A 144179-nucleotide genomic window follows, 5' to 3' on the forward strand; every position below is an offset into this window, starting at 1 on the left:
GCGGTGGGAATCCAGTGAGCGGCTGGGTTTCCCTTTTTGAAGATCCCAAGCTGTGTGCTGTTCGGTGGGGAGTCAGTCTAAGGAGCGCCATTGAGACGCTGGCGGTCCAATACGGCTTGGACGAGACCACCGGGGATCACAGGTAGCTGGACACTGTGGGACTGATCACCTGTCAGTCGGTACCTGAGCGACAAGCTGAAGGAGATCCAAACGCAACTCAATTAAGGAGGCATATCTCCAATAATCCAACCCAGAGGGGACCTGTGGCAGGGGTATCTTCTGAGGCTCATTGAGAGGGGTCTGTGGCAGAGACTTTCTCCCAAGTTCAAGTTCACCTAGGAGGGTCTGTGGCAGAGACTTATTCCTACAATTGTCCGAGTGGTACTCTGGCTACCAGGTCAGTGAGAGAGACCTGTCCGGGTACACTAAACCCATTCCGGCGGGAGTGGTGCTAAGAAGTGTTACGTTTGGGAGCAGGAATGTTTCCTATCATTACGCCTGAATCTGCTATTCTCCTATCTTCCTCAGCTTTACTTTCCTCACCACAAGTTATTGTTTTTACCCAGCTGGGTAATAAAGAGCACTGCAAAGAGCACCTGACGTGGACATTCCTTTTACTTCTACTAGATGTACCATACATCAATTACCCCAAGGAATTTCGGAGGAGCCAAGAGGTAACACGCCGCCCAAAAATCCAGCAGCTCCTCCGGGGGTAGTGCTACAATAGCAAGGAAGCCACATTCTAATTTTCATGAATCTATTCATCTATTTGATCGTACTCTAGTTTAGTACAATATTATTGCATTTAAAAGGACTCAAAGGGCCAAATCCACAAAGCAGATGCGCCGACTTAAAGCGGTGGTTCACCCTTAGAGGGCACTTTTTAGCCTTAGATTCCTGCTCGTTTTGTCTAGGGGAATCGGCTATTTGTTTTAAAATATGAGCATTACTTACCCGTTTACGAGATGCATCCTCTCCGTCACTTCCGGGTATGGGCTGCGGGAATGGGCGTTCCTTCTTGATTGACAGTCTTCCAAGAGGCTTCCGACGGTCGCATCCACCGCGTCACGATTTTCCGAAAGAAGCCGAACGTCGGTGCGCAGGCGCAGTATAGAGCCGCACAGACGTTCGGCTTCTTTCGGCTACGAGTGACGCGATGGATGCGACCGTCGGAAGCCTCTCGGAAGACTGTCAATCAAGAAGGAACGCCCGCTCCCGAAGACCCATACCCGGAAGCGACGGAAGAAGATGCATCTCGAAAACGGGTAAGTACGGATCATATTTTAATACAAATAGCCGATTCCCCTAGACCGAACGAGCAGGAATCTAAGGGGACAAGGGGAAAAATTTAATAAATGGGTGAACTCCCGCTTTAACTCGAGATTTCTAATTTTACACCGCGCGTATCTTTGCGCCCGATCCTCAAAACGAAAAATCTGTTTTTTCAGTCCTACCTAAAATAATTACACCGGCGCATCCTCTGACGCAAATTACGCTAGTCACGCCGCTTTTTTTGATAGGCAAAGATGCAAATGAGGGAGATAGGGCGATCCACAAAATTAAGTGTGTGCGCCGTAGATTACGCCCTGTGCACCGTAGATTACGCCCTGTGCGCACCTGTTAGTTTCCTGGAGCAAAATTAGACTTTATAAAAGCAGCCCTAATTTTACACCTGCCGTGTAAAGGTCTGCTCAAGCAACAGCATTGAGGAAGAGCTGACAACACATCTTTGCTGGACTTCAATCTGACTGCCAAAATGCCCGGCCCATCCATGATTCTAACGGCACTCGCTACTTTACAGGCGCAAAGAAGGAGGAGGGCACAGAGGAGGAGGAGGGGGGCACAGGAGAGGGTATACTGCCCACGCCAAGATCTCTTTGGCATGACTGCTTCTGAGGTCTATGGCAACTTCCGCTTTAACCAGGAAGCCATCCTGGAATTAACCCGAATCCTGCAGGATGATCTCACCACCCCAACCCAACGATCCCATGCCCTGCCACCTCACATCAAAGTAATGGCAACCCTGCATTTTCTTGCCACTGGGTCTTTCCAAAGAACATGTGGAGGTCTGGCTGGGATGGTACAGTCCTCGATGAGCAGGTGTGTCCATCAAGTAGTCCCTGCAATACTAAGACGCATGGGCAATCAATTTCAAAAGCCCACCCAGGAGGACCAGCGATTGAAGACCATGGCGGACTTTTATAACATTGCTGGGTTCCCACGGACCATCGGGGCCATTGACTGTACCCATGTGGCACTACAGCCCCCCCATGAGACAGAGCACCTGTTCTGGAATCGCAAAAACTGGCATTCCATAAATGTCCAGGTGATTGTAGATGCCCATGGCCTCATCTGGCACGTCTGTGCCAAATTTCCTGGTTCGTGCCATGACAGTTATATATTCCGGCAGACCAACATATCTCGTGATTTGGAGATGAACCTGTATGGAGACAGCTGGCTGATTGGTGAGTGACATGGGTGTCAGGTATGTCCCCCCCCATGATGCAGACATCACAAGGGGCACATGCATGACTAATATCCTCCTGTCTTTTCCCTTCCAGGTGACTCTGGATATGCCCTGGGACCCCATATGATGACCCCATTCAGGAACCCCCAAACCCCAGGAGAGCAATGCTACAACGACGCTCACATTCGCACCCGGGCAGTTGTGGAGCGCACATTTGGGCTGCTGAAGTCCCGCTTCAGATGCCTGGACAAGACTGGGGTACACTGTTGTATTCCCCAGACTTTGTGTGCCAACTAATCGGTGCATGTTGTATTCTTCACAACTTTGCCATGAGAAGGGGACTGGAGATTAACTTACGTGGTGACCTGACCCCCCACCCAGGCAATCCCCCCCTAACCCACTCTACCCGGTCTACTGAGGGCACAGCAGCCAGGAGACGCCTCGCAGAAGGCATCTTTTCACAGTAAATGCACATGAATAATGTCACAATGAGAATGTTTCTTTTCACAGTAAATGCACATGAATAATGTCACAATGAGAATGTTTCTTTTCACAGTAAACGCACATGAATTATGTCACATTGAGAATGTTTTTTTTCACTGGAAACACATTAATTATGTCACAATGAGAATGCATGAATGCACACCACTGTGGTCCCTAGCACAGACACATCACATGCTCATCGAATTGGATTAGATCCAAGTACCCCCCCCCCCCTTTGGTACTTTTAATGTCACGCCACGGCTCCAATTATGTCACTGTGCATTCATACACCATTCAGGAACCTGGGATCACTTCTCCCTGGTCCTGGGGATCCCTTCTCCACCAAAACTGAGGGTGACACCCTTATTTTATCAGGAATGCCACCCCCCCACATTCACACATCATTCACACACATAAACCAAATCATAAGTACAGTATAATAAACAAAATCATAAAAATAAAAAAATTAAATCAACCAAAAAAAAAAAAAAGTACCCCTGCAATTTAATTCCGGCGGCGAGTGCTCCATCTGGGCTGCCCACAGGCATGGCCACGGGCACGGACAACTGGAGGATCATCACGGGGGGGTGTGAGCTGGGGAGGGAGTATCTTCATGGGGGGGGTGTGAGCAGGGGAGGGAGTATCTTCATGGGGGGGGTGTGAGCAGGGGAGGGAGTATCTTCATGGGGGGGGAGCAGGGGAGGGAGGAGCCTCCCCTGGTGTCTGACCTCCGGCTGGCCTGCCCTCCAAGGCCACTGCTATCCTGTTCAGACAGACAGTGATGGCAGCCGTATTGGCCTGGCCAGCCCGGGTGTTGTCCTGCACAGCCCAGGTGTTGTCCTGCACAGCCCGGGTGAGGGCAGTCACCACCTGGGCCACGCCTGTTGTGGTGGTATGCAGGGACCACAAACAGGTGATGACCCCCAATGAATTGGTGGCCACATCACTGAGTGACTCCCTCATTACATCCAGGCTGTGCTCCATCTTGGTCATAGTTTTTTTGATGTCACCCAGACTGCGGGTCTGCCGGGCATTGTCCCTCTGCAGACTGGCCGGCAGATGCTCAGACACCCCCCTGGTCTCCTGGGTCGCCATCCTGCCTGCCCCTGAGGCTTGTGGCCTGGGAGGAGGGGATAGAGTGACCCTTGTGGGTTGCGGCCTGTTGGGGGAGGAGTGGGGGGGGCTACCCCTGATGGTGGCCTGACTGGTGCCAGCCTCTGGGGTATCCTCTAGGGGAAGCCTCAAGGGTAGCCTCAAATGTCATGAGATCAGTGGCAATAAGGATTTCCCGGCCAATCTGGAGATCTTCTTCCTCCTCCCCCTCATCCTCCCCCCCCTAAGCCTCCTCCCCCTCAGCCACCTCATGAGGGGAGGTTTGGCCACTCCCCTCCCCTGGGGACTCCTCAGCAGCCTCCTGTCTTTGGGGTGGTGCAGCAGCCTGGCCTGATGGGCCAGCAATCTCCTGGCCATCTGTGGAGGACACCAAACAATCACAGGTTTGAGGATCCACACACTTGCCACATCTTCCCTTCCCCCACCCACACATGCTAATCACCAAACAGAAAAACAAAAAACTTACCTGGCCTCACAGGAACATCAGACTGATAACCAGGCAGGCCCACCACCTGCTCTGGCTCGAAACACTGGGCCACTGCCCATTCCTCCTCAGTCAGCCGGATGGGGCATGGTCCCCCTCCTCCAGTGCCCCTCCTATGGGCAGTGAGCTTTGCCACCTTATTGCGGACCACGCTCCTCAGATCATTGATCTTTTTCTTGATGCCAGCGGGGGTCCTCGTCTCCCCCCCCCCCCGCCGCATTTATGTGATCCGTAATTTTAGCATATATCCTCTTCCTTTGGGCCGGGGAGGTGTTCCGGCTATCAGGCCCATGTAAATATCTTCCATATTGGATGATATACCTGGCAAGGATTTGCTTTTCAACATGAGAAAAATTCAGCTTCCTGCGTTTGGGGGCCATCACAGACACCACTCAGCAACAAGAAAACACACAGGACAAACACACAAAAATACACACACAACAAACACACAAAAATACACACACAAGCAGACAGCTACTACAAAGTCAAAAACAAACACACAAAAAACAAACACAAAATCCAAGCAGAAAAAAAAAAAAACACTTAGCAGAAACAATCAAACAAAAAATACACTTATCAGAAACAAACAACAACTACAGGGGCGGACTGACCATTGAGTCACTCGGGCACTGCCCGAGGGCCCCATGCCACTAGGGGGCCCCATCCGGGTTGCCAGGCTCAGTAAAACCAGGGACAGCATGTAAAAATCTGTGTTTTTTTTAGATCTGTCCCTGATATGTCCGAAACTGACATGCTTTTAATGTGAATATCCCAAGATTTTAGCTGCCCGCCTCTGCACTACCTCCTGGCGTGGTGGCCATCTGTAAGCCAGAGGGGCCCCATACTCTTCTATTGCCTGGGGGCCCCATGAGTTGTCAGTCCGCCCCTGAACAACTACAATCTAATACTCCTCCAACACTTCTCTATCACACACAACTTACCAACAAACACTGACAAACTAAGAGCAGAAGCAAATTGCTCATGGAAGGGAACACAGGGAAATACTTTTGCAAGGGAAGTGTGTTTGACTGGGGCTATTTAAGCACAGGGCGATCCTCAAACTAAGTATACTTGGCCTTTTACCTATCTCACTGATTGCGCCGAGCAAAGTTCTGCACATGCGCAGTGAGCAGCAGATTCCTGCGCGCATGCGCAGTACGGCCGGCCCTTCATTTGCATGGGGTCACGGCTCATTTCAATGAAGCACGCCCACTTCCTTCCCACTTGCCATAACCCCGCCTTACGCCTCGGAATTTAAGTTACGCTGGCGCAATTTTGTGCGCAAATGCGCTGTGGATACGGCACTTACGACACCAACTTAGGGCGCCGTAACTTAAATGACATAAGTTTTCAGAAACTTAATTTGCGCCGCTGGCTGTGGATTTGGCCCAAAATTCTTAATTGAGTCAAAGAACGTTCACTGTCTACTAAAATCTCAATAAATAATGTTATATATAATTGAAAATGATCTTCTATAAATCAGTTGTATTATGACAATACTTTATTCATGGATTGATGAAAGCTATCACTTGACTAAGGTTACCCAAAGGGAATGCCAGCTGGAACACTGTTTTTTTTATTTATAGATTACAGTATATTTATATAATCAGGGGTAGAGGTAGCGTAGCATCCCTTCTCATTTATCACCGACTTCAATACTTCTCTCTTTATTAAAAACTTCTCTGAAAAATGTTTGTAAGAAAATGAGAGTGCCAGTGATATAAAACAAAATGTCTACTTCACAATTTCATTCAAGAAAAGGAATATTTAGTATGTAAATTGGGGTGTATAAACTAGATTCTTCAGTAGTAACTCCCAGCATTGGTGTCAGTTAGCTGGATTCAAAAAGACGCGCCTAACGTTAGGGAGGCGTAGCGTATCTCATATACGCTACGCCGTTGTAAGTTGGAGAGGCAAGTGCTGTATTCACAAAGCACTTAAGTTACGGCGGCGTAGCGTAAATGTCCCAGCGTAAGCGCGCCTAATTAAAATTGTGAAGAGGTGGGCGTGTTTTATGTAAATAAAGCATGACCCCACGTAAATGACATTTTGAACGAACGGCGCATGCGCCGTCCGTGGACGTATCCTAGTGCACATGCTCCAAATTACGCCACAAAGACTCATTGGTTTCGACGTGAACGTAAATGACGCCCAGCCCCATTCACAGACGACTTACACAAATGATGTAAAAATTAAAAATTTTTACGTGGGTCCAACGTCCATACTTAACATTGGACTAACTTTACGCCTGAAAACGCCTTACGTAAACGGCGTATCTTTACTGCGACAGGCAAGCGTACTTTCGCTAATAGGCGTATCTCGCTCATTTACGCATTCTAGGCGTAAAACAGCGTACATGCCCCTAGCGGCCGGCGTAAATAGTCAGCTAAGATACAACGGCGTAGGAGGTCGTATCTTAGCTACATTTAAGTGTATCTCAATTTGAGAATACACTTAAATGTACGACGGCGCAGATTCAGAGTTACGACGGCGTATCTACTGATACGCCGGCGTAAACCTCTCTGAATCTGGCTAAGTGTCTACAATAATGACCCCCTGCAGAAGTAAACAATGCAAAACTCAGAGGTCAGCAGTAAGTAATACAGAAAGCTGGGGTTAGGAGTAAATAATTCAGAGTGCAAAGGTCAGGAGTAGGTTTTGCAGAGAGCAGAGGTTAGGAGCAGGTAAAACAGGGTGAAGAGGTCAGGAGTAAGTAATGCAGAGTACAAAGATCAGGAGTTATGCAAAGGTCTATATTAATGCAGAATGCAGGAGTCATATGTAAATAAAGCATTATGCAGGGGTCAGGAGTGAGTACTGCACCAAGCAGAGGTCAGATGTATAAAATACAGAATGCAAAGTTCTAGAGTAAGTACAGTCGTATTCTAAAGTTTAGGAACCCCTGACAATTTCCATGATTATCATTTATAAATATTTGGGTGTTTGGATCAGCAATTTCATTTTGCTCTATCAAATAACTGAAGGACACAGTAATATTTCAGACGTGAAATCAGGTTTATTGGATTAACAGAAAATGCGCAAAAAGGCATCAAAACAAAATTAGACAGGTGCATAAATTTGGGCACCCCAACAGAAAGATCACATCAATATTTAGTAGAGCAGAAATAACAGCCTCTAGACGCTTCCTATAGCCTGTAATGAGTGTCTGGATTCTGGATGAATGTATTTTGGACCATTCCTCCTTACAAAACATCTCCAGTTCAGTTAGGTTTGATGGTTGCCGAGCATGGACAGCTCACTTCAAATCACCCCACAGATGTTCAATGATATTCAGGTCTGGGGATTGGGATGGCCATTCCAGAACATTGTACTTGTTCCTCTGCATAAATGCCAGAGTAGATTTTAAACAGTGTTTTGGGTCGTTGTCTTGTTGAAATAGCCGCGGCGTAACTTCAACTTTGTGACTGATTCCTCAACATTATTCTCAAGAATCTGCTGACATTGAGTGGAATCCATGCGACCCTCAACTTTAACCAGATTCCCAGTACCGGCACTGGCCACACAGCCCCACGGCATGATGGAAACTCCACTAAATTTTACTGTGGGTAGCAAATGTTTTTCTTGGAATGCTGTGTTCTTTTTCCGCCATGCATAACGCCCCTTGTTATGACCAAATAACTCAATCTTTGTTTCATCAGTCCACAGCACCTTATTCCAAAATGAAGCTGGCTTGTCCAAATGTGCGTTTGGATACCTCAAGCGACTCAGTTTGTGGCGTGTGTGCAGAAAAGGCTTCTTTCGCATCACTCTCCCATACAGCTTCTCCTTGTGCAAATTGTGCGGAATTGTTGAAGGATGCACAGTGACACCATCTGCAGCAAGTTGATGTTGTAGGTCTTTGGAGGTGGTCCATGGGCTGTTTTTGACCGTTCTCACCATCCTTCTCCTTTGCCTCTCCAATATTTGATGTGCCTGCTACTTCTGGCCTTAACAAGAACTGTGCCTGTGGTCTTCCTTTTCCTCACTATGTTCCTCACAGTGGACACTGACCCCTTATATCTCTGCCATAACTTTTTTGTAGCCTTCCCCTAAACCATAATGTAGAACAATCTTTGTTTTCAGGTCATTTGAGAGTTGTTTTGAGGCCCCCATGTTGCCACTCTTCAGAGGAGAGTCAACGAGAATAAAAACTTGCAATTGGCCACCTTAAATACCTTTTCTTATGATTGGTTGCACCTGTCTATGAAGTTCAAGGCTTAATGAGCTCACCAAACCAATTGTGTGTTCCAATTAATCAGTGCTAAGTAGTTACAGGTATTCAAATCAACAAAATGACAAGGGTGCCCAAATTTATGCACCTGTCTAATTTTGTTTTGATGCATATTGCGCATTTTCTGTTAATCCAATAAACCTAATTTCACTACTGAAATATTACTGTGTCCTTCTATTATTTGATAGATCAAAATGAAATTGCTGATCCAAACACCCAAATATTTATTAATGATAATCTTGGAAATTGTCAGGAGTTCCTAAACTTTTGCATACGATTGTACCGCAGAGTGCAGGGGTCAGGAGTAAGTAATGCAGAGTACAGAGGTCAGGAGAAAGTTATGTGATGGTCTGTAGTAATGCAGAATGCAGGACTTATATGTAAATAAAGCATTATGCGGGGTCGGGAGTGAGTACTGCACCAAGCAGAGGTCAGATGTAGGTAATGCAGAATGCAAAGTTCTAAAGTAACGCAGAGTGCAGGAGTCAGGAATAAAGCAGAGTTCAGAAGTCAGAAGTAATGCAGAGTGAAGAGGTGAAAGGTAATGCAGAGTGCAGAGGTCAGGAGTAGGTAATGCAAAATGCAGAGGTAAGGAGTAAGTAATTCAAAGTTCAGAGGTCAGTAGTAAGAATGGCAGAGGGCAGAACGCAGAGGTCAGGGGTAAACAATTCATAATGTAGATGCCAGGATTAAGTAATATAGACCGCACACAGTGTATAAACTGTAGAAGACCTATTTTAACCCTGACATACCCTCTGTGCCAAGATGCCAATATCCCCCTGTACATCACCACAGTCATGCACTGGGTAGATTCTGCTGCTGCCCACAAGCCCCCTTATTATAACTTATAGTGATCCTGCTGCACTAACCCCTGGCAATTCGGTACCAGCAGTTACCACCAGGAGTTAGACACAACTAAATATTCTAACATTCTTCCATGCTATCTCCCTGATATTCCGATCTATCTCTGTATCCAAGCATTTGTATATAATGTTGCAAATGATTGTATGGGATAAATGCAAGAGGCGGATCAGCCATTTTAGTTTTTTTAATAATTTTGTAATCAGGACTTGGCCAACGCAGCGGCAGCAAAGGATTCTTTCATCAGCTAATGGTGTTAAACCGACAGCCCAGCCTCACAGATTACAACAAGATAATCAATCCCCCAGAGTAATATGAGGGACCCAGTTGTCATTTTAAGTCCTTCTCTGTGTATCAGGAGCAATGAGAGCTGTCCCTGATACAATGAGCAGAACAGGACCAGCTGTCAAAGTCACAGTGGAGTCCCACAGTGATTCTAAGACACAAAGCAAGACCAGCTGTTAAATTTGCAGCTGATTTTCAGATTACACCAGGAGAGTCTTTCTTCAATTTTGATTTATATGCTACCTTGGTTTCAATATAATTGAACAAATTGATGCTATCATAATGTTATTGAAATCATGGCTCAGTTTCTCTGTGCTTATCAAATTAGTTTAACCAATGCACAACATACTTATTCCCCCATTTTGTTAGATATTTCTGTAGACCAAAAGTTGGTAACCTTAATCACAGCAGGCAAAGTTTGTCATTTATGCCCTTTGTGCCAGCCCAGCCACTATAATTGTGGATGTGCAAGCATGATCATGTCAGCTCAGTGGGGGAGGAGTAATTGGGTGCCACGTCCTGGCACTGATTGTAAGTGTGGATTGTCTTATTTAATTTATTATTTCATTTCTAAATACTGAATAAATACTGAATATTGGGATGCATTCTACATAAATAAAATTAACAAAGCCAAAGTATTTTACCATCATCATTTATTGCCAGTCATTGTAATATAGTCTTAAGGAAGTTGAAATACAGAGGTGCCCAAACGTTCTTTAAATTGTACTAGTTTAAAAGTTTTACGGTGGATTATTTTTATGAATTCCTTGTATAAAAATTAACTGGACAACATTAGAAATATGCATACAACCTTATTAAAAACAAATCATAACTATAACCAATTAGTAAATTGAGACAATAATATTGAAATACTCTAAAATGCTGCTGGGTAATTGAAAAGGTAGCTGGAATTACAGAATGCATAAGCCAAAAATACCAGGAGTGGCTCTGAATTATCACATTGAATGCGATGAATGAAAAATCTATTCAAAGCCAAAATGTGGCCGACCCGTGTCCCTAATTGTATTTAATAGGCATTAAATCTGGCAACCAGCTCCCAGGCCCAGTAGATGGAGTGACCAGTGTGTGGACAATAAAAAAAGTTTTCTTTATCTCCTAATAGGTCATAGCTATGAGGAGAATGGAGTGATAGTTAAAGTGTATAAAGTATGTAAATCCCAAAAGGGAAATACTCATATTTACTACCTGGTGGTCTGTTAAATAAGCATTGAGAGCAGTTTGTTATATCTTTTTAATAGGCGAGAAAAATATACATGTTGATCACGTCAGAAATTCAGAGCTGCCCTGTGTCGTGTCCACACTTCCTATGTTTATAGGAGTCTTTCCAGTTCTTATCTTTTACTACAGAACAATTACTGTAATCAGGGGCGGACTGACAACTCATGGGGGCCCCGGGGCAATAGGAGATTATGGGGCCCCCAGACAATAGATTATGGGGCCACACAGTATACACACACACACACACACACACACATACAGTATACATACACAGTATACACACACAATATACACACACAGTATACATACACACAGAATACACATACACATACTGAAAAGGTACTGGGGAGAGGTGGGGCAGCTATAATCTTGGGATTTTTTTTAAAACACAGATTTTTACAGACTGTCCCTGGTTTTACTGAGGCTGGCAACCCTGATGGGGTCACGTAGTGACATGGGGCCCTCGGGCAGTGCCCGGGTGCCTAAATGGTCAGTCCGCCCCTGACTGTAATCTGCCTGTTGTGAAGATGACAATGATGGGAGGGATTCAGTAGTCTAACAGCAGACAGACTGGGCGGACATGTTATGCCGCGTACACACGATCAGTACATCCGATGAGAACGGACCGATGGACCGTTTTCATCGGTTAACCGATGAAGCTGACTGATGGTCCGTCGCGCCTACACACCATCGGTTAGAAAACCGATCGTGTCAGAACGCGGTGACGTAAAACACAACGACGTGCTGAAAAAAACGAAGTTCAATGCTTCCAAGCATGCGTCGACTTGATTCTGAGCATGCGTGGATGCATAACAGATGGTTATGCCTACTAACGATCGTTTTTTTCCCATCGGTTAGGAATCCATCGGTTAAATTTAACCGATGGTTAAATAACCTATGGGGCCCACACACGATCGGTTTTGACCGATGAAAACGCTCCATCAGACCATTCTCATAGGTTGAACCGATCGTGTGTACGCGGCCATTGGCTGCAAGCGCTTATCGGATGCTGATGGGCTGCTGGTTTTACAGCATGCTCGCTCGACACAAGCTGGTCTTGAGATTGACTTCTGTCGGATGAGGAGTTGTACACACAGAGCGAAAGTCGTCCGGTAACTCCGAACCGACCGTTTTCAGACGATTTTTGGCCCGTGTGTACCTAGCAGAACCGTCTATTGGTTAAAGGGGTTGTAAATGTTTGTGTTTTATTTTCTAAATAGGTTACTTTAAGCTAGTGCATTGTTGGTTCACTTACCTTTTCCTTTCATTTCCCTCTCTTTGTTTTCTTTGTCTGAATTTCTCACTTCCTGTTTCTCCTCAGTAAGGTGTTCAGTAAGCTGTTCTAAATGACTTTCCACCGCTCGGATGATGGTGGAAAGCTTACTGAGGAGAAACAGGAAGTGAGAAATTCAAACAAAGAAAAGGAAAAGATAAGTGAACCAACAATGCACTAGCTCAAAGGAACCTATTTAGAAAATAAAAGACGAACCTTTACAACCCCTTTAAGTCTTACCTAATCAGTGAAGGTTTTAGGTGAACAGCAGATCGGTGAGGCTTGTCTACACATTATTAATCCAAAATACAGATACTTGAACACAATCTGAATCAATACATATATAACATATGTAAACATATACCTTCCTCCTGCAAAATTATTATATAAAATGCATTAAATAAATAGAGAATTTCGACTTGGACTTCTTTAAAAAGACAGAGGAATGCTGAGATCATGGACTTTTCTCACTCGAGTAAGTTCAAAGAGTTTGCAGGTCCTCAGACACTGAATAACATGTCCCTTTATTACTTAGAGGCGATCTTGCCTTCAGTAAAAAGAGAGAAAACCTCCAAGTTTTTACATCACATTTCCAAGGACATCTTGATGACTCAGTAGTTGGTAATTATGCAGAAAACTTAATTAGTAGGATATTGCTAATTAGCAGTAAGGCGATGTTCTGTGAAGTTAAAGCTGCAGGAGAAAAAAATAAAACAAATTAATGTCAGTTTTAGAATATACCCTTTTAATTTTAAAGTGATTTGGTATAATTAAAAGAGGAGTTCTATTACTATAATTTAATTCTTGGGAAAAAAGTATTTTTTCTATTTTGAGCACTATGTGTCTTTGCTGCTGCCTTCATGGCAACAGCAATACAATGGCTTTATTATAGCTTACCAGCATCATAGTATGACATGAAGGCTGTAGCTGTGTCTGTAATCTTTTGGTGACCGTTTCCTGATTCTGACAATCTTAAAAAAAGTAATTTCTATATTTATAGGCTACTAGGATTACATCTGACACCCCAGATCACAGAGTCAGTGCGTATTTGTATTACTCTGCTTCATAGGTGTGTGCAGCCTATTGCATTAGGGTGTGCATCCCAAAGCTCAAACACATACTACCGATCACTCAGGATGAAAGGGAAGGGGCCGGTAAGTTACATATTTACCAGCCCCTTCCTCATCCTAAAACATCGCTGCAGCAGCAGCCAGAGGGAGAGGAGAGTAGAGAAGCCGGAGGCACTGCAAGGGGAAGGGGGGCGACCTAGGCAGTAGGGGGAATCTGTGCTGCACAAGGTGATTAGGGTGTGCCTGGGCACACCTGGCACACCCTGTGCGCACGCCTATGCTCTGCTTGCAAGCCTCTTCAATGAGATCCCCTTTACAGCTGAAGCTTCAGTGGCTTCCCATTTGTAAATGCCAAACACAGAGGATCCAGCTCACGCAATATACACAAGCCTTTCCACAGTTTAACAAAAGTTTGCTAGATAACTGAAATATATCACAGGTGATATCATTTGTTGCTCAGTGATTGCAGTATTCTAGTCTGCATCCCCCCAAGGTAATACTTAAAATCTGGCCTGTTAGTGGGTCCTGAGGAGAGGAGTTGAGAACCACTGCTATAGGTATTGTAGGGAAATTCATCTTCAAAGATACTTAAAAATCTGGCCTGTTAGTGGGTCCTGAGGATTGTAGTTGAGAACCACTGGTCTAAAGTCTCCCGTATGATAGTCTAACTAATCCCAAACCCAGTGAGGCACAAGTCTTATCAAATTAAATTTAAAAAACTATTTTCTTTTCCCTGGGTGAGCTAAATCCCAAATTCTCAGCTCACAGTGGGAGGCTCTCAGCAACAGAAGCAGTGCTGTCAATCCAGAAAGCACTGGATAGGACAAAGTATGGTCAAGTGATTATTGACAAGTTATCGGCTGAAGAATAAGCAGTGATAATGCTGACAGCGACTCCCCCTACAACATCCCATCCCAATGTAGTGCAAGCAAACACAACTTACATAAGAGTGACAATGCTGCTCTAAATGTCTAAGTATTGCAGCAGGCTTTTTCCCCATCACAGTTGCACATTGCTGGCAGGGTCAACAGGTACGTGTAAGACTATGCAGGGAAACTAATGGAAAATTGTAAGTGCAGATTCAGCAGCGATAATGTCTATACCCACCCTTCCTGCAACATGTTTCATCATCCCACTGTAGAGCAAACAGGCCCAGCCTACACAAGAGTGGCATCTCTGCTCTGAATTCAGTATAGCATCATTGCCACCCCATCACAGGAAGCTGCATTAGGTGGACTTACTGGCAGGATTAACAGGTATTTGGCTCCATTGTTCTGGAACAATATTACACCTGGTAATTGCCAAAGGTGGCAGCATGTTGTCTTTAAAGTGTTCTCCCACACTGAAGGTATACATGTGTAGCAAGTACCTGAAGATGCATGTATGATAATAACCATGAGTTTTCAGAAGCCCTGAAGCCTAGTATTTGGAATATGTAAATACTAACTTTAATGCTCAAGTCATACTGGGACACACCCCATTTGTATCACCAACTCTTTACTGGTCACTAAAGTTGCCCGAGATTACGATGGACCAACAGTAGGGTTCAAGAGGCAGGATCACAGTATTTAGGAACCTATGTTATGATCTGCATATTAACACTACCTATAATTTTTAAGACGTTTTACAAGGTACACTATATTCTCAAAAGTATTGTGACGCCTGCCTTTACACGCACATGAACTGCAATGGCATTCCAGTCTTAGGCCATAGGGTTCAATATTGAGTTGGCCCACCCTTTGCAGCTATAACAGCCTCAACTCTGCTTGGAAGGCTGTCCACAAGGTTTAGAAGTGTGTTTATGGGAATATTTGACCATTCTTCCAGAAGTGCATTTGTGAAGTCAGACACTGATGTTGGACTTAAAGGCCTAGCTTGCAGTCTCCGCACTAATTAATCCCAAAGGTGTTCTATTGGGTTTAGGTCAGGACTCTGTGAAGGCCAGTCAAGTTCCTCCACCCCAAACTCACTCATCCATATCTTTATGGAACTTAGTTGGGGAATGGAGCGCAGTCATGTTAGAACAGGAATGAGGGAGTCCTCAAACAGTTCCCACAAAGTTGGAGGCATGAAATTCTCCAAAATGTCTTGGTATGCTGACGCCTTAAGAGTTCCCTTCACTGGAGCTAAGGGGCCAAGCCCAACCCCTGAAAAAATAACGCCACGCCATAATTCCCCCTCCACCAAATGATTTGGACCAATGCACAAAGTAAGGTCAATAAAGACATGGATGAACGTGTTTGGGGTGAAGGACCTTGAATGGCATGCACAGATTCCTGACCTCAACCTGATAGAACACCTTTGGGATGAATTAGAGAGGACACTGCAAGCCAGGCCTTCTCGTCCAATAGCAGTGCCTGACCTCACAAATGTGCTTCTGGAAGAATGGTCAAACATTCCCATAGACACACTCCTAAACCTTGTGGGCAGCCTTCCTAGAAGAGTTGAAGCTGTTATAGCTGCAAAGGGTGGGCCAACTCAATATTAAACCTACGGATTAAGACCGGAATGCCATTAAAGTTCATGCGTCTGCAGGTGTCCCAATACTTGTGACAATATATATATATATGTAACAATATGTCCAGGCATCTTTAGGTGTTCTTGAGCATGCCTGTTTTCAGTGAACACTAGTTCGCTTTAAATAATTATAGTAATCACTACTGTTACCTAAAATGGCCTCATAACAACCTTTTTATTATTTCTGAAAAAATAAAGTGATATACTTTTATTGTTAACAATATAGGGCATATTAATAAAGCAGTGAATGTGACATTCACCAAATATTCATTGCAGGTGAATTTTTCTGGTACATATGGTATAAATGACTGCCTTAGAAATAGGCTCCTTAATCAATCCATTATAGAACCAACTGTATATACACAGTAGGCATAAAGATATGTATATATTAGGGCTGTTACTGATTAAAATTTTCGTGTTCGATTAATCGATTTTTTTTTAATCGACTAATTTTGATTAATTATAACGCACATACATTTTTTGGATCACCACCATATATAGTCCCCACTGTAATATCCACAGACATCTCCCCCACTGTAATATCCACAGACATCTCCCCCACTGTAATATCCACAGACATCTTCCCCACAGTAATATCCACAGACATCTCCCCCACTGTAATATCCACAGACATCTCCCCCACTGTAATATCCACAGACATCTCCCCACTGTAATATCCACAGACATCTCCCCACTGTAATATCCACAGACATCTCCCCACTGTAATATCCACAGACATCTCCCCACTGTAATATCCACAGACATCTTCCCACTGTAATATCCACAATCACCCCCACTGTAATATCCACAATCTCCCCCACTGTAATATCCACAGACATCTCCCCCCTGTAATATCCACAATCTCCCCCACTGTAATATCCACAGACATCTCCCCCACTGTAATATCCACAGACATCTTCCCACTGTAATATCCACAATCACCCCCACTGTAATATCCACAATCTCCCCCACTGTAATATCCACAGACATCTCCCCCACTGTAATATCCACAGACATCTCCCCCACTGTAACATCCACAGACATCTCCCCACTGTAATATCCACAGACATCTCCCCACTGTAATATCCACAGACATCTCCCCCACTGTAATATCCACAGACATCTCCCCCACTGTAATATCCACAGACATCTCCCCACTGTAATATCCACAATCTCCCCCACTGTAATATCCACAGACATCTCCCCACCGTCATATCCACAATCTCCCCCACTGTAATATCCACAGACATCTCCCCCACTGTAATATCCACAATCTCCCCCACTGTAATATCCACAGACATCTCCCCACTGTAATATCCACAGACATCTTCCCACTGTAATATCCACAATCACCCCCACTGTAATATCCACAATCTCCCCCACTGTAATATCCACAGACATCTCCCCAATGTATTATGGTCCACATCTCCCCCACTGTATAGGAAGATTAGTGCTTGCTTAGTCTTACCAGAGAAGCTGGCCGAACACGAGCAATTGAGGCCGGGTGATGACGTCAGCACGCAGCTCTAGGCTCACCTAGGCCCCTGCCAGGTGGACCAAGATGGGTGCCGATCCGGGAGCTAGGCCGAATCCACGACCTTCCCTATGGCCGAGGCAGCAGCGGAGCTCCGCGGATCACGTGGTGTGCCGATCTGCATATGGTGACCCGTTTGGATATATGGCTACAAATTATTGTATGGTACCAGTCTGAAACGTTTCTTGGATACTGCTGTATATGAACGGCGGAATTGCATATACTGGGCATTCCTTACCATTGCTTGATGAGCACTGCTGACCCTCTAAAGAGTCTATGTAATTTCTACCCAGCCACTCTTCATATGTTTTCTTTTCTTTGACTGGAACAATTTTATATGTAGAGTCCTTGAAGATCAAATCTGGTTTATTATAACGTGAAGAATCAAACATTTTAAATTCAGAGCTATACTCTCTCCCGTAATATTCCTGTAGAGTAAAATAAAGAATATAAATAATAGACAACACATTAAACAAGAACAAGGTTCATAAATAGAGCATCGCTTAATTGTTTATAGCTACAGTGCTGGCTGCATGCATAAGAGTTCTCATTTCAGTTTTGTAATGGGTTACAACAGATCAGAAACGTACATATTCTCCACAGAAATACAGAAAAAATAAAGAGCATAAGTAAGTCTGAAAATAATAGTATTGTACCAAGAAAAAAAAAAGTGGAAGGTAGCCATTACCTATGTTATTTCTAAGGGTGAAGGTTGTTTTCAGTTATCATGGTTTACAACAATCAGTTTACCCAATTAGGATGTGGAAAAGTTTTACCTCACTTACACCCAACTTTGTCGCAACCTATCCTTGCTTGATGGTAAAAAGAAAATAGCGTAAAGGCATACAAGACTAACAGGCCATGTTATTTGAAGCATTGCACTCTCAGGAGCTTGGAGACAGATGACAAGACATTCCTTAACGCTCAAGCTTAAAGGTGTTGTAAAGGTACAATTTTTTTTTCCTAAATAGCTTCCTTTACCTTAGTGCAGTCCTCCTCCACTTACCTCATCCTTTGATTTTTCTTTTAAATGTCCTTATTTCTTCTGAGAAATCCTCACTTCCTGTTCTTCTGTCTGTAACTCCACACAGTAATGCAAGGCTTTCTCCCTGGTGTGGAGTGTCGTGCTCGCCCCCTCCCTGGGACTACAGGAGAGTAAGGACGCACACTAACACACAGCTCCTTTCTCTATCTGCAACTTAGAGAGCGTCCTGACTCTCCTGCTTGCCCCCCCCCTCAAGGGAGGGGGCAAGCACGACACTCCACACCAGGGAGAAAGCCTTGCATTACGGTGTGAAGCTACAGATAGAAGAACAGGAAGTGAGGATTTCACAGACTAAATAAGGACATTTAAAAGCAAAATCGAAGGATGAGGTAAGTGAAGGAGGACTGCACATTATAGTTTATTACTGGCACATCTATTGATGAGATTTCCATGGTGGGCACCTAGTAAATGCCTGTTTGTTATTTTGTCGCTTGTTTATTAAAATTGTTTTCTGGAATTGAAAAGGGGCTTAACCACTTCATTACAGGGCACTTAAACCCCCTTCCTGCCCAGACCAATTTTCAGCTTTCAGCGCTGACGCATTTTGAATGACAATTGCGCGGTCATACAACACTGTACCCAAATTATATTTTTATCATTTTTTCCCTACAAATATAGCTTTCTTTTGGTGGTATTTCATCACTTCTGAGTTTTTTTTATTTTTTGCGCTATAAACAAAAAAGACAGAAAATTTTGAAAAAAACACAATATTTTTTAGTTTTTGTTATAATATTATCCCAATTTAAAAAAAAAAAAATTTCCTCAGTTTAGGCCGAAACGTATTCTTCTACATATTTTTGGTAAAAAAAAATCTCAATAAGCATTTATTGATTGGTTTGCGCAAACGTTATAGCGCCTACATAATAGGGGATACATTTATGATTTATTATTTTTTTTTATTTTTTACTAGTAATGGCGGCGATCTGTGATTTTTGTCAGGCCTGCGATATTGCGGCGGACACATCGGACACTTTGACACCATTCACATTTACACAGCGAACAGTGCTATTAGTAATGCACTGATTACTGTATAAATGTGACTGGCAGGGAAGGGGTTATTACTAGGGGGCGAGGAAGGGGTTAAATGTATTCCCTGGTAATGATTCTTACTGTGGGGGGGATGGGACTGACTGGGGGAGGTGACCGATCTGTGTCCCTATGTACAAGGGACACAGCATCGGTCTCCTCTCCCTGACAGGACGTGGAGCTCTGTGTTTACACACAGAGCTCCACGTCCCTGCTCTGTCACTGGCAGGCACGCGCATTGGCATCTCAGCAATGCGCCGGGCACAGTTTTTCCCCGCTGCGCACCCCCAGCGGCACGTGCGGGGAATGCAAATAAAAGGAGCAGTTGAGAGCCGCGCTGTGGACATCTTTCGTCTACAGCGCGGGTCTCAAGTGGTTAAGAAAAAAAAATATCAAAGGAAAAAAAACACAAATATAAAAAATAAAACATATTCACCATTTCTATAGTGATCCCTGTATGGTGTAGCCACAGCCAGACCCTAGATGAACTGTTTGTTCAACTTAAAAGGGTTGTAAACCCTCCTGTTTTTTTTAGGATGCATTAAGGTGAAAAAACACCTGGCTGTGACCGCCCCCCAGCCCCCCCTGTTTTACTTACCTGAGCACCGTATTTCTGTCAGCGGAAAACGCGCTTGTCCTCCCTCCACGGGGTCCCGTCTCTTGATTGATAGCAGCACAGCCATTGGCTCCCATTGCTGTCAATCAAATCCAATGAAGCGAGCGCCAGGGGGCAGGTCCAAGTCTGGCATTCGTGTCTATAGACGCAAATGCTAGACTCGGGAGCGCGCCCGCAAGGTAGCCCCCCGGGAGAGCGCTTCTCTTAGGGGGGTTATCTGATGCGGGGAGGAGCCGCCAGAGCCCAGAAGAGGATGATGGGGGGGGGGGCACTCTGTGCAAAACAAACTGCACAGTGGAGGTAAGTATGACATGTTTGTTATTAAAAAAAAATCATTACTGATCCGCCCTGTGTGAAAGGGGCCTTAGAGAGTAGATGATCTCAATTTAAAATGAATTCCTGTCCAAAATTATCATAAAGAACATACCTGAGCTTTATCCAGCAGGCCAAACAATACGTGTTTATTAGTGTCTGGGTGAACCATCACTGCATGAGCAGGAACCTGTGCCCAGTTACAGTCTGCATACTGAGTCACCTCTGCCCTGGCACCATTAGGACACAGCAACTGAAAATTACTAGACTTTAAATCCTTTGCCCAGTCTTGTATATTGTGTCCTAAAAATAATTAAAAGAAATCATACTATGTGTCAATATATTTTAATATTTAAACATTGAAAGATCTAAATTTTATATTGACGTTCAGTAACAAGGTGTGGAAAATTATGCATGCCCTTCAAATTCATTCTCATATATTATGCAGTTAAAGAGCAAAAAGGGACCCCACTGTGCATCTTTGCCAATCTTCCACACCAGAGGAAAGAAAAAAATGTTTCTTACACTTTAAGGACAGATCAAAATATTTTCATAGTATGTTTTAATTTTTTATAAGTTCTGCTAATTGTAATATAAACAATTGTTTATGATATATATATATATATATATATATATATTTCATTTTAATTGTATTACTGATTTTGCCATTACTGGTTTACGTGGCCATACAAGTAATTCATACAGGAACAATATTGTACTGATTGTTAATTTTTTTTAGGACTGATCAATCAATCCCCTACAATAATTTAGTGCTGGTAGCACCCTCCTCCTCCTTCCACATCCACTTTCCATTGGCATGAACTTGATATTGTTAGTAGCACAACTCAACTGTGCTCTAAAGTCTATAGCCTCGTACACACGACCGAGAAACTCGACGGGCGAAACACATCGTTTTGCTCGTCGAGTTCCTTGTTAGGCTGTCGAGGATCTCGGCGAGCCAAATTTCCCCATTCCCGTCGAGGAAAAAGAAGACATGCTCTCTTTTTGGCTCGACGAGATCCTCGACAGTTTCCTTGTCGAAAAATGTACACACGACCGGTTTCCTCGGCAAAAAAAAATACCAGCAAGTTTCTTGCTGGTTTTTGCCAAGAAACTCGGTCGTGTGTACGAGGCCTAAGGCCTCACCGAGACTCAATAAGGTAATAAGGACAATCCCTCCCTCATTTATAGTGTATCTGAACGAAAAATGTAATATATTGCAGCATGCCAATCCTCGGACGTGGTGGCTGTGCTAATTTTCTTTTTCTTTTTTTTTTCCAGCTTTTTTTTCCTTTATTTTACCTGGTGATCCAGTCAGCAACACACTTTCTGTCTCAGGGTGGCAACACTCACTTCTCCACTGTATCTATGGAGGAGCAATGTAGCCACCCTTGTACAGCAGTATTGTCACCCTATGGAGATGGTAGCTGGCATTAGAGAGACTAGTAGACTTAGATGGGCTTTACATAAGCGACTAACAAATTAAACCCTAACTTTAGCAAAAACTTTTTAAGCAGTTACAGTTGTTCCTATTGTTAGTAAGGTTTTACATAATTAAATAAAAGTTGACCATTGTAAGCACCCCTGTCAATATTAAATGATTTGTCTCAACCCTTCAATTGCCAGCTTGGTCTGTCAAAGGGCAGTTAAAAATAACAGATGTACTGGCTGGATCAACAGGTAATAAAATTGTTGTTATATGTGGACTGCATAATTTTTTACTTTGCCTATAGTTCCACTCTAAATCTCCTACCAGGAATGAATGCAGAACTGATGGTGGGGCAAGTAATATAATAATGGTTATTGTGAGCAGAGGAGTCAGGACATTTGGGTTGCCTATAAACAGCTGTCTTGGGTGGACGTTTCATATTTTCTGTTTCTGAATGCAGCACATTGTGGCGTTTAGCTTTGTGTTTTAGAAAAGCTTTCAAGGACAAAAATACCTCAAACCTGCATTCTGAGAGGAGCTTACAGGCATAATTTCTGAACATATGAGTGTAAAAACATTGGGGGTTGATTGACTAGAACTGGAGAATGCTAAATCTGGTGCAGCTGTGTATGGTAGCCAATCCGTTTCTAACTTCAGCTTGTTCAGTTAAGCCGTTGACAAAAAACCTGGAAACTGATTGGTTTCTATGCAGAGCTGCACCGTATTTTGCTTTCTCCAGTTTTAGAAAATCAACCCCACTGTGTGTAAATGCATACGTACAGCAGCCCTCAAAATTTCCACTCGCCTACTAGCATTTGGCGAGTGGATTTAAGCTGGGGGCGAGGGATGACAGGGCTGCATGACCACTCTCCCTCCAATCTGTGCCTACACTTAGAGTCCCGTTGAGATTGGCGGCCGAAGAGGAAAGGTGCATGCTCGGGAAAAGTAGTCTGGTGAGCCGCGCACAGGCAGAGCAGTACACAGGTGTTCTCCTTACAATTCTTATTAAGTATGACCTCTCTGAGCCTGCCCCCCCTCCCCCTACCAATGTAGCTGGAGAGCAGAAAGTAATGAGTGAGGTGGAGGATTGCAAAAATTACCACTCCGGTGCAGCGCTCACTGAAAGTTGCCCTGACATGAGAGCGGCAGCCTTCTAGTTTGTGCAGTTTTCTTCTCCTTGTGCTCTATGTAAGTGTCCAACAGTTTAGCCTGAGCACTGTGAACAGACTGGTCTCAATGTGTGCTGTGTTATGGTGTCAATGGCTGTGCAGTTGTGTGGATCTCAGCGCTGGATTGTACTCCCTCCCGCTGTGCTGCAGCTCCTCTCCTCTCTGCCAGCCTGAATAAAAAGTGGGGACATGCAAGCGTGGAGCCGCACACACAGGCTCCTGATGATGAGATGAATCGGAGAGAAAGAAAGAGGATGGATGGGAGTTGCAGAGGAGACAGCAAGAGAATGGGGAAGAGACCCAATTCTAGTGCCCTGTCTCTCTGGTCTGCCCCCAGTGCCCTGTCCCTCTGGTCTGCCCCCAGTGCCCTGTCCCTCTGGTCTGACCCCAGTGCCCTGTCCCTCTGGTCTGCCCCCAGTGCCCTGTCCCTCTGGTCTGCCCCCAGTGCCCTGTCCCTCTGGTCTGACCCCAGTGCCCTGTCCCTCTGGTCTGCCCCCAGTGCCCTGTCCCTCTGGTCTGCCCCCAGTGCCCTGTCCCTCTGGTCTGCCCCCAGTGCCCTGTCCCATTTTGATAAAGTTGTTGTTGGTAATATTTAATTTTGTAACTTGATTCTGCATAAAACATTGTCATTCCATGAGATAATCTACGAGGGCGTGTTTTCGGGTGCAATTAGGCACAGGGCAGTGTATGAATTAGGTGGGGCAACTGGTGGCGAGTAACTCTAGAGGCCTGGCTAGTAGCTCAGGACTTGAAATTTTGAGCCCTGCGTACAGTATGAGAGCAAATTCATTTTAGTGGCAAAAATAAATAAATATTTCAAGGAAATATATATACGTTTATGGGCATATGCTTCTGAACACCATATGTTAGTAAATGTGCATAAGCGCTTGTAATTACATGCCAAAATGAGAATTCTGTACACAGTTTCTGGCAAAAAAATCCACTGTAGATAGATGGGAGTATTTTAATATGCCTGATTGCATGCAGCCTTAAAGCGGGGGTTCACCCTTAGAGGGCACTTTTCCCCCTTAGATTCCTGCTCGTTATTACTAGGGGAATCGGTTATTTATTTTAAAATATGTGCAGTACTTACCCGTTTACGAGACGCATCCTCTCCGTCGCTTCCGGGTATGGGCTTCGGGAATGGGCGTTCCTTCTTGATTGACAGGTTTCCGAGAGGCTTCCGACGGTCGCATCCATCGCGTCACGATTTTCCGAAAGAAGCCGAACGTCGGTGCGCAGGCGCAGTATAGACCCGCACCGACGTTCGGCTTCTTTCGGCTACGAGTGACGCGATGGATGCGACCGTCGGAAGCCTTTCGGAAGACTGTCAATCAAGAAGGAACGCCGGCTCCCGAAGACCCATACCCGGAAGCGACGGAAGAAGATGCAGCTCGAAAACGGGTAAGTACTGCACATATTTTAATATAAATAGCCGATTCCCCTAGACCGAACGAGCAGGAAGCTAAGGGGAGATTTTTTTATTTTTTTTAAATGGGTGAACTCCCGCTTTAAGTTCATTTTCCTTGCTACTTTATCATATGTATTTGTATTTTTGGTATAATAGAATTATGGTTATTATTGCCCGAAACTATTGAATCAGATGTGCTAAAAGAAGCAGTTAAATTGAATAATTAATGCAACCAGTGATCATTGAAAATTAAATTTGCCAGATCATAGGATGGAGAATTGACATAAATGAAGCATCCCAGCAGCAGACATTGATCTCTGCATTTTCCAGACATGCCACTGAAATGACATCCGACAGGCTTCCTTCAACTTGTAAAAGATAATGTATACAGACAGATACGTACCATCAGAATTCTCAAAAACCGTTGTGTGCTTCACGAATGCCACTTCTCCTGCTTCTATCAAACACCTGCAATAATACAGGAAAATATTGTTACATTTTTGATAAGAGCTGCAAGAAATGATTATGCTTAGTGTGTTATAAATATTCACTGTCATGCATCCTGTCTGGATATAAATATGTGCCCTACACTGGAAAAGAATGCTTTATGTATTTAAATTTTTATACTCATACAAGGGAAATTGGGGGTTATTTACTAAAGGCAAATCCAATTTGCACTACAAATGCACTTGAAAGTGCATTCACTATACTGTAAATCTGCAGAAAATCTAAAGTGTGTGTGGGGCTTTAGGCTACATTCACACCTCACACATTTTTCACATCAGTTGTACATGGTTTTGATGTTTTTTTTCATCTCTTGTGCACGAGTTCTCATTTATTATTATGGATGATGTTTGCTAGAGACCACCAAAGATGCAGCAAACAGGGTGTAGTTTACCATAACAAACCAAAATTTTCAGTTGTAAATATAATCTAAGAGCACATTTACACTATAGGATTTTATCTCTGTTCTCATAAGGCCTCATGCACATTGGACGTTTTTACATCTGCTGCTAGTAGTGTCAGGCTTTTTTTTTACAGCTCAAAAATGCCACTCCATGTTACTCTGTCCATGCACACAAAGGCTTTTAGGATGTAAGTGGCATAGGCTTTTCAAGCTGCAAAAAAAGGGTGTTTTTGAGCAGCGTTACAGCTGTAAAAATGCCTGACGCGGCTAAACACACATTAACGCTGTAGACAGCGTTAAAGTGGAGGTTCACCCGAAAAGTTAATTTTTAACATTAGATTGATGCTCATTTTGTCAAGGGGAATCGGGTAGTTTTTTTTTAAATCGAAGCAGTACTTACCGTTTTAGAGAGCGATCTTCTCCGCCGCTTCCGGGTATGGGCTGCGGGACTGGGCGTTCCTATTTGATTGATAGGCTTCCGACAGGCCTCTGACGGTCGCATACAGCGCGTCACGATTTTCCGAAAAGTAGCCGAACGTCGGTGCGCAGGCGCCGTATAGAGCCGCACCGACGTTCGGCTTCTTTCGGCTACTGGTGACGCGATGTATGCGACCGTCGGAAGCCTGTCAATCAAATAGGAACGCCCAGTCCTGAAGACCATACCCGGAAGCGGCGGAGAAGATCGCTCTCTAAAACGGTAAGTACTGCTTTGATTTAAAAAAAAAACCCGATTCCCCTTGACAAAATTAGCATTAATCTAATGTTAAAAAAAAAATTTCGGGTGAACTCTTTAAGCTGCGTCAAGCGTTTTTAAGCTGTAGTAATTGGATTTGATTGAGAAAAATAGAAGAGGGCAGAGAAATGCAGCTAAACGCCAAAGCGACTAAACGTGCATTACCGCCAAGCGTGTTTTTACAGCTGCTTTTTACTGGCTTTGCAGCTCATTTCGTTTTAAGACCCTGTGTGCATGAAGCCTTACAAACTGCTATAATTTGTCTGTACAGTCTATATCCTCATGTATATTCTGCCCATTTACGTATCAAGATATTTGAAATCAACAAAAGCTAAAGACATGTTTAATCCATTACATCCAGAAATTGGGTTTCTATATTATAATCCTAGTGATCAGAAGCCACCCAAATACTTTGCTCTTTGAGATAAAAACATAATAAAATCTTATTAGCACAATAATAGGCAATGGAATATGTCCATTCTGAATGTTTGTAAACTTTATTTTTTCTGAAAATCCTCAATAAAAACATTGAAATAAAAAAAAAAACATAGTTAAATAGGAGAGATTATTACAAAAATAATCAATGACTATTGATCACATTTCCCAGATGTCACTGGGATGAAACTACACATTTGAAAAGTTTTCACAAGCAAAATTAAAAAAATATATATATTTTTTGGTCAAGATTTATAATTGTAGGTAAACTAGATAGAAGTGCCCACTTAACAAGTATTTATGCAGTCTTGCTTATTTTTACCTGAGTGTTACCATTTCTTGTCAGAGCTGCCTACTTGTGAGTGTCAGTGCAATTTTTTAAGTTCAATAAGGAATGGCAACCAACCAGAATCCATTTTATGTTTTTGTTTTTGTGGTCAAACATCAGCACTGATTTCTAATCTGTTTACTCTGAGGGCATTTTTATTTTATTAAAATAAAAAAGATGGTATTGCACAGGGTGGTCCCGAACCTCCTGTTCTGGGGTCCCCTGCTGAAGCTGTCCACTCCTCCTTTCCTGCGAGTACCCGCTCAGGAAAGTGGTGTGCTGAGTGAGCACCCATACGAGCGTGCTTCCAAGCCAGGCTGTGTGCCTCCATAGACACACACAGCATGGCTCAGCCACGCCCCCCACTCCCTCCTTACAGGATTTAACTAACAGCAGAAGGAGCCTATGGCTCCTGCTGCTCTCAGGGCCTCCTGTGAGATCAGGAACAGGTGAAAGCAGCACTGCAGATGGGACAGTGCTGGATCATGAGAAGACCCAGGTAAATGCTTAGGGATTGGGGAGGGGGAATGGAAAGGAATGTTTAGGGATGGGGTGTGAGGACAAGTAGTGGGATTTTTTTAAAATTTTGCATTAAGGTAGAAAAACTTTTTGACTTTAGAACCACTTTAAAGTAGATCTATTGTCACAGCATATCCTTTCATTTTATATCATCAGCATTGTAAAAGCAATACAAATGATTGTTAACAATGTTATTTAATTTGTTTTGTCAAGACTATTACATTGGGATCCTGCCTTCAAGCCCACTGCGCTATGTGATTCCTCTTCCAGGCTAACACTAAAGCTGGCTATAGGAGACTTATTTTTTTGTTTGATCATTCAGCAGGCAGATTAAAAAAATTCTAAGTGCTACGGCATTAGTAAATCTACCCCAAAATGTCTCTGTAGACTCCACATTATCTGTACACATCAACATGTCCACACCCTCCTGTGACTCCTCTCACACCACCCCATGATGGCTGTGTAGGGTGCCCACATGTCCCGGATTGCCCGGGACTGTCCCGCAATTGACATGTCTGTCCCGGGCACCTTCATTCTGGGACAATACAATGTCCCGGAATGAAATAGAGGACACAGCCCCTACTAACTAATAACTACATTTCCGGAACTGGTTGCTAGGGCCGGCGCTGCCTGGTGTCTTGCAACCAGTGACAAATTAGTCTCAGACAGTGAGACCGGGAGCGAGGCCTGCGCCTAGTGCAGCACTGCTGTCCCCACCCACCTCGGCACCTCCTCTTTCTCCGGAAAGCAGCAGGGACTGGTGTGATCTTCACTCTCCAGATAGTGACGCTGCTCCTTTCCTTCTACGCACGTGGCTCATGCAGAGGGAGTGACAGCATCACTGCATCTGGTGTCAGGCTATGGGTGGCAAGCGGCACATCCACCTGACAAATAACCCGCCTCCAGCTGATCTTTTTTTGGCGGAAGGTGAAAGAGGGTGGTGTGTCCCAGAATGGCAGTTTGGAAATGTGGTCACCCTATGGCTGTGTATCTGCATCTCGTATCCGCAAGTTTTGATATTTCCCAGGGAAACGACGTAAAGCCCGCGTACGTTCGTGAATTGGCGTATCTTGCTGAGGTTTTAATTGGCGTGTCACTCATTTCCTAGTGTGAGTTATCACCAGAAAAGAAAGAATAGGGCAGGTATCAGAACAACAGAAGGTGAGGGGGGATCTTGCAGTGGGGACACATAACAGCTCTTAAAGCTATGCGTTCTGCTCACTTTCTGTCATGACTCCAGGATGGGAAGCCAGGAAAAGTCATCACAGGCCCCATTTAAACACAGACATCTAAAATATAAACCTATGGCTGGAGTTCAATTAATTTCCTTCATTTAAACTTCAATATATCGTCAGTATATTCATTATAAGACTGTCTAATCACAGCCAATGCATTTTTACAAAATGTCAAAAATTGCACATCAAACACAGTTGTTTTGAAAGAAAGTTATTATCTAATTTTCCTCCACCATTATTATGAAAATACTACAGGACTTTTGAAGGTACTACCTGAATGCGCCGTTGTAGTCATAGTATTGTTCCATGGTATTGTTTTCACACTTGTTTTCTCCTTTTATATCACCTTTACAAAGCTGACAGAGATTGCTTGGAAACTCCTTTTGTTTCATCCCCGGCACACAACTTTGAGAGAAGAAATCACCTACAGCTTTTGTGGAAAGCAAAAAGACTTGTCATCATGTTAATATGAAATATGTATTTGCCACCATTGACTGCTATACACAGTGAGCATTTTGAATCAAATGTAAAGAAGCTGCCATGACAAATGATGTTGTCATATAAAAAGACTAATAAGAAATAAGACCCCCCCCCCCCCCCCCCCCCCAAGGAATCGCATAGCACGTGTCTCCATCAAAATCCATGTAGGAGCTGGTGGGCTGTGTTGTTCGATAGCTATCCGCACAAAAACCTCCTCCCCACCTCAAAAGCTGGCAGACAAAACATTGCTGTGCTGTCTGTTCAACTCTCCTCTTTAGTAAACACAGAGGTCCAGATTCTCAAAGAGATACGACGGTGTATCTCCTGATACACCGTCGTATCTCTGAGTTAGGCCGGTCGTATCTATGCGACTGATTCATAGAATCAGTTACGCCTAGATATGCCTAAGATCCGACAGGTGTAACTGTGTTACAGGGAGAAAAAACGGCGCTTGTCAAAAACGTTCTAAATATATATGCGTCAAGGAAGCAGAAGAAATGTGATAAGCATATAAAGTCCAATATAAGAGTAAACTGCGCCAAGTAGGAAACCAGATATCGGGCTGGTAAAAAGCAATGACAATAGATAATATGAATAAAAGCACATTCAGTCCAAAAAAGTTTGTAGCAGCACCACCATGTGTCAGCAAAACTTCAGTGTGAACACACCACCACCAAACTGAAAGCCACTTACCAGAACCACCCAAACATTAGGCATGTAGACAGATTCTATTCAATGGGCTCCACATCAGACTGGGGAGGGATCCAGGGAGCAGATCTCAAATTGCACCACATCGATGATTGAACATATCCTCGGTATATAAATAAAAACGGACCATAGCGTGATACCGTACGAAATATTTAATAAAAATGCATAAGACATGTACTTACAAACATCTCATGATTAAAAGCGTGTATGTATGCCGGCCGGCAATAGGAGCCCTTCCTCCTTCAGATGGAACGTGGTGACGTCAGTGTGCGCCTTCCCAGACGACGTTTCGTCAATAACAGACGTTCTCAATGGGGATATTTTATTTATATACCGAGGATATGTTCAATCATCGATGTGGTGCAATTTGAGATCTGCTCCCTGGATCCCAACTGTGTTACACTGTCGGATCTTAACTGCAATTTAAAAATGGCCGCTGGGGGCGTTCTTGCTGATTTACGGTGAGGATATGTAAATCAGCGAGATACGCCAATTCACGAACGTACGCGGGCCCGACGCAGTCACTTTACGTCGTTTACGTAAGCGTTTTCCCGGCGTATACTTCCATAACATGCAATCCATACATACAAAGGAACCAGAACACATAAGTTCAGAAATTAAGTTATGTGTAATAAAATGGAATTCCAAACACAAAGCCACAGAAACTCTCAATTGGTTTCAAAGAAAGAAAATAAAGCTGGTAGAATAGCCCAGTCAATCATCTGACTAGAATCCGATTGAAAATCTATGGAAAGAACTAAAGAGTCGGAGTTCATATAAGAGGCCCACGAAACCTTCAAGATTTGAAGACTGTCTAGAAGAATGGGCCAACATCAAACCTGAGCAATGCATGTGACTAGTTTCTCCATACAGGAGGCGTCTTGAAGCTGTCATTACCAACAAAGGATTTTGTACAAAGTATTAAATAGATTTCAGTTAGCTTGTTCAATATATTTTCCTTCTGTCATTCCATTTTATTACACATAACCTAATTTCTGAACTTTTGTGTTTTGGTTTCTTTGTATGGATTGCATTGGTTGTTACCGACATGTGGTAAACATTTCATGTCAATAGCACCTTTAGAAATATATTTACCTAGAACAATGGTGACATGTTTAATACATATTTTACCCGCTGTATACTGTATATACACACACACTGTATATATACAATGGAACAGCAGTAAATGCACAGCATTTTGAGTAAATGATCTTGTTATCGTATTGGAAGTCTACCATTGTGTGTCTGAAAATACTGCAATACCCTGTAAAAATCTGAGAAGATTGTGGTACCCATTTAACTTAAAGCTTGTACATTTGTACCTACAGGTAAGCTTAAAATAAAGTTTACCTGTATGTACAAGGAATATCTTCCAAATGTGCACTGTTTAGGAGAAATTCTCTGTTTATGCAGCTGGGGACGTCCCCGACACATGCACTCTGAAGGGACACAGCACCCCGCAAACCCAGAAGGAAGACCGGGTGAAGATGTCTTCATTCTATGGTAAGTATTTCATAACATATGCATACTAGCACATTATGACATTACCTTGCAGGAGGTTTTTTTTGTGTGCAAGTTTACTATTGCTTTAACGGCAAGCTCTAGAATCCATCTTACTTACCTTTGGCAATATTACAACCTTCTGGTCTGATTAGACCATACTTCTTCAGGATTCCTATAGGGATATTCCAGCCAGCTGTGCGCTTGTACCCTGTGTGGCAGGATTTTCTACCCTTCAGTTCATGAATTGTGAAGGCATCAAAAGGGTTCTTATGGACAACAGCCACTGCATAGTAATTATTGGATGAATCATTTACTAGAAAAACAAACAAGAGAACAATTATAGTTCACCAGGTTCTGTGATTTTATTTCTCCCCGTTAAAGGGCACTCTTGGGAATAAATGAAATCCATCAGTGAAATTCTAATCCTATCCATAAAACATCACAGCAGCGCTATAATGTCCACTCAACTTCAAAGCAATTGTGACCCAGAAGCTCTAGGGATTTAAAGTGCATTTTAACAAAAAAACAGGTCTGGAAAGCTGCAATATATTACGTTTTTGTTTTTAGGTTTGGATATACAGTTGCAAAAAAAAGTATGTGAACCCTTTCAATGATTTGGATTTCTGCACAAATTGGTCATAAAATGTGATCTGATCTTCATCTAAGTCACAACAATAGACAATCACATTCTGCTAAAACTAATAACACACAAAGAATGAAATGTTACCATGTTTTTATTGAACACACCATTTAAACATTCACAGTGCAGGTGAAAAAAGTATGTGAATCCCTAGACTAATGACATCTCCAAGAGCTAATTGGAGTGAGGTGTCAGCCAACTGGAGTCCAATCAATGAGATGAGATTGGAGGTGTCGGTTACAGCTGCCCTATAAAAAAACACACACCAGTTCTGGGTTTGCTTTTCACAAGAAGCATTGCCTGATGTGAATGATGCCTCGCACAAAAGAGCTCTCAGAAGACCTATGATTAAGAATTGTTGACTTGCATAAAGCTGGAAAGGGTTATAAAAGTATCTCCAAAAGCCTTGCTTTTCATCAGTCCACGGTAAGACAAATTGTCTATAAAAGGAGAAAGTTCAGCACTGCTGCTACTCTCCCTAGGAGTGGCCGTCCTGTAAAGATGACTGCAAGAACACAGCGCAGACTGCTCAATGAGGTAAAGAAGAATCCTAGAGTGTCAGCTAAAGACTTACAAAAGTCTCTGGCATATGCTAACATCCCTGTTAGCGAATCTACGATATGTAAAACACTAAACAAGAATGGATTTCATGGGAGGATACCACAGAGGAAGCCACTGCTGTCCAAAAAAACATTGCTGCACGTTTACAGTTTGCACAGGAGCACCTGGATGTTCCACAGCAGTACTGGCAAAATATTCTGTGAACAGATGAAACCAAAGTTGAGTTGTTTGGTTGCCCTTCTCTGCACTTTCTGTAGTTCCCCAATATCCCTTTTGAGAACTGGTGCCCAAAACTGAACTGCATATTCCAGATGAGGTCTTACTAATGATTTGTACAGGGGCAAAATTATATCTCTCTCTGCAGTCCATACCTCCTTTAATACAAGGAAGGATTTTGACCACTTTGAAACTGCAGCTTAGCATTGCATGTTGTTATTAAAGAGGTTGTAAAGGTAACAATTTTTCCCTAAATAGCTTCCTTTACCTTAGTGCAGTCCTCCTTCACTTACCTCATCCTTTTTGATTTTGCTTTTTGTTCTTCTGTCTGTAACTCCACACAGTAATGGGAGGCATTCTCCCTGGTGTGGAGTGTCATGCTTGCCCCCTCCCTTGGACTACAGGAGAGTTAGGACGCCCACTAACACACAGCACCTTTCTCTATCTGCAACGTAGAGAGCGTCCTGACTCTCCTGTAGTCCAAGGGAGGGGGCGAGCATGACACTCCACACCAGGGAGAAAGCCTTGCATTACAGTGTGGAGTTACAGACAGAAGAACAGGAAGTGAGGATTTCTCAGAAGAAATTAGGACATTTAAAAGCAAAATGGAAGGATGAGGTAAGTGAAGGAGGACTGCACTAAGGTAAAAGGAGCTATTTCGGAAAAATAAATTGTACCTTTACAACCCCTTTAAGCTTATTATCTACCAGAACACCCGGATCCTTCTCCACCATTGATTCCCCCAGTTGTACTCCCCCTAGTATGTATGATGCATGCATATTCTTAGCCCCCAAGTGCATAACTTTAAATTTATCAACATTAAACCTCATTTGCCATACAGTTGCCCAGTTAAACAGTGCATTGAGGTCAGCTTGTAAGGATGTTATTCCACTGCATAGCTTGGTATCATCTGCAAAGACTGAAATGGTACTTTTAATCCCAGACCCGATACCTTTTATAAATACAGTGCTCCAAAAAATAAAAGGAACACTTTGAAAACACATCAGATCTCAATGGGGAAAAATATCATGCTGGATATCTATACTGATATGGACTGGGTGATGTGCTAGGAACAAAAGGATGCCACAAAATTATCAACCTACAGAGGGCTGAATTCATGAGGGGGAAAAACATTTATCTTTGTCCTTCCACTTCACAATTATGTGCCACTTTGTGTTGGTGTATCACAAAAAATCCCAATAAAATAGATTTATGCTTTTGGTTGTAACATGACAAAATGTGGAATAATTTCAAGGGGTAATAATACTTTTTCAAGGCACTGTAAGTATATATATATATATATATATATATATATATATATATAATTTTTTTACTGATACGGCGCATTAAATCGTTTCTTTCCTATTAGGTGCGCGATTACAGACAAGTACTTTGGAAAGTATTGGTTTCTGTTAAGGAAATTTAGAGTCTTAGTCAAAGCAAAATGGAAATTTATTTAGAACTGGATATATAGAAATGAATCCATTAAAATGCAGCTCAGAGAAAGTCTTTCCACAGGGTGTGTTTAAAAATATAAATTCTGTAATTCTCGATTAAATGCTTACCAGAATAACTCTCTGCAGCGGCTGGCACTAGCTCATACATCTTCCCGGCTGTGTAGATATCACCTCCGTCTAATGTTACTGCATCAACTTCTTTTTGCTGAACAGAAAATAGAAGGAACAAATGGCCATTACAGGATATAATTATGTTTTATTAGAGGTGGAGCTTGATGGCTTTTGGTTCCATAAAACAAATTCTCACTTCTCTCTAAAGGCTCATTTACACCACAATCTAGGGTTGTCACTTTTTCTTCAAGCCAAACCCGAACACTTTAGCATTGCACAGTAAATGTTTTTTGTTTATACACTATATGATTGTAACAGACCGTGGACACCTTGGGGCACTCCAAAGAGAATAGTAATGCAGCGCCCATAGTGCCCCCTCACCCTCCTGTCACGGCTTGTTTCCAAGCCACATTTCTGTCTGAATACTGTGTCCAGGTTTCACACGGACTGAAACCCGGACACATGATTCAAAACCTGGACTGTCCAGGTGAATCCTAGACAAGTGGCAACCCTATCACAATCCCTATGTTCGGTGTGCAGTTTTGTGTGCACGATTACAGTGCATTTTTGTCACCTTTGTAGTGCATTTGCAGTGTGTTGTTTTAGGCATTATTTATACTTTTGTTTACTGATTTGCATTTACATGCGTTTATTTGCATTCCAGTACATTTATGTGCAAACAAAATGCAGCATGCTATACTTTGTTTAAACACACATGAAAGCACCACAATAGGGTAAACTAGGCCCATTGTTATACATTCATTTTTTTACCTTGTGCATTTGTATTGTGTTTAAAAATGCATTTGACTACCTCTGGTGTAAACAAGCATGAAAAGCAGCAATACCAGAAACCTGGAGCGTGGATATAGCTGTTGTTGAAGCCTCCTCTATGTTTCTTTTTAAAGCAGTGACATTCATTCGGAGTGTATACGGTATGTAATAGTATCTGGTAAGGCTGTGGGCTTATATCAAGTATGCCCAATGTCTGTAGATGCTCCAAGTATGGATGAACTAATAGTGGGCAGTACTGCTTGTACACTCTGTGCCAATAACGCTTCCTGAATAAGATCACAAAGGACATTTTTGTTAAAAAAAAAAAAAATAATGTTCTATAGAGCTTATGGTATTCTAACCACTGTTTTTCTGTATATGACAACTGAAAAGTCTTCATGAAATCATACTTCATGAATACAAAGCAGCCTTTTTCACCCAGGGTGCCTTCAGGATTCTTCAAGGATGCCTTGCCAAAATCGCTTAAAATTGCCTAAAAAAATTGTAGCCAGCAGGTGGATGAAACCAGCTTTTTAGTTACAAAGCCACATGCCTAGTACACGCGGATAAAAATCTGACGGTTTTCCTGACAGAATTCCTCTCAGGCCACCTTGCATACACACGCTAAGACAAAAGTCTTCAACACGTAGAAAGGCACTATAAAGGGGAAGTTCCATTCCAACGGTGCCACCCTTTGGGCTGCCTTTGCTGATCCTTGTTAGTAAAAGTTTAGTGAGAGACGATTCACGCTTTTCAGTCCGTTACACCGTGACGAATGTGCTATCTCCATTACGAACGCTAGTTTTACCAGAAAGAGCGCTCCCATCTCATACTTGATTCTGAGCATGCGCGGTTTTCTGCCCGTCGGAAAACCGTACAGACGAATGGTTTTCCCGCTCGGATTTTTGGCCTGATGGGAAAAAAGAGATCCTGATCTCTTTTTTTGTCCGGAAGTGTTCCCATCGGAAAAACTGCAATGGAGCATACACACGGCCAGAATTCTCGATGAAAACCTCTCATAGCAGTTTTCCCGTGGGAAAAAACGGTTGTGTGTACGAGGCAGCAGGTTTTCACTGTGCACTAATACAACCTTCCAGCCGTTGGAATCCTAACAACCAATGATGTAATTGTTTGATAAGGGGAGCGTAAGGCGCCTACACAGCATCCTTGTTTGCCCCTCTCTGTCAGCACTGGGATCACATTATCTGAATGGGTGATAGAAATTGAGGGAGAAGAGAAACACTGGTATACCAGTTATTAGCAGTCTGCAAATGTGTATTTGCTTTGGAAGAATAAGTCATCTTTATTGTTGGGTGTCCTACATGCAGAGGCGTCCCTAGGGGGGGCCAGAGGGGGCCCTGACCCCCCCAACATTATGCTGTGCCCCACCATGTGCCCCCCCCAATTTTTGTATTTTGCTCCCCGAGAGGGAGAGCGTCCCCAGTCAGCTCTGCAGGGGAATTTCTCCCCCCTCCCTGTGCTCGCCGACACCGCATAATGCGAGCGCTCACACAACCAGATATTCTAGCCTGGGCCGTGTTTAAGTGTGTGCACTGCAGACTGCAGTACACTGTAATCACTGAACTACATGGGTGGGAGATAGGGGGGAGAGAAGGGATGGAGATACCATCCCTTCTCTCCCCCCCCATCTGTCTCCCTCTCCTGTTCTTTCAAAACATTCACAATTTACTTTCACTTTCAGTTAGGCAGATAATGTACGGTGCAAATTTCTTTCCTGCATCTACAAATTGCAGGAAAGAAACTTGCATGATTCCCCCATCAACACAGACAGTGCTGACAGGGGAATATCCCTCCTGCCCAGCAATTATATTCTCCCGACAAACAGTGATTATCACTAGTGACTATACAGCAACCACTAGTGATAATTATAAGAGAATCTGCTCATTAATGGATCAAATCTCAGCCAGTGTCTGCTGAACCAGCTGAGATTTAAACTGTCTATGGCTGGTCTTAGCTCTTAGGCAGCCCATACATTGATTAGCACTGTGGAGTGTCGGCTTCCTGGCGTGATCGGGCATGTGGGATTTCAAACACACCCGAGCCCATCTCTATTGGTTGTAGACAGTTGATCTCCCTGCAGGTTGCTTAGCAGCAGTGGACCCTTCTCTGACATGCTGATCGGGATGCAATCCAGGTGATGCTCTTAGTCAAATCCTAGTCATAAATATCAGTGATTTTATTGATCAAAGCCCACACTTTACAGGCATAGAGCCCACATGGCTGCTGATCGTACGGTTGATTATATTTATGTGGTTGTACTCTTGATGCTAATAAATACTGTGTTTATTAGATCTGACTGGGAGCATCACCTGGATCACATGCCGATCAGCATGTCAACAGAGAAGGTTATACAGCATTACTGCTGCTAGGTGACCAGCTGGGAGCTCGGCTCTCTATAACCAATAGTGCCGGCCTTCCCCTGCATGCACCCACAATGTCACCAGCACTAGGTCCTAATAGACTGCCGCCGCTGCCAAGGAGACAGATGCCAGACCAGCGCTGTAAATAGCAGGGACAGGACAGCTGGGGATCCCCCACTGTGGCAGAACACCAGGGCCCGGTGGCAAGACAACCTTTGCAACCCTGAAAGTTCTCCCACTGCTTTGGACCCTTATATTTTCTTGGTGTGCTGGTGACATGTATCTCTTGTTTTCTGCCACCCTGGGGGGCCCCAGTATAGTAGGAAGGGAGCTCACTGCAGAACATGTGAAAGGGCCCATAGTGGGATCGTAGTAAAGGGCCCCAGGATATATATATATATATATATATATATATATATAATTGCATTTTATAGTTGGCCCCCTACTTTTGTCCCTGTCCCCCCATGTGCCCCCCCTAAATATGAAAGCTGGAGACGCCACTGCCTACATGTGTGGCTGTTGCTGCATTATGTTAAACTATTCGTTTAGTTTACATTTTAGAATGGGGTGCCTTGACTGAAAAAAGAGCACTGATATAAAGTATACTAACCTGAATCATTTTCATACATTCTTCCTGATTTTCAGCAGACACACACTGGATTGATGGGTACAGACTCTGGTTTTTAAATGCCATAGCCATGGCTGCACATTTCCAGACCTCCTGTGAGTTTAGGGTGCACCACCGCAAAGATTTTGGCAGTTCTGAAAGATACTACTATAAATTAAAACAATCAAGAAGTTTACATTTTTTCAGCTTATTTAATGGGAAACAATGGTTTTGTGTTAACTTAGTCTTTTGTATTTATATATGATTATTTATTATTCTTATTCTTATAGGCCCAGATTCTTGTCCACTGGGCGTATCTCTGCGGCGGCGTAACGTATCCGATTTACGTTACGCCGCCACAAGTTTTTCAGGCAAGTGCTTTATTCACAAAGCATTTGCCTGTAAAGTTGCGGCGGCGTAGCGTAAATCACCCGGCGGAATTCTAATTTTGCGGGTAGGGGCGTGTATCATTTAAATGAAGCGCGTCCCCGCGCCGAACGAACGGCGAATGCGCCGTCCGTAAAATATTCCAGTGTGCATTGCTCCAAATGACGTCGCAAGGACGTCATTGGTTTCGACGTGAACGTAAATGACGTCCAGCCCTATTCACGGACGACTTACGCAAACGACGTAACTTTTAAAAATTTTGACGCGGGAAAGACGGCCATACTTAACATTGGCTGCGCCTCATATAGCAGGGGCAACTTTACGCCGGGAAAAGCCTAACGTAAACATCGTAACTTTACTGCGTCGGCCGCGCGTACGTTCAGGAATTCGCGTATCTAGCTAATTTGCATACTCGACGCAGAATTCGACGGAAGCGCCACCTAGCGAGCAAAAAAAAATTGCAGTTTAGATCCGACGGCGTAAGAGACTTACGCCTGTCGGATCTAATGGATATCTATGCGTAACTGATTCTAAGAATCAGTCGTATAGATACGACGGCTCAGATTAGGACTTACGACGGCGTACATGGCGATGCGCCTTTGTAAGTCCTATGAGAATCTGGGCCATATTATTTATTTCTAAACCCAACAATGTAATATATTGCAGCTTACTAATCATCGAATGCGATAGCTGCATTAATATTCTGGTGATCTGGCTAGTAACTCACTTCCTGTCTTAGGCCTGATTCACACCTATACATTTTTAGTACTTTTCGCATTTTGCAGATTTGCACTACAGAACGTGTTCCATAGGAAACATGTTAAATGGACTGTAGTGCAAATCTGCAAAATGCACTAAAAATGCATAGGTGTGAATCAGGCCTCAGGCCAGCCATACTCACAGTTCAAATCTCAGCCGATTCAGCACGAACCGGTGGAGATTTGAATCGTTAAAGGGCAGGCTGAAATTTACAAAGTTGATTGATCAACTTGGGTACAACCAGCTTCCGGATTCTCTTACGATTATCGCTAGCGGCTGCTATAGCCGCTAACAATAATCACTGTCTTCTAGACATGTGCATGATGAAAAAATGTCTTTCATTTTGATTTGTTAATCTAGTTATTTTATTTAGTTAAATTTGGTTCATTTGTTTGATTCATATTCAGAATTAAAAAAAAATCTTTGAATTTACATTTACTAAAATGTTATATTGTTTGTGATTCGAATGCAGCAAAGTGAACACACAAAAGAAAATCTTTATCAAATGATTACAATGACCACATCTGCCTCTGGCTGAACCCTCCACCACCACCACCATCACCACTGCCTCTGACTGACCCCCCCCCCGAATCACCACATCTGCCTCAGACTAAACCCCCTATCCTTCACCACTGCTGCCTCGGACTAAACCCCCTCACCAACACTACCGCAGACTCAGGTGTAGATCCACAAAGAAATTACGCCAGCGTATCTATTGATACGCCGGCATAATTTCAAAATTCCCGCGTCGTATCTTTGTTTTGAATCCTCAAAACAAGATACGACGGCATCCCGGCTAGATCCGACAGGCGTACGTCTTCGTACGCCGTCGGATCTTAGATGCAATTTTTCGGCGGCCGCTAGGTGGCGTTTCCGTCAAAATCAGCGTCGAGTATGCAAATTAGCTATTTAGGCGATCCACAAACGTACGTCGGCCCGGCGCATTTTTTTCCGTCGTTTGCTTTCGGCTTTTTCCGGCGTATAGTTAAAGCTGCTATACTGAGGCGTACTCAATGTTAAGTATGGCCGTCCTTCCCGTGTACAATTTTGAATTTTTTACGTTGTTTGCGTAAGTCGTTCGCGAATAGGAATTTGCATAGAACGACGTCACCGTCATAAGCATTGGCTGGTTACGTTTTAATTTCGAGCATGCGCACTGGGATACCCCAGGGACGGCACATGCGCAGTTCCAAAAAAGCGTTGTTTACGTCGGGTCACGACGTATTGACATAAAACACGCCCCCATTAGATCCACTTGAATTCCGCGCCCTTACGCCGCGATAGATACACTACGCCGCCGTAACTTATGGCACGGATTCGTTGTGGATTCCATTTAAAAAAGATAAGTTACGGCGGCGTAGCGTATCTTAGATACGCTGCGCCCAGCGCAGATGTCTGTGGATCTGCCCCTCAGTCTGAACCCCCCACCACCACCACAGCTGCCTCAGATTGAATCCCCACCACCACTACTACTACTGTTGCATGTAAAACTGACTTCCTGATAAATTTTATATTTCTTTTTTTATGGCAGCATTTCATTCTTGGACCCAGGCAGCACAATGTATTGGGCCAGCCCTGATTGGAGCAGACAGAATCTGGAGCAGCTGTGCACAGCAACCAGTTAGCTAACACTCTGTTGTACATTGTACTTCTGACCCCTGTATGTTATGTGTTACACTCCTTAACCCTAAAATATGCTATGTTGTACATTATACGCCTAAACCCTGTATTGTATAAGCTATGTTGTATGTTATTTTTCTGATCGCACTGTATATGCAAAGTGGAACTTTATACTCCTGACATTTAAACTGTATACGCTATTTCATAATTTATAGACTTGACACCTGCACTGTATATGTTATGTCATACATTATACTCCTGAACTTTATGTTGTACATTATAAACCTGAACCAAGCATTGTTTGTATGTTATACCCAAGACCCATGCACTGTATATGCTATGTTATACATAATACCCCTGACCCCTGCACTGTATATGCTATGTTGTACCCTATACTCCTAAACCCTGCACTGCATATGCTATGTTGTATGCATAGCGCCCAACTGTCCCTGATTTTGAGGGACTGTCCCTGATTTGGTCCTTCTTTCCTCCTCATTTGTCCCTCATTTTGGTCTGATCTATATAGTTGTAAATAAAATACACTTTTTATCTTTGAAAAATTGTTTCTCAGTGCTAAACCTTTCATCCAATTTCTAAATTGCTGCATTTGTAAATTTCAAAAGCCAGTATAAAGGAATAGTAGTGGTAAAAAAGCACTTGTGGGTTTAAATAATCATTAAGGCCTCTTTCACACTGAGGAGTTTTTCAGGCGGTATAGCGCTAAAAATAGCGCCTAAATACCGCCTGAAAAACTCCTGCCCCAGCATTCTCAATGTGAAAGCCCGAGGGCTTTCACACTGAGGCGATGTGCTGGCAGGAGAGAAAAAAATCTCCTGCAAGCAGCATCTTTGGAGCGATGAGAGGAGCGGTGTGTATACTGCTCCTTCACAGCTCCTTCCCATTTAAAACAATGGGAAACCGCGGAAATACCGCCCGCAATGCGCCTCCCGTCTCAAAAAGTTGGGAGGGAAGGTTGCATGTTCTACTCCTAAAGCTTGCACTGTATACACAATGTTGGACATTATGCTGCCCCCATCAGTGTATGGAAAACACAATTGCTGTTCTGCAACATTCTGCATGTAATAAAGAAATTCATGTATGCCATGTTTGGTGAGTTCAGCTATCTGGCAAACACATGGTGATTGTCTCTGCTATAATCAGGACAGGCATAGAAGTCTCAGGAATGGATAATCACTATTACATTTGGAGTCAGAATAGACATTCTACTCCTTATTTCTAAATTTGTATACACTATGTTGTAGGTTTTACTCCTGACTCTGTGTGGTACGTTACTCCTGCTCTGTATATGCTATGTTATACTGTACATTATACTCATAAGCCCTGTAATTTTATAGTCTGTGTTGTACATTATACTCTTGAGCTCTATGCTGTACATTATAGTCCTGAACCCAGTGCTGTATACACAATTTTGTATGTTATTCTTCTGACCCCTGCACTGTATACATTATGTTGAACATTATACTCCTGACCCCTGCACCGTGTATGCCAAGTTGTGTGTTTTACTCCTGACCCCTGCACTGTATACGCTCTGTTGTACATCATACTCCTGATCCCTGAACTCTATAGGCTATGTTGTATGTTATAGACCTGATCCCTGCACCATATACATTATGTTGTATGTTATACTCCTAACCGATGCACTACATATGTTCTATTGTACATTGTAGTCCTAACTCCTGCACTGTATATGCTTTGTTGCACATCATACTCCTGCCCCCTGCATGATTTACTCTATGTTGTATATTATAGTCCTTACCCCAGGACCGTTATACTCCTGACCCTTTCACTGCATTCACTATAATGTACACTGTAAACATATGTTGTATATTACACTCCTGACCCCTGTAATCTATATGCCCTGTTGTACATTATATCGCTGACCACTGCACTTTATACTCTCAGTTGTAAATTCTGTTCCTAACGCCTGCACTGTTTATGCTTTTTATACAATATAAACATGACCCCTGTACTGTATACACCTGACACTGCACTGTATACATTATGTTGTATATTATATTAAGGTGGGAGACAGACTAACTAGGTTTATTACACAGGACTTTTTTGTCACCTACAAAAACATTCAACCTGTCAGCACCCACAACAGAAGTAGCAGTACTCAGCGGAAAAATCATTGTCAAATTATGTTTTCTAAATATTTTTATGCCAAATGTGTTCGGAGTGTAATTGGTGTTTATCACTATATTCTCTGCAAAAGCTGTGGAATTGACCCACTTTAAACAGACAGCTAAACAATTAGATACATCATTTTACTAATGAACATTACCCTCTTGGATGTGTTTCTGTGCTTATTATGATAAATCTACCAGTGCTAGGTGGGATTCTTTTCAAAGCTGCTGCAGGTATATATTTGAGCTAGATCTACTACACATACAGTCGTGGCCAAAAGTTTTAAGAATGATACAAATATAAATATTCACAAAGTCTGCTGACTCAGTTTTCATGATGGCAACGTCTCTCTTTGCCATGAAAATGAATTGAATCCAAAAAAATAAAAAAAATTCCACTGCATTTGTGCAGAAGACTTCAGGGTGCCCAAGAAAGTCCAGCAAGCTCCAGGACAATCTCCTACAGTTGATTCAGCTGCAGGATTGGGGCACCACCAGTGCTAAGCTTGGCAGCATGCAGGTGTGAGTGCATCTGCATGCACAGTGAGGCAAAGACTTTCGGATGATGGCCTGGGGTCAAGAAGGGACTGATATTCTGCAAAAGGTACAGGGATTGGACTGCTGAGAACTGGGGTAAAGTAATCTGATGAACCCCCTTTCTGCTTGTTTGGGGCATCCGGGGATAAACCTTGTCTGGAGAAGAAAAGATGAGCGCTACCATCAGTCCTGTGTCATGCCAACAGTAAAGCATCCTGAGACCATTCATGTGTGGGATTGCTTCTCAGCCAAGGGAGTGGGCTCACTCACAATTTTGCCTAAGAACACAGCCATGAATAAAGAATGATATAAAAACATCCTCTGAGAGCAACTTCTCCCAACCATTCAAGAACAGTTTGGTGATGAGCCATATTTTTCCAGCACGATGCCATAAGGCAAAAATGATAACTAAGTTGTTTGGATAACGAAACAGCAAAATTTTGGGTTCATGACCACAAAACTCCCCAGACCCTAATCCAATTGAGAACTTGTGGTCAATCATCAAGAGGCGGTGAACAACCCCCCCCCCCCCCCCCACAAATTCTGACAAACTACAAGCATTGATTATGCAAGAATAGGCTGCCATTAGTCAGAATGTAGCCCAGAAGTTGATTGACAGCATGCCAAGGTGAATTGCAGAAGTCTTGAAAAAGAAGGGTCAACACTGCAAATATGGACTCTTTGCATAAGCTTAATGTAATTGTCAATAAAGGCTTTTGACCAGAGGCGTTGCTAGGGGGTGCGGGCCACCCCGGGTGACACCCACTAGAGGGGTGACACCATCTAGTTTTTTTAACTGACATGTGGGGGGGGGCGGCTCCCCCCCGCGACTGCAGCGATGAGCACCGCGGAATCGGAGTGCCGAGCGCCGCGGTACAAGAGGAGGGGGGTTGCGGGGTGACACCGCAGCACCATCCATCCCCTCCTCTCACAGCCACGGGCTGTTAGCGGTGGTCGGCAGTCGGCACACAGGCACAGCCCACTCCTCTCTGTTTGTGTGTACAGAGGGGGAGGGGCCGAGGGGACCTTCTGTCCATGTGCCGTGGCGCTGCATGCGATGATCTGAGGTACTGAATGGGGAGGGGGGGTGTTTGCACCTGGGGGGATTTCACTGAAGGGGTGGGGGGATGTACTAAGGGGGTGTTTGCACTGAGGGGGTTTTCACTAAGGGGGGTTTGCACTAAGGGGGGGTGTTTGCACTGGGGGGTTGCACCGAGGGGGTTTGCACTGAGGGGGGGGTTGCACTGAGGGGGGTGTCTGCACTGAAGGGGGGTCTGTGTAACATGCAGGGGTCCAGAGGTGCAGGTGGCTGTGTAATGTAAAAGGGGTCCAGTGATGCAGGGTGCTGTGTAATGTAAAGGGGTCCAGTGGTGCAGGGGGCTGTGTAATGTAAAAGGGTCCAGAGGTGCAGGGGGCTATGAGATGTAAAGGGGTCCTGTGATGCAGGGTGCTGTGTAATGTAAAGGGGTGCAGTGATGCAGGGTACTGTGTAATTTTAAAGGGGTCCAGTGATGCAGGGGGCTGTGTAATGTAAAGGGGTCCATTGATGCAGGGGGCTGTGTAATGTAAAGGGGTCCATTGATGCAGGGTGCTGTGCAATGTAAAGGGGTCCAGAGGTGCAGTTGTGGAGAGGGGTACACAGTAGTAACAAAAAGATATTGAAGGATACAGAGGTATGCAGGGGGCACAGTGAGGTGTTTTTACATTTTAACGTGGGGGGAGTGCCTGATATTGGATCTGCCCCGGGGTGCCAAATGCTCTAGGTACGCCCCTGGCCTATAGGCTCCTGAGATGTGAATTCCGGTTCTGGAGAAAGAGAGGTGGGGGGAGGGGACAAAGAAAAATGGAGAGAAAGAAGAAGGGATAGAACGAACAAGAAAGATGGATAGGGAGAGAGAGAAAAGGGGAAGAAAGGAGAACAGAGAGCAAACGGTAGGGTAAAAAATATTTGAAAAATGTTATTGGGGGGGGGGGGGGGGGTGACACCATATTTTACCGCACCAGGTGACACCAACCCTAGTGACGCCACTGCTTTTGACACTTATTAAATGCTTTTAATTATATTTCAGTATACCATAATGATGACAGAAAAGATCTAAAAACACTGAAGCAGCAGACTTTGTAAAAATTAATATTTATGTCTGTCTCAAAACTTTTGGCCATGGCTGTATAGTCACAATCAAATGCTGGTTCATACCGATATTTTACATTTACGGCTTCTGAGAGGCAACAAGAATATTGCAGTGATTGTTACACCATCACAAGCCAGTTTGTTTCAGGATCAGGGTTGCAGGATGAAAAACTGAAGAAAGAAACGTGTTGAATATTTTCTCCATGTCAAAACTAATACTTATCTTATGGAAAAGCCTTAGGAGTAAAGCATACAATTTAAATTCAATACAGGGCCTTCTGACTATCTCCAGAATAAAAATATTATAAGCACATTTGAAATTTAAGAAGCTCATCTGTGCATTGGCTAAAATAAAAAACAACATCATCCTTACTGTTAGGATCACAGTATATTCCGTTCATTGCTTGCAGGAATTCATCGCCAAGCCAGGCTTGATAAGTCTGGTTAGAAATAAGTCGAAGTTCTGTTGTGGCATCTCTGAAGATCAAATTATTACCATTATAGGCAGAAGAATCAAACATCTTGAAGTCAGGACTAAAATCATTGTATTTTTGCTGTAGGAAGAAGAACAAGAATATATTCCATTGTATAAAACTATATAAAAATATAATACAATTTAATATAATACGATATAGTGGCTTTCTTTTCTGTTACATATAAGTGTTGATAAGTTTTTACCCCATGGACACAAAATCCAAACACAAAATTATTGGGAATTTTAATTTCACGCATTTTCACAAATTAGTAAAAAGTTTACATTGTAAAAAAAAAATCTCCATTTACCTTACAAATTAAAAAACTAAAATGCCTGATTGCATGTATTCACTTTCCTTTGCTGTCTAACTGCCAAATAAGCTCTGGTGCAATCAGTTGCCTCCAGAATTCACAATGTTAATTGTAAGATGTCCACCTGTGTGCAGTTAAATAGCTTAAAGAACATGGGGCAGATTCACAGAGCAAGTACGCCGGCGTATCTACTGATACGCCGGCGTACTTTCAAATTTCCCGCGTCGTATTTTTAGTTTGAATCCTCAAACCAAGATACGACGGCATCTGGGTAAGATCCGACAGGAGTACGGCTTTGTACGCCTTCGGATCGCAGATGCAATACTTCGGCGTCCGCTGGGTGGAGTTTGCGTCATTTTCCGCGTCGGGTATGCAAATGAGCTTTTCCCGACGATCCACGAACATACGCGCGGTCGTCGCATTCTCTTACGTCATCTGTAGTCGGCTTTTTCAGGCGTATAGTTAAAGCTGCTATTTTGTGGCGTATAGATAGACTTGCCATGTTAAAGTATGTCCGTCGTTTAGGAACGACGCATGCGCATTTCATTTGGCGCGGGGACACGCTTCATTTAAATGAAACCCGCCCCCAACCCGCCCAATTTCAAATACGCCGCCAGAAATACACTACGCCGCCGTAACTTACGGCGCAAATTCTTCCTGGATTCAAATTTAAGCCAGGTAAGATACGGCGGCGTAGCGTATCTCTGATACGCTGCGCCTGTCCAATTGTATGTGAATCTGCCCCCATGTTTTTTTTGGAATGACATAATTTGTTAGCAAACATATTTAAGCAAACAGCGCCATTTTTAACGTTTCACCACTGAGTGGTGTAGTTGTCCACTTTGTTGTACCTATGGCCAGGGAATCTGCGGATGGCCATGGTTTTGAATTCATTTAAAAACCGAATTAAAAGAATTTAAAGAATAAAAATTAAAAACAAAAACAAGAAGCACAATGAAGAGCAAATAGCTTTTGGAATATAAATTTGATGAAGTACCAATCAAGATTGAAATATTAGGCTTCATTCGAACATACGTGAGTGTTTTAGTACACATATTGACCCACTCATTTGGTGCATCAACATATGGTACAGTGCATTGCTCATTCAATTTTAAAAGGCCCTTACAAGGATTATAACACATATGCATAGGTGTGAATAGACCATCAAAACATATTCCACATTCTGAACAGGCCCAGAGCACTTGTAAACTCAGTGAAAAAAGGCTTTTAAGAATATTGAAAAACCACAACTGCCTAAATAAAGCCATTACCAAAACCCAGTGACTGGGTAAGTAGGGCATTAGCCATAGAAGCAGCCAAAAAGCCAAAGGTAAAGCTTAAGGAGCTGCAGAAATTCACAACTGAAATATAGGAAACCATCTATGGGCAACCTCCATATAACCCAAACTCTGTACAATGCTGGACTAAATGGAAAGAGGCAAAAAGTGAGCAATTTCTGCAAAAATAAACATATTAAATCCTATATTACATCAGGGAGAAGCAGAAAATGTGTAAAAAATTGTTTTTGGGTTTGATAAGAACACTGAATTGTTTTGTTATAACATAAAAACACTATGGGCTCCATTTACAAAGCAATTGCATTATCTTATCACAGCCATACCACTGTGTACCTTACAGTATACTGTTCTTTGGGACCCTAAAACAAGTAAAGCCTTGATAAAGTAAATGAAAAAAAAAATCTGGAAGGACAGCCAGGTCACATGACCTGTCAAACCCATGGTACCAGCCTCTCCTCCAGATGCGGCATTGCACCGATTAGGACGGTGTCATTGCCGACAATTGCCGGAAAATGCTGCCGATTTGAGATGCGATTTGACATGTGAAATCGCATCTCAAATCGTAGCAAATCGAACCCAGTGTGAACCTGGGCTAAGAGATTGAGGCAGCAGTGTGGCTTCACCAAATATCTTGCAATTACTCAATCAACTAAATTCCAATCCAATTAAGAATCTGAGACACAGTTTGAAGTTTAACCAACAGCCCTATTTGATCTGATAGAGCATAAGCAATTTGCCATGAAGAATATTAAGCACCTTTAAGCTGGCCATACACTGATTGATATTTGTCTGGTTTAGCAGTAACCGATTGGATTATGATCCGTGTTCGGAAGTCCCTCTCAGCAGAAGTTGACCCTTTGATCAACTTCTGTCATAGGGACATGTTAGAAAATATTTCTCAATCAGCGTCTGCAGCGGCTCATCACTGTATTCAGTGTATTCTGGCATCTGTCAAAGTACATTGTCCCAAGAGGGGATTCCTCCATCTACCTTGTTTTTGGTTGAACAAAAAAAAAAGTTGCAGTGTGTATGGCCAGCTTTAGAGGTATGTTGTGTAATTTTAGAAGTAAAAATACAATTTTAATGGAAGTAACCATTCAAAAAATAGATATGACAGATGGAATAGATACATACACAAAAGTACTGTATCTTCCCAACTTGCACTGTTTACATTCAGCAAGCTGAACCTCCTTCCTGCGGACTGCACCAGCATGCTTGGCCCTTATAGACATCTATAGGACTGTCTGGGCATGTATTGCCTGGAAAGGCACAACCAATGCAAATTTTACAAGCATGATAAAAACAGTGCAGCAGGCTGAGGCTGCATTATTCAGGTAAGTATTTATATGGAGAGGGTGGTACTTTAGGTCCAGGCAATAAGGCTAAATGCACTGTCTCGGAGTGTTCTTATCCTTTAATACTTCATACAATATTACCTTTACTAAACCTCTTAAGAATACGTGAAAGTTGTTCTGTACTGAATCCAGCATTTAATGAAAATTAGTCAAGCCTAATGCCCACGTACACACGATCGGGATTCCCGATGGTAAAAAGTCAGCCGGGAACCCCTGGGGAGAACCTGCTTGGTCACTTTCCCTGTGTACTCACCAGAGGTTTTCCCGTCGGGAAAAATGCGGTGAGAGCTTTGCCCGGGAATCCCAGCCATGTGTATGCTCCACATAGGGAAACTGCCAGGAAAAAAGACCGCTGGGAATCGCGGCAGAAAAAAAGAGAACATGTTCTCATTTTACCTGCTGCGATTCCCGGAGGTTCTTCTGTCAGGAAAGCTGCCATGGAGCATACACACGGACAGTTTTCCCGGCTAAAAGCTGTCATGGCAGTTTTTCCAACGGGAAAACTGGTCATGTGTATGAGGCAAAACAGTTATCAATTATGTATTTTTCATATACTTAACTAACCTACTAAGGTTGATATCTATAAACTAGAAAAAACAGCCAGTAGAGTTTTTACTTGATCTATATGACTGCATTGATTAGTATTTGTAAAACATAAGAAATATATAAAAGCTATAGCTACGTATATGAAATGCTTCTCTACCTGTCCTTCATGCAGAGTCTTGTAAATAAGAGAAGCGTCCACATCAGGTCTCACCAGAACCGCTCGAGCAGGAACCCGGGCTAGGTTGCACTCCCTCCATTTGCTAACAGGTGCGCGGGTACCATCCCGACACAGCAGCTGGAAATCCGTAGATAAGAGATCCTTTGCCCAGTCATCAGGGTTTAAGCCTATAGAATATTTATTTAATAACACCTATATTAATACACACAAGGGCTTCCTTTTCAATAAATATTCAATCCCCAAAGTCAGTAGCCACAAATTTGGACTCAAATATCTAATGCACTCTCCAACCAATAATTCAGATTTTCATGGATAGGTTCATTGAGAAAATGTGTCATTCATACATCTGTTATATATCAAATCGTGTGATTTACTGAATATATTTTAATCACATATTTTTGCGACTCTACATAGAAATGTGGAAAACCAGCTACCTAAATCCTGCAGCTCCTCCGTTTTCTGTGTTACCTTCCACCAATCCTATCCATTGGGGTACATCCCCACCAGTCCCAAGATGTACACTGTAAAGCCCTGTACACATGATCAGTCCATCCGATGAAAACGGTCTGATGGACCGTTTTCATCGGTTAATCGATGAAGCTGACTGATGGTCAGTCGTGCCTACACACCATCGGTTAAAAAAACGATCGTGTCAGAACGCGGTGACGTAAAACACAACGACGTGCTGAAAAAAACAAAGTTCAATGCTTCCAAGCATGCGTCGACTTGATTCTGAGCATGTGTGGATTTTTAACCGATGGACGTGCCTACAAACGATCATTTGTTTTCTATCGGTTAGGTATCCATCGGTTAAATTTAAAACAAGATTTTTAACCTATGGAAAATTAACCGATGGTGCCCACACACGATCGGTTTGGTCCGATGAAAACGGTCCATCAGACCGTTCTCATCGGTTTAATCGATCGTGTGTACACGGCCTAAGACTTTTTAGAAATTAGAGATTCTCTATAGAGTGTTGCTTCTGTCAGCATTTTAAAGGAACTGGTGTATTACATTTACATTTCAATGTGGTTTACTTTCATTACTGCTAATGTTTCACTGATGCTTCTCAGCCCCATCACACAGAGAGTGTTCGTACAATTTTTTTTCTTGCACTGGTGACAATGTCTGCACCCCTTTTAAGATGAAATGCAAGCAACAAGCCTTGCCTTTTTGCTTGTTTTATTTGCCAAAGCAATATTGTAAGGATGATAAAAAAAATAATAAAGAGGTAATGCTAAAATGAAAAATAATAACAGTCTAATTCAATAATCAATAAAATACATCAAAGCATATAGACTTCAGTGAGCCCTTTTATAAGGGTGGGTGAAGGGCTAAATGGTGTTACCATATAAATCCAATGACAAGAGAAGTCCATAATGCCAAATTAATATTCCTGATAGAATTTTTTTGAAGTCCTACAGTGCATCCGTAAAGTATTCACAGAGCTTCACTGTTTCCGCATTTTTTTATGTTACATCCTTATTCCAAAATTGAATACATTAATTATGTTCTTCAAAATTCTACAAACAATACCTCAAAATGACAACATAAAAGAAGGTTGTTTAAAATCTTTGCAAATGTATAAAAAAAACTCAAAATTGAGCTCAGGTGCATCCTGTTTCCACTGATCTTCCTTGAGATGTTTGTACAACTTGATTGGAGTTCACCTGTGGTAAATTCAGTTGATTGGACATGATTTGGAAAGGCACACACCTGTCTATATAAGGTCCCACAGTTAACAGTGCATGTCAGAGCACAAACCAAGCCATGAAGTCCAAGGAATTGTCTGTAGACCTCCAAGACAGGAATGTATGAAAGCACAGATCTGGGAAAGGGTACAGAAAGACTTCTGCAGCATTGAAGGTCCCAATGAGCGCAGTGGCCTTCATCATCCGTAAATAGAAAACGTTTGGAACCACCATGACACTTCCTAGAGTGGACTGCTTTGCCAAACTCAGCAATCGGGGGAGAACGGCCTTAGTCAGGGAGGTGACCAAGAACCTGATGGTCACTCTGACAGAACTCCAGCATTTTTCTGTGGAGAGAGGAGAACCTTCCAGAAGAACAACCATCTCTGCAGCACTCCACCAATCAGGTCTGTATGGCAGAGTAGCCAGGTGCACTACATTCGTTGTACATTGTAGTCCTAACTCCTGCACTGTATATGCTTTGTTGCACATTATACTCATGCCCCCTGCACGGTTTATTCTATATTGTATGTTATAGTCCTTACCCCTGGACCATATGTTATACTCCTGACCATTTCACTGCATTCATTATAATGTACTGTAAACACATGTTGTACATTACATTCCTGACCCCCTGTAATCTATATGCCCTGTTGTACATTATATCACTGACCACTCCACTTTATACTCTGTTGTAAATGCTGTTCCTGCACTGTTTATGCTTTTTATACAATATACACATGACCCGTGTACTGTATACACCTGACACTGTATACATTATATTGTAGATTATATTAAAGTGGGAGTCCTAACTAGATTTATTACACAGGACTTTTTTGTCACCTACAAAAACATTCAACCTGTCAGCACCCACAACAGAAGTAGCAGTACTCAGCCTTTAAAATCATTGTCAAATTATGTTTTCTAAATATTTTATGCCAAATGTATTGACAGTGTAATTGGTGTTCATCACTATATTCTCTGCAAAAACTGTGGCGTTGCCCCACTTTAAACAGACAGCTAAACAAATACATACATCATTTTACAAATAAAACTACCCTTTTGGATGTGTTTCTGTGCTTATTATGATAAATCTACCAGTTACCAGCTAGGTGGGATTATTTTCAGCTGCTGGAGGTGTATATTTGAACTACATCTACTACACATACAGCCGTAGCCAAAAGTTTTGAGAATGACACAAATATTAATTTTCACAAAGTCTGCTGACTCAGTTTTTATGATGGCAATTTGCATATACTCCAAAATGTTATGAAGAGTGATCAGATAAATTGCAAAGTCCCTCTTTGCCATGAAAATGAACTTAATCCCATAAAAAATATTTCCACTGCATTTGTGAAGAAGACTTCAAGGTGCCCAAGAAAGTCCAGCAAGCACCAGGACCATCTCCTACAGTTGATTCAGCTGCAGTATCGGGGGACCACCAGTGCAGAGCTTGCACAGGAATAGCAGCAGGCAGGTGTGAGTGCATCTGAATGTACAGTGAGGCGAAGACTTTTGGAGGATGACCTGGTTTCAAGAAGGCCTGCAACTGGGGTAAAGTAATTTTCTCTGATGAATCCCCTTTCTGATTGTTTGGGGCCTCTGGAAAAAACCTTGTCCGGAGAAGAAAAGGTGGGCGCTACCATCAGTCTTGTGTCATACCAACAGAAGAGCACCCCAAGACCATTCATGTGTGGGGTTGCTTCTCAGCCAAGGGAGTGAGCTCACTCACAATTTTGCCTAAGAACACAGCCATAAATAAAGAATGGTACAGAAACATCCTCCAAGAGCAACTTCTTCCAACCATCCAAGAACAGTTTGGTGATGAGCAATGCCTTTTTCAGACATTGTCCAGTGGCCAGGTGGAAGCAACTCCTCAGTTAAAGTGGTTGTAAACCCACTCCACAAAAATAACCCTGCAAGACAAAGGCATAATGCATAGCATACTAGCTCACTATGAAATACTCACCTCACCTGCAGCGGTCCCCGTACACTGGCCTGGCCGGCGACATTGCTCCCGGAGTTATTTCCAGGTATCACGGGCTCCAGCGCTGTGATTGGCCGGAGCCTCGATGACATGACTCCCGCGCATGCACGTGGAAGCTGAGGGCGCGTCAGCTGAAGCAAAGGCACGAATGAGCCGTTGTTTCAGTGCACATATGCCAATGACATCGGCAAATGCTGATACAGGGGATATATCCTAAACCGTGTAGGTTTAGGAGACTTGCAAGGGTATAATAAGACTTACCTGTAGTTAAAAGTGGATTGTAAGGTTTTTTAACCACTTTACAACCAGCCTGGAGTTTGACAAAAGGCACGTGAAGGACTCTCACACCAAATTCTCTGGTCTAATTAAACAAAGATTGAACTCTTTGGCCTGAATGACAAGCGTTGTGTCTGGAATAAACCAGGCACCACTCATCACCTGGCCAATAACATTGCAGGAATACGAAAGAAGGTTTGGACAGCCGCACTCCAAAAAATGTTCCTTTTATTGTAAAAAAAATCACAAAAATATATGCCACAGCAAAAAAAACAGATAGAAGCTGACGCGTTTCACACTGGCCAATAACATCCCTACAGTGAAGCATGGTGGTGGCAGCATCTTGCTGTGGGAATGTTTTTCAGTGGCAAGAACTGGAAGACTAGCCAGGATCGAGGGAAAGATGAATGCAGCAATGTACACAGACATGCTTGATGAAAACCTGCTCTAGAGTGCTCTGGACTTCCGACTGGGGTAAAGGTTCATCTTCCAATAGGACAACAACCCTAAGCACACAACCAAGATAACAAAGGAGTGGCTACGGGACAACTCTGTGAATGTCCTTGAGTGGCCCAGACTTGAACATCTCTGAAGAGATCTGAAAATGGCTGTGCACCGATACTCCCCATCCAACCTGATGGAGCTTGACAGGTCCTGCAAAGAAGAATGGGAGAAACTGTCCCAAAATAGGTGTGCCAAGCTTGTAGCATCATACTCAAAAAGACTTGAGGCTGTAATTGGTGCCAAAGGTGCTTCAACAAAGTATCAAGCAAAGGCTGTGAATATGTACATGTGATTTTTTTTAATTTTTTTATAAATTTGAAAAGATTTCAAACAAACTGCTTTCACGTTGTTATTATGGGGTATTGTTTGTTGAATTTAAAAGAAAAATAATACATTTAATCCATTTTGGAATAAGGCTGTAACATAATAAAATGTGGAAAAAGTGAAGCGCTGTGACTACTTTCCGAATGCATTGTACATCAGCAACATTACAACACCATTCACAGGCACGGCAGCCCTCTTTATCAAGGTAACACATTTTTATTTCATTTAATAATCAGACACATTCTCCCACAGACTTTGTTTTCCTCCAGTAGGACATTGTAACCTTGACTTCCCTGGGCTCTAACTCAGCTGGGAAAGAAAAATGGTCTTAGACTCACAAGAAAAAAATATTACTTGCCATCAGTGTTGTCATGCACCGTGCTGTGTTTTACAAAAGCCACATCTCCACTTTCAACCAGACACCTACATAAGACAAATAAGAAAAAAGACGTGGCCAATGACTACAATAATGGACCAGTTACCCGGCACCCAAGAATTGTCTTTTGAGACAAAAATGAAAACTAATTTAAAATTACTTTTACTTGATATGCTTCTTAAAGACCAATAAATATCCAGTATTTACATCAAATCTGTACATACCTAAAAGCCCCATTATAATCTTGGTACAACTCTGTCGCATTGTTTAGACACATGTATTGACCAGCGCCATCTCCCTTGCACAGCTCACACAACGAAGGATATAAAGCTTTGTCAGCTCCAGGCACGCAACTTCTGGAAAAGAAGCTGGCCACTCCTATAGACACCACATGGTAAGTTATGAAACACATTTAATTTATAATCATAAACATAGTAAAGCAGTGCTAGAAAAAGAACTTGCTCTTACCTTTCTGAATATCGCAGACCATAGCAGACATTCTTCCACTGTCAATAAGAAAGCCAATGGGTACATTCCATCCAGTAGTCTTCTGGAGGCCAGTGTGACAAGATTTGGTGCCTTTCAAACTATTTATTGTGATATTTGAGTTCTTCCTAACAACAGCCACAGCATAGTATGAGGTGCCCATACCTGGTAATCATAATACACTACTATAACTACACTGATAGAAGTGTAATAATATAAAAAAATCATTTTTAACTCCTCAGGAAAACAAATATCTTGTGCCTGTAGATATAGGAACATTCCCTTAATGCTTTGGCACCCATCGCATTACTATTGTTAGGAGACAATGCAGTTGGCCAAATTGGTATTGTTTCCCCTCTGAGGCCCCATACACACCATAGAATATATCCGCAGATAAATCCCATCGAATGGGTTTCAGTGGATAGATTCTATGGTGTGTACACTCCGGCGGATATTTATCCGCGGATATTTCCGAATTCCAGCAGATAGATATTTGTCGACATGCACAGAATATCTATCCGCTGGAATCGGATCCCACGGATGGATCCGCTGGTCTGTACAGACTCACCGAATCCATCCGTCCGAAGGGATCCCCCGCATGCGTCGCAATGATTCAACGCATGCGTGGAATTCCTTATATGACAGCGTCGCGCCCGTCGCCACGTCATAATCGCGGCGACGGCGCGACACGTCATCGCCAGAGGATTTCCGCGCGGATTTCAATGCGATGGTGAGTACACTCCATCGCATAGAAATCTGCGGAAATCTTTGAGAGGATTTATCCGTGGAAACGGTCCGCTGGACCGTATCCGCGGATAAATTCTCTTGTGTGTATGGGGCCTGAGATAAGCCAATCCCAACCTTCTCTTGTATAAGACAAACATGCATATTTGTAAGTAATCATTAGTAAGTACTAAGTTCAGTGGCCAAATGAGTATCCTTGAGCATTTGCAGTCTGCAATCAATTCAAAGCTTTTTTTTATAAAATAAAAACAATGCCTCCCACATATAATAAATACAACCCTTCAAACAGTTTTTGGAATGAGTTCTAATGCCCCGTACACACGATCGGAATTTCCAATGGAAAAAAAAGTCAGATGAACTTTTTCCAATAGATTTTAAGGTCGTGTGTAGCCCCATCTGAGTTTTTTCATCGAAAATTCAGATGAATTCCATCGGACTTTAGATATAGATCATGTTTTATCTTTTTCCGATGGAATTCAGTCGGAATTCCGATGTGATTTGGCCGGGCAAAAGCCCGATCGTGTGTACGTGGCATTAGTCTGCAGTCTAGCAACCTAGGTCTTGTTATTTTTATTCCTTGCAGATGTAGTCTGTAACTGCAGCTCCCAGTTCAGTCCAAGCCATGTACTCTTTTGACAGTTCTTTTTAAAGCAACATTAATTTTTAAATGTGTAAATTAAAATTTTGGTTAATTTTTTTCCCCCTTTAAAATCCAAGAACACAAAGTGACCTAGCAGCTGTATAGCAGGGGGGTATAGTTAATGCTGTTACCTAGGGATCCACTACAAGTCCTGTGAAAATGCTACATTCCTGGGTACATGGTAAACTTGCATACTTCCTTTGCTTTGTGCCACAGTGCTATTGCTATGCCTAACCATTGCTACACAAGGGTTTGTCCAGCAAAGTCAGTATTTGAGTCTATAGGGTCTGTAGCAATGGGTTTGGGGATTAAATAGGAACACTAAACACACAAATACGACTCCAGAGGGCATCTGCCAAAAAACTGCTGAGTTGTTTTGGATGACCCCACAACAGATATATTTTTACAACCTATTCAATTTAAAATAGAAATGAGGGCAAACCATTTATACTTTGAATGTTTAAGTGGTGATCTGACTCATTATTTTTATTCAGTCTGCTGGTTGAAAGAAAATAAATGAATCTGTATGGCTTGTCTTACCCAAGTTGAGAAGGCAATCATTGCCAAGCACAAGAACAATCTCAGATCAGTTTTAGTGACAATTCATATGTCGAAAGATACCAGAAAACAAATGACCTTTTTTTTTTTAAACACGTTTTTATTTTATTCTTTTACATGTCTACATCCGTCAATATTATTATGTTTCTTCATTAAATCTTTTCCCATTTCATAAATACAACCACATCAACAGAAAAAGTGTCATTATACATTACATTCCACCTTGAAAAAGAAAAAAACAACAGATAACAAAAAGGAAACAAAACAATAAAGACAAATTACCCCGTTACCCTGGTTGCAGCGCCCATCCCCCTCTCTTTACTGACTTCCAATAATCAGAATATCCTTCTGTTAGTGCCCCTCTTCCACTTATTCACCACTAAGGCCCCGTACACACGGTCGGACAAAACCGATGAGAATGGTCCGACTGACCGTTTTCATCGGTTCACCGCTGAAGTGGCCTGATGGTCTGATGTGTGTACACACCATCAGTTCAAAATCCGATCGGGACAGAACGCGTGACGTAAAACACACGACGTGCTGAAAAAAAAACGAAGTTCAATGCTTCCAAGCATGCGTCGACTTGATTCTGAGCATGCGCGGGTTTTGAACCGATGCTTTTCTGTACTAACCATCGGTTTGGTCCGATGGGGCAGCGGTCCATCGGTTCGGTTTTAAAGCATGTTTTAAAATTTTGGACCGAAGGAAAACAGACCGATAGCCTATACACACGATCGGTTTGGTCCGATGAAAATGAACTTTGGTTCATTCTCATCGGACCAAACCGACCGTGTGTACGGGGCGTCAAGTCAACGCATGCTTGGAAGCATTGAACTTCATTTTTTTCAGCACGTCGTGTGTTTTACGTCACCACGTTCTGACCCGATCGGATTTTGAACTGATGGTGTGTACACACATCAGACCATCAGGCCACTTCAGCTGTGAACCGATGAAAACCCATTCTCATCGGTTTTGTCCGACCGTGTGTACGGGGCCTAATCGTTTTTTGTGATGAAAAAAAACTTCGTTTTTTAAAACATCATTTAAAATGACCGTGTGTGGGGAAAACGTTGTTTTATGTCTTCTGAAAAACGACAAAAAAAAATTCGAACATGCTTGAATTTTTTGTGTCGTTTTTCAAAACGTCGTTTTTTGTGTCAATTAAAATGATAGTGTGTGGGCAAAACGACGTTTAAAACGACGTTTTTAAACCCGCGCATGCTCAGAAGCAAGTTATAAAGCGAGCTTCAATGGAAAAGAGTGCTGAACGTAACCGCGCTTTGCTAGAGCATTTTGAAAAAACGATGGTGTGTAGGCAACGTCGTTTTTGAAAATGAAGTTTCAAAAACGTTGTTTTATTTCATGATTTAAAACGTTGTTTTTTTTCATCACAAAAAACGACCGTCTGTACGCGGCATAAGAGTTGACCCCGAGTTCAACCACTCATCCCAAATTCTATAATATTTCTGGGGTGTTCCTCTATGCTCGTACAATAATTTCTCATACGGAAGGATTTGATTTACCGCCCCAAGCCATTGACCCTTTGAAGGAGGCATAGGTTGCATCCATCCAAGTATAATTTGTTTGCGGGCCATAAATAAAGTTTCTTATAAACAAGTCTTAGCATATACATTCCACCTCTGACTCTCGATTAACCCCAATAGACATACTTGTGGAGTAAATGGGACGTATCCTCCCACCACTTCTGATAGTATATCCAAAACCTGTCTCCAATATCTACTGATGCCCGGACAAGACCACATCATGTGCTCGAAGTCAGCCCGTGGTAGGTGACATCTTGCACACTCCGCGTTTACTACTCTCCCCATCAGGCTTAGTTTATACGGTGTAAGATAAACCTGGTGTATTATGTAAAACTGTATCAATCTATTATTGCTTGCAGGTGATACTGTCAAATCTGATTTGCAGGCTTCCCCCCAAATCTCATCCGTCATAGATGGACATATCGTTTGCCACTTCCTCTTAATCTGAAGCGGAGAGTCCCGTATCTTGGCCTGCATAAAATATGTGTACAACTTGGATACTAATCCCTTTGGTCCTTGAGTTCTCATAATTCCTATAAGGGGGAATCTAGATATATCTATACTTTTACTACCAAATTGGGCACTTAACGCATGTCTTAACTGTAAAAATCTATAAAAGAATGTATCGACTAGTTTATATTGTGTTTTCAAATAATCAAATGAGCATATATTCCCACTTTGGTATACCTGTTCCAGAGCTACTATTCCTTTTTTGCTTCCAAAATATACTAACTTTGAATGTATATAGTTCTTCAAACAAGGGATTATCCCACATAGATAGCTCAGCAGGGATATCCCTGAAGCCCATTAATTTTTTGACCTCCCGCCATACTGATCGTTCCAATGAGAGCATCGGGATCTTGACCCCTGGTGTATGTATACGTTTTGTCTCCAATACTACCAAAAAGTTCTCAGCTTGTAATAAATTTAAAAAATACTTCTCTACTCCTGAGCTTTGTTCCTGTGTAAACCAGTTACGCAAATGTCTCATTTGTCCTGCCAAGTAATACAAATAGACATCTGGCAGCGCCAACGCTGCCTCTGTCTTTGGGCGCTGTAATGTTGTCAGCTTTACTTTACATCTACCTTTTGCCCATATAAATTTTATAAATTGTGAATTCAATTTTTTAAAGAACTTTTTAGGCACTACTACTGGGGAGTGTGAGAAGATGTACAAACACTTTGGTAGTAGGATCATTTTAATTAAATGTATTCTTCCCACCACTGACAAAGGAAGTTTACTCCAAATCCTCAATTTGACTTTAATATACTTCATCAATGGATAAACATTGGCCTCCAATGCCGCCTGGGATTGTCTTGTTATATGGATCCCTAAATATTTAAAGTCCACTCTCTTAAGTGGGGTATCCGTCATCTCCTCCATTTCCCCCTCTCGATGCAGTGGCATTAGAAAAGACTTCTGCCAATTAATCTTAAGTCCTGAGTACCTACCAAATGTATCTATTATACTCATAGCAGTCCTCAGGGTATCTTGTGTATCTTGCATATACAATATGATGTCATCTGCATACAGTCCAATCTGTTCTGTACTGTCGCCCATTTCTATCCCCTTATATTCTTCAGACTGACGGAATCGTAAAGCTAATGACTCAATTGTAATAGCAAATAGAAGAGGAGACAGCGCACACCCCTGCCTCATACCCCTAAATAAGTTAATTGATGGGGTCAATATCCCATTAATCAATAGCTTAGATCGCGGGGCTGCATATAGTATCCTTACCCATTGCTTAAATCTGTTCCCGAATCCAAACTTCCCCAGTGCTGCCTGCAAGAATCTCCACTCTACGGAGTCAAAGGCTTTGGCTGTATCAAGAGATGCCAAAGTCAGTGGGCCAGATTCAGAAAGAGATACGACGGCGTATCTCCTGATACACCGTCGTATCTCTGAGTGCGCTCGGTCATATCTATGCGCCTGATTCAGAGAATCAGTTACGCATAGATATCCCTAAGATACGACAGGTGTAAGTGTTTTACACCGTCGTATCTTAGGCTGCATTTTCTGGCTGGCCGCTAGGTGGCGCTTCCGTTTGTTTACGCGAGGAATATGCAAATTGCTATTTACGTCGATTCAGAAACGAACGAACGACCGCCCGGTGCTTTTTTTTTTATGTTGTTTGCGTTCGGCTTTTTCCGGCGTAAAGTTACCCCTGCTATATGAGGGGTATGTGCAGGGTATCCTATGTTAAGTATGGCCGTCGTTCCCGCGCAGAGTTTTCAATTTTTTACGTCGTTTGCATAAGTCGTTCGCGAATATGGCTGGACGTAATTTACGTTCACGTCGAAAGCAATGACGTTTTGCGGCGGATTTTTGAGCATGCGCACTGGGATGTTTTCACGAACGGCGCATGCACCGTTAAAAAAAAACGTAAAATACGCGGGGTCAAGCAAAATTTAAATAAAACACGCCCCCCACATCCCCATTTGAATTAGGCGTGCTTACGCAGGCCCAAATACGTTACGCCGCCCCGTAACTTAAGGCGCAAGTTCTTTCTGAAAACAGAACTTGGGCCCAAAGTTACAGCGGCGTAACGTATCTAGTATACGTTACGCCGGAGAGATACGTTCAGGTATCTGAATACGGCCCCCTGTCTCTGGAATATACTCCTTCATCTGTACTACCAATTGTGTTCTATGAATGTTTATCGATGTTGATTTGCCAATTATAAAACCTGTCTGGTCGGCATGCACTATAGATGTTATTACAGTATTTAATCTGTTGGCCAATATCTTGACCAAAATTGTATAATCACAGTTCAGCAAAGATATTGGCCTCTATGAGGTACATTCACTTGGGTCCTTATCCGTTTTTAATAGTAAAACTACTGTTGCTTTATACATGGAATTTGGGAGTTCTCCTCTAACAAAGGCCTCTTTATATACCTTAGTTAGTATTGGAGCCATCAGGTCTACATATCGACTATACACCTCCAGGGGTAAACCATCCGGGCCTGGGGATTTACCCGTTGCCAACGAGCCGATAGCTTCCCTTACTTCTGCCTCCGCAATCTCCTCGTCCATTAATTTCACATTTTCTCTTGTTAGTTTTGGGATCTCTACTTCCTACAGATACCCCCACTATATCCTCCTCTGCACATGTTAATGAGGTGGCATACATTTTAACATAATATTCATGGAAGAATTTCAGTATTTCTTCTATTGTACAAACTAATATTCCCTGTTCATTTTGTATCTTGGAAATAGCTGAAGATTTCTGAAATGACCTTGGAGGAAATATTGATTAATTCCATTAGATGTTTGATCAATATTTTTTATTCGATGTACTAACTAGGCCAATGAAAAATGTATACAGGCGGTCCCCTATTTACAAACATCCGACTTAAAAACGACTCCTACTTACAAACGGAGGGAGACAACAGGAAGTGAGAGTAAATCTACCCCTAGGAATGGAAATTCACTCCTTTAAGGCCCGGTACACACGGGCAAACATGTACGATGAAACCGGTCCGTCGGACCGCTTTCACCGTACATGTCTGCCAGAGGGCTTCTGTACGATGGCTGTACTAACCATCGTACAGAAGTCCGGGAGTAAACAATACGCGGGGCGTGTCCGCGTCGTCGCCGCGGCGGTGACGTGGGCGGGCCTGCCATTTAAAGGCTTCCACGCATGCGTCGAAGTCATTCGACGCATGCGAGGGACGGCGGGCGCTCGGACATGTACGGTAGGTCTGTACTGACGACCGTACATGTCCGAGCGGGCAGGATTCCAGCGGACGGTTTTAAAACACGTCCAGGAATATTTGTCTGCTGGGAAAAGGCCCGGCGGGCAAATGTTTGCTGGAATTCGGCCCGCTCGCGCCTACACACGACCGAACATGTATGCTGAAACTGGTCCGCGGACCAGTTTCAGCATACATGTTTGGTCGTGTGTACGGGGCCTAAGAGTTATTATGGGAAAAAAGGTGTCTCCGCTGATGCTTTATCACCAATGCTCGTTTCCCCAATAGCCCAAAATTTTCAAAATCCAATTGACATTGGGATAGAAAGTGAGGTGAAATCTTCTGAACAGGGGCACAGACAGCAAAACAAACATTACAGGGGTGATGATAACCCTTCCCTATGCTATCCAAAAAGCTTAAAAATAGATTTTTTGGCTGGAGCTACACTTAAAAAATTGACCTGTTCCAACTTACAAACAGATTCAACTTAAGAACAAGACTACAGTCCCTGTCTTGTTTGTAACCCGGGAACCGCCTGTATATTTGCCTTCCCAGCAAACAGGTTATTCAAGTGTCTGCCTGAATACACTAGGCATAATGTTCAAACACCTACCTTGATCATATACCTCTGCCACCACTGGCTTTAAATTATATTGTTTTCCAGCTTGGTATATTAAATTACCATCAACAACTACTGCATCCGCCAAATTATCCTGTATGAGGCAAGAAGATTTTACATCAATTTATCATCTATTTGAACTTGGATTTTCATTCATATCAACATACAAAGTTAAAATTTTACAAAGAGAACTGCTAAACTATTGTGGACACAAAATTGTATTCCTTGAAAGGAAGTGAATTGTATTAGGTCATCAAGATCATAAAAGTCACCACAAATGTTTATAATGCATGAACCTCACATCTTAAATAGTATGATCAGCATGGTCCCATTCACACTTGCCGATGTGCAATTGCTGCAATTCTGCTTGTGATTCCAAAGCACGTGGCAATTGGTGCAAAACATGCACTGTGCAATTGGGTGGCACCTGGATAGCTTGCCACAAATTTGTGGCAGTGTTGATTTGTAAGTCTTTTAGCTTGCTACGCATTTTCACTGGTAAGTTGTACACTTGCAGAGCATTTGAAGCACAAGTTCTAGTTGACACTTTTTCAATTTGTAGCAAATTTGCATGGCAAGTCTTAGCAAGAGCAAAGTTGCTTTGGTGAGTCTATAACAGAAGCTCTGCAAGTCTACAGCATGAAAATTCAGCCACAGTGACAGGATTACGATTGCACAACATAACTGAACCAGAACTTGCAGCTGACTTGCAAAATGTTTGCAAAGAAAGTTGATCTGGAGTCATGCAATGCAGACTTTCTGTAATTGTACAACAAACTTGTGAAGCCTGACAAGCAGGCCCGGATTTACTCCCTTTGACGCCCCAAGGCCAGGTCCTTCAATGCCGCCCCCACCTGCGCAGTACAGGGGGGACATTATCCGCCGGGGGACTTTTTCGGCAGGACACTGGGAAGCAGGGGGATGCTGCTGCCAAAAATGACATTGAGAACTGGGAGGGGGGGGGGGGAATGTTGCTGCCAAAAATAACATTGATCATTGGGGGGGGGGGGGGTGCTGCTGCCGAAAATTACATTGAAAACCATCTCACCTCCTCTTCCCTATGTTTTCTCTCCTCTCAGTATCCGTGACATGACATGGGGGGAAATTAAAGTGTCCTCTCCTCTCAGCTGTAGTGCCGCCCCTGCACCCACTGCCGCCCCGAGGCCTGGCCTTGTTGGCCTTGTCTGGAATCCGGCCCTGCTGACAAGTCTAGCAATAGTTTAGCAAGTCAGTTTGAAACTTGCAGCACAATTGCTTGCTATATAGGCATACATCTTAAAGGGCACCCCAAACACGGTGTGTTTTTGTCACAATTGGTAAAATGCGACTTTAAAACTTGAGTGAAGCTTGTTGCCCAAAAAGGAACAGAAGCTTCTTTAGACAACAACCATGGATAGGGCAGGCCACTAAAGTGAATGGACTGCCCTATGTGTGACATGTGGAATTGCAAGAAAATTGCTCATACAAAATCGCAAGTGAGAACGCAAGTTTCTGCTACTCAAAGTGTGAATAGGTGATCATATCAAGTTATATTTTAGAATGTTAAAGTGGAACGAAGGCCATTTTAAAAACGAAAAATTACACACATGATGCAGTCTGTAAGTACCATTAGCACAGTAGTATTTATCTCCCCACCCTGTAACATCCCTGGAGTCCCTGCTGTTACTTGCTGCCTTTGCAGCTTAAGAGGGAGTGTCTGGGGCTGGTCATTAATGCTTAAAAGTGTACGTTAACCCAAAATTTCAGTTTTTATATATGTGTGTGTTTTCACCTGTGGATGTCAGTAAATAAACCATCTTCTCCTTTGATATTATTGACTGCTTTCAAACTGACCACATCAAGCATGGAAGCAGATCCATGCTGGTGTGATCAGTTTGCATAGTAGAGCTCCCTTCTTGAGATGCAGGACAATGTGCTCACACACAGCGTGCCTATATCTCCAATAGTCAGTATGGCAGAGGTTAGGTTAAATTAGAATTTTGGCTCTTCTGTACCCAGTGGAGTAGTGATCTGTTTCTTTTTGGTCTGGTCAGGTTTCCCTAAGCATAGTGGTTGTGTACTCTTGCCTGTCTCTGGAAGAAGCTTTCAGACAGATCCTTTTCATCACAGGAGAATATTGAATGAAAGCTGATAGGCAACAGGTGTCCTTGGACATTTTGATTAGGACTCTTGCTTAAGATTCCAGGTGTGCGTGTGTTTTAGGGGGTTGAATTCCAGTAGTTGCTGCAAAGACTGGGACCATAAGGACTCTCAGATTAACTGGCTAACCCTTGTACCTCTAATTAAGGCTGCCACTAGAGGATTTGTGTTTGAGCCCTGGTTCACACTGGGTACGATTTGGAACGATTTGAGATGCGATTTGACATGTCAAATCGCATCTCAAATCGGCGGCAATTGTCGGCAATGGCACTGTCCTAATCAGTGCGACGCCGCATCTGCAATTTCAAAAAGTAGTTCCTGTACTACTTTTTGCGATTTCGGGCCGCGATTTACATTAAATTGCGGCCGAAATTCGCGGCAAATCGCGGCAAAATCGCGGCCGCGAAATCGCGGTAAAATCGCGCATTTTACCGCGATTTTGAATTCGCAGCAGTGTGAACCTAGGCTAAGGGAATGTTCCCCTGTTTCTGTTGCCGTTTCAGAGTATCCTGCACCCCATCCCTCTTTCCTGCTGACTGCTGCAATAAATTCACTGAAAATAAATTTCTTATGCCCTGTACACACGACCGGTTTTCCCGTCAGAAAAACTGCAATGAGCTTTTTGTCGGGAATCCCGACCGTGTGTATGCTCCATCTGACTTTTTCCCACAGGAAAACTGCCGGAAAAAAAGAGAGCAGATCTCTTTTTTCCTATCAGGAAATAATCCTAGGGAAAACCGTTCGTCTGTATGCTTTTCCAACAGGAATTAAACCATGCATGCTCGGAAGCATAGAACTTAATTTTCTCGGCTCGCCGTAGTCTTTTACATCACCGCTTTCTTGGCAGTCAAAAGTTCACAGGACTTTTGTGTGACCGTGTGTATTCAAGGCAGACTTGAGAGGAATTCCGTTGGGAAAACCATTGTTTTTTGTTTCCGAAGGGAAAACCGCTTGTGAGCCTGTGTTGTCAGAGTGCATGGAACTGGTGCATGGGTTGGTGACTGCAATGAAAAAATGTCCCCGAGTCAGTGATTAAACAAAACTACACGAGTCAGTGGTGTCACTGAAAGGAAAAAAATGTCTCACTACAAAGCTTCTTCCCCCACACCTCAGTATAGTGCTTTTTCCTCAACTCTGACCCCCTTCAGCACATTTGGCACCAGAAATATGTAATCCCCCCCCCCAAAAAAAAACCGAAGGAGGAATTATAGCGGTGTGTGCAGCATGCTTTGGTAAATTGTGGGTGTGGTCAAATTGTGGATTGGATGGATCTCACATTGAGTGTCCATATTTAATATAGCCTTTACACCAGCCGTCTCTCTGCTCATGTTTGGCATTACTTGCAACAATTGATAAATGTCCCCATATATGTTATGAACTCACTGACTCAAGGCTCACCTTCCAGGTCACAGACAGGCTCTCCCTCTGTTCAGGCTCTTTCTTCCACAATTCAGTAGAGCTTTGAGGGATGTCTTCATCTCCTTGTTAAGGGCCTCCAAGCACTCCCTCTCCTAGTCCGGGGGTCTCCAGGCACTCTCTTTCTTACTTCAGGGCCTCCAGGAAACCTTTGTCCTAGTTCCCGGGCTCCAGGCACCCCCTCTTCTAGTCCAGGGCCTCCATGCAGCCCCTCTCCTAGTCCAGGGCCTCCAGGCAGCCCCTCTAATAGTCCAGGGCCTCCATGCAGTCCCTCTCCTAGTCCAGGGCCTCCAGGCAGCCCCTCTCCTAGTCCAGGGCCTCCAGGCAGCCCCTCTCCTAGTCCAGGGCCTCCAGGCAGCCCCTCTCCTAGTCCAGGGCCTCCAGGCAGCCCCTCTAATAGTCCAGGGCCTCTGGGAACCCCCCGCTTCTATTTTAGGGCCTCTAGGCACCCCGTCTCCTAGTGTGGGTTCTCCAAGAACCCCTTCACTTAGTCTGGGCCTCCAGGCACTTCCTTTCCTAGGCTGTAACATCTGGGCACCCCTATACTAGTCCAGAACCTCCAGGCACACCCTTTTCTAGTTCAGGGCCTCCAGGTGACAGTGGTTAACTGTGAACACAGGGCTAGTGTTGGTGGTGGTGGTGTTATAGCGTACCACTGCACTCCAGACAGAAAAAACCCGATACCATGAGTGAGAGGCAGAGAGAGAGGAGCTCCTAGTGCACCACCTACTCCAATGAACATTCAGCCTGCTCCCAAGGCAGGTTCCCCTTCTGCCCCCTCCCATAGGCCTGGCAGCATCTGAACTAGTATAGGAGACCTGGGATGTATTCAGCGGCCCCTTTGCGGAGGAGCGTTGCATAATCTAACTGAATGTTATGCACAGTACCACATAAGTTGTAGTTCTGTGCAGTCATTCTTGAAATTCATATACCTCTGCCAGACAGCACAGTTAGCATCAGCATTGTTGGTCAATCTTGCCCCCTGGTGGATGACTGGACAATGAATAAGCAGTAGCTTATGGGGAGTCATTTCTCTTCTCTCACTGCATGTTAGCATGTTCACAGCTATCACATGTGTTATGTAACAGAGCCCATTGGCTGCTAGTGCAGTCCCATTTGCTGCCAGAAAGAGTGCTGTTGTGCAGGGGAATAAATGAGGCCGATATCAAGGGAAATTCCAGTATTTATTGGTTTTAATTAAACTGTAATGATGTTTAATAAATACATAACTACGTGCATGCAATAGAAAAGATCAGGGGTCAAGTCCTGGGGAAAAAAGTGTGGGAACCCAAGATCCACTCCCCCACCAAAAAAATAAATAAATGATACGCTCATATGCATAATTACTAAACCGCATTGTTTTTTTTTTTTTCGATCCACTGTACCTTAGTAATCCTTTATGTTACTGGCCGCTTCCTGTAAATGGATTCATCGGGTAGTGTGCGGGTATTCCATCACTTCCTCGATGCCGCAACGTCTCCTGGGAGCTTTTGTCATTGTTCCCAGGAGACATTGCGGAGGTCTGCCGCAAGTTATCGTGGGATATAGAAAGAAGCAAGTTCTTTCTAAAAGTCTAAATAACTTGCGGCAGACCTCCACAATGTCTCCTGGGAACAATGACAAAAGCTCCCAGGAGACATTGCGGCATCAAGGAAGTGACGGAATACCCATACAGTACCGATGAATCCATATACAGGAAGTGACCAGTAACAAAGGATTACTAAGGTTTGCCTTAGTGCCCCTGACAGTGACTCGAGCTGGGCATCGCCGCTTAGTGAAGGATTGGCTCGGGCGGCTCGGCTGCTCTCGGCTGCTCTAGTCCTGCAAAGGGAACTGAGTTACTGCTGTGAAAAAAGTGCAGGAACTTCGTTCCCACGCGTTCCCACGGGACTTGAGCCCTGGAAAAGATGCACCTTTAAGTGTATGATAACATGTCTTACCTTTACCAGTTGGGTACAAACGATTGATGAATTCCCATCCACACAAGACAAAGGAGGTACAATCTGAGCCTGTGTAAAGTAAGATTTCATAGCATTGCATTTTTTCTTCTCTAGTTCTGATATTGTGCACCATCTGATCTCACTGAGACAAGAGACTGAGAAAAGATAATAACATAGGTAGAAACATGTTTAGAAAAGTGTGAATTGTAAAGTACATTCTTCATCCAATATAATAACATTTCATGCTTTTAAGGCAGTCTTCTTAAACCTTTAAACACGGAAAAAACTTTAAACGGATAAGGAATATGGCACACTTAGCATATTTGACAACTACTCTATAGAAGAAAACGGTTGTAAAAACGGTTGTAACAAAATAAAGAATAATTTGGCCAGCGAAGAAATTTTGAAAATGTTATTTTCTCCTATGTTAATTGAAGGACACAGTCTGACAATCTTGACTGTAGGGTTATTATAGTGCCACCTTTAAAAGTCTGACACTAGGCAGAAGAAAATAAAGCACCGCCTATGGGTAGCCCTTACCAGTGGCCAAACCCCCCATCTGCTTTAGGCAACTCAGTTTTTTGCCTAGTATCTAGGAGTAATGACCTAGCTCCCTGCTGGTGCCTTTACTTTCTTTTTCTTAGTAGGGTCACTATCTTTCTGTGATTGCAGGTGGTCCACTTAAAGGTTTGGCAGCCTCTTCTGCTAATATTTCCCATTGGGTTAGGCAGAATATTGTTAAAGCCTATGCCATCAGGGTTCAGACTCCTCCCTATTCTGTCACGGCAAACTCCACTAGGGCTATTGATGTGACTTGGGCCTTTCGGCATCAGGTGTCAGTGTCTCTGGTGTGCAAAGCTGCTACCTGGTAATATATGTCCATACATTTATACCAAGTTTAACAGGGCTGATCTTTTATAATCTTTAAATGCTTGTTTTGGCCGCAAGGTATTGCAGATGACAGTTTGAGGCTTTTTTTTTGTTTCCCCCCAGGGGGTTCTTTTGTGCATTGCATATTGTGCTTCTGGTTTTCCATTCCTCAATGGTCCCTGATTTCGGACCTACCTGTGGTCTAAATAGTTCCTTCAATGAACGTATAAGGAAACTGGATTTTTTTTCTAGTCATTGAAAAATCCCTTTCTCTGAGTTTGTTGAAGGACACAGCTGCCACTCCTCTGGTATTGCTTTCTGTACTACTTTGTAATTACTGAGCCTAGCCTACTATATCAGGTGAGGGTTATGTCACTGGTAAGGGCTGCCCATAGACTGTTCTTTTTTTATTTTTACTGCCTAAGGGTGGTGTTATAACCCTACAGTCAAGATTGCCCAGCTGTGTCCTTCAACTCAGAGAAAGGGATTTTACCATGATCAGAAAAAAATACCATTGTTTCACTAGTGGTCACTGAAAAAATGTCCCCTTACATTAATGTTAAGTCAAAAAGTGAGCTTAGGCCCCATTCACACAAGCTGTCTGATCAGGTCTGCCTGTCAGTTTTTCAGATAGGCCCTCCAGTCTCTTCTATTAGGTGGCAGATGTCAACAGACACATGTCCACTGACACCCACCGCCTTCAAATCCTGTCCGCTAAAATCAGACGGACGGCGGTTCTATTCCACATCTGTCTGGTGGATCAGATGGCATCGGATGGAAATGGACAGGCGGTCCATTTCCATCCGATTGTCCCATAGAGGAGGGCGGGGCTGTGTCCGTGTCCACTCTGCATAACAAGACAGACACAGACCTGTCATCCACCTGCTCAGCTGGGATCAGTGGAGGGATCCCCAGCTGAGCAAGCGGATTCCACTTAGCGGAGGCGCAGATGTGAAAGAAGCCTAAGGCCTCGTACAGACGACCCAACATGTCCGATGGGATCATTTGGTCTGATGGCTGTACACACCATCAGACCAAATTCCACGCGGACAGAATACGTGGTGACGACGCGGCGACATGATGGCGATGATGACGCGGCGACGTGCGTGAACACGGAAGTTCAATGCTTCCACGCATGCGTCAAATCACTTTGACGCGATGCACGGGTTCTCAGGCCAGCGGACATGTCCGATGAGTCGTACTGACCATCGGGCATGTCCGGCGGACAGGCTTCCAGCGGACATGTTTCTTAGCATGCTAAGAAACAGTTGTCCGCTGGAAACCTGTCCGGTCGGCCGGAAAATTGTCCGGTCGGCCCTACACACGACTGAACAGTTTCAGCGGACATGTTTGGTCTTGTGTACGAGGCCTGAGGCTTAGTTTATACCTGCGCTCCTGGTACAGGATGCAGCCGATAGGTATTCCGAACGCATTACTGCTGTCTCCTGAATGCCTGTTTTTTTGACAGCCAAATAGGATTTTCCAATGGGAATACCATACCACAGCCGCGTGCCTAACTTTTGGCTCATAGTTGCGTTGCAGCACAATTCTCTTTAATGGGTTGCATTCAGCAGTAGTACAGCCCACCAACGTGATAGGGGGTATAATTTTTGCTGTGCATCGAAACAAAGTGTCGCAGGTATGGCCATTACACAAGCCCATCTGGCTACCTTTGAAGCATAAAGGGGCCTCAGTAAAAGCATGGTTTAACTGGTCCGTGTTCAGCTACTTCTTGTTATAAGGTGAAAATGCTGTCTCCCAATTGTTCTCCAGTTTTGTCACCTTCTGTATGTTTCAAAACAAATTATGAAAACGGGGACCACTGTTGTCTCTATCAAGAAACTCAGCCTGAGAAATTCTATACTGCCATCGCTGGTACTGCATGTAGACAGGACGTGCCAATGTTCAACTTGGAGAGAAAAATGTCCTAACATTCAATTTTGTTTCCATACAATGAATAAATACACTTCTATGCTTTTTTCAAAGTTGATTAAGATTTACATCAAGTTTTAAAAAAAACTCCTGAATAATTTATTTCATAAGCTGATTTTATGAGTGCTGATGGAAAACATAAAATACAACAGGCTTGCAGTTTTTCTGTTAATATGCAAACGATAGCCGGTTATTACACCATGCAGGAAGAAGACTAGCTATAGAGATAAGATCTCTATGATCTACCTAGATCTGAAAAGAAGCATGCATAGCAAAATCTCTTTAATGTATTTATGATGACAGATTTGGGGGATTGGATTGCAGCAGAAGATTATATGTCAATAAACAGACAACACTCTATTGTTTAAGGAAAACAGATTGATTTTGTTTCCATGAACAAGCAACAAAGAAAAAGAAGGAAAGAAAAAAAAAAAAGACAGACAGAAAGATGAAGGAAAGAAAGAACAATAAGGAAAGACAAAGAAAGAAAGATAAGGAACGATACATAAAGAAAGATAAAGAAAGAACAATAAAGAAAGATAAAGAAAGAAAAACAAAGAACATTAAGGAAAAAGAAAGAAATAAAAAGAAAAAGAAAGATAAGGAAAGAAAGAAAGAAAGAAAGAAAGAAAGAAAGAAAGAAAGAAAGAAAGAAAGAAAGAAAGAAAGAAAGAAAGATAAGGAAAGAAAGAAAGAAAGAAAGAAAGAAAGAAAGAAAGAAAGAAAGAAAGAAAGAAAGAAAGAAAGAAAGAAAGAAAGAAAGAAAGAAAGAAAGAAAGAAAGAAAGAAAGAAAGAAAAAGAAAGATAAGGAAAGAAAGAACGACGGAAAGAACGTGTATTTCTGATGACAGATTTGGGGGATTGGATCGCTGCAGAAGATTATGACTCGATTTACTAAAACTGGAGAGGGCAAAATCTGGTACAGCTGTGCATGGTGGCCAATCAGCTTCTAACTTTAACTAGTTCAATTAAGCGTTGACTAAAAAATCCTGGAAGCCGATTGGTTCCTATGCAGAGCTGCACCAAAATCTGCACTTCCCAGTTTTAATAAATCATCCCTAATATGTCAATAAACAGACAACACTCTATTGTCTAAGGAAAACAGATTTATTGTGTTTCCACAAACAAGCAGCTCTAACTACACTACTGTAGGAGAAAGAAAAAAAAAAGGAAAAAGAAAGAAAATAAGGAAAGAAAAAAAGGAAGAAAGAAAAAAAAAAGTAACGGGAGAAAGAAAGAAAGAAAGAAAGAAAGAAAGGAGGAAATAAAAAAAAAGAAGGAACGAAAGATAGAAGGAAACAAAGAAAGAAAAAAGGAAGTCCTAGGGCCAGTTCATACAACATGCAATCCAGTGTGTTTTTGTTCTGCATCAAAAACGCATGAAAAGTAGGTTATATGGTTTCCAATGGCACAGTTCACACCAGTGCAGTCAGTTCCAGAAAAAAAAAGTAGAACATGCTGCATTGGACTGAAGTAAAACACATCAAAAACGCACTGAAATGCATCAAAAACACACTGGATCCTAGTATAGTGGGAAAAATCGATAAAAAGAAGAAAAAAAACACCTGGAATGGATCCGGAAGCCCATCAAAAACGCACTGGAACGCATCAAAAACCTGTTAAAAACGCAGAATCTGGAACAGAACTGGAGAGTGTTTTTGTGGTGTGAACCAGCCCTTAAGACACTAGATTAACCACTTGCCGACCGGCCACCGCCGTTATACGTCGACAAGTTGGCTCGGCTGGGCGAGAGCACGTAATATGACGTCCTCTCTCCCAGCCGCCACTAGGGGGCGCGCGCGCGCCGCCGGAGGCGCGCGCCCCCCGCTCACCCCCGACTCCCGTGAGTGTGCCCGGCGGGCGCGATCGCCGCCGGGCACACGCGATCGCTCGGTACAGAGCGGGGACCGGGAGCTGTGTGTGTAAACACACAGCTCCCGGTCCTGTCAGCAGGGGAAATGCTGATCTTCGGTTCATACAATGTATGAACCGAGGATCAGTGTTTCCCCTAGTGAGGCCACCCCCCCCCCCACAGTAAGAACACACCCAGGCATACTTAACCCCTTCCCCGCCCCCTAGTGTTAACCCCTTCACTGCCAGTGGCATTTTTATAGTAATCCAATGCATTTTTATAGCACTGATCGCTATAAAAATGCCAATGGTCCCAAAAATGTGTCAAAAGTGTCCGAAGTGTCCGCCATAATGTCGCAGTACCGAAAAAAAAATCGCTGATCGCCGCCATTACTAGTAAAAAAAATATAATAAAAATGACATAAAAATACCCCCTATTTTGTAAACGCTATAACTTTTGCGCAAACCAATCAATAAACGCTTATTGCGATTTTTTTTTACGAAAAATATGTAGAAGAAAACGTATCGGCCTAAACTGAGGAAAAAAAATGTTTTTTTATATATTTTTGGGGGATATTTATTATAGCAAAATGTAAAAAATATTCATTTTTTTCTAAATTGTCTCTCTATTTTTGTTTATAGCGCAAAAACTAAAAACCGCAGAGGTGATCAAATACCACCAAAAGAAAGCTCTATTTGTGGGAAAAAAAGGACGCCAATTTTGTTTGGGAGCCACGTCGCACGACCGCGCAATTGTCTGTTAAAGCGACGCAATCCCGAATCGCAAAAAGTACTCTGGTCTTTGGGCAGCAATATGGTCCGGGGGGTAAGTGGTTAAACATTTCCCCACAACAGTATTTCCATTATATAACAATAGTATACAGAACCTCTTAAAAAGAGGAAGAATGGGCCAAATCCTTTAAAAGGGATACGCAGGCGGAACTGCTGTTCAGCCTGCGTATCCCTGTGCCTATCTTTGGAACTGATCCTCAGAAGCAGTTTTCCAAAGATAGGCAGAAGATCCGACATCTGTAAGACTTACACTGTCAGATCTTAGTACCGCATCCGCCGCTGGGGGCATTTCGCGTTGAAATGCCGCTTTGCGTATGCAAATGAGGACTTACGGAGATCCACCAATCTTCTCTCCTTTTTTTTTTTTCTCCGTAAGTTTACGTTTGCATGCGTAAAATTAGGGCTGCTTTTACAAGGTGTAAACTGTTTACACCTTGTAAAAACAGACCTTTTTTTCGATCGCCGCGATTTTTTTTTAAATTAGATTTTTTTTTTCGCCGTATGTTTTTTTTAACCCGTCGCAATTTTTTAACCCGGCACGATCCTCAAAACTCGGCGTATTGTAAAAACACGCGATGCACGTCGGGAAAAATGACATCACGGGCATGCGCAGTACGTCCGGCGCGGGAGCGCGCCTCATTTAAATTGTAATCGCCCCCTGGAGAAGAGGACCGCCTTGCGCTGGGAGAATTTAAGTTACACGGCCTGAAATTTCTAGGTAAGTGCTTTGTGGATCAGGCACTTAGGTAGAAATTTTAAGGCAGTGTAACTTAAATGGGAAAATATAAGTTAGGCAGGATCTTTGAGGATTTGGCCCAATGTTTCCACTGATGACATTTATCACAACCAGTGCAACTCTGAATCTAAAGATTTTTCGAACAAACAAGTGTATGAAAATTTTCAGTATATTCGATGACTCAACAAATGTACAGTTTGCGTTTAATATTCTATTTTAGAGTGAATGGACTGTACTGAACGAAAACTACATTCACATTAAAAATGAGTTAGAGAAAATTTTGTCCATCCTGCCGCTTCGAATTTTCCCATTACTGCTGTCAAATATGAACATTGATTTGACCCCACTAGCAATTATAAAATCGTACAAAGTTTTTTAAAATGTAAAAAAAAAGTCTGCTAGTGTATGGCCACTGAAAAAAAAAAAAAAAGACTAAACTTCTCACTTGTATTATATTATATGTATATGTACTGTGTGTTTCATCTTAAAATGCTGTACACATCCTCATAAAAGAATTAATACATTTCACAATACAAAGAAGCCACCAATTTAAAAAGTCAACCATAAACCAAGCACGTGTAAGTTAGACTTTGGACGGGAATTCCATTCAGTGTTACTGGTGTGAACACGACATAGCAAGTGCCGATTCGAACAAAGTGCAGGCATACTGAAGGCTTCTCTCCCTGTACTAGAGGGCAAGATGACACAACCGATACGCAAAAGAAATATAATGCTGTCTCGGGGGGAGGGGGATAAATAGAAGTGCTAAAAATGTGTTTTAGCTGATGGATGCTATAGAAAAAATATTAAACGGTACAGATGCTGTACACTCCTAAACTGAAAAGTGGTGGTTAATCAAAGTGGACTGTCACATAATACACTGTAATGGAGTGGTGCTAGCGAGAAAACTACCTGACAACAGCCAGTCTTATCTTAGGCCCCATACACACGAGAGGATTTATCCGCAGATACGGTCCAGCGGACCGTATCCGCGGATAAATCCTCTCGAGGATTTCAGAGGATTTCTATGCGATGGCGTGTACACACCATCGCATTGAAATCCGCGCTGAAATCCTCTGCCGATGACGTGTCGCGCCGTCGCCGCTATTATGACGCGGCGACGGGCGCGACGCTGTCATATAAGGAATTCCACGCATGCGTCAAATCATTACGACGCGTGCGGGGAATCCCTTTAGACGGATGGATCCGGTAAGTCTGTACAGACGAGCGGATCCATCCGTTGGAATGGATTCCAGCAGATGGATTTGTTGTGCATGTCAGCAAATATCCATCTGCTGGAAATCCATCCCAGGGGAGATTTCTCTGCGGATAAATATCCGTTGGCGTGTACACACCATAGGATCTATCCGCAGAAACCCATTTGATGGGATTTATCTGCGGATAGATTCTATGGTGTGTATGGGGCCTTAGGGGAATGCATAGTATAGTTTTTTTTTTTTAAATGTAAATGAATTTCTGTGTCTTGTATACCAATATAATTTCTGTTTTAAATATAAAAAAAGGCAGGTTGTTCTTTTCTTATGACGCATGCCACCCGCTGGTGACTGTTGGTAAATATGTAATAACTAGCTGAATACCCGGCGTTGCCCGGTCTTCCTATCTTAACCTTTTGGGGAGGAAAATCATAGTAATATAAATATACCCATCTTTTATATAAGGGTGTAGGTAAGGGTTAATTTAACTGTCATATATTTTTATTTGGCATATAAGTAATATGTGTACCAGGTTTTATTGAAATATCTCCAGGCGTACAGAAGTTATGTGGGAACATACATTTCCCATTGATTTGCATGGGACTTTAAACAAAAACCCCAACCCTCACAAATGGGGGTAGTTAAGGGATAAATTAACTATCCTATAGTTTAAGTGGACATATAAGTAACATGTGACCAAGTGTTATCGAAATATCTACAGCCGTTTGGAAGTTATGAAGTAACATGTATTTCCCATAGAGTTGAATGGGACTTTAAAGAAAAACCCCGACCATGGCAAATGGGGGAGGGTAAGGGTTAAACCACCTATCCTATGTTTGTTGCTGACATATAAGTAACATGTGTGCCAAGTTTCATGTTAATATCTTTAGCTGTTTGGACGTGATGCTGGAACATACATACATACACACACACACACACACGTTGAGTTTTATATACGGTATATAGATAGATACACAAATGTAAAATATTAAATGGTAAATAATTACAATAGAATCTCTCCAAAGCATTTTAACTGGACTATGGGGCAGATCCACATACATCTTCGCTGGGCGCAGCGTATCTAAGATACGCTACGCAGCTGTAACTTACTTTGAGTTGGTTTGAATCCTCAACGAATCTGCGCCATAAGTTACAGCGGCGTAGCGTATCTCTCGCGGCGTAAGGGCACGGAATTCAAATTCGGCGGGTAGGGGGCGTGTTTCATTTAAATGAAGCGCGTCCCCGTGCCGAGCGAACCGCGCATTCGCCGTCCGTAAAAACTCCCAGGGTGCATTGCTCCAAATGACGTCGCAAGGACGTCATTGGTTTTGACGTGAACGTAAATGGCGTCCAGCCCCATTCACGGACGACTTACGCAAACCACGTAAAATTGTAAAAATTATACGCGGGAACGACGGCCATACTTAACATTGAGTACGCCACCATATAGCAGCTTTAACTATACGCCGGAAAAAGCCGAACGGAAACGATGTAAAAAAAATGCGACGGCCGCTCGTACGTTCGTGGATCGTCGGAAATAGCTAATTTGCATACTCGACGCGGATTACGACGGGAACGCCACCTAGTGGACACCGAAAAATTGCATCTTAGATCCGACGGCGTACGAAGACGTACGCCTGTCGGATCTAGCCGAGATGCCGTCGTATCTTGTTTTGAGGATTCAAAACAAAGATACGACGCGGGAATTTTGAAATTACGCCGGCGTGTCAGTAGATACGCCGGCGTAATTTCTTTGTGGATCTACCCCTATGTATTTAGGTGAATATACACTGGTCAGCCATAATTTAAAGACCACCGACAGGTAAAGTGGATAACATTGATTATCTCATTACAATGGCATCTGAAAGTGGGTTGGATATACTAGACAGCAAGTGAACATGTTGTGCCTGAAGTTGATGTGCAGAAAGCAGAAGTAGGTAAGTATAAGGATTTGAGTGACTTTGACAAGGGTCAGATTGTAATGGCTAGGCTGTATCAGAGCAACTCCAAAACTGCAGCTATTGTGGGATGTTCCTGGCCTGCAGTGGCCAGAACCTACCAAAAGTGTTTTAACCACTTCCTTACTGGGCACTTAAACCCCTTCCTGACCAGAGGACTTTTTGCGATTCGGCACTGCGTCGCTTTAACTGACAATTGCGCGGTCGTGCGACGTGGCTCCCAAACAAAATTAACGTCCTTTTTTCCACACAAATAGAGCTTTCTTTTGGTGGTATTTGATCACCTCTGCGGTTTTTATTTTTTGCGCTATAAACAAAAATAGAGCGACAATTTTGAAAAAAAAAAACTTGTTGCTATAATAAATAGCTCAATTTTTTTTTTACGTTTTTTTTTATCCTCAGTCTAGGCCGATACGTATTCTACATATTTTTAGTAAAAAAAAAAAAAAAAATCGCAATAAGCGACTGGTTTGCGCAAAAGTTATAGCGCCTACAAAATAAGGGACAGAATTATTATTTATTTATTTATTTTTTTACTAGAAATGGCGGCGATCTGCAATTTTTATTGGGACTGCGACATTATGGCGGACACATCGGACACTTTTGGCGCCATTCACATTTATACTGCAATCAGTGCTATAAATATGCACTAATTACTGTATAAATGTGACTGGCAGGGAAGGGGTTAACACTAGGGGGTGAGGAAGGGGTTAAATGTGTACCCTATATAGTGTTCTAACTGTGTGGGGGAAGGGGGGTGACTGGGGGGGGTGACCGATCTGTGTCTCTATGTACAAGAGACACAGATCCGTCTCCTCTCTCCCCTGACAGCACCGCTGTCTGCGAGAGCCGGGAATGAGAGATGATCTCATATGTAAACATATGAGATCATCTCTCATTGGCCGCACAGATCGCCTAGGAAACGGCCGCTCCGATTGACCGTTCACGGCGATCTGTGACTGGCTGTGTCCAAGGGACACGGCCAGCACAGCAGTTCCCCGCTGCGCGCTCGGGAGCGCGCGCGGGCAACGTGCAAAGGGGCGGCCGTAAAAAGACGGCCTGTCAGAGATTGGGAGCCGCGCTGCGGCCGTACAAAGTCGTACGGCCGCCAGCAAGTGGTTAAGGAATGAAAATAAGCAAACCCCTGACATGGTCATGGATGGCCAAGGCTCATTGATGTATGTGGGGAGTGAAGCCTGGCCTGTGTAGTCCAATCAAAAAGAAGAGCTAATGTAGCTCAATCACTGAAAAAGTGAATGTTGGTTCCAATATAAAGGTGTGAGAACCCACAGTGCACCCCAATTTGTTACATATGGGGATGCATAGCAACAGACAGGTCAAGGTGCCCATTCTGACCCGTGTCCACAGGCAAAGGTGCCTACAATGGGCATGTGAGCATCAGAACAGGACCACAGGAGCAATGGCAGAAGGTGGCCTGATCTGATGAATTCAAGACTAGTTTGAGGAACACAATAAGTTCAGGGTGTTGACTTGACCTTCAAATTCTCCAGATCTGAACCCAGTCCAGCATCTCTGAGACATGCTGGAAAAACAAGTCTGACTAATGGGGGTCCCACCTAGCAAATTATAAGGACTTAAATGGTCACTAAAGGAAAACATTTTTTGCTGAAATGACTGTTTACAGGGTATAGAGACATAAAAGTTAACTGATTCCTTTTAAAAATGATTACAAATAGATAAAATCAATCATATAATGTGCCTGCAGGTTATTTTCACTTTTAAACTGGTTACATGTTCCTGTGAACTAGAGAGACACACAGAACAAAAACAAACAAATCCAGGGCAGTGTTTTGTTTTTAAAATGAATCTGGTTCTGTTAAGTTTTAGACACACAGTAATGACAGCTTAGACCACCGTGAGAAAGCTCCCAGTACTGTGGTTATAAGGAAACAGACAACCAGGAAGTGTGGAGATCAGAGCAGAATTACAGCAACATCATAGCAAAAATGAACAATAAGGACATGAAACCAGTACTGCAGTAAGGTAAAGGAAGCTATTTAGCTAAAAAAAAAAAATCCTTTAGTGATCCTTTTTAAACGATCTGCTATTGACAGTTCATGCCTTGCTGGGTTGTGGCTGATTTGTGTACGTTTTACCTAGTGTGTAGAATGACCCTTAGGTAGCACAAAACCATGTGTGGTGACTGATGTGTAGAACAGTAGTAAAAAAAAAAATAGGTACTAGTATTTAACAAAATGTAATACCCATCTAGTAATCCCCATGCAGCAGAGAAACACATCCGTATTTCTTAACATCAATGTGATAGATAGCTAGATATATAGATAGATAGATTTTATTATCTGAATGACTTCAAATACCATTTACTGTGTCTGTGTATGAAAAAAATGTAAAGTAAAGTTGGATCTATTTTATAATACATTTAAATGATTAGGGATATCATTTTGTGTTAATAATTAGATATTGTTCACTTATCTTCTGGCTGTGTCTGTTAATCATTGCTGATTTAGTTAAAAGGACACCCTAAACTGCTGTAAATAACCTCCTAGTGCAAATAGATATCAGACATGCTAAACTAAGTTAGTATTACTTTTCATTTACATAACTTCCTAAACCATCCATTTCCACTAGTCAACCTTTCATGCTACTATTATGAACACACTATAATAGAAAAAAAAAAAAAAAAAATATATATATATATATATATATATATATATATATATATATATATATATATATATATATATATATGTTTATTTATACAATACCGCAAAAAGTCACAATGTATAGTGTAAAGTTTATGTAACTAAACAGTCCAAATGATTAACAGTGCTACTAGTGTATGGTTACTGTTCAGCAAATTGAATCCCGTATTTTCATCTGAAATTATAGCTCTAGTATTTATAAACCCAATCGCTCATTTTTTATATAAAAGTAATTTTTTTTTATGCATTCCTTAATTTTTCCATAGAAACATTAATAAATCATACAATACAGTTCAGTGAAGAGGTCTAAGGGCAACCAAAATATAGGATGTGTTCAAAGTGAAAAAAAAATGTTAAAGGAATACTCCATAAATATACTGTGTGTGATAAATGTGACATTCAGTGAAGTCTAATCAATATATACAAATTAAACCGTGGAATGAAGGCAACTTAGTTACTGTACCTTGGACACATTTATGGTTCATTCTAGTTTCACCTGATGCTTAATTTTTTGCAGTCTTATGGGAAAAATAGGAAGGTTGGGATGAAACTATGGGGGGGGGGGGGGGGCTGTAGCTAGTGGATGTGTTGGGACAGGAGCAAGAGTAGAAGGACAGAGGGTAGAATGTCAGGAAAGGGAGATCCATGATGGCTGAGGTTTCTGCACTGAGAGCGCACTCCCAGTACAATGACCAAGCCGTCCCAGGTATTTCCAGGTCTCTGTTCAAGATCGGGTGCCGGTGGGATGGGCTCCCTTGCGGCTTTACAGCCAGCTCCCTACTGCGCATGCACGAAGCGGGGGGAAGGAGGAGCCGACCTTCCAGATGACAAAGGGCGGCAATGTCACCTGGAAGTGGGAGTAGGTGTCAAAACCAAGTACCCACTCCCCCCCCCCCCCCCCCCAAAAGGTGCCAAATGTGGCAGCAGAGCGGGGGAGGAAGCAAACAAGCGGAGCTTCCCCTTCTGGGTGAGCAGCCTTTATGCCTTTAGTAAATTGACCCAACAGGGTTGATTAAACCTAGATTTAAAAACACTGGGCTAGATTCAGAAAGATCAGCGGATCTTTCTGCTGGCGTAACGTATCTCAGATACGTTACGCCGTAACTTTGGGCGTAAATTCCGTATGCAGATAGAACTTGCGCCCTTAGTTACGGCGGCGTAACGTATGTGTGACGGCGTAAGCCCGCCTAATTCAAATGGGGATGTTGGGGGCGTGTTTTATTTAAATTTCACTTGACCCCGCGTATTTGACGGTTTTTGTGAACGGCGCATGCGCCGTTTGTGAAAAACTCCCAGTGCGCATGCTCGAAATTACGCCGAAAAGCCTCATTGGTATCGACGTGAACGTAACTTACGCAAAGCCCTATTCGCAAACGACTTACGCAAACAACGTAAAATGTTCAAAACTCGACGCGGGAACGACGTCCATACTTGACATTAGCTACGCCTCAAATAGCAGGGGTAACTATACGCCAAAAAAAGCCTAACGTAAACGACGTAAAAAAATGCGCAGGCGGGACGTACGTTTCTGAATCGGCGTAAATACCCAATTAGCATATTCCTTGCGTAAATATACGGAAGCGCCACCTAGCGGCCAGCGTAAATATGCTGCCTAAGATACGACGGTGTAAGACACATACACCAGTCGGATCTTAGGGAAATCTATGCGGAACTGATTCTATGAATCAGGCGCATAGATACGACCCCGCACACGCCGTCGTATCTCCTTTCTGAATCTGGCCCACTATCTACAGGATTTATTTGAATTTTGGCTATGAATTTAGGGTTGTCTTTAAAATAGGATTTAATATTGAGTTGAGATAAAACAGGAGTTTGTCAAACATTTTATTAGAGATTTGAAACCTTTTCTAAATGTCTTGCTTTGGAAAGTATAAATACGATACAAAAAGAGGAGAAATAAATGATTCTACTTAGGAAAATTCCACTGTATGTGCCTTTGTGTGCTGATCATGTGACCAAAAGCCTGGGCATTTGATTATGTAACTTTGTTGAAGGGGAGGATCAGTTTAAGCTGGCCATAAACGGTTCAAACCGGATCGGCTGAGATTCGAACCATGTATGGGCAAGGCAGATTGTACCCGTCGATCCATCGATCGACTTGGATATAACCAGCATGTTGAATATTAATGCGATTATTGCCAGCGTCTATAGCCACTGCAAAAATCACTGTGTGTTCCCCCCCACTTGAAGAACAATTCCTTTATCAATATGTTGATGGGGGAATCAAGCAATTTTCTTTCTTGCAACATGTTGTTGCAGGAGAGAAAATTGTACCATCTACTGTATGGCCAACTTTAGACTGGCTAATCTTCCTGTGAAGGAAATGGATAGACTGATTGTCTAATGACGAGCAAAGAAGGAATCCTTTAGCAGCATTTTCTCCAGGAAAAGTGCATACTTCAGCCCTTGTATTACTAGACGACTGGGGGTGATTTACTAAAGAAAAATAGACTGTACTTTTTGCAAGGGAATTTAGCTTAGTTTAGTGAATGAGGTAAAGCTCTGCTGACTTCCATCATTCAATCATTTGCAAGTAAAATACCGTTTTTTTTTTATGGTCCTTGCTTGTGATCTTTTTACAAAGTGAATTTTAAACACATCGACTAAGCTCCCTTACAAAGTAAAAACTCCATTGCAAAGTGAAAAGCTGATTTGTTTTAAAGAAGCTTATGCAGGTGATGACTCCTGCTTCTGAAAATATTAGTTTCCAGATGGTTATATTACCCTGGGTAATATAAAAATTCTGACTTCACATGTTTAATGCATGTTCTAGGACATCCAGGGATGGAAGTCAGATGATCAAAATGAATGCCAGGCAACTAACATTGTTTTTAGAAGGTCAGTAATAACTGCCCCACATTTCTTTCAGCGTGAGTTTCCTTTAAGAGTAAGCAGAAAAAATAGACAGAAATTAAGAGAAAATATGTGCATAGTAAGTATATGTTATAAAAAGGAATCCTCTTGACACATCATCATATTCCTTGCCCCTAACACATCCCTTTCCAGCCTAGGGCTAGTGCTCTTGCTTATGCGCTGCAATTTATGTAAATTATATTGTTATTAATGTTGATGTTACTGTGCAGAATAAATGTGAAAAAAATCAAAGTCTAAAAAAAGATTTTGCACAGCAATTTTGTAAACCCTGGATCCCTCGTCCAATAATGTATTTATTCAGGACCAGTAAAGCATATGTTAAGATTGTCCTTTATATATCTATATATTTAAATACACGTTATATCAATTATTATAGGTAAAGATTTGCAGGCCATATGATCACTTTGGACATGTTCTCTCGTAGGAATTGTCTAGACGTCTGTGCAAAAATGTGTTTTTCTGCCGATATATCACAGAAGGCATCCTTAGTTCCCCTTCCCCTTTAGACACTCACACTCCCTGCTCACCCCTGCCAAACAATTATAGGCTATTTCAGATAACATTTTAATCTAAGGCTTTGCCAGGATGCTTTATTATTTATGTGTACATACATATGTAGCTCTATTGGTAGAGAGTCCTATGTTTACAGATACAGTAGCTTTATCAGGATGTAGTGGGAAATCTGAACTGGTAGGATGCTTGATGATACTAATACAACCCTCAAGATAAGCAAGAAACCGCAAAATACTTAAAGCGGATGTCCGATGAAAAAAAAATATTAAAAGCCAGCAGCTACAAATACTGCAGCTGCTGACTTTTAATATTAGGACACTTACCTGTCCTGGAGCCCAGCGCCGTCCGCAGCAGAGGATGAGCGATCGCTCATCACTCTGCTGCCCCCCCGCCATCCTCGGTGAGGGAACCAGGAAGTGAAGCGCTCCGGCTTCACTGCCCGGTTCCCTACAGCGAATGCGAGAGTCGCGCTACGCCTGCCGATTGGCTCCCTCTGTGTACTGGGGGCCGAGTGTTCCCAGAACACAATGGGGGGGGGGGGGACGGGAGGTGACGTCATGCCCGCAGTCTGCCCGAGACTGTGTGGCCTGAAGTGGGTGCAAATACCTGTCTTTAGACAGGTATCTGCACACTCCTGAAAGGTGTCAAATGTGACACCGGAGAGGGGGGAGGGTTCCGATCAGTGGGCGTTCGACTTTAGGGTGGAGCTCCGCTTTAAAGATTATATTTGTTAACTTGCTTCATGTGCCTGAATAAATTTAATGAGCTTAGATACAGTGGAGAAATTATTTAATCCCCTGCAGATTTTGTAAATTTGCCCACATACATAGAAATTAAGGGTCTAATATTTGATCCTCTACCAACCAACAATAATCCTGGCTCCCACAGACTGGCTACAGTATGTGCTCATGTGGTACACAGATTAGTTCTGTCAATTGATCCCAACGACAACTTCTTATTTGAATAAAAGACACTTGTCCACAGAATCTCTTTCTTCCACTCAAACCTCACCATCATGGGCAAGACCAAAGAGCTGTCAAAGGATGTCAGGGACACGGTTGTAGACCTGCACAAGGTTAGAATGGGTTACAAGGCCATCAGCAAGAAGCTTGGTGAGGAGGAGACAACTGTTGGAGTGATTATTCGCAAATAGAAGAAATACAAAATAACCATCAATAGCCCTCAGTCTGAAGCTCCATGCAAGATTTTGCCTCATGGGGTAAGGATGATCATGAGAAAAGTGAGGTATCAGCCCAGAACTACATGGGAGGAGCTTGTGAATGACCTCAAGGCAGTTGGGACTACAGTCACCAAACAAACCATTGGTAACACAATACGCCGTCATGGATTGAAATCCTGCAGCCCCTGCAAGACCCCCTTCCTCAAGAAGGCACAAGTACAGGCCCATCTGAAGTCTGCCAATGAACATCTAAATGATTCAGAGGAGGATTGGTAGAAAGTGCTGTGGAGAGATGAGACCAAAATTGATCTCTTTGCATTAACTCGACTCGATGTGTTTGGAAGAAGAAAATGCTAACTATGACCCTAAGAACACCATCCCTACAGTCAAGCACGGAGGTGGAAATGTTTCTCTGCTAAAGATACAGGCCAACGTTGCTACATTAAGGGGCCAGTGGACAGGGCCATGTATTGTAAATTCTTGGATGAGAGCCTTCTTCCCAAAACACTAAAGATGGGTCCTGGATGGGTCTTCCAGCATGACAATGACCCAAAACATACATCCAAGGCAACAAAAGAGTGGCTCAATAAGAAGTTCATTAAAGTCATGGAGTGGCCTAGCCAGTCTCCAGACCTTAATCCTATAGAAAATTTATAGAGTGAGCTGAAACTTCAAGCTGCCAAGCGACAGCCAAGAAACCTTAAGGATTTAGAGAAGATATGTAAAGAAGAGTGGACCAAAATCCTTCCTGAGATGTGCAAACCTGGAAACCATCTATAAAAAACATCTTATCTCTGTGCTTGCCAACAAGGGTTTCTCCACCAAGTACCAAGTCCTGTTTTGCTTGGGGATTAAGGGCCAGATTCTGAAAAGGCTTACGACGGCGCAACGCCATTTGCGCCGTCATAAGTCCTAATCTGGCCCGGTGTATCTATGAGACTGATTCTTAGAATCAGTTACGCATAGATATCCCTTAGATCTGACAGGCGTAAGGCTCTTACGCTGTCAGATCTTAAATGCAATTTTTTTTCCCGCCGCTAGGTGTCGCCTCGTCGTTTTCCCCGTCGTCTATGCAAATTAGCTATTTACGCAGATTCCCGAACCTACGCACGGACGACGCAGTGAATTTACGACGTTTCCGTAAGCGTAAACTTGCCCCTGCTATATGAGGGGCAAGTTTACGAAGGTCCGTCGTATGCCATGTTAAGTATGGCGTCGGGTCAGCGTCGTCTTTTTCCGTTGTTTAACGTAATCCCAGTTGAGAAACCCCGATATAGTTAGGCTTCATTTAGAATCTCTTGTCCAGTTCTTGGAGATCAGTTGCTGTGGTTTTCTACACTCTTCCCACCAGTGGTAATCCATGGCAATAAAATTAACCTGCATTGATGGTCGGTGGTTACTTACGTCATCACTTGGCTGACAGTACCGGCTTTATTTTAGTGCTGGGTGCTGAACAAAGCATTTTTTTGCACCCTGCAGTCAATCTGCAAAGTGGCCAACAGGTGTGAGGCCCTGTACACACGATCAGTCCAAACTGATGAAGTGGACTGAAGTTCAGTTTCATCGGTCCAAACCGACCGTGTGTGGGCCCCATCGGTCAGTTGTCCTTCGGTCCAAAAACAGAGAACTTGCTTTAAAATTGGACCGATGGACGGCTGACCGATAGGTCAAAACTGATGGTTAGTACGCAAAAGCATCGGTTCCAAACCCGGGCACGCTCGGAATCAAGTCGACACATGCTTGGAAGCATTGAACTTAATTTTTCTCTGCACGTTGTTGTGTTTTACGTCACCGTGTTGGACTCGATCGGTTTTTGAACTGATGGTGTGTAGGCACATCAGACCATCAGTCCGCTTCATCGGTTAACCGATGAAACGAACCTTCAGTCCGTTTTCATCAGTTTGGACTGATCATGTGTACAGGGCCTAAGACCCATCCTAGGACACAGAGAGCTGGCTGTTGGGCACCAGCACTCAAATTGCGGACAAAAAAGTTAACACAAAAAAGGGTAGATTCAATGAACCACTTGGTCAATTTATTTGTTGTAAAATTTCTGTGTTTCAATTTAAAAAAAAAGTTTGAAAAGACAATACATTTCCTTTCGGCAATTATTTACACTTTATTTTGTATTTGCACATTCCAGAGCAATCTACAGAAAAAAGAGACAGGATAGATAGTGATCACGCAGATTGATCTCTGTGCAGTCAAACATCAAGAAATAATACAGCTCAGCTAACTTCTATGTGGTCACTTAGACGTTCATCATACGGGTTACTGTCAAACCATATGGGAAATCTCTGGCGTCAGACCTTTTTATATGAAACAAAGTTATTCATCCAACTTGGGTTTTTGCCCAATGTCTCTGAGAAGTCATTAGGCATTTTGATCTCATACATAGATGGATGGCTGATCTCTACATTACTCTGAAAGTAGGAGTCTAGGTTTCTGGCATGGAGCCTAAATGTAACAGACGATGTACTGTAAACATGGTAGGAGCCAATCATTTTATTTCATTTACAAGTAGAAAGACATCCTGTGGTAAACATCACCAGAAGAGTGAATGCCTAAAAAGAAAGCTATTGTACAGTGTTTACATGAAGTACTGCAGGAAAAACTGGAATACATGTACAGAACATTACGTATTACCCTTCACACAGACCTATAATGCACAAGTTAAGCTAACCATACATCGAATTCATTATATGTCTTAGCACAAGTAGAAATCCAGCTATTACATCATCCCAGTATACTTTCCAGATTGCCCAAGAGTGACTATTCCCTACAGAAAAACAGGTTACATAACATTAAATTATACAAAAGTGGTGTAGCTCACTGCAGTTCCGCAATGCTGGAGGTGCAAACACCCCCTAAAATATTCTTAATTTTATTAGTGTGCTCTAGCACAGCAAGAGTGTAAAGGATTTATTCAAAGCTGCACACACTTACTCAATTAGTTCATAACATTTGAACATATGTGGTTGTAGATATAGGGCCGGATTCAGATACAATGGAGTATCTCAGATACGTTACGCCGCCGCAATTTAGGGCGCAATTCCGTATTCAGAAAGAACTTGCGCCCTATGTTATGGCGGCGTAACGTATGTGGTCCGGCGTAAGCCGGCGTAATTCAAATGTGGATGGTGTGGGCGTGTTTTATTTAAATTTACTGTGACCCCACGTATTTGACGTATTTGCATGCGCCGTTCGTGAAAAAATCCCAGTGCGCATGCTCGAAATTCCGCCGCAAATCGTCATTGCTTTCGACGTGAACGTAAATTACGTCCAGCCCTATTCGCGAACTACGTAAAATTTTCAAAACTCGACGCGGGAACGACGTCCATACTTAACATAGGATACGCCTCATATAGCAGGGGTAACTATACGCCGGAAAAAGCCTAACGTAAACGACGTAAAAAAACACGCCAGGCAAACGTACGTTTCTGAATCGGCGTATCTACCTAATTTGCATATTCGACGCGTAAATATACGGAAGCGCCACTTAGCGGCCAGCCTAAAATTGCAACTAAGATACAACGGCGTAAGAGACTTACGCCGGTCCGATCTTAGTCAAATCTATGCGTAACTGATTCTATGAATCAGGCGCATAGATACGACGCCGCACACTCAGAGATACAACGGCGTATCTGGAGATACGCCGTCATATCTCCTACATGAATCTACCCCACAGTAGTCATCTTGACTTGCCCTTTAAGCAATCATTTCACAGATTGCTATATGGCAGTTTTCTGCACAGAAAGAAGTGATTTTGTCAGGAAGATAAAAGATATTGGTGGCTGGTGCCTACCCTTTCTTTTCCTCAAAATTCTGCTAATAAAAGCTAATGGATATAATTGCTCATTATAATGTTATTAGTAATCATAAATACACATACCTCCCAACTTTTTGAGATGGGAATGAGTGACACCTATTAGCAAAAATATGTAGGCACAGGAGTGCTTTTTACCACAATTTTTTCTTTATACTGGGTTTTGAAATTTACAAATGCAGCAGTTTACTAATTGGATGAAACTAGGGGTCGGCAGTAGCAATGGCAGTGGTCAGCAGAGGTACACTTTTTTCACCAATCCAAGGAGTGAAATTGGAGTTGTGTTGGGACCTCTGCTACACAGGGAAGTTTCAGCAAACATGCCGATGGACGGGAATGTATAGCACCTGGGCTAAAGCTTTCTTCAAACATTGTATTGGACATCTGCTCATCTTGGACTCGATTAATCTATATATCTATGTCTATCTGCATATTATTATAACTTATCTAGGGGATATTATCCACTTGACCACTGGGCACTTAAACCCCCTTTCTAACCAGACCAATTTTCAGCTTTCGGTGCTCTCACACTTTGAATGACAATTACTCAGTCATACAACACTGTACCCATATGAAATGTTTATCCTTTTTTTTCCACACAAATAGAGCTTTCTTTTGGTGGTATTTAATCACTGATGGGTGTTTTATTTTTTGCGCTATAAATCAAAGAATACTGGAAATTCTGTAAAAAAATAATAATTTTTGTTTCTGTTAAAAATTAGCAAATTCGTAATTTTTCTTCATAAATTGTATTTATTATTTGGTCTTTGTGAAAAGTATAGAGTCCACAATTTATGGTGCCAATCTCTGAAAATTGATCACACCTAAAGTATTGATGGCCTATCTAATTTCTTGAGAGCCTAACATGCCAGGAAAGTACAAATACCCTCCAAATGACCCCTTTTTGGAAAGTAGACAGCCCAATGTATTTAGAAAGAGGCACGGTGAGTTTTTGAAGTTGTGATTTCTTCCCACAATTCTTTGCAAAATCAAGATTTTTTTCCCCCCACAAAATTGCCATGTTATCAGGTTATTTCTCACACACAGCATATGCATACCACAAATGACACCCCAAAATACATTCTGCTACTCCTCCTGAGTATGGTGATACCACATGTGTGAGACTTTTACACAGCGTGGCCAGATACAGAGGTCCAACATGCAGGGAGCACCAGCAGGCGTTCTAGGGGCATGAATTTTAAGTCTAATTTGACTATTACACTTTGAGGCACTGTAGTGGCATGGATGTGAACTGATGTGACATGGATGAGCAGTGGATGGGGATGGCTGAGCATGGTTGAGCCATGAATGTGGATGGCTGGGTATTGCAGAGTATGGATGAGTATTGCAGAGTATGGATGGATGGATGAGTATTGCAGAGTATGGATGAATATGGATGAGATATTGCAGAGTATGGATGAGGTATTGCAGAGTATTGCGGAGTATGGATGTGGCTGGAATGGGCACTGAGCAGCGCTGTGGGCACTACAGATCCAGCCCACAGCGCTGCTGCAAACGATCTCTCCCCCTCTCCTCTCACACTGTACTGATCAGTACAAAGAGGGGAGAGAGGAACAGGATGTGATGCCGGTTTGTTGTGATCGCTCTGTCATTTGACAGAGCGATCACGTGGTAAACGGCCGCTATCAGCGGCTATTTACCATGATGCGCTGGGTCTTCCAGACCCGGCGGTTACAGATATTTCCGGGTGCGTGCCCCAGGGGGCGCCCAGGAGCAAGATTCTGGGAGGACGTCCATGGACGCCCTCCCAGAATAAGTCGACTGCGCTGTAGCCGTCTTTCGGCTATGGCCCGGTCTGCATTTGGTTATACCATGGGATCCCAGATGCTGTTAGCTGACATTTGGTCCTAGTGCTAGGCCTGGCTATATGGGGTCATTCCTCTTCCAACCTAGAAGGTGCCATGAACATCAAACCTGTGAGAAACTCTTAATAGTGAGAAATTGCCACCATTGCTGGTATGTGTGACTTTGTAAACTAAAGAGTGCTATGACTACCACATATTTTTAATTTTAGGAGTTCTCATGGACCTGCACTAACACAACCCTCTCTAAGTGCATATGACTCTTCTTGTTATTTATCTGTATATACTGAACACAGTAATGCTCTGGACATCATTATGTTAAACCTTTATCAACTGTCAAAATAAAATTATCTTTACAATTGTCATTAGCCTAAAACATTGCTGGAGCTTTACAATGTTGTTGAAGGATTTTGTAACACTAAGAAATCCAAATTTTTCATGGGAATTTACCCAAATATGTCTAAACTCTCAATGTCTGTCCATCTTCACCAGACAGTGTTAATTAGCATCTGGAAGACCATGTCCACCAGTCACAGCCACTGTTTATTAGTGTGTGTGAGATATATATATATATTACACTGTACTACTGTACCCACACACACACAGTATATAAGGGTTGCTAAATATACTTACCCAAAATAAACTACTTGTATCTATATATATTTTATTGAGCGAGTTTTTGCAGCAACAAAGTATTGACACTGTTAACAGATTACAATATTCATATGCCATTTCCTTCTGGGAAAACTCATCAGAATCTTTCAGCGCTGGTGGTGCAGCAACTATCGGTGAGTGGCTGTACATACAGGTGGAAGGTAAAAATATTTTTTCTAAAATTATGGATTTGACTTCCCTGTTTAGAAAGTTATATTACAAAATTGGTGCCATTAATTTAGACTTGCAGTTTGCGCTAAATCTATCACTGATCTTCTAGTGCCAGTTAGGCAGCACCTAGTGTACTATGCACTTTTGCAAAGTCATTAGATCATGTATGCCTACCTTTTAAAGATATGGATTTAAAAAACCTTAACCACACACTATGCAGTTCTCTCTTAGATCTATCGAGTTGGTACTTTTCACTTTATGTGACAACCAGAATAATTAAAGCATATCTGATCACTTGCACAGAATGTTGGAGTTTTTGGGGCCTGCTCATGAGAACTTGCAAATCCAGATGTCAGATTACATAACATTAAACCCTATTGAAGTTTCATGAAATACTGTAGATACAGATCCACTTTGAAACTGCATATAAGCCTTTTGGGGTGGGAATTGCTATCCAGTTAACAGATACCTGTAATCCAACAGTACATTTTGCCTTCCAGGCTAAACAGTGTGGATGGTCGAATCGAGTACATGAATGTGCATTTATCTATTCTTTACATCTACAGGTGTCCACATTATGTAAAGATTTACATTTTCACCTCTATCACTTACAACAATGCTAGCTGGTGTTTCTGGTACAACAATTTACGTTTTATTTAAAATCAAAGGAAATACTGTGCAGGGGTCACCAACGCAGCGGGTCATGTATGATCACATGTGAATGAGAATCGTTAACACCTTTAAACAGTAATTGTCAAAAAAAAAAGACAGTATATAGAAAAATGGTTTAAAGATTGAACAATACAGCCACACGGCAGGGCTGTTGGCCTGAACAACTGGCTGGGTCAAGAGACCCATGCATAAGAGCATGTGAAGAGAATGTTAGGAAGGAGCCAGGAAGGGAGATAGAGAAGAGAGAGATCAGAGTAAGAAAAGGAGAAAGAAGAGGAATACAAAAAAAGTAGGGGTTTGGGAGATCCCGCAGGCCCTGGTATTAGTCCGCTAGTGGGTTACAAGGTGTCATAAATGGCTTGGTTTAGTGTGGGAAAAGCGCAAGAGGCCAGGGTTCACATATTTTTAGGAATTTAGAATAGAAGTCATGTAAAATACTGGACATCTTTTGATTGATCATCATAGTGGTCAAACAGTCCTTCACAGCTGCAAAGCAGACTGTGGGTTTCTTCCAGCTCTTGGCTATAGTACAGTTAGCCACAAGGAACAAATAGGTGGCCAGTTTCTGTTGATAAAAGTATAGCGGAGGTCAAACATTCCTGGTAAAGTGAAATGCAGGGAATTTTCGAATTCCCTACCACAATTCAATGTCTGACGTGAACATTTCACTTTACTTAAAGAGGAAGTAAACGTCCTCTGCTGAAATGTATCTATAGGTAAGACTATAATAATAAGGATTAAAGTGGAGGTTCCCCCTAAAAAAATATTCTAACAATACATTGAGAAGACTGATTACACTGCGGGTATGCTGTTTTTATTTTTATTTTTTTTCGTACATACCTCGTTATCGCCGTTTCATCCCTCGGCTTCCGGGTATGATTCTTGCTGGACCTAGTTGATTGACGTTCCTCCAACCGGCGCATACTGCGCGTCACGACTTTCCGACAGAAGCCGAACGTCATTGCGCAGGCGCCGTATAGAGTCGGCTCTATACGGCGCCTGTGCAGCGACGTTCGGCTTCTTTCGGAAAGTCGTGACGTCAAGTATGCGTCAGTCGGAGGAACGTCAATCAACTAGGACCGCCCAGCCCCACAAGAATCATACCCGGAAGCCGAGGGATGAAACGGCGATATCGAGGTATGTACGAAAAAAAAAAAAAAAAAAAACAGCATACCCGCAGTGTAATCAGTCTTCTCAATGTATTGTTAGAATTTTTTTTTAGGGGGAACCTCCACTTTAAGTGTATGGCAGGGATTTGCAATTAGCGGACCTCCAGCTGTTCCAAAACTACAAATCCCATCATGCCTCTGCCTTTGGGTGTCATGCTTGTTGCTGTCAGAGTCTTGCTATGCCTCATGGGATTTGTAGTTCTGCAACAGCTGGAGGTCCGCTAATTGCTTATCCCTGGTGTATGGTATAGGAGATATTTACATTACATGTAACCAGTGACATCACTTGTGCATATGTTCTGAAGGAACGGCCATGGGTGCCATCCTTCTGAGTCCTGTGCCATGAACGGAGAATCCCACGCGCATGCGCGGCCCTGACATCATTGCAGCTGGCCGATCACAGCGCTAGAACCTGCGAACCTGGAAGAAACTCAGAGGAAAACGTCAGCCGTCTCAGCGGTGTGCGGGCGCCGCTGGAACAGCTTCGTTCTAAGGTAAGTATATCATAATGAGCAAGTATGCATTATGCCTTTGTCTTGCATTTTTTCTTTTTCAGAGTTTACAACCTCTTTAACATTTAACAAGAAATGAATCTCAGTAAAATAAAGCACATGTGTATGGCCACAGTAAACTGCATATACAGACATGGCATTGTTTTCAATGATATGGCCGAGCATATTTATACACTAGGCATGACATTTTTTTTCTATGTACTTCCATGTTCTTTATAACCACAGAGATCATTAATTCATAGAACCAAACTGTTAGGAATTTTTAGACACAGTCATTAAACGCAAGTCAGAGTAGTTATGTTTTTTTTTTTTTTTTTTTTTTAAAAGAAACATAAGCTATTGATAAAAGCAGCTCCATTCATAACAAGTTTTATATGTGCTAAAATCATCTGCTCTGTCACATTATTTAAAGTATACTATATATCTAGAAATTGCACACAGTCACAATGTGTAATAAGGGAACACTCACTTGTTTGGATGATACAAAAGAAGAATATCCAACTTTTCCCAACCATCTCTCCGGGAGCTCTGAACTGCGCCCTCCCCAAGCTTCTTCCAAGAAAGAGACTGTTATATTCCAGCAGTTCACTTATGAAAAGGTGTTTAGTGATCATGCCTGCTCCCTGCTGGCCAGGTTCCACATCAAGGAGTGTTTGACTAAAGGGCAAAGAGGAGCTGGCAGATGGAAAACACCAGGGAAAAATACCTCAACTCAGACTGTTCAGGGTCGACTCCTAACTTTAATATTTAATGTAAAAGCAACAAATGTATTTATTATATAGACAGAGGTAAGCGAGTTAAAAACAAAAGGGGTATATGTTTATTAAATGTAAGACGAAATGTAGTGTGAAACCCAGCAAATTTAAAAATAAAAACAGCCATCATTTACTTGACTGCATGACAAGTGTGTAACCAGAAGTATAAACTGTAAAGCTTTCCCCGTACCTGCTGGAATTCTTTTGACTTTGTTTACACTTTACTATATGTTCATTGTGTATTCTAAACTCGGATTCATTTGACAGTTAATATGCACCTACCTACTTGACCGTGTGGAAAATGGAGGCCCAATGGTAAAAGCAAGTACAGATATCAAACAAACTGGATGACACCTGGAGCCAGCGTGGAGCTGGCAGCCGGAAAGTTGTCTTCAAGGCTTATGTGGAGCGAGGGGAGACCTCTAAAAAAAACAAAAAAAAAAACTTTTTTTTTATGCCTGTGAAATGTGAGTACCCCATGCATATGTGAATTTAATAAACTGCAATTTTACAACGATATAAGCACTATCAGATTTTGACTTTTATACTTTGGATGTCGGGTCTATTTAAGAGGCGATAGTGTAGAGGAGGCTTGGAGAGAGCTGTTTGTAGCCTGGGAGAGGCTAAAAAGCTATTATTGATCCTACTTGGCTGTAGTGGTCACATTACACCAGGTGAGATTATTCCTGGAGGAGGGGGAGCACTTTTGTGGTAACACGTTATTTTGCTATTCGAGCACCAGTAAGGAGTGGAAGGAGTAAGAAACACTATTTTGTAGATCCTATTTGTATGGAGAAGGCTGTCTCTTCAATTTGCATGGACACTTTTCTTTTTGAATTGCACCGATTTGATGAAGTTTGTTTGCTATCCTTGATAAATAATTTTTTTGGTCATTTATTGCACACAGTAATATATTGAGCACCATCGCGCTGCGCATTTTGTAAATATTAAAAATTTCTAGTCACTTTAACACATCTATGCCATTGTGAATAGTGTCAGCGGCTTTTGTATCTCATTTTTTCACATAGTAGCTTGCAGGTTCGTTTGTTATATAAACATTATATAATTATTTAAATAAAAGTGACGGTCTACTTGAAAGGTAACATTTATATTTTAACCACTTGCCTACTGGGCACTTTTACCCCCTTCCTGCCCAGGCCAACTTTCAGCTTTTAGTGCTTTTGCACTTTAAATTACAATTGCGTGGTCATGCAACACTGCACCCAATCTACATTTTTATAATTTTTTTTAAAAAACAGATAGAGTTTTCTTTTGGCGGTATTAAATCACCACTGGGGTTATTTTTTGCTAAACAAACACAAAAAGACTGAAAATGTTCGGAAAAAAAAACCCTGTCACAAAATTTAGTAAATAAGTAAGTTTTCTCCTTCACTGATGTGGGCTGATAAGGCTGTACTGATGGGCAATGATGAGGTGGCACTGACAGGCATCACTGATGGGCACTGTTGGGGCGGTGTAGATATCCCCTGTGTGGATTTTTCGGTTATCCGCTCTCCTCCCCTCACGCGTTGAGAGGAGAGGATTGCTAATAACCAGCAAATCCTGTTTACATCATAGTAAAGAGCTACTGTGATTGGCTCTTTATCACAATCTGTGATCATGTGCATCCAAAGGACACAGCGATCCTAGATTACTGCGCACCACATGGGACACGCAGGCAGTGGGACCACGGGAGAACATCACATGATGGCCCCTCAGCAAAGTGCGACTGCGCTGTAGCAATGTACCATTGTTTTTTTTATTTGTTATATATATATATATATATATTAGTGCTGTCAAGCGATTAAAATTTTTAATCGCGATTAATCGCATTAATGTCATAGTTAACTCACGATTAATCGCGCTATTAAGGAGGTTCACCCTTTAAAACATTTTTTTTTGTTTTCTTATTTATTTATTTATTTTTTATAATATTAAATTGTGTTTTTTTATTTTTTTACATTTTGATCACTTTTATTGCTGTCACAAGGAATGTAAACATCCCTTGTGACAGCAATAGGTGGTGACAGGTACTCTTTATGGAGGGATCGGGGGTCTAAAAGACCTCCGAGCCCTCCTTTGCACTTCAAAGTATTCAGATGGCCGAAAACGGCGATTCTGAATACTGTGTACTTTTTTAAATCCGGCGCCATTGGCAGCCGAGAAACCCGGAAGTGACGTCATGACACCGCTTCCGTGGTTTCAATGCGGAGACTGAATCAAAGCCGCTTACGGCTTAGTGTCAGTCTCCAACCTGGACACAGAAGGCGGCGGATCTAGGATCGGGTCTCCCGGTGGGACGGGAGGCCCGGTCAGAGCGGCGAAAGGCGGCGGGAGGGGGGGGATGTCCCCTCCCGCTCCTCCGGCATAACAACCGAGCGGCTTTTAGCCGCATCGGTTGTTATGTTTGGATAGCCGATCGCCCGCTCTAAACAACGGTACCGGGATGATGCCTGCCACTGCAGGCATCATCCCGGTATAACCCCCGAACGCCGCCTCGTTAATCGCGCGATAAAAAAATTGACGGCGTTAACATGGGTTTGCGTTAACGCCGTTAATAGCGCGTTTAACTGACAGCACTAATATATATATATATATATATATATATATATATATATATATATAAAAAGACCAATCATTTTGTGGAAAAAAAATAAAAAATTTTCAGTTTCTCGTATAGCACTTTGCAAATAATCTTTCTTCATAAATTTCAGCCAAAATGCTGCATTATACTACATTTCTTTGGTGAAAAAAACAAACAAATGGGTGGATATTATTTAGTCTATGTGAAAGATTATAAAGTCTACGTACTATGGTATGAATATATAAGTTATTTATTACACACAGCATAGGCATAATTGCAATTATACCCCAAAAACATTATGCTACTCCTTCAGAGTATGGGGATACCACACGTGTGAGACTTTCACAGCATAGGCGTATAGAGCAGCCCAAAATCCAAGGAGCACTTTTGGACTTTCAAAAAGCATAAATCATGCAACAAACTTCCTCACTACCTATTACATTTCTTAAGTCCTTGAAGTGCCAGGACAGGAGAAACACCAACAACATTATTACATTTTGGAAAGCAAATGCCCCAAAATATTTTCTAAGAGGCATGGTGAGTCTTTTGAAGACAATTTTTTGCAATAAGGAAAATTGACAAATAATTGGTCAGGTTTAGGTAATGCAGAGAGCTCAGGGTTCCTTGGGATCAAACATTGTTAGAATTAAGTAATGCAAAGAGTTTAGTGGTCAGAATTAAGGCAGAGTTCTTAGGGTCAGGATTAATTATTGCAGAGAGTTCATGGGGTTAGGATTAGGTAACACAGAGAATTCAGGGGTCAGGAGTAAGTAATGCATAGAGTGCATGAGTCATGATAACTTGGAGGCAAGGATGTGAATGTTTGGAGTCCGCCATCTCTGACATATCATGCTTCATTTGTTGGTGAAGAGTTTATTCCCATTGGTCCAGGCGGTGAAGACTGGACCAATGGGAATTGCCATCCAACTGTCCACTCTTGGGCTGTGGACAGCAGAGATCGCTGAACGGTGTTTTTTCATCCATGAGACTGATAGTAATTGATGTAGGCTACAGCTGGGGGGGTGTTTGATTGCAGCCTGATTAGGTTTCCCTGAAGAAGAGGTGTTCAGTGGTGCAAATCAAACTGAGCTCCATAATGTTAATGGGCAACTAGGGCTTCCTGTGGTGACCATGATCCCTGAACTGTGAGAGATTGGATCACTCCTCCCCAGCCTGAGAGACTGGCATCTGTTGTAATCACCTTCCAATATTATGGTAGAAATGACTGCCCCATTGCTAAGGCTGGGTTGGAAGTCCACCAAGCTGCTAAGGAGTTCCTTGCATGGATGGAAAGAAACAGGCAGCTCTAGAGAAGGAGCATTTTTGTCCCATGCCAGCAAAATGGAATTGGGTAAAAGAAACAGCCTCAAAGAGGGGGCCACAGAAGGAATCTCACAGAGGCCTGAGCATACAATATGGAACGTTTCCTGTACTGTACAGTACACAGGTATCAAATTCATACAACATGGGACAGCCAAAAGGTGCAAATACACAAGTGGGCAACAACTAGACAGCAGAACTGTGCCAACAGGGCCAACAACAAAGAGTACAAATTAACCAGGTTCAGAGGGCTGTTGCAAGAACCTTGCGGCTGGATCGGTGTCTGCAGAAGGTAGAGCATGCACCTGGCAACTTGCCAACCGGGCCAATTCTGACATTCCATTCCTATTCCTTTTTAACCCCTAAACATTATATATATATTATATATGTATATTGTTTAGCAGAGGCCCTAGGGAATAAAATGGTAGTCGTTGAAATTTTATATATGTCACACGGTATTTGTGCAGCAGTTTTTCAATCACTTTTTTTCTAAAAAAAAAAAAACATTTTCATTAAAGCGCAAGTAAACCCATACAAAAAAACTTTTCATTTCCGGCATGTGCTGAAAATATAACACTCCAATTGGTTGTGCTCTCAACTAAACTGTCAAACCATCCCAGAAGCGATTCAGTTCGCATGCGCCGCGCTTTATACGTTTTTCATTCATTCATTCATTCATTCAATGGCTGATGTCATAACTGATCAAATGTGCAACATCATGGCAGTTGTAAATTAAACAGAGGCCAAGATGGCAGCTTCCTTGGCTGAAAAAGATAGGGGGATTTACTTACACTTTAATTAAAAAGAAAAAAAAAACACTAAAAGGTACATGTCACGCTTTAAAATTGCACATGCTTGTGAAATGGCGGCAAACTATGATACTTACAAATCTCCATAGCCAATGCTTTAAACATTTTTACAGGTTACCAGTTTAGAGCTACAGAGGAGGTCTTTGGCTAGAATTATTGCTCTCGCTCTAATGTTCACAGCGATACCTCACACGTGTGGTTTGAACGCCGTTCACATATCTGGCACGGACCTACGTATGCGTTCTCTTCTGCGTGGAGGCACTTTAAAAAAATATATATATATATAATGTAATTGTTTATTTTATTTTTGCTTTTTTTATTTTTACACTTTTCGTTCATCTTCCTTTAAAAAAGTAATTAGTTACAATTACAAGTTACTTGTCCGAAAAAGTAATTGAGTTAGTGACTATTATTATTATTCTACAATGCAATTACGTTCTATAACATTTTTAATATAAGATGTTTATATTAACTGATTGAAGAATAAAAACACTATATACAGTATTTTAGAACATTTCGTACTGTGTACAATTATTAATATCATCATCACACTCCACCTGCCCAGGCAGCAATACTGTACAATATAGATACAGTGTGCACTGCAGCAGTGTCACTCACACTGCACACTGAATCTATATTGTACAGTATTGCTGGGCAGGTGGAGTGTGATGATGATATTAATAATTGTACACAGTATTGCATTTGCTGGGCCTGCCTGGGCATGTGGAGCGGTCCGGTGGACCGCTCATACAATCAGCCCATACAATCAGATTGGAAATGATCAATTTGTCAAATAATCAAACAGCCATAACTTCCCTTGAGATTGATTTAGACTCAAATACAGATTGGAGTTAATTTAAACTAAGTCAATCAGTCAGAACAGCACTGAGATGCTTTCCTGATGAATACAGTTGTATTTCTACTGATCAGATTATGAGATTGCATGATGGAAATAGAGATCCGATCGATACGTTATGACCATATCTTCCAACTATCAACCAAAACGCACTTCCACATGTGTGGCATAGTGAACAATTGAGTTTTCGATGAATTGATTATTCCTATTCGGAAAGATCAATCAGAAAGGGACTGATTATCTATTGAAGTGTGAAATGTCACCGTAAAGGAGATTGTACAATCAGATTGTGTGTGATATGACACCTTCTACTCATTGTATTACCTGCTTTCCTCTATAAACCTTTTTTTATGTAAATGTAAATGTGAGCTGCGGTTTACCTAAAATATAGAATGTATCCACCTGCCAGGTATGTGATTGCAATGTACAGTACAGATCTATTGTTCTCTCCAGCAGGCACACTAGAGAACAGAAAGCAGTTAGCATTGTGCTGATGCAACATGGAACTTTACAGCTCTGGGACGTGACTATGGCATCAGTAGCCAGGACCCAGCCAGCAATGTCATGGCAATCCATGGTGATCTATTGTAGAAAAATCATGCCACCCTGGATCATATTAACCCCTTGTGTGAAGAGCCTGTAGGTGGACTCAGGGGCAGGTGACATCACTGATTATTATCACACACACCCTGATTGATATCAAATCTACTTTCCACCCACCAGCCTCTGGCGACGAGTCACTCTGGCAATAGACCATTGCATGCGATCCACATAGTATTCCATGCCAGGCAAGCTCACTCTAACTCAGCCACATGGCAAGAACGTCCAGGGCAGAGCGGATTATTCTCAGCCTAGTGCCAGCGAGTGATCATGCCAGTTCAGTGCCAGGTTACTCACTGCTGTGGTGGTCCAGAACTTCCTGATGAACTGATTGGCAGCTCAGTGCTCAGACCCATCACGAGTCATGGCCGCGGGAGACTCCAGGGGCGCGTGCATGCGCCGCGCCAGCGCCACCCACCGAGTCAGTCCGACAGAGTGTCACACGCCCGCCGGCGACCAATCATCATTAACTTTGGCATCATGTGATGATGACAGACAGTGTGACCCACCCAATCACAAGTCACAATGCAACAATCACAGGCTCCATCCCGCCGTCCCTGAGGTGAGGGGAAGTTAGAACAGAGACATGACCCCGGACTGTCCCCACACGCGCCGCACGCTCAATATAACGTGGTAACACCGCCAATGTAATGGCAACGGCGTTCCCGCTGGGGTAAAAGTAATCAGGTAGATTATTAGTTACCCCTTGGCGGGCAATCGTTACGTAACGGCGTTTATTTAAACGCCGTTACTTACAACACTGATGACAGGTCATCTTAGTGTAGAGATCTGGGGTTTATAAGTCCCCACATCTTTCCTCTATGCTGGAAAGCCTGAGATAAAAAAAAAAAATCGATCTCAGCTTCACAGCAAAGTAAACAACAGTTTTTTTTACATCTGCCAGTGCCAGAAGTGACATCATGACGTTGCTTCCAGCCTCCGAAAGTCAGAGATGGCCGGTGACCATCTGGTCCTCGGTCAACTATATGGTAAAACAAAGCCGCCAGCGGTTTTATTCTCCGGCTCCCGGGGTAGACCGAAGAAGCATCAGTGGGCTGCCCCTCCTCCTGCCTGCAAAAGCAATCAGGCGACCGAAAAGCCGATATGAGGTCTTTTACATTGCAAGGAACCGCAGGCTAAAAAAAACAATATCAGAATGATGTATGCAGCCATCTTTCAGATATCACCACTAAAAGCCTAGGATGTCATATGATGGACAGCAGTGGGTAAGTGGTAAAAAACATACAACGTATGAACAGAAGACCAGGTGGTGGTCTAACAGAGGTGGACACCAGAGGCTCGATGCCTAAAAGCCCAAGATGCTACAACCATTGCGGTGGGAGAATGTGCATTATATGCAGGAGGAGGTGTTCAGTTTTGAGTGTCAGCCTTAACAATTAAGCACCTTAACCACTTAGGAATGTTGAATTGGAAGGTAGAACAGACAAGCAAAAGTAGATATCAGGTATGCTCTGACAACGTCCAGGCCATGTGAAGAGGCTTCCTTAAAGCAGACCTTCAGGCCCCTTTCACACTTGTACAACTTCAAAGTCGTGCGATTTTGGATCAGTACAACTTCGACTTTGCCACAACTTTGGCATTAACCAATGAAAACATACATGGTGTGAGGCAATTCCTTTTCCTGCCACCGCAGCAATTGCCACTGCAGTTGTCATTGCTGCTGCAGCAGTAGCAGTGCATGAGGAAGAAGAGGAGGAGAAGACGTCGATATTGGGTACATCCCATCATTGCCAATCGTGAATTTTGGGTCCTCTATAATGATCATTGTGCACATAATGATTTTTTTTAACTATACACGGATGTCAATTAACAGGTGAGAACATCTGTGTCCATGTGCATTAGTTGTTAACATGTTGAATGTTGCCAATGGCCCCCTCTTCTTATTCTAATTCTCAGTTTTGATGAGTTACTTGGCTTGGTGTCTAGCCGTCTAGAGCGACTTAATACTAGGTTCAGAATAAGTATTCCACCTGTGAAAAGGCTAATTATTACATTGAGGTAAGTTTTATCTCCACACCTGCCTCTCTCTGTCATAGTCCCCTTTCACACTTATACGACTTGTCTCACGATTTTGGACTGCAAAATCGTATGACAAGTCATTCTCCATGATTTCCAATGAACACCATTCAAGTCGTGCCGACTTCAAAATAGTCCCTGCACTACTTTGGTACAACTTCCATGCAAGTTGATGTCCATAGACCTCAATGTTAAACCCTCAAGTAGCATGCAAATCGTACCTGAATAATATAGACACGATTTCAGTACGATTTCAGTACAACTTTGTAAGCACAAGCAGCTTTTTAACCCTTGTCCCACCCAATCCTTTCAGCATAGAAGCCCCTCTCAAGCACATTTTTCCACCACACATTCACTTCCTGATTATTCCCTCAGGAACAGTGTGCTCCAAACAGGTCAAAAAAAGACGTCCTCGATAATGAGCAAATCATTAGATTTATCCGTGAGTGCCCAGCTATTTATGATTTGTGTGACCCAAAATACAAAGACAATATCCCACTGACCACCAATGAAGGGGACATTCTTCCCACTGACTACCAATGTAAGGGACATTCTTTCCACTGACCACCAATGTAAGGGACATTCTTCCCACTGACCACCAATGTAAGGGACATCCTTCCCACTGATCACCAATGTAAGGGACATTCTTCCCACTGACCACCAATGAAGGGAACATTCTTCCCACTAATCACCAATGTAAAAAGCATTCTTCTCACTGACCACCAATGTAAGGAGCATTCTTCCCACTGACCACCAATGTAAGGGACATCCTTCCCACTGACCACCAATGTAAGGGGGCATTCTTCTCACTGACCACCAATGTAAGGAGAATTCTTCCCACTGACCACCAATGTAAGGGACATCCTTCCCACTGACCACCAATGTAAGGGACATCCTTCCCACTGACCACCAATGTAAGAAGCATTCTTCTCACTGACCACCAATGTAAGAAGCATTCTTCTCACTGACCACCAATGTAAGGAGCATTCTTCCCACTGACCACCAATGTAAAAAGCATTCTTCTCACTGACCACCAATGTAAGGAGCATTCTTCCCACTGACCACCAATGTAAGGAGCATTCTTCCCACTGACCACCAATGTAAGGAGCATTCTTCCCACTGACCACCAATGTTAGGAGTATCCTTCCCACTGACCACCAATGTAAGGAGCATTCTTCCCACTGACCACCAATGTTAGGAGTATCCTTCCCACTGACCACCAATGTAAGGAGCATTCTTCCCACTGACCACCAATGTAAGGAGAATTCTTCTCATTCTTCATTATAGAGGACCCAAAATTAACCCCTATCTTCACGATTGGCAATGATGGGATGTACCCAATATCAACGTCTTCTACGTCTCCGCTTCTCCTCCTCTTTTTCCTCATGCACTGCTACTGCCGCAGCAGCAATGACAACTGTGGTGGCAGGAAAAGGAATTGCCTCACACCATGTATGTTTTTATTGGTTAATGCCAAAGTTGTGGCAAAGTCGAAGTTGTACTGATCCAAAATCGCACGACTTTGAAGTCGTATAAATGTGAAAGGGGCCTTAAAGTCGTGCCAGTATGAATGGTGTTCATTGAAAATCATGGAGAATGACTTGTCATACGATTTTGCAGTACAAAATCGTGAGACAAGTCATTTAAGTGTGAAAGGGGACTCAATAATTTTTTTCATCTATTAAATCTTCTGCCCTTGTTTTAGCTTTGGATAGTAAAACATTTTTTTTTCTGCCAGTAAATACCTTATACAGCCCACTTACTGTTTCTTGTCTGGTAGAGAAAATTGAGTACTGTCCGTGATATTTTTTTTATTATTTGCACCAACATACAATTTTTCAGGACAAGCTTTCGGGGTATGTCCTGAAAAATTCTATGTTAGTGCAAATAATAAAAAAGTATCACAGACAGTACTCAATTTTCTCTGTCACAATTGCACTAATTCAGCTACAATCACGTTAAGTCTTATCTGGTAAAAAGCCTAGCCTTATGACATCATGCATAGCTCTCTCTCTCTCGCAAGATTTTGCCAGGAAGGGAGGGGGGAGGAGTCATAAAAGGGCCAATGAGAGCAGCAGGGCTGGAGGTGTGCCTCTGTGTAAATCTGGGAACTGCTTCAAAAGTGGTTGGTGTGGCAAGCCGGGGTCATACACAGGTAAACTGGTGGTAAACAGGCAGACAAGCAGAAGAGAAGTCCTTAAGACGAGCCAGGGTCAGAGCCAGGAGAACATCAGGGTAGGTCAAGAACAATCCGGGTCACAGCAGGAGATAGAGGAGGCAGATGCAGGTTCAGGAGTTCAGGGAGAGCTGAAGACAATCCAGCAATGAAAAGAGATCCTAAGCAGCCTTTTATAGGCCACCAGGGAATTGCGTCTTTCACGCTATGCGCATGCTACCGTGCATGCGTCCACACCATCCTGTCGTGCGCCTGCAAGCACTGAACCGCCATTCTTCCATGCATGCGTGCGGGAACCTTCTGATAGCGCCCGTTAACAATTCTGCCAATAATTCCATTGCCATTTCTCTGACAGTGTTCCCCTCCACAAGGGGAAACCTCCAGCTGCCCAACCTAGCCAATCTTGCGTAATGTCTACAGTGGAAGGTTTGTATCAGTTGTGAGGCATCTCCCAAATCGGCACATGTGCACTGAAGCAATGGCACATACATACCGTTGCTTCAGTGAGTGTGCCGTTACCGATGGCTCCCAAGCGCATGAGCGGGATTGACATGGCCAATCTCAGCACCGGAGCTGCGATACCCAGAAGTAACTCCAGGATCGATTTCGCCGGCCGGTGCTGTGTACGGGCACCACAGCGGGGACTTCGATCTCAGGTGAGTATTACATAATGGCCTAGAATGCTATGCATACTAGTTCATAATGCATTTGTCTTGCAGGGCTTTTTTTTTTTCGATGTGGGTTTACAACCACTTTAAGGGCTCTCAGGAATTATCTTCTGGGGGATACCCCTTCCAGTTGATGAGGTACTGTACTTGTGTCTCCCTCTTTTTCTGCAATCCAGAATGGCTTTTACTTCAAACTCAGTTTTACCTTGCACCAACACTGGAGGTGGTGGTAATTCCCCTCTTTCTGTAAAAGGACTGGGCACCGTTGGTTTCAGTAGCGAAGCATGAAAAACTGGGTGAATCTTGTAAGGGCTAGGTAATACCAATTCAAAAGCCACTGGGTTAAGCATTTTCTTGATCTTGAAGAGACCAATGAACCTTGGTCCAAGTTTCCATGATGGACAGAAAGGTTTGAGATTTACAGCAGGAAGCCAAACTTCTTCTCCTACTTTGAAAGCAGGGTTGTCTCTTCTTCCTGTGTCATGAAATCTCTTGTAATTATCCTGAGCCTCTTGCATGGCTTCCCAGAGTTGCTGGTAATTGTACTCAATGAAGCTTATCCGATCTTGGACCATGGACACAGATGCTTCTGGTATGGAATTGGGCAAAAATGATGAATAAAAAGCCATAGTTGGCCCAAAGGGGAGTTTGATTGGTGGTGGGATGCAAGGATTTATTGTAGGCAAATTCTGCACAAAGGAGGAGAGAGGCCCAGTCGTCCTGAGAGCAGGTACAGAAACACTGAAGATATTGCTTCAAGGTCTGATTCGTCCTTTCAGTGTGGCCATTACTTTGTGGATGGTACGCTGATGAAAGTCATACTTCAATTGCCAAGGATTTGCAGAGGTCCCTCCAGAACCTGGAAGTAAATTGTACTCCTCTATCGGAAACAATGTTATCTGGTACTCCATGTAGCCTGACGATTTCATTGATGAAAATATTTACTGTGTCAACAGTAGAGTGGGTGCCAACCATGGGTAAGAAATTAACCATTTTCGATAGACGGTCAACCACTACCAAGGTGATGGTGACACCTTCAGAAGGGTTTAAGTCTATGATGAAGTCCATGGATATTCTGGTTGTTGTTCTGGAATGGGTAACAGCCTTAACAGCAAATAATATAGGAACTGACAAAATTTTTACAATCTTGCCTTCACCCTGGCCACCAGAATGATCGTTGTATAAGTTCAGAGGTATTTTGTACCCCAAAATGACCAGCAAGCTTATGGTCATGGAATGACCTTGTAACGGGAGGGCCTGTGGAATTCAGAAGCACTTAGAAAGTATTAGATACTCCTGTTTCAGCTTCACCGATGCCTCTTATGTGTAGAACACCCTGTGTCCCTAATAGGGGCACAGGGGTAAATGAGAACCCCACTATGGTCTGTGCTAGTCACATGTAATGCGGTATAGATATTGTATATATATATATATATATATATATATATATATTGTGTATTGGCTGATGTGTACTATAAAAGCTTGCTGTGGTAATTAATTCTGCTACTGTGATGTAAATGAACCTTAGTGTGGCTCCTAAGAACCTTTCATTGTGTTATGCTAATTGACACTGTATTGTGTGAAAGTTCTATTGATGATAGATGTGTGTTGTGAGTTAGCACAGTCTAAAGGTCAGATGTCTGACTTGTCAGCTATAGTTAATTAGCTCATGTAAATTATGTCTACTAAAGGAATGTGTATTGTATAGCAGGTGAGAGAAGCCGGAGTCATAATGTCTACCTAAAATATGTGTATTGGAGGCTTGTTAGGAACCATTGTGTAATGTTGTGAGTGAAGTTGAGTCATTGTTCATATTTGGTTGCTGACTGTATATAAAAGGGCCTGAGTTTCTCATTAAAGAGTCTATTCCTGTTGAACCAGAGAACAGAGCTGTGTGTCTCGTTTCTGGGGGAAATCCGTATGGGTCGTGTCGCTGGATTGTGGAGTGTCAATAAGCTGTCTGGTGTCGCCGGATTGTGGAGTGTCGATAAGCTGTCTTAAATATCTTAACCGGCGTTAACCCCTGTCCCATTTGGGGTTCCGTTACAGACCTGAAGTCTTAATTGTTGAGGGATGAAGAGCTTGTCTTGAAACCAAAGTAGTCCTTGGTTTGTCAGAGAAGGTACCTCAGGTTCAGTACACTGGCTCAAAGCTTGTCTAATCGCTGTCTTCAGATCAGGTTGAATGAGCAAAAAATTTTTGCGAGCTAGGATGGTACCCAGTTCAGTTGTTTCAGGAACATCTGGAAACATTTGTGAAAGAGCATCGGCTTTCCTGTTCTTGGAGCCTGGTCGATAAGAAATGTGGAAGTTGAACCTAGAAAAGAATAATGTCCATGGAGCTTGTCGAGGTCTTAAACGTTTCGCTGTTCTGAGGTATTCCAGGGTGAAGGAGGGCTTTAGGCCCTTGACATTGAGACAAAATTGCTCCTGAGGCTACTTCTGAGGCTTCCAATACGTAAGGTAAAAATCGGATCAGGGTGCTGTAGAACTGGAGAGGACATGAACAACCTTTTCATTTTGTCAAAGGCTATTTGGACTTCTTGGGGCCACTGGAACTGGACCTACTGGCGGGTCAGCTGGGTGACGGGTGCAATGCTTATGGAAAACCCCTTTACAAACCTTCGATAAAAGTTGGCAAAGCGTATGAATCGTTGGACACCTTTTTTGTCTACCGGGGCTGGCCACTCCAGAATTGCTTTGACATTTTGTGTGTTCATTGTGATTACCTCAGTGGAAATAAATCCTAGGAACTGAACTGATTTTTCAAAATCGCAAGTCCATGTGCTCTGACAGTTACGACTACCTTCTTTACATGAGTTTGATGAAGTTCCAATGTGGCAGAAAAGATGAGGATGTCATCAAGATAGACAATTACAAAGTTATCAAGATACTTCCGGAAGATGTAATTTACTAAATGTTGAAAGGTAGCTGGAGCATTGCAAAGTCCCAATGGCATAACAAGGTACTCAAAATAACCGAACAGTGATCTGAAAGCAGTCTTCTACTCATCGCTCTCCCGGATTCGCACAAGATTATAAGCACCTCCTAGTTCCAGCTTGGCAAAAATACGGCAGTTCGGAATCTATGGAATAATTTAGGGATGGGGGGGAGCCGGTAGTGATTTTTTTCTTATCTTATTGAGAGCTCTATAGTCCACACAGGGTCTCAGGCTGCCATCGTTCTCAAAAAAATAATAACTCCAGCTTTGACTGGGGTTGAGGAAGGGGGGATGAAACCTTTTTCAAGGTTCTAGTTGATATACTGTATGTCCGCAAAGCTTCCCACTTGATTTCTGATAGGGGAAATATTCAGCCAAACGGGATCTCAGCTGAGAAACCAATGGGAGATCTCAGCTCCGGGTAATAATTCAATTGGACAATCATAAGACCGATGAGGTGGGAGTTTGATGGCTTGTCCATGAATTCTTGGTATACTGGAGGGACATCCAGATGTGTATTGAATGGGGGTTGAATAGTCAGGCAGTTGGCTGAGTTAGGAGTAATTGGAACAAGATGTTGTAAGCAATAAGCAGAAGAAAAGGATATTTCTTTCTTGCTCCAGTTGATGTGTGGGTTATGGGCCTGTAGCCATGGAAGTCCTAGAATAATAGGAAACATAGGTGAGCAGATGATATTGAAGCAGATGAATTATTGGTGGCAGGAGTCTACAGTTGTGGCCAAAAGTTTTGAGAATGACACACATTAGTTTTCACAAAGTTTGCTGCTAAACTGCTTTTAGATCTTTGTTTTAGTTGTTTCTGTGATGTAGTGAAATAGAATTACACGCACTTCATACGTTTCAAAGGCTTTTATCGACAATTACATGACATTTATGCAAAGAGTCAGTATTTTCAGTGTTGGCCCTTCTTTTTCAGGACCTCTGCAATTCGACTGGGCATGCTCTCAATCAACTTCTGGGACAATTCCTGACTGATAGCAACCCATTCTTTCATAATCACTTCTTGGAGTTTGTCAGAATTAGTGGGTTTTTGTTTGTCCACCCGCCTCTTGAGGATTGACCACAAGTTCTCAATGGGATTAAGATCTGGGGAGTTTCCAGGCCATGGACCCAAAATGTCAATGTTTTGGTCCCCGAGCCACTTAGTTATCACTTTTGCCTTATGGCACGGTGCTCCATCGTGCTGGAAAATGCATTGTTCTTCACCAAACTGTTGTTGGATTGTTGGAAGAAGTTGCTGTTGGAGGGCGTTTTGGTACCATTCTTTATTCATGGCTGTGTTTTTGGGCAAAATTGTGAGTGACCCCACTCCCTTGGATGAGAAGCAACCCCACACATGAATGGTCTCAGGATGCTTTACTGTTGGCATGACACAGGACTGATGGTAGCACTCACCTTTTCTTCTCCGGACAAGCCTTTTTCCTGATGCCCCAAACAATCAGAAAGAGGCTTCATCGGAGAATATGACTTTGCCCCAGTCCTCAGCAGTCCATTCACCATATTTTCTGCAGAAGATCAATCTGTCCCTGATGTTTTTTTGGAGAGAAGTGGCTTCTTTGCTGCCCTTCTTGACACCAGGCCATCTTCCAAAAGTATTCGCCTCACTGTGCGTGCAGATGCGCTCACACCTGCCTGCTGCCATTCCTGAGCAAGCTCTGCACTGGTGGCACTCCGATCCCGCAGCTGAATCCTCTTTAGGAGACTGTCCTGGCGCTTGCTGGACTTTCTTGGGCACCCTGAAGCCTTCTTCACAAATGCAGTGGAAATTTTTTTTATGGGATCAAGTTCATTTTCATGGCAAAGAGGAACTTTGCAATTAATTGCAATTCATCTGATCACTCTTCATAACATTCTGGAGTATATGCAATTTCCCATCTCAAAAACTGAGGCAGCAGACTTTGTGAAAATTAGTATTTGTGTCATTCTCAAAACTTTTGGCCATGGCTGTAGAATAGTGAGGATGGGTCTGGTTTCTTGGGTAACAGGTCCAGAGTAGAGTAGAGAGCCATCGGCCAGATGTATTTTAAGGCTCTGCTTCTTATCTTCAAGCAGGATACAAAGTCTCCTTGCCAGGGAAGAGTCCAGGAAGCAGCTGCAACACCCGGAATCAACGATGGCTTGGAACCGAATTTCCTCTTCCGCCATCTGTAGGAAGACATTTTCCTTCAAACAGCGTATACGAGATTGTTTCAGCAGTAGTTGTACACTGGATCGTTATACAGTTGAGCCATAGATTCAAAAAAAGTATCCACAGAAATGAATACAGTACTCTTTTGCTCTAGCAAGTTATGGGCCCATGCTTGGGGTTCCTCAGACAGCAAGGAATAAGGAACCCCACTTTTACAGTCTCTGCAGAAAAAGTTCTGGGCTGAAGGGCTAGAAACAGCAGGCAAGCATTCTTAAATATGCTCTAAACTTCTTTCGATCACCCCAGAATCGTTCAGGGATGGGAACCCCTGGTTCGGGGGGAGTCATCACTACAGTAGGTCCTGCACAGACCCGTTCTTGTGAAGAGGAAGCTGAGGTCCCACTGGCAGATAATGCGCCTGGGTCTGTAGGAGCGGGTGATACAGTCGGACGCCCCAATTGAAAATACCCCTCTCGAAGTCTCTGTAATACCTGGGTAAGGCGGTGATCTGCTGGCATAGGGCCTTGAGCGGGGAACCAACTCTGTCGGCCTCCGACATGGCTGGATTGTACGGTCACGTACCAAAGCCAAGATGCTGAGAGAGACTTCCCTTGTGGTCGAGCGCAGTATATCCCAGAAGGTGGTACAGAGGGTATAATGATCAAAGAAGCACAGGTTGCCAGCAGAATGTGTAGGACTTGAGAAGGTGCTCATTTGAAGACTAGTTGAGGCTGTAGTAGAAGGTAGTCCTTAGTGGGCTGTACCAGAGTCTGACGTTTTGAAACATCCAGGGAGCTCCGTAAATGCCTGGCAGAGGATCCAACACTGATGATCAGCTGGGAACTGCTTCAAGAGGAGTTGGTGTGGCAAGCTGGGGGTCATACACAGGTAAACAGGCAGACAAGCAGAAGAAAAGTCTTTAAGACGAGACAGGTCAGAGCCAGGAGAAGGTCAAGAACAATCCGTGCCACAGCAGGAAATACAGGGCGAAGATGCAGGTTTAGGAGTTCAGGAAAAGCTGAAGAAAATCCAGCAATTAAAAGGAGATCTAAGCAGCCTTTTATAGGCCACCAGGGAATTGCATCTTTCATGCTAAGCGCGTGCTACCGTGCCACCCTATTTCGTCATGCACCCACAATCGCTGAACCGCCATTCTTCCGCGCATGCGTGTGGAAACCTGCTGATAGTGCCTGTTAACAGTTCTGCCAATGATTCCATTGTCATTTCCCTGACAATTGTTTTTTGAACAAGGTGAGTTTTGCAAGGTTTAGTTGGTTTCTTCGTGCCCAAAGGGGTGTGGCAAGATGAAGTAGAGGATGGTCTATCTGTGCAATGCCAAGGCTTTTGCATACAGAGGCAACAAGCATATTGTGGGAAGCCCCTTCTTGAATATGACAATGTGGGGCAGAGAAATCTTCTACTGCCTCAATGTTTTTTTTGGGAGGGTGCATGTAATTAGCACAGGGCCAATCAGCACTGTCCAGATAGAGCATCAGGGGTCCTGCAGCCTCATAGTACAGTCAGGAGAGAATGAAAAGTCCTCCTACAAGCTTTAACCAGACACTGATATAGAGGACACAAGACTGCTCTATATTGCTGATGAGAAAAGGTATTTAGCAGTTTATATTTACTAAAATTATTGTATTTCCATTGTTCTGTGTACTGTTGGAGACCAGATATAGTGAATGCAGGGTCCTGGGTTTAGTAACACAAAGTGTATGGCTGAACAATCCTCTGCTGAATCCAACGGAACATAGCAGAAAACAGGCCGCTAGGCAAAAGATTCTGACCTCCTAAATTGGGCCTTACCAGAGAGGCACACATGAACTGCTCTGACCACATCCAAGGAGTGGAACGCAACCTCCTTAAGGTGTGAAGACCATGGACACAAGGAAATGTCCTCATACAGGTGAAAACCCAACACCACCTTTGGAAGAAAGGAAGAGCATGTACAAAAAAAAAACACCATATCCTCATGCAAAACCAAAGAGGGAGGCTCACAGGATAAGGCCACCAGTTTTGACATCTGCCGCATGAAAGTAATAGAGACAAAAAAGGCATCTTTGAAAAAGGTAAATAGGGGGAATAACCCGAATACTCCCAAAAGGAGGCTACTGGAGGACCGAAAGAACCAGGTTCAGGTCCCATGGCGCCAACATAAATTGCACAGGAGACACCACACAATGCCTTGGATGAAAGAGTAAATTAAGGAATGTGTGACCAAGGGATGTCGAAAAAAGGCTGCAAGGACAAAAACTTGCCTTAATGGTACTCAAGGCAAGCTGCTGTGCAATGCCCCATTGGAGAAGCGCCAAAACCCGAGCCACTAAAAACCAAACTTCAAAAGCCATGCCATCCAAGCCAGAGATGGTAAGCAGAGTGGTAAATGGGACCATGGGACAAGAGGTCTTTCCAAAGCGGCAACACCAGGGAGTGTCCATGGCTGGCCAGCCACCCATGCCGGCACACCACGGATGACAAGGGACTACAAGGACCAAAATCCCTTTAGCCCTTATCCCGCACAGCAGGTGAGGGAGCAGCTTGAGAGAAGGAAAGGCATAAATATGACGATACTGGTGCCACCAGCACAACTGCTGTATCTACCACAAATCTTGTTCAGGTAGAGCGCCAGAAGATCCAGTTCTAAGACCCTCCAACGTAGGCGGAGCCAATTGAATATGTCCTGGCATAGAGACCACCCATCCTGATCCATCGTCTGGTGACTGAGGTACGCTGCCTGCTAAGACTCGACTCCTGGCATGTGCATTGTGGAGTGTCAGAACGTGCTGTTCCACCCATCACAAAAGGCGGGATGCCTCCGGTGTCGCTGCTGCGCTACACATTCCGCTGTGGTTGACATAAGCCCCTGCTGTGGCATTGTTCGATTGACTCCCAACTAGGAACCCCCGGAGAAGATCAGTCCAGTGCTCCAGAGACACCCTGATTGCACCCAGTTCAAGGAGGATGATAGGTAGTCAAGCCATATCTGGAGTGCAGCAATCTAATCGCGAATACTATCTAGTGAAGGGAGAAAAGGACTTCCCAGCCTGTGGGGGAGGAGACTGGAGCCACCAGTGGAGAAAGGCATTCGTCAACTGGTCCAGGCCGACCTGGATGTCCAAGGGAGAGGAAGACTCGTCCAATGTCAACAGGGCTTCCCTCTGCAGAACTACGCATATGGGACCGCCCTAAAGTCGGACACCAGAAGACCCATAACCTACATGCAAGACTGCAGGGAGGACTGCTTAGGAGTAGTTGGACTAGTCTTAAGCTTTTGAAACTTATCCCCCCCCCCCCGGAAAAATACTGTGACCTGCTTAGTTAAGACTCAGGCCCAGGCACTCCAGCTTCCTGGTCGGAAACACGGTAGACTGCTTGAAGTCTAGGGTCCATCCAAAGACCTGCAGGGAGCGCATCGCAATCTTCATGTTGTCCGTCAGTGCAGCCTGGGAGTTCACCCGCAGGAGCAGATGCCTTGCAATCCCAAATTGTCTCACCGGCCTGGGACTAGGGCCAGCAACTCTGAAAATACCTGGAGGACAAATTGAAGGGGAGCGCCGCAAAATGACAATTTGTGTCCCTCCACTGCAAAGAACTGGTAACTAGATATGTCCCTTGAAGATGGGAACATGCAGGTATAGAAAATAATTGCCCACCTAGCCTGAGATAAAGAAAGTCAGTTTTTGTTTCATCAAGCTATACTTAAATCAGTGCAACTTATAACATCCAAGTGAAAGATAGAACACCAACATGGCAGAAAGAGAAAAAGTTCAAAAACAGAATTACTGCGTTTAAAAAAAGGATCACCCCTCAGTCAGGTAGCTAATCACCTTCTCAATGCCACACAAATCCATTTGACTTTCAACTGTGATCATTTTGATTAGTTCAGCTTGAAAAATGTTTTTCTGGAGTATTTCAGTCCATGGTAGTGCAACTGAAGAAAACAATTAACTATGGGTGGCAAGGCACTGTCACTGGGATCTTTGGGACAAATTTGTGGACAGGCACAAATCAAGAAATGCGCGCAATAAAAAGCATAGGCTTTATCAATGCTTAGAAGCACAGTGAAGTCTATTATTAAGAAGTGGAAGGTATTTGATACAACACAGATCCTCCCTGGATCAGGATGTTGCTCCAAACTGGATGAAAGTGCCAGGAGGAAACAGGTTAGAAAGGCTACCAAGAGGCTTAAAGCAACTCTGAAGCAGTTGCAGGAACTTATGATAAAAAGAGTGGTCATTGTGTGCATGCGACAACAATATGACAAATGGGGCTTGCTTGGGAGAGTTGCAAGAAAAAAAGCCACTTGCAGTCACCTTGAAGATTCTGAGGCCACATGGAAAAAGTTGTTATGGTCAGATGAGACTAAAATTAAATTATTTGGCTCCAACACCCAAACGATATGTCTGGTGGAAATCCAATACAGCTCACCATCCAAATAACACAATTCCTACAGTAAAGCAAGGCGGTGGCAATATCCTGCTATGGGGGTGATTCTTATCAGGAGGGACTGAAGCACTTGTCAGGATAAAAGGAGGAATAGATGGGGCAATATACCATCAAATTATTGAGGAAAATCTGCTGCCTTCTGCCAGAAAGTTGTCAATGGGAAGAAGGTTTCCCTTCCAACATGATAATGTCTCAAAGCACACAGCAAAAATTACCATACAATGGTTGAAGGAGAAAATGGTTAAAGCGGAGTTCTGGCCACAATTTCACGTTTTAAATATAAATACCCCTGTAATACGCAAGCTTAATGTATTCTAGTAAAGTTAGTCTGTAAACTAAGGTCCGTTTTGTTAGGTTGTTACAGCATTTAGACACTTTATAAAATAGAAATTGACTAGGGCCATCTTAAGTGTGTGCATCATGAAGCCAGACTGTATGACTTACTGGATTTCAGCCTTGCAAATCTCGCACATGCTCAGTGCTGCACAAGCAGTGTCAGATCAGGTTTCAGCACCTGTGCTGTCCAAGTCACATGATTCTTTGAGACTGGGGAATGCACAGACTCCTTGAAAGTTACACCCACTACATTCCCAGGAGTCTGTGCGGTGTAGGTTAGGAAGCATTAAGCACCTAGGTGCAGGAAGTGGGAAGATTAACTATTCTGCCTAGCAACAACACTTTGAAGGCATCTAAAAAAAAAAAAAAAAATTCGTAAAGGACTAATGACATTTTTTTAAAACTACTGATGTAATGTTATATTTATGGGTGGAACTCCACTTTAATGTCCTTGCATGGCCTAGTCCAGGCATGTCCAAAGTCCAGCCCACGCTCCCGCGTTCCGGTTTAACCTGCCTGGCGGTCTTCCCGAGTCTGACACGGGGTTAGATTTTCCTGCTGCGAGCGGAAACCCCGAGTCAGACTCGGGCTTGCCTCGCTAGATCCACAGGCACAAGTTACTTACCTTGTCCCTGGATCCAGCGATGCCACCGCGCTGTGTGAGCGAGTGGGACCTCGCTCGATTCACACAGTGCCTCCGTGTGACGCCGATCTCCGTTCCCTGCGACGTTACGACGCACGGGGACGGAGAACGGCGCCAAATTCAAAAAAGTAAACAAACACATTACATACAGTATACTGTAATCTTATAGATTACAGTACTGTATGTAAAAAAAACACACACCCCTTGTCCCTAGTGGTCTGTCCTGTGTCATGCATGTCATTTTATATAATAAAAACGTTTCTTTCTCCCTGCAAACTGTAGATTGTCCATAGCAACCAAAAGTGTCCCTTTATGTCAAAAATAGTTTTAGATCAGCTAAAAAACAGCGATAATAAATTATAATCACTTGCAGAATTGTGCGATAGCGATTTGTGGGGAAATTCGTCATAAAAAAAAAAAAAATAATGACAGCAACAATTCTGCAACTGAGCAAATTTCAGTGATTTTGATTTGATTACATTATTGAATAATTTTTATTATAATTATATTATTATTTGTTATAATTATTTATAATTATTTATTATATTATAATTTATAATTTTTTTTTTTAAAAAATGTCATACCTGGGATGCCTATTAGAATCTTGTTTGGTCAGATTTAAGTGAGTTATTTCTAAAAATTACAGACCTACAATATAAAACGCCAAATTTCCTTGCAAATAATGGTACCGCTTTTAGCATGTTTTTTCTGACAGAATCATACCGCCAGGGAGGTTAATATGGCCCCCTGGTCATTTATATATCTTTTGTGGCCCACTAATATATTGGAAGGAACATGAAGGGGTGAGACGAGTGCCATCAGATTACATACAGGCGAATCTCCCGTTTACTCCGCGGCGTCTGTAATAGGAAGTCCCGTCTCCCGGGACTTTGTATTAAAGAGGCCACAGAGTAAACAGGAGATTCTCCTGTATGTAATCTGTCGGCGCTCCTCCCACCCCCCTCCCTGTCCCCTCTGAGGCTGCAGATGGACATCGATCAGGCTGCACTGATGGCAATGGTAAGGCTGCATTCATGGCAATGGTGAGGCTGCAGATGGATACCGATTAGGCTGCATTGATGGGGACTGACCCTTATTTTGCTTGAAAATTCCCTCTTAACCACTTACGGACCGCCCGCCGTCATTATACGTCAGCTGTTTGAAGAGGGATATCGTTATGGCAGCAGCTAGCTACCAATACCCCAGAATCCTCCTCTTCAGTGGGCAGTCCGCTTTCAGATAAAAGTGGTCTCTGCAGCAGATTGGCCGCAAGACCCCTTTTAATCGGTGGTGGGAGAGGGCCATTCCCCTCCCAACACGTTCTGGTGTCCTCCGGTGCCGTTCGCCGCTTACCAGATCGTGTCCGCTCCAGTGTGTGGTATGGAGCTGAGTGAGGGGAAGACGGCCCCTACCCGTCAAAACGTCACTTCCACCCATAGCTCTTAAAGTGACATTTATTTTTTGTTGTTTTATTGCATTTTAGTGTAAATATGAAATCTGAGGTCTTTTTGACCCCAGATCTTATATTTAAGAGGTCCAGTAATGCTTTTTTTTCTATTACAAGGGACTTTACTATGGTTTTATTTTTTAATTCAAAATTGTGTATTTTGCCCAAAAAAAGCACGCTTGTAAGACTGCTGCGCAAATACGGTGTAAAAAAAAAAAGTATTACAACGACTGCCATTTTTTTCTCTAGGGTGTTAGAATATAAAAATAAAAAATATATAATGTTTGGGGGTTTGAAGTAATTTTCTAGCAAAAAAAATAGGATTTTTATAACAGCTTACCTGTAAAATCCTTTTCGTTGAGTACATCACGGGACACAGAGCTTCATAGTAATAGGCCACCTTCAGGTGATGGACACTGGCACACCCAAGACAGAAAGTCCCCTCCCCTATATAACCCCTCCCATACTGGGAGTACCTCAGTTTTTCTAGCAAAGCAATAAGTATCCCAAGAAGAGGGGCGGGAGCTCTGTATCACGTGACATACTCTAAGAAAAGGATTTTACAGGTAAACTGTTATAAAAATCCTATTTTCTTTTTCGTACATCACGGAACACAGAGCTGCATAGTAATAACTATGTGGGATGTCCCATAGCAATGCCATCTGAGGGGAGGGAAGACAACAAATAAAACCAGGCGCCATCAGACGTAAGGACCTATAATGCTGTCTGCAGCACACTGCGCCCAAAGGCGATATCCTCGTGCCTTTTTACATCCAACTGATAGAATTTAGTGCATGTATGTACTGAGGACCAGGTTGCGGCCTTGAAGATCTGAGTCATGGAGGCTTGGTGATGCACTGCCTATGAAGCACTAACTGCTCTGGTAGAATGAGCTCTAATTTGAAAAGGTGGAACTTTACCTTTTAAACCAAAGCCTGAACAATAACTTGCCGAATCCACTTGGAAATAGTAGACTTCAATGCTGCCTGGCCCTTCCTGGGGTCTTCTGGCAGTATAAAGAAAACATCTAATAGCCCTCAGATAGACCTTAACTGCTCTCACTACATCTAAAGAATGTAGTGACTTCTCTTCTGCAGAACTAGGTTCTGGAAAAAATGAAGGGAGAACATATTGGTTTAAGTGAAAACCTGACACTGCTTTAGGTAGAAAGGACGGAGGACGACGCAACACCACCATATCCTTATGAACAATCAAATACGGCTCTTTACAAGAAAAAGCAGCCAATTCTGATACCCTCCTAGCAGAGGATATAGCCACCAGAAAAATAAATTTCCTAGTCAAAAGGACCAAGAGAATATGGTGTAATGCAGGGGTCTTCAAACTACAGCCCTCCAGCTGTTGCAGAACTACACATCCCATGAGGCATTGTAAAACTAACATTCACAGTGACTAAGCATGATGGGAATTGCAGTTCCTGAACTGGAGGGCCATAGTTTGAAGACCCCTGGTGTAATGGCTCAAAAGGCTGTTTCTGTAAAGCCGAGAGAACCAAATTCAAGTACCATGGACACAAGGGTGACTTAGCTGGCGGATTGATCCGCGTTATCCCCTGTATGAAGGCCCAAACAAAAGAATGCATAGCCAGCAGTCTTTGAAACAATATCGATAAGGCAGAGACCCGACCCTTGATAGTACTCAAGGCCAGCTTCATTTCTACATCCATTTGGAGAAGGACGTACTTTCTAGGATGCCAACCTTTGGCTTCACACCAAGACACATATGCCTTCCAGCCTCTAATATATGGCCCTGGAAGCCGGCTTTCTTGCATTAATCAGGGTAGAAACTACCGCCCTAGAAAGCCCCCGATTCTTCAGAATGTGGGATTCAATAGCCAAACCGCCAAATTTAGAGTTTGTAAGGAAGAATGGAATATTGGGCCCTGTGAGAGCATCACTGGTCTTCCTTCCATCCTGATTCTGCAGAGAAGCCGTGGCAACAGCTGGACTGGGGGGAATGCATAAATCAGTGAAAACTGACTCCAAGGAGTCACCAATGCATCCGTCCCGTATACAAGAGGATCCCTAGTCCTTGACACAAATTTGTCCACCTTCTTGTTGAACCTGGACGCCAACAGATCTATGTCCGGGTCCCCCATCTCTGACATATGGCGAGGAAGATGGGGTGAAGAGACCACTCCCCTGGGGACAACTGCTGGTGACTCAAGAAGTCCGCCTGCCAATTCTCTATTCCTGGAATGAAGATAGCCGATATGCAAGGAACATGCCTCTCTGTCCAAGCTAGGATCTTGCTCACCTCCCTTTGGGCTGCGAGACTCCTGGTGCCTCCTTGGTGACTTATATAAGCCACAGCCGCGGCATTGTTGGACTAAATCCTGACAGGAAAACCCTGTAACTTGCATGTCCAGGCGCTCAGAGCCAGACGTGCTTCCCAAATCTCTAGGATGTTGATGGGGGGGGGGGGGGGAGAAAAAAAACTCTCGGCTTTGGACCATCTATCCTGGACAGACATTTCTCCTAGGACTGCTCTCCAGCCCATTGGGAAGTGCAGAGCTTGGATCATTTTGTTCCAGGTGGAGCGGATGCTGTTTTGCAACAGTTTTGAATGAAATCGGGCACATGGAACGTCTTTGATCGAGGCCACCATCTTCCCCAATAACCTCATACAAAGACGAATGGAGGGATTATTTTTTGCTTTGATCACTTGAACCAGTTCGCTTATAGAACTGACCTTTGCCTGGGGCAAAAAAACTTCCCTTTGGTCTGTGTCTATAACCAGACCTAAGTACTCTAGCCTTTCTACTGGAAGTAGGGCCGATTTCTTCCAAGTTGGGAATCCAACCCAAACACTCCAGATACCTGACTGTGCTGTGCTCTGGTTCTAGCGGGCTACTGACTGATCTACTAGTAGCAGATAAGGTAAGCTAGTATTGTTATACGCAGAGCCCTTAGCCTGGCTAGGAGGAGTGGGGCCAGAACCTTTGTAATCACCCGGGGAGCAGTAGCCAGACCGAGGGGAGGGCGACAAACTGGTAGTGATGTTGCTCTACCCCGAACTGCAGGAATCCCTGGTGAGTGGGAAAAATAGGCACATGGAGATATGCGTCTTTGACGTCTATAGAAACCAGCAGTTATTTAGAATATATACAGTCCTGATCAAAAATTTAAGACCACTTGAAAAATGGCAAAAAATCATATTTTACATTGTTGGATCTTAACAAGGTTCCAAGTAGAGCTTCAACATGCAACAAGAGATGAGTGAGACAAAACATTTTTTGAGCATTCAATTAATTGAAAATATCAAAATAAACTGAAAAAGGCTGTTTTTCAGCGGATCAAAAGTTTAGGACCACACCTCCAAAAAAAAAAAACGAAACCCCCCCAAAACAGAAATCCAACTTCCAAACATGAACTCAGTAATGAGTAGCTCCGCCGTTATTGTTGATCACTTCAAAAATTTGTTTCGGCATTCTTGATGCAAGCGTTTCCATGAGGTGAGTGGGAACATTTCTCCAAGTTGTAAAGACAGCCGCACAAAGGCCATCTACTGTCTGTAACTGTTGTCCATTTTTGTAAACTTCCCTTGCCATCCATCCCCAAAGGTTCTCAATTGGATTTAGATCAGGGGAACACGCAGGATGGGCCAAAAGAGTGATGTTATTCTCCTGGAAGTCCCTTGTCATACGGGCATTGTATTCTGTAGCATTGTCCTGTTGAAAACCCCAGTCGTTACCACACAGACGAGGGCCCTCAGTCATGAGTAATGCTCTCTGCAACACCTGGACATAGCCAGCGGTCGTTTGACGCCCCTGCACTTCCTGAAGCTCCATTGTTCCACTGAAGGAAAAAGCACCCCAGACCATTATGGCGCCCCCTCCACTTTGGCACGTAGAAAACATCTCAGGTGGGATCTGCTTGTCATGCCAGTAACGTTGGAAACCATCAGGACCATCAAGGTTAAAACTTTCTTCCACCTTTGAATGTCCCATGTTTGGTGCTCTCTTGCAAAGTCTAAACGAGCAGTTCTGTGGCGTTCAAGGAGACAAGGTTTTTGAAGACGTTTTTGAAGCCCTTCAGTCTCAGATGCCGTCTGATGGTTATGGGGCTGCAGTCAGCACCAGTAAGGGCCTTAATTCGGGTCGAGGATCGTCCAGTGTCTTGATGAGAGACCCTGCTTATGCAGTTCAGCAACCCGACCACGTTCAAAAAGGGAGAGTTTTTTTGTCTTTTCCATCACAACGTTTGACTACCTGACAGAAAATGACAATGAATCCACATCTTTGCACAGATTTGGCCTTTTAAAAGGCATGTGGTCCTAAACTTTTGATCAGCTAAAAAAACTGCCTGTTTCAGTTTATTCGTTATTTTCAATTAATTGAATGCTCAAAAAATGTTTTGTCTCACTCTCATTTTTTCTTGTTGCATGTTGAAGCTCTACTTGGAACCTTGTTAAAATCCAACAATGTAAAATATGATTTTTTGCCATTTTTCAAGTGGTCTTAAACTTTTGATCAGGACTGTATATATAGATATTTAGGAACGGATTTAGATCTAAAATAGGTCTGACATCCCCATTTGGCTTTGGCACCGTGAACAGGTTTGAGTAGAATCCTAACCCTTGCTCTTCTAGAGGAATCTTTAAGATTACCCCCTGAGATAACAATCGGTTCAAGGCCAGAGAAAGAGACCTTCTCCTTACTGGATCTTTGGGAACGTTTGAGGTCAGAAAACGAGGCAGAGGGAATTCCCGCAATTCTAGTTTGTAAGTTATGGATGTTATAAGCTGCACTACGTAAAATAGAGCTGGATAAAACCACTGTACGCATCCTGAGCTCTATGAATGCCAGAAAATCTCCTGAAGAAAAGAAGCCACCACCAGAACTTCTACACCTGCATGAAGCAAACCAAGGCCCAAAAATTAGGTGAACCCCTTCCTTTTTCAGAACTAAAAACAGTTTGAAGTAAAAACCCCACAGAGCTGTTCCAGCATGGGTACAGGGACTAGTGCTCCCGAATGCAACCAATCCTGTACAGTGCCCAAAGGTGAGGTTGCCAACGGTGAAGATAGGAAAAAAAAAACTCTAGTGGAGAAGAAAAATTCCATCTTGTAGCCATACACAATCACAATTAATTTACTGACCCACTCGCCTGGAATAAAAGGGGCCCATAAGCCAGAGAAGCAGTGAACATGCCCCCCCTCCCCAATTCTGGAAACAGATAGGGGTAAACCTTCAGACTGAAGACTCCGCAGGCATGATGACTTATGCTTCCAGGAGCACTTGGTATCACACACAAAGGCCTAGAAGCCCTTATCAGAGGAGTCAGGGAACGCAAAAAAAAAAAAAAAAGCAACGATAAACAGAGTGGGCAAATGATGCTGGCTAGCAGTCTGCAGGATCCACAAAATGAGAAAGGCTCCATCAATGGCAACACAGATGCTTATTCAGCCGATAAATAGGGGACGAAGAGGTAACATACTGCAAAGCGCATCAAAAACACAAAAGGGATGCTGCTGCTGTTCCGAATCTTCCTAAATAAACGTATTCAAGTATGTGCAAGTAAGGAAAAGGTTAATGGTCCTAGCCAGCTAGTGCGAATCTTTGGAGACGGGCACATTGTCTGCCACCCCAGCAGAGTCCTCAGTTTTAAGAGTTGTGCACATGGGAGTAATTACTGCAGGCACTACTGCTTTCTCCTTTGCAAATAAAGAGGCAGAGGACATGACCTTGCTGTACGAGGAATCAGGGGAGGCATATTTAGGGCCCACTGAAAATGCAGATCCCATGGTGGCGGATCCCAACACTGAGCTCAGAAACTCGATGTCACGTCCAGAGTGAACCCAGAATGTCAGCATGTTTAGGGGGCAGTGTTATAAGGTAGCTACCCTAACCAATCAGGCAGGGTCAGATCCCAGTACAAACGGGGGGGGGGGGGGGTTTAGGTGCCCATCTCTAGGCCCTATCTGCTGAAAAACCCTGCAACTTTGTAAGGGCCCATGCACCAGACCCCCAGAAAGAAGCTCTGCCCACACAAGGCCCCCTAAGGTAGAATGGATATAACCAGCTTCCTCTGAGCTAGACGCCTGCTGGACATTGCCAAAATGGCCACTGGCCAAGGCTCCATCCTGGCTGCAGACCATCCAAAGCAGCCATCCACACCAAGCACAGAAGGGGGTAACATGACCAACCCCCCCCCCCCCAGCACAAAGTGGGGGAAGGACCATAAGCCAAAAGAAAGACGTTGAATGCCTAGGCCTGATCCAGTAGGCTGCAAAGCCATGGCCTTAATTGGAGGGCAGCCGTTCTCATGCATCTCCGGCAGGGAAAGGGGAATCTGCAGCCTCCTCAGCCCATACAACAGATGGGAAAAGGCACAACCTTAAAAACACAGGAGTGGGGCTAGTATGTACCCCGCAGCCTCAAGGTTTAACCTGGGAGAATAAAAAAGGGAGGATAAATAAACAGTACACAGGCAGCAGTGCGACCCCAGGGGGTTGTCTGCCTATTTGGGGGTACAGCCAAGTAGGGCTGCATGGGCACACAAAGGGCATTGTCCCCACAGCTACACCCTGCAACACAGCCAAAGCATGGGGTGATTAGGGGAGTGGGTGGGACTGGCAGAGGGACACAGGCCTATGGGGGAAGGGGGGACCCTACAGGACCAACCACCCCAGGGAGTACTCACCCCCAAACTGCGTCCAGGGAGGGGGCATCTACTTACTAATCCAGTGGAACATGAGGGTAAACCTCTCATGACAGATCTTCCACTAAAGTGTGGGGCTGACGGCCTGGGTAACACTGACAGACTGGAGGGTGTCCAAGTCTTAACTCGCAGGCTGCCTAGTCCAGATTGGGGTTTGTCGGGGCCGACCCAGTGCTGCGCTAAAGTTCTGTGCATGCTTGTTAGCTAGACTGGTGTGGACATTCAATCTAGATTACCCAGCCTGGCTGTTGACTGAAGAGCTCCACAGTTATAAATCCCAGGAAAAAAATGCTATGGAACCACAGGTCCCTACACCTAAAGCAGAAATAACTGGCTTATCTATAGCATAGAAGGGGTTTATACCATCTAGGATTAGCAATTGGCGGTGCCGTTTTCTTTTTTCTTCCTAGTGCTGTAATCCTGTAACCCCTAAGGTCAAAATCAGAAGACCTTTGTCCGTCAAAGAAAATAAGAGAAATTCTGCTTTAGTTAAATAGGCCACCTGGTGCATGGCTGAAATAGCGCTATAATTGGATGTTGTAGCCAGCATTAAGAGCGCCTCCTGCTCCAATGAGTGGGCCTTTGGCAGCGCAAATATTCACCTGATCTCTGCCATAGCTACAAGTAATTGTGGTCCCCTGTGGGGAACTCACAGAGTAGAGTGTGGGAGATAGGATAAGTGCATTTGTACACTGTAACCCAGGTGTAGACTTTCCTGCAACACATCCTTTTTGGCAAAGAAGCCAGAAGTATTTTAGAAGGGTTCTAGGTGAAAGTGGTGTTAAAGTGTGCAACCAAGTTTATACTGAAGTGAATACATTCCAAACTTGACCCCATTTTACAGTAATGGTCAAATATATAGGGTTACCCCATCTAACCTGTTCACAACACAGGACTGTGTCCATGCTTCACCACCCATGACCCAGTCTTCAGGGACTGGGTTCCATTGTGATGGACCTGTATAGCACCTTGCGGCTAACAACACATTGCAGCAAATGAAAGTGAACACCCTATGCTGGATCCTGTCCTCGAAGAAACATTACAGGCTCTCCAACGTGGGGTCTAGATATGGTTCCAAAGGTGTTACTGAGGTTGCTCTGATCTGGATACACCGATTCTGTAGTGTGGTTAATGCAACTTTTTTTTAAAGAAAATAAAATAGTGACGCTGGTTTCTACAGAAGCAACAAGAGGTCAATCACCAACAGACACCAGCAAGAAATTGAGGACTCGTGGAGTAGGGTTATAACGAAGGAGCCTATAACCCATGGTGTATAAATAAGATGCCCATGTCCTGTACCTGTGAATGGAAGGTTGGAGAGTAGGCTTTTGGACGTTGATTACCCAACTGAAAACCTGAATTATCCGAAAAGTCCTGTGAGCATTTGCAAATAGTTGGAAGAGAGGAGTCCTTCAAAATAAGGTTGACTAAAGCCTGTGACCTGAATACCCTGGGTGCAAGTACCTCTGTGAATACTCTGGGCCACAGGGCCAGCCAAATAGTAGTGCAACTGGTGAAGTTTGTCTCCTACTTTGAAGCGCAAAAAGTTCTGATCAGGTAGGTAAAGGGGAATATGCAGATAGGCATCTAAGATGTCTATAGATACTCCTATATTCCCCTTTTCTCAGAGGCAGTAACTGACCTTGTAGATTTTATACTAAGCTTTAGTACTTGAAGGTACTTGCTTAGGGCTTTTTGGTTTAGGATAGGGAGGGGGGGGGGAGGAACCCCTATGGGTTTTGTTACTGTGAATAGGTTTGTATAGAAACCATTAAACCTGTCTTCCAAAAAGGTACAGAGTTCTGTGGGACAAGAGATGGTTCAGGGCATTCTGTGAAGGTTAACTGATCATGAACAGATTTCACAGCTTCAGCTGACCAGGCTTCGAGTTACAAGATTCTGCACATACGAATAGAAATCTGAGCCATTTCTGGAGATACAGGAACATTGGAAGGCAGAAGGTAATTGTAATTGCTCAGACAAGGTAAGGTCCTGGAATACAAGATTGAGCATGTTGTTCACTGCCCTAGTCCAATTTTCTGCAGTTTGACAGATTGCAACAATAGCTGGTTGCAGAACTGGTCCTGCAAGAGTAAAGAAAGTCTTTAAGGCCTGATTCACACCTATGCATTTTTTTTTTTGTGGATTTTCAGTTTTGCAGAAACACTACAGTCCATTTAACATTGTTTCCTATGAATGCAATTCACACCTGTGTATTTTATGGAAAGGGCCAGGGTTTTGTTGTCTGGTTTTTGGTTCCATAGACTTCAATGGTTTAAAGAGGTGTACTGAAAAATGCAAAACGCACCCGCAATATGCAAACTGCACAAGTGAGAATCAAGCCTAAAAGCATCTTAAATTCTGTCAGCATTATCTTTGAATGGAGGAGCATCATTTATAGATACAGTAAGATGTTTAGGAATTTTTGTGAACTTTTCCACTTGATGGAGCGGAGCGCAGCAATTGTTCTCACAGGGCGATATTCTATTCTGGATTGAGCCAATCTTCATAGATCGCCCATTCTAACGGTTCATGAACGTGTATGTCTTTTTTAGACAGCTCTCTTAGTACCCAAGATAAATAGAAGAATGGAGGAGAATCAAGTGGCAATTATAGCTCTTGCACATAACACTGACAAGCATATTCCATGAACCTGCAACATCAGGTATATAGGCGCCTGGGGGTGAAAAGTTTTCCACGGCTGCCAACACTACTTCTGGGCCCACTTCATAACCTTCTATGTCGACCTCTGCTAAAGAAGGCATATCAGGATCTTACTCGGGTAGAGATGGTGAGAAGGAGCCTGGCATTTTGGGCTCTGGGCAGTGTTGCATTTGTTGTTTGAAAAATTGGGACACAGTTACAGAAAAGTCTTAAGCTGGATACATACTATACAACTTTTGTTAGTTGAAGGTAAATCTAAAGGAAATCTACTATGTAGTACAAGGAACATCTAAAGGAAGTTGTAGTGTGTAAACAACTTTAGTCTAGTAAGCCATGTGTTGTGTACTTAAGAGAGCTAGAATCGGCCACAGAGACCAATATTAAAATTGAGCCCTGCTCCATTGTAAGGGAAGAATCACTCTGGGCAGTTTCAGCATTTGTTACCTGGTGCTTTAGTCACGGTTTCCACCATTGCCATCAGTGAGAATATTAACCTTTGGGAAATTCATGGAGCAAGGTTTGGAAATGGGGCAAGCGTGTGTGGAAAACGAATACGCAGCAACTCCGCAGTAATCATCTTATACAGTGGTGGTGTCTCCATTAGGGGTGCTGCCCCCTCTCTCCAGCGACACCCTCTGTGTAGGATGGAAAAATTCATGCATTGCATGAATCTATCCATGGCCGCTGTAGCCACCCCCTATTCAGGCATCCGGGCCCTTTCGGACTCTGGAATTCCAGCAGCGGGGGTGTTTTTTCAAAAGCACCTGATTAGGCTCCAATAGGCTTTAAAAAAGGTGGACTTGGAGCACAAAGCATTGCGTTTGCAGACCACCCAGGTGTGTTAGAAAAGCGAATGTATATTTGCTTTTCTAACACTGAACCGCCTCTCAGCCAATCAGGAGGTGTGCGTTTTAAAACCCATCACCAGATTGGCTACAGGCACGCCAATTGGATGCCTAGCAGAAGGAAGACGAGACAAATGTAAGACACAGGAGCCGCCGCCGTCACCCGCTGCTTATTCCCCAGCTCGCCACCATCACCCGCTACCTGATCCCCTACCAAGATGGAGTTAAAGGCCGGGCAGCAGGGCACAGCTTGCTGGTCCCTCTATAGAGCCCAGGCTTCGTACCAACATGGTGGGCATAGCCCTGAGGGGGTCTTCAGGGTGGTGAAGGTTCAATAGGGATGGGGCCATGGCTCTGTATAGAATCCTGCAGTTAACTACACGTGTTGCACCAAGTGCTTAGGTGAGAACTCACGCAGGATCCAGGGCCTGAAGCAACATTACAGGCTGACCCCAGGTACAGCTCCCAAGGGTTTAAAGAGGTTGCAAGGATCTGTATGCACTGCATCTATTATTGTAGTAGAAGACACAAACGAGTTAAAGAATCCAAAGATAAATACAAGTTAGAGAGTAACTCCACTTTTGTTGAGGGGAAAAAAAAAATTCCCCTCTGGGCGATTATGTACATTGCGAGGATATTAATCTTTATTGCATATTTCTACCTTTTGCTATTCTAAAGAAAAAGCAGTTTGTACGCAAAGTGAAGCTGTATGGGAGTGACCTTATAATTATCAGCTGTTGTACCTGCACCAATGAGGAGGAGATTGGCAAAGTTTGTATCCTATTAGAGCCCTTTCACACGGACCGTGGGGGCATCGGCGGTAAAGTGCCGCTAATTTTAGCGCCTCTTTGCAGACGTTTTAGAGGCGTTTTTACCCCCACTAGCGGTCAAATAAAGGGTTAAAAGTGCCTGCATAGTGCCGCTGCCTATTGATTTCATTGGGCAGGGGCACATTAGGTGCGGTGTATACACCGCTCAAAGAGCCTCGAAAAAGCTACTTGGACTTTTTCTGACGTCCTGCCAGCGCAGCGCCCCAGTGTGAAAGCCCTCTGGCTTTCACACTGGGATTGCAGATGAGCAATTTTTCAGGCGCTTTACAGGTGCTATTTTTAGCGCTAAAGTGCCCGAAAACCGCCTCCAGTGTGAAGGGGGTCTTTCATGTAATTTTCCTTTGTGAGCATCTCACCAAAAATTCGATTTTTTTTGCCAGGGATGCCAAAATCGGACTTGCATCTTCGTGCAGACTTCTGGGAAAATCAGTAAGCCAATCACACAAGCAGGAAATTACAGTTTCAAGGGGCGTTCTGTACATCAACTGTATACAAAACCACCTCCAGGTTGCTGCATTGCATTTTACATAAAATTACAGAGCTGCAGATTGGAAAGGAAATTTTTAACAATCTGACTCAACAAGTTTATGTAATATTTGTTTTTTATTTGCAAGAAAATGGAGTTTCCTTTAAGCCAGGAGTGATTTATCAGTAAGGGAGAAGAAGTAGACTAGCAGGAAAAGGACACTAGCAAAAATCCCACTGAGTGCTGTAGGGTTATAGTGGGATGTCCAGGGGGCATGTCTTTAAAAGCTTTGCCATTTTCCAATCACCTGAACGTACCAGCCTATAACCCAAGGTCAGCCTGTGTTCTGTATGATTAAGATAATACACACTCAGGTTTCTTGCCTCATAATTTCATGATCAGTTCACCTCATTAACGTTGGAGGCAACCCTGCAAAACCATCTTTTTTCGGAGGTACTCTATGGCTGAAAGCATCCAGATGTTGCTCAGACCTTTTCAGTAACCCAATTAGTTTAAGAAAATGCATGTTGAGGCAAACATCAATTTCTTCAGAACAGAGAAAGCTATGACTCTTAAATAGCTATTCTTTGCAATGTGTAATCTCCTTTTCTATATGAATCTCAATTAACACATTTGCAGAAACAGGGACTTTAAAGCCCAACTCCATCAAAAACCTAAAAAAAATAAAAAAAATAAAAAAAAAGGAGAAAGGAAAGGTTAGAACCTGCTTTTTTGGAGACCTCTTAGGGATACCTCACTTTTTATCCTGTTGGCACCCAGCCACACTCTACTGTCCTTCGACCTTCCTAATGCATTAAAAAAAGCTCCCATAGCTATGTATTGCATCCTGCTGGCCCTGCTCGCCCGCATTGCACAGTAAAGCATTGGGTCTAAAATAAGTCATGCAAGACCCCTTTCACACTGGGCGGTTTGCAGGCGCTACTGCGCTAAAAATAGCGCCTGCAAACCGACCTGAAACAGCGGCTGCTGTTTCTCCAGTGCTCTAGCAGGGCCGCTCCAAAAGTGCGGAGCGGTGAAGTAGCTCCTCCACACTGAAAGCAATGGGAAATTGCGCCTATACCACCGGAAATGCACCTCTGCAGAGGCACATTGCTGGCGAAATTAACCTTTTTTGACCGCTTCGCGGGGGGTAAAACCACACCGATAGCGGCCGAATACCGCCGCAATTTCGACAGTAAAGCTCCGCTAAAAATAGCGGCACTTTTCCGCCACCCCACCTCCCGCCCCAGTGTGAAAGGGCCTTAAGAAAACAAAAAGGATATATTTAAAAATTGCAATGCCATGTTGATTAGGGCAAGGAGGAACTTGAGAATGAAAAATATAATTGGAAGTGTCAGAATGTTGGAAAAAAACTAATATTTCTTCACGGAAACCAGTATTGATAGAATATGCAGGCTTTAATCTCTTAACTTTCTTAAAAGTGTAAACTGCCTGGCTTTAGTCCAACTTATTGTACACCAAATACAACAGGCAGAATGATGAATTAACAGAGGCACAACACCTTTTTGAATGGCATAATGATCTCGCAAATACAACTAGGCTAACCATCTATCTACATAATATTGAACATGGGAATTTTTTTTCCCCACAAAAGCTGGAAAAATCTCTGCCTTGAGACTGGCCCCCTTAACACACAGGCAAACATGATTAGACAGCAAGGCTGGAGAAAACAGAACTGGTGGGAAAAGGGTGTCTTACCTACATAGTAACATTACTTAAACACATGAACATTGAATATTTAGGTTAAATTAGGACACACTCCACACATGCACATTGTTCCATACAATTTTATTTGCTGTTCTCCTCTTTCTAACAAATGGAATGAATAATGCTGCTTGTTCATCACACACTAATGCTTATTTGGTAGAGGTTTAATGAGGCTGTAAAAAGGATATATGTTTTTATTAACAATTCCAAAAACCAAACAACCGATAAGTACCAAAGAATTGTAGTCTTATTTTTATTCCCCCCCTCCCCCCCCAAAGGCTCCTTTTAAATTGTTGTGGCTAAAGACTGGTTGTCATGGACATGATACATGCAAGTCTGGTGAAGCCTTGTGAAAAAACACAAAAAAAAACTTAGGACTACTGTAGCCGACATATCACACAGTGTAAAAACATGCACATTGCATAAAAAAATAAAACAAAGTGGACTCTTCAGAAGAGAGGAGAACACGCCTAGATTTAATTAAGCGGCTAACCTTCCTTATTCCAGCATCAATTAACACAGCCACTGATGTCTTGTTCATTTTTCACATGAAATGAAGATAATAAATTCAATTCGTCTTCCAAAAGAAAACAAAAATTGGTGATAAGAGGAAAAAAATATATTTTTATATTTATATATGCACATGTGCAAGAAAAGTACTCCCATAGTTAGAATTTAAAGAAAGTTTAATATATATTTTATTATAACAAAATAGGCAGTTATTGTGGGTAAAATATTAAAATCTGTCTACTAAGAATACACATACAGCATTAAGTCTATGAATCCAATTCTCCAAATGAGATGTAGAGATGTGATCTCCTGTAGTGTTTATTTACATTAGAGAGACTATGTTAATGACCTGAAAGATTCAACTATCTTTTCACAAAGGTGATCCATATCAAAAATTTGTCATTTTAAATTGTGTAATATGCATATGATTAATCAAGTTTAAAAGTCATTCATATAAAGAACGCTGGAGTACATACAATTCAACAAGACAAAACCAAAATAGATCTTATGACAAATGATTGAAGATAACCTTTCCATTGCAACAAGGTGCTTTAAAGCACATTGCAGAACCAAAATGTTATGCAATGCAGCAGCAACCAGGCAACAGAATGCTACAAGAACCTCTGCCTATGTATAGAACCGGATCAAGTCAAAAGAATAGAGAATTAAATGCATAGGCCAAACCATGCTGTTAAATGCAAATTGTGCAAAGATGCTCACAATATTAAGACCACTTATTTTATGTAATGTTTTTCATTTTTGAAAATTGTCTATAAAGCTTTTTTTTTTTTCTTTAAAATGTATTTGCAACTTTCCCTTAAACATTAAGGAATTTTTGCCACTTATTTTCTAACCTTAAATAACTGCTCTAGTCTTTCCACCTTCATTAAAAACAAAAGAAAAAACATTAAGAAATCAAATTTGACAGTATTAAAAATTAAATAAAATATAACCGTGTGAAAGGTGGTTGAAAGGGCAGCAAATAAGTGGCAAGAACAGTCCCATACAAACGGGGCCTGCTCCTATGGGAGAAGGTAAAGGATGCTGTGAATGGGCAGTGATAGGGGCTCCAGAGTTTTCCTCTTGTTTCATAACTTCTCTTTTGCAGGTATCCAGATGTAGGAGCCAGACTGTTCTTCTATGATCTGTTTCACGTGATTGTAAATTTCCTCCAAAGTGTCGCCCTGCACAATTGCTACAAAAAGAAAAGTGGCATCACAAATATTAGTGAGACAGCATTTGGTTTTTATACCAAACAGCATTTATCATGTTACATTTACCACAAAAGATTACTTTACCATACCTGCAAAAAATAACTAAAAAAAGGGAGAGAATGATTACTTACTGACGCCCAATGCAAGTCTTAAAAGGTTAGTTTACCTTTACCAAAAATCTGCCTAGGCTATTTACGTACCTCCTGAAGCCTGACTGGAATACTTCCAGTACATTGCTAAGTGAGGCCAAGTCGTTACTTTTCATCTTGACCACCACCCGAGTTATGGTCTATTGTGGGAAGGAGGTGGGACTTTGACTTCTGGGGGAAGATTCCACTACCCAATGCTTAAAATAGGATGAAACTGATGTGAAGCCAAAGTCAAGAATTACAGACAACAGGCATGACTACTTTAACAGGACATGGAGCCAGCAGAGGCTGAGAGTCAAGTAGCCAACAACAAGTGGAGTAACATAACTACCTGAATGGGGAGAACAGAGAAACATAAAGAAGGATTTTTGAATAACAGCTTACCTGTAAAATCCTTTTCTTTGAGTACACCACGGGACACAGAGCCTTAATCATTACATAGTGGGTTGTATGGTCACCAGAGGTGATTGGACACTGGCACAACCTATGAGAACAAGTTTCCCTCCATATACCCCTCCCATACAGGAAGTACCTCAGTTTTTGTAGCAAAGCAGTAAGTATCCCATTGAATGGGGAGGGGGGGGGGGGATCTGTGTTCCATGGTGTACTCAAAGAAAAGGATTTTACAAGTAAGCTGTTATTCAAAAATCCTTCTTTCTTTATCGTACACAGGGGACACAGAGCCTTAATCATTACATAGTGGGACGTCCCAGAGCAATGCTCTATATGAAGGGTGGGAGACACAGATCCATCAGGCCGCCAACGGACAAGAAGCCTTAGATCGCTGCCTGCAGCACACTACGCCCGAAGGCAGAAACCTCATGTCTCTCCCATCTATTTGATATAATTTTGTAAACGTATGGACTGAAGACCAAGTAGCAGCTTTACAGATCTGAGCCATTGAAGCCTGGTGATGCACTGCCCAAGAGGAACTGATCGCTCTGGTCAAGTGCGCCTTTACAGGAAAAGGAAGAATTACCTTCTTTAAATCATAAGCTTGACTAATCACTTGACGAATCCACCTGTCAATGGTGGATTTCGATACCGGTTGGCCCTTTTTGGGGCCATCTGGTATAATGAACAGAACATCTGTTTTACGCATCTGAGCCGTAGCCTGCAGATACATTTTTACTGCCCTCACTACATCCAGAGTGCGGCAATTCTTCCTCCGCTGTCTGAGGTTCGGGAAAAAAGGAAGGCAGCACAATGTCTTGATTTAAATGAAATGCCGATATCACCTTTGGCAGAACGGTAGGGTGAGGACGTAGTACAATTTTGTCTTTGTGACAAATTAAATAAGGTTCTTTAGAAGAAAGAGCTGCTAACTCCGATACCCTTCTGGCGGAAGAGATAGCAATCAAAAAGGCTACTTTCTTGCTCAAAAGAATAAAAAAAAAAATTGATGAATAGGTTCAAAAGGGTGCTCCTGCAGAGCTGACAATACTAGGTTCAAATCCCAAGGACACAAGGGTGATTAGACTGCTGGATTTATCCTCAGTACTCCTTGAATAAACGCTGAATGGTTTTTGAAAAAAAGGAGCCGATATTTGACCCTTGATGATACTCCGGTCTAAGAATTCTAAGAAAAAGGCGAGAATTCTACTTATGTCATATTTTAAGGGATTCCATTTCTTGGATTCACACGAACATAAGCTTCCCAGACTCTATAGTAGATTAGCCTAGAGGCTGGCTTTCTTGCACTGAGTGTAGAAAGTGCTGAACCTGAGACACCACGTTTCTTCAAGATGTAGATCTCAGTGGCCAGACCATCAAACTTAGCTTCTGTAAGGAAGGATGGAATACAGGACATTGTGACAGCAAGTCATGCCGGAGCGGAAGTACCCAAGGTCTTCCTACTGCCATCTTTATGATTTTGGCGTACCAGGGCCCCCTTGGCCAATTCGGGGCCACTAGGAGCACTGGTATTCTTTCCTTCTTGATCCTGCACAGCAATCCCTGTTAGAGAGGGATCAGAGGGAATGCAAAGATCAGTGAGAACTGATTCCACGGAATTGTCAACGCATCCATTCCGTAGGCCTGCAGATCTCTTGTCCTGGAAACAAAGCTGTCCAACTTTGTGTTGAGTCTGGAGGCTAGCAGGTCTATATCCGGGGTTCCCCATATATGGCATATTGCCTAAAAAACCTCCGGGTGGAGTGACCACTCTCCTGGTAGTAATCGCTGGCGACTTAGATAGTCCCACTTTCCAAGTCACTGGAAGGAAGGATCGTCCTTTTCGCACATTTTTGCTTTTCAACCACCAACTGATTCTTTGGCGGATCTGTGGAGACAGGTGCATGGGGAAATCCAAAGTTTGGCTCTTCCTGTCCCAGGCAGCTAGAATACCGGTCTGCAAATGCCTCGAATGAAACTGGACGTAAGGGACCGTTTTTGAAGGAGGCCACCATCTTCCCTAATAGTCTCATATGCACAGGCGAATAGATGGTCTCCTCCTTGCCCTGACTCTGTGGATTAAATCCCTTAGGGACTTGACTTTTGGTTCTGGCAGGAAAAGCCTGCCTAGGGTTGTATCTATGATCATGCCTAGATACTGTGCTCTTCTTTGAGCTTGTAGAGGATTTCTGTCGGTTTATCACCCATCCTAACTGCTCCAAGTATCTCACTGTATTGAGTATGGAGTGTTCTAGCTCCGCCTTTGACTGATCTATTACAAGCAGATCATCTAGATAGGCTGATACAGTTACCCCTTGTGCTCTTAGGTTCGCCAACACAGGGGCCAGGATCTTTGTAAACACCCGAGGTGCAGTTGCAAACCAAAAGGTAGAGTCACAAATTGAAAATGGCGATGCTCCACCGCAAACCTTAGAAATTTTTGGTGAGCGGGATAAATAGGCACGTGAAAATAGGCGTCTTTGATGTCTATAGACGCCAAAAATTCTCCGCCTTGTAGGGTGGCTACCACGGACCAAATGGTTTCCATTCAGAAATGGCGAATAACCAGATGCTGGTTTAGATCTTTCAGGTCCAGAATGGGTCTGATGTCTCCATTTGGTTTTAGAACTAAAAAAAGGTTTGAATAAAACCCTACACCATGCTCCCTTAGGGGAACCTCTTTGATTACCCCGAGACAGCAAATGATCCAAACCACGGAAAAAATAATCCCTCTTTAATGGATCTTTGGCGACCCCAGAATTTCGAAACCGATGGGATGGGATCTCTCGAAACTCCAGTTTGTACCCTAGGGATACAGCAGAGACTACCCATCTGTCCTGGACCTCTGTCTGCCAAGTTCCTAAAAACTTGCCGAAGCCGCCTGAAGCCAAGCGGGGGCAACCCTTCATGATGAAGCTTTGAGGTTCTGCTTATTAGATTGTTGACCCCACTGTTTCCTGAACTTCTGGGCCTTTCCCTGGTCTTTAGGCTTCGTGGCTGTCTGCGAAGGCCGTCGCCATTGCCTAGAAGATGGCCCAGGAGCTGGGGAGAGAGAACGCTTAAAGCAAGGACGCTTGTTTTTCTTATTCTCTGGCAACAGAGTAGTCTTGCCGCTTGATATCTTCTTGATATACCTCTCTAAATCCTCCCCAAAAAGCTGCTCCCCATGAAAGGGGAAACTAGTCAAAAGTTTTTTTACTGCTGACCAGTGCTTCAGCCAAAGGATTCTGCGCATGTGCACTAGCTGGAGTGTAAGGCGCGAAGCTTGCTGCATAGAATCTCTAATGGCGTCTACTGCAAAACAAAGCCCTGGGCATATTCTCCCAAAATTTGGCTTGCTCCGAGGGTAGGTCTTTTAACCTTTCCTTTACTTGATCCCTTAGGACTTGACACATACCCACTGTTGCCAGCGCAGGTTGGGTTACTGCGCCTGCTAGGAGAAAGGAAGATTTTAATAGAGATAAAAAATTCTCCTCAGAAGTTTCCTTGAATACCTGGGCATTATCTACCGGACAGGTTAAACTCTTATTAAGGCAAGAGATTGCCGCATCCACTGAAGGCAAGCTCCATTTTTTATTAAACTGTTCCTCCATTGGGTAAAGGACCTCAAATCTCCTGGGAGGAGAGAAGCGATTGTCTGGATGCTTCCAGTCTGCGTAAACCAGTTCCTTTCAAAAATGGATGAACCGGAAAGGACCAAGTAACTTTTGGGGACTTAAAGACCCCAACACAGACACAGGTGAGACAGTTAACTCAGAGAGAGGCAACTTAAATGCAGAGCGTACCATCTCAGTATAATATTGCACTTGTAATTGTTCAGCCCAGGAGGCAGAGAAATATTCTCCGAAATATCCGATGCCTCAGAGTCCTCATCTTTACCATCAGATAAAGGTATGTCCTCCTCACCCTCATCAGATTTCTCTGATGGGAGATCTGAAGCAACTGAGGGTCTTCTACCACGCGTATTAGCCCCCTGGCTCATCCTGCACAGGTGCATCATAAATCACCAGAGAGGAGGGTACCAAGTGGGATGGGTAGAGGCTCGTCTTAGGTGGCGATGGTTTCTTGTCTTTTTTAGCCCCTGTATTTTTCCTTTGGGAAGACACAATACAAAACAAAGCCAAGGTACCATCAACTGCATATACTTCTGTGCTAGTTAGAGGGGTTGTAAAGGTAAATGTTTTTTCACCTTAATGCATCCTATGCATTAAGGTGAAAAAACATCCGACGGTACCGCTCCCCTATTACCCCCGTTTTACTTACCTCACCCTTCGAAAGTCCCGCGCGCATCCTCGTGAACCCCTTCGGTTCCCAGTCTGGCCGTTGATTGGCTAGGCTGGACGGATTGATAGCAGCGCAGCCATTGGCTGGCGCTGCTGTCAGTCACATCCGATGACGCGGCGTGCCGGGGGCGGGGCCGAGTGATACAGTCGGCGGCCATGCCCGCTGCTGTATCACGGGAGCGCGCTCGCAAAAGCTTTCCACCAAGCAAGCTTGCTCGCATGAAGGTGGAAAGCTTTTGCGAGGAGGAGCCGAGACAGCCGCCGAGGGACCCCAGAAGACAAGATTCGGGGACACTCTGTGCAAAACGAGCTGCACAGTGGAGGTAAGTATAACATGTTTGTTATTTAAAAAAAAATTTTTTTTTTGCCTTTAGTGTTCCTTTAACCTCCCTGGCGGTATGATTCTGTCTGGAATTACATACCAAAAGCGGTACAATTATTTTGCAAGGAAATTTGGCGTTTTATGTAGGCCTGTAATTTTTAGGAATAACTCACTTAAATCTGACCAAACAAGAGTCTTGTAGGCATCCCGGGTATGATTTTTTTTTTAAAAACAAAATTATAAATTATAATATAATAAATAATTATAAATTATAACAAATAATATAATTATAATAAAAATTATTCAATAATGTTATCAACTCAAAATCACTGAAATTTGCTCAGTTGCAGAATTGTCGCTGTCATTACTTTTATTTTTTTATGACGAATTTCCCCACAAATCGCTATCGCACAATTCTGCAAGTGATTATAATTTATTATCGCTGTTTTCTAGCTGATCTAAAACCATTTTTGACATAAAGGGACACTTTTGGACAATCTACAGTTTGCAGGGAGAAAGAACAGTTTTTATTATATAAAAGTACATGTAGGGCACTGGACAGACCACTAGGGAGTGTGTATTTTTTACATACAGTACTGTAATCTATAACATTACAGTATACTGTATGTAATGTGTTTGTTTACTTTTTTGAATTTGGCTCCGTTCTCCGCTCCTGTGCGTCGTAACGTCACAGGGAACGGAGATCGGCGGCACACGGGGAGACTGTGAATCGAGCGAGGAGGACCCGCTCGCTCACACAGCGGGGTGGCATCGCTGGATCCAGGGACAAGGTAAGTAACTTGCCTGTGGATTCAGCGAGCAGGTAAGCCGCGCCGCTGCACACTCTGCACCTCCACCCCGAGCGTGACTCGGGGATACCGATTTTAGCATTAAAAATCCACCCCGAGTCACGCTCGGGTTTACCGCTAGGGGGGTTAAGCCTTTTACATCAGTATGCAACTAATCACACAGTTTCATGCTAAGTGGGTGTCCTCTCTTGAGGGTGCCAGATATCCAACCACAGAGACCTTACATGTCCTTGGCTGCTGTGTCCCATCCAGGGATAGCTGCAGGGCTGCCTGGCTTTTAAAACCTTCCTGCCTGTCACAAAAACGCTGTGACGACGTGCACGCGCGCACGTGCGCAACCCCCCTGGTCTTCCCCGCCCATAAAGCGTGCACACTTTAATGTTTTTAATGTTGCCCCTTTAGTTAGTAACATGGGGAAGGATTCTGCTCCCATTTAGGGCGAATTCAAGCCCTTCAACTTGAAGCTGTGCTGGGGAAAACCAGCCCTTCCCTGCAGGAAAGGAGGGTCTGGGTCGGAAGGCAGAGTTCTACAGCGAGGAGTGTGCTGGCTGAAAAGACCTGACACTGTATGGAGATTTTAGGTGAGTGAGACTCAGCTCTTTACTCCCTCTAGTGGCGTTATTAGAGAAGATACCCACTTTATAAGAAAAAAGTCTATAGGTTAAAAACGTAATACTTTTTTCTGCTTGCCTTGTCCACGGCGCAGGTTTTGCTAAAGGTCAGCTAAAAAAACAATCTTCACCCATCACCGCAGGTATTGTGTGCCAACCTTCAGGGATATGGGTTCCTACTTAAAGGATGCCTCTTCCCTGGGCCTTGTAAAAGACTCTGCCAGGACTTTTAGCGTTTGAAAAAAAGCGAACGTGCTGGACCCCAGAGCCCAGTTCTCCGAAGAGGGACATTACAGGCGATGCATCATGCGCAAGGCCCGCATACCACCCAATGGGGCGTAATAAAATAAGCATCTTGGATAGAGCCGAAGTATAGCTCTTTTGCCCAAAGGGCCTCCATGGCAGAGCTTCCTTAGCACTTATTCTCATTGCATCCAATCTTCTTAGACACTGGCGAAAAAACTGAGGTACTTCCTGTATGGGAGGGGTAATATGGAGGGAAACTTGTTCTCATAGGTTGTGCCAGTGTCCAATCAACTCTGGTGACCATACAACCCACAATGTAATGATTAAGGCTCTGTGTCCTGTGGTGTACGATAAAGAAAGAATGATCAACAAAAAGGGAACACTGGCAGGTTTCCCAGACTCAAAACAAATCTAAGAAAAAATTGGACAACAGGTTAAGATCAGCCAGTCTAAAGCCTCATTCACACGATCGGACTTCCATCTGACTTTTCCGTGGATTTTTGTCTGACAGCATTTTTCGTGAACTTGGTATGCATTCACACGGCAGAACATTTTCAGCCAACATACACCAAACTTTGTGGTTTTTCAGCTCTTTACACCCACCCTTTGGGCAACTTCTGCTATTGTCTGATGTTTAGCATTGTTTCAGAGCATGCATGTTTGTACTTTGGATTTTATAGTCTGACGGATTTGTGTACACACGATCGGATAATCCGACGTAATATATTTATTGTCAGACAGTTGGTGAGCATGAACAGCCAACATTTATTGTCGTTAATGCCGCCAACAATTGTCTGATGGAGCATACACACGGTCAGATTATCCGACAACACGGCCATCAGACAATTATTTTCGTAAAATCCGATCGTGTGTACGGGCCGTAAGGAAGACCATCTCCAACCCTTAAACTTCTGATCCTAGATATCAGGTAAGAAAGGCTCCAATGAGTAGGGAAGTGTTATACAACTGTCCAATCTCATGACAAAATAGAACAATTCCCCAAGAGAACTGGTCAAGGACTGCGGAAATTGGAGAAAATACCTTCTGAAAACACCTGAAGGCAGAGAGACTGACAAAAGGGTAAAAGGGTGCAAAAAGTAACCCCCACAGAAAATAGTGGGAAGACAAACATCCCATACTGGTGCATCAACACCAGAAAAAAGTAGGATAAGCAGGCCTGTACACAAGGACAACTAGCACTTTCACTAAAAGCCGACAGGAAAAACAGGTCTGTGTACCTGATCTTGGGAATGGGAATATATATGTCCTCTAATTTGCCACAATCCAGTAAAGCGTCCACAGCTGTAGAATGAATGGAAAGAACCTTAGCAAGCGAATTTGGGGGAGGGTCACAATGGACCGCTTCATAAACCAAGGGTACATATGAAGGACCAATAGATCCATAGGAGCTGCTTGCAGGTCTTGCCTCAAGTCCAGACTCCCAGATACCAAAGGGGAGATTGAGTAAGTGTCCCCCCACTAGCCCCTAAATGGGAAGGAGATGAGACTTTGTGACTGTTGGACAGGATTCCACCAACTCCGAGGGTGCAGAATGAAAACTAGGATCGGGTCAGCCTTGCTCATTGGTGACCAATAGCTACCAGCAATATAAAGCCCCAATATGAAACTTTCAAGAGATGGGCCCCTAAGAATTCTGGCTATCTGATCCAGTTAATCGGACCACTTTCACAAGAGTCCCTTTAGGCGTACCATAAATGGGAACATCAGGGAAAAGAAGAACACAAAATGGTGGACATAAGGTCCAATGCAATCAACAAGTACCAGTGCCAGGACACCAAGTGAGCAGGACCCTGCTAGGTGAGGGAGCAGTGGAAACTGGTCCCAACTGACTAACTTAGTAGATACCTCTGGAAAGAGGGCTTATTGAGAATTAGCATTATTCAACGATAGAAAAAGTTTCCCTGAGGAGAGCGATTACCCTTGTAGGGGGTAACTTTGAAAGTAGAGTGACCAGACGTCCCCGGTTTCCGGGGACAATCCCTGGTTTTGTCTCCGCTTTGCAGGGCCGGGGACGTCTGGTCACCAGACATCCTAAGTCTCCCGCGAGGTGCGGGAGTGTCCCGCAGTTGGTCTGCAGGTCCCGGACACACACCAGTGGCAGCAACGCTAACTGATCACTGGTTGCTAGGGCCGCCCCGCCTGGTGTCTAGCAACCAGTGGGGCTGGGTCGGGAGAGAGACCGCGTCAGTGTTGCACTGGCTCCACCCACCTTTAACTTCTCCGGCTCCCAAAGTCCGCCACCCGGCAGCTTGATGCAGATACAGGAAAGGTCTCTGGCCAGGAAGAGAGAAAGAATGATCGTGGAGCCATGGGGATGATGGCAGCGGCAGCTGCACCGGCCACCTCTCTCCCCGGAGAGTTACAGTCTCAGCCTCGCCTTAAGTCTACATTCCTGCTGTGGAGGACAGCCGGTACTGAACTTGGAGAGCTGGAGATGGTGCACTGCAGCATGGACTGGTCTCAGAGCTGTCAGACTCTGTGCAGCACAGCAGCAGGTCAGTGTGTGATCGCCAGGCCAGCTGTTTAGTACCAAGCAGGCTGAGTGTTCCTTCCCAGTGCCCTTTCACCAGGTGCTATTCCCTAACCTATATCCAATTACCCTGATTTCTATATGCACTGAGTGCACACTGATATCTGTACACTGAGTGCCATTTGGTGTACAGATATGACAGATATCATTGTCAGAGGTACTAGCATTCGGTGTAGAGAGATCAGTGTTTATATATATATATATTGGGAATAGCACTTCGTGACTACTATTCCCCATGTATAACACTGACATCCATACATGGAGTGCCACTCCATGTACAGATGCCACTGTTATATATAGGGAATAGCACTCAGTGTACAGATAGCCAGGGGCGCACTGACCATTTGGGCACCAGGGCACTGCTCGAGGGTCCGGGACCAGTAGAGGCCCCATTAAGACTTCACCCACTTACGTGCCCATGGAGGGAACAGTCTGCACAGCTGAGGATAGTGTACACACGTGGGGTGCACAGCTCCTCCACAGGTATGGGAGCTTGCCCACTGTCCTATGCCGTGTCCGGGGACAGCTTCGCTCATGTTCCATCCTCTCCAAGCCTAAATAAAAAACGCTATCAGCCCAGTCTGGACTCTGCACCCCCGTCTGTCTTTTTCTTTCTCTATCCGACTTGGCATGGTGAATGGGTAAAGCCTCTTCTATGCCTGAGCTGGGGGCACAATCCCAGGACCCAGCCTAATCCCTGGGGCCACACAGCATTGCCCACTACCAACAACGAATGAGCACTGCACTCCACAGTAAGTTTCCTGCCACTAAGAAAACCCATGTCTCACCCCCACTCTCTCTCAACCTCCTCTCTCTTTCCCTCCCTCTCTCAGGGTGCCCTCTCCATCCACCATCCTCTCTTTCTGAGCCCCTCTCTCTCAGCCCCCCATCTCTCTGTCATTCACCCCACCCCTCTCTCAGCCCCCCTACCTGTTTCAAGCAGAAATACTGCACATATTGACTCCTAGCCCCATGACCATTTCAAATCACTCAAGTGCTCATGGTGGTTAGAGTGTTCCTTTAATATCTTTCAGAAGTAAACATCTGTATACTGATTCCATTTAATTTTGATCACTCCTCTAGTTGTGTTAAATTGAGTTTGTCACCTTCCTGAATTCGTTTTTGCGGGTTGTGATGTCTAGGTCACCAATCTATACATTTGCCTGGGCTGTGAAATATCCAGTGCGCTTCCCCCCCCCCCATTAAGTCCTGATGGGGTTTGGTCTGTCTCTGGCGGGGAGGGGCGGGCGCCGCCAGATTATACAGGAGTGGGGATCTCCCACTTACCCAGCTGTCAGACGAAGTCCCACCTCCTTAGCCGACTCATATGATAGGCAGCACACTGGTGACGTCCATCATAGGTGGCGTGACTTTGTCTGAGGACAGCGGCCGCACGGGGTAAACAGGAGATACCTGCTCTACAATCCGACTCCAAATATCCACAATACTACCCCTCATCAGGCTGTGAAAAGAAAAGGGGGTGGCCATATGTTTCTCGAAAAAGACTCCCTTTACCCCCATCACCGTAATGAAGGAAAAGGGTGGGAGATATATCATGGTGGTTGGTCGTATTCATGACCAGTTAGTATCCCTCATGTCCTACTATGCCCCTAATTCGGGACAAGCGGAATTATTTACCTCCATGCTCAAGATCCTTATGCCCAAGGTCCAAGGACAGGTGATTATGGGAGGGGACAGCAATATCCCGCTGGACCGCACCCTAGACAGATCCGATGCGGTGAGGGCAGTCCTCAAACAAGTAACCAAGAATAGCAACAAGATAGCTCAACTGTTACATCTGTATGGTCTGGTTG

General features: G+C 43.2%; 2 protein-coding genes across 20 annotated transcripts in view; both read right to left on the reverse strand.

The window, feature by feature from the left end:
• Window positions 1–12599: 12599 nt before the first annotated feature.
• On the reverse strand, window positions 12600–94947 carry LOC120936809 (melanotransferrin-like). The gene is made up of 16 exons (XM_040349472.1): window positions 94766–94947; window positions 68844–68998; window positions 63343–63442; window positions 55528–55710; window positions 55284–55437; window positions 55042–55106; window positions 49881–50068; window positions 46112–46292; window positions 38161–38312; window positions 34396–34492; window positions 31532–31726; window positions 28996–29152; window positions 24969–25033; window positions 20672–20859; window positions 17796–17985; window positions 12600–13129 (listed from the first exon to the last, which is right to left on the reverse strand). Exons 1-16 carry the CDS (start codon window positions 94908–94910, stop codon window positions 13062–13064), a joined length of 2283 nt encoding a protein of 760 aa, XP_040205406.1. The 5' UTR covers window positions 94911–94947; the 3' UTR covers window positions 12600–13061.
• Window positions 94948–131341: 36394 nt separating this feature from the next.
• Window positions 131342–144179, reverse strand: part of DLG1 (discs large MAGUK scaffold protein 1) — a 370222-nt gene continuing 357384 nt past the window's right edge. For all 19 annotated transcript variants that reach the window (XM_040349479.1, XM_040349474.1, XM_040349473.1 and 16 more), the window contains one exon: window positions 131342–132982. In XM_040349479.1, coding sequence (XP_040205413.1) covers window positions 132876–132982 — 107 coding nt within the window. In that variant the 3' untranslated portion in view covers window positions 131342–132875. The remainder of the gene's footprint in view (window positions 132983–144179) is intronic.

This window comes from Rana temporaria, chromosome 4 (genome assembly GCF_905171775.1).
Source record: "Rana temporaria chromosome 4, aRanTem1.1, whole genome shotgun sequence".
Classification (NCBI taxonomy): Eukaryota; Metazoa; Chordata; class Amphibia; order Anura; family Ranidae; genus Rana; species Rana temporaria.

Excerpts from the sequence above, each read along its gene's own strand:
- LOC120936809 (XM_040349472.1), bottom strand. The coding sequence starts at position 94,910 with ATGATCACTAAACACCTTTTCATAAGTGAACTGCTGGAATATAACAGT. Across the intron at positions 31,727-34,395 it reads CGCTGCAGAGAGTTATTCTG|TAAATGATTCATCCAATAAT; the intron begins GTAAGCATTTAA and ends TTGTTTTTCTAG. Across the intron at positions 25,034-28,995 it reads GACTACAACGGCGCATTCAG|GTGTTTGATAGAAGCAGGAG; the intron begins GTAGTACCTTCA and ends GTATTATTGCAG.